Here is a 118,056-nt window from a genome sequence, read left to right as displayed (position 1 = left end):
ACTGCTAACGCACTCCCTCACCAGAGCAGGATTGGCCACCCTGGTGCACTACTTGGCCACAACCTCCTATATGACCACAACAACCAAACCCCGGTCCTCAGTCCCCAGCAGCTGCGAAGCAACTGACCATGATGGCGGTGAGACCTGCGACGCAGCAGAAGGTGCTAAGAATGCCTGGCTCCGGACAGGCCGACATTGAAATATGAACTTGGCAACGTTTAACGCTAGAACGTTATCTAGTGAGGCGAGTCTAGCAGCGCTATTGGAGGAATTAGGGGGCAGTAAATGAGATATAATAGGGCTCAGTGAGGTTAGGAGGCCAAAAGAAGAATATACAGTGCTGAAAAGCGGGCACGTCCTGTGCTACCGGGGCTTAGCGGGGAGACGAGAACTAGCAGTCGGATTCCTCATTAATAAGAGTATAGCTGGTAACATACAGGAATTCTATAGCATTAACGAGAGGGTGGCAGGTCTTGTGAAACTTAATAAGAGGTACACAATGAAGGTTGTACAGGCCTACGCCCCCACATCAAGTCGAAAGCTTCTATGAAGACGTGGAATCGGCGATGGGTAAAGTCAAAACAAAATACAGTATACTGATTGGCGACTTCAATGCCACGGTAGGCAAGAAGCAGGCTGGACACAAGTCAGTGGTGGAGTATGGCAAAGGGTCTAGAAAAAGCAGGGGAGAATTATTAGAAGAGTTTTCGGAACAGAGTAATATGCGGATAATGAATACCTTCTTCCGCAAGCGGGATAGCCGAAAGTGGACGTGGAGGAGCCCGAGCGGCGAGACTAGAAATGAAATAGACCTCATACTCTGCGCTAACCCTGGCATCATACAAGATGTGGACGTGCTCAGCAAGATGCGCTGCAGTGACCATAGGATGGTAAGAACTCGAATTAGCCTAGACCTGAGGAGGGAACGGAAGAAACTGGTACATAAGAAACCGACCAATGAGTTCGCGGTAAGAGGGAAAATAGAGGAATTCCAGATCAAGCTACAGAAAAGTATTCGGCTTTAACTCAGGAAGAGGACCTTATATAGTGTTCAAGCAATGAACGACAATCTTGTGGGCATCATTAAGTAGTGTGCAATAGAAGTCGGTGGTAACTCCGTTAGACAGGATACCAGTAAGCTATCGCAGGAGACGACAGATCGCATCAAGAAACGCCAATGTATGAAAGCCTCTAACCCTACAGCTAGAATAGAACTGGCAGAACTTTCGAATTTAATGAACAAGCGATAATATGGATAGAATTGAACATGCTCTCAGGAACGGAATAAGCCTAAAAGCAGTGAAGAAGATACTAGGAATTGGCAAGAATCAGATGCATGCGTTAAGAGACAAAGCCGGCAATATCATTACTAATATGGAAGAGATAGTTCAAGTGGCTGAGGAGTTCTATAGAGATTTGTACAGTACCAGTGGCACACACGATCATAATGGAAGAGAGAGTAGTCTAGAGGAATTGAAAATCCCACAAGTAACGCCGGAAGAAGTAAAGAAAGCCTTGGGAGCTATGAAAAGGGGGAAGGCAGCTGGGGAGGATCAGGTAACAGCAGATTTGTTGAAGGATGGTGGGCAGATTGTTCTAGAAAAACTGGCCACCCTGTATACGCAGTGCCTCATGACTTCGAGCGTACCGGACTCTTGGAAAAACGTTACCATAATCCTAATCCATAAGAAAGGGGACTCCAAAGACTTGAAAAATTATCGACCGATCAGCTTACTGTCCGTTCCCTACAAACTATTTACTAAGGTAATCGCAAATAGAATCAGGAACACCTTAGACTTCTGTCAAGCAAAGGACCAGGCAGGATTCCGTAAAGGCTACTCAACAATAGATCATATTCACACTATCAATCAGGTGATAGAGAAATGTGCGGAGTATAACTAGCCCTTATATATAGCTTTCATTGATTACGAGAAAGCGTTTGATTCTGTCGAAACCTCAGCAGCCATGGAGCCATTACGGAATCAGGGTGTAGACGAGCCGTATGTAAAAATACTGAAAGGTATCTATAGCGGCTCCACAGCCACCGTAGTCCTCCGTAAGAAAAGCACCAAAATCCCAATAAAGAAAGGCGTCAGGCAGGGAGATACAATCTCTCCAATGCTATTCACAGCGTGTTTACAGGAGGTATTCAGAGACCTGGATTGGGGAGAATTGGGGATAAGAGTTAATGGAGAATACCTTAGTAACTTGCGATTCGCTGATGATATTGCCTTGCTTAGTAACTCAAGGGACCAACTGCAATGCATGGTCACTGACCTGGAGAGGCAAAGCCGAATGGTGGGTCTAAAAATTAATCTGCAGAAAACTAAATAATTGTTAACAGTCTCGGAAGAGAACAGCAGTTTACGATAGATAGTGAGGCACTGGAAGTGGTAAGGGAATACATCTACTTAGGACAGGTAGTGACTGCGGATCCGGATCATGAGACTGAAATAATCAGAAGAATAAGAATGGGCTGGGGTGCGTTTGGTAGGCATTCTCAGATCATCAACAGCAGGTTACCATTATCCCTCAAGAGAAAAGTTTATAACCAGCTGTGTCTTACCAGTACTTACGTACGGGGCAGAAACCTGGAGGCTTACGAAAAGGGTTCTACTTAAATTGAGGACGACGCAACGAGTTATGGAAAGAAGAATGATAGGTGTAACGTTAAGGGATAAGAAAAGAGCAGATTTGGCGAGGGAACCAACGCGAGTTAATGATATCTTAGTTGAAATCAAGAAAAAGAAATGGGGCATGGGCAGGACACGCAATGAGGAGGGAAGACAACCGGTGGTCGTTAAGAGTTACAGAATGGATTACAAGGGAAGGGAAGCCTAGCAGAGGGCGGCAGAAAGTTAGGTGGGCGGATGAGATTAAGAAGTTTGCGGGAATAACATGGCCACAATTAGTACATGACCGGGGTAGTTGGAGAAGTATGGGAGAGGCCTTCGCCCTGCAGTGGGCGTAACCAGGCTGCTGCTGCTGCTGCTGCTGCTGCTGCTGCTGCTGCTGCTGCTGCTGCTGCTGCTGCTGCTGCTGCTGCTGCTGCTGCTGCTGCTGCTGATGATGATGATGATGATGATGATGATTATGATGGTGATGATGATGATGATTCGCTACAATGTATGTACTGAGGGGTGTATGCCCCCGGGGATAGAGAAGCCGGCTGCGGCACACGCCAGGCACTTGACGCGGTTCGGCCTTTAGCATATTTGGATAGTCATGAAAGATGAGTTCGGCTCAAAATTTTCTTCTCACTGCTTTTTCTTTCGTACGAATATGACACCCAAGAACACTCGGAGCAGACACGTTCCAATGCTAACATTATGCATAACTTGCTATTTCAATGAAAATGTGCATGATATAAGACATTAGGACGAACATATAGAATGTACGAAACTTCGGACAAAGTGTTTCACGAGCTATAAAGACAAATATACCCTGATAGCACACGCAGAGCATATTTTGCGAGCGTCTTCGTTTTAATGACATATGATACTACTCGAGTCAACGTGTAAAAGAACCGGCCTTTCTCTTTGCCATTTCGCTTAATCATAGCCGGGATGTTCACGGATGAAAGAATTAATGACAAAGGTCGGACATGTGGCCGCTGAATCACTTTTGGCGATTTCTTGTGACCTTCGCTTGTAAAAATGTACATTTTGCCAGCATACTTTAGGAGCCCCTAGCAATGTGATGAAACATGAATTGCTTAAGTTTCCTCGCTGCCAAGAACATGCAGCGGAGAATACAGAGGCCTGGTTTCAACTAAGACTGCGTATAGCGTCCACAGAAGGGCAACCTACGGAAGTGGTTTAGAAACCAGTACACGTGGGGGCATGAGCACGAGGTCGGGGACTTGAATCCCTGCCGTGGCGATCAACCGCATAATGCAAACTGCTCGTGTAGTTTTCTTAAAAATTCCGCGTCAAATTCTGCCACCCCAGGGGCGCCAGAGCGTAAAGCTATTTCAAACTTTTCTATTCGAATTCTGCAATCAGCCCTCCGCGATTGGTCAAAAACTTTTTTGAACCACTCACAGTTTGCCTGTCTGTCACGGACGTCACGAAAACCGCGATATTTCTCATCTGATATGACGCGCGCACACTGATTATGCATGATTGTACCGAACAACAGAGAAATAGTTACTTCTGATTCGACGCCTTTTCGCCATTAGACATCGGTTATTGGTCAAAAGTTTTAGGGCGGCACCCACTTTATCTGCCTGTCACGCGACGTCACAAAACCACGAAAACTCACCGCGTCAAAGTGACGTGCACGCGTTAAGGATGCATTAATATGCCGAACAAAACTGCCTTTTTTTCTGAATAGTCACAGGCTGCCCCGTTCCGAAAGAAATAGAAGATGGCCACCGACGAGCGCTTAGGCAGCGACTGCTCACACCAGCCGTAAAGCATGGGTTTATTTGTGTACGATAAGACGTTTTGCGTGGCCGTGTAACGTTTTCGAGCACGTTCGGCACGTTTAAGACCTCGCTCTGACAATTCTTCTTGGCTAAGGATTCGTTTTAGCAGAATTCTTGATCTTCCGTTGCATGCCGCCGCGATTTTATAACAGCAAGTAAGCGAAAGCGGGCCAATCGCAGACGCCTGCACGCCCCTCCTCATCCGGTTATCAATTTTCTGTGTACTGCATGCTCAGCACCATCGAATCCATCTCCACTTGAGCGGACTCCTCGCCTTTTGTCAGCCAATTAGATAAGACAAGCCGTTCAGTGTAGGCGAGGTCATTTGCTTTTAAAGCAAAAGAAAGTGACCTCCTATAAATGAGGGGAGCGTTTGATTTGTCTGTTCAGGGAACGCTGTGGATCACTGCCCGACGCTTCCGTCGTCGGTTACGCAAATTTGACGTCAAGAGATTGGAACAAAAACATATTGGAATAGTTTTACGTTATAGGGCCCCAGGTTGCTGAATTTGACCTGGAGTTACCCACCGCGGCACCTCGCACCGTCCGTGTGATGCCTTGGGACAATAAACCACGTGATCATTATTTGACACGAGGAATTACTGGGGGATAACAAAAAGGATAACCACGTCGCCCGATAGGCATTACATCGGGCGCCATTCTGTCCTGACTGTGGCTGCCTACTCCTGATTGCACAACCAATTATCCTGAAATCAGTAAGGTGAACAGAGCACTATTCACATCTATCACCACGCGTCTAACCAAGTGGCAGCGCATATAATATCGTGCAAGCGCAAATGTATTCTTTTCATACGCCAATCAGGAATCATTCCACGTAGAAGTATTGCTAACGGTTTGTCGACAACAGTGCAAATACTGCAAGGGCCGGCCCTAATACAGCGCATACTCCATGAAAATGAGAATCGCGACGGTCATCACTTCTCCCAAAACCAAGCTCACTCTATACTACCCAACTGCAAAGTGGGTGGCTCTAGTCATATAAACTGACGATCATCGATACATGACTACTTCCAAAAGAGAAATTATGCGAGTCATCGGTCCTCTGCTGTTCGACCACTTAAAATCCCACACCATTCGTTCATTCACTCATCAGGAGTCGTGTCGCATGGTGCCAGGAACAAAGACAAAAGGCCGCAGAAGCTCAGCTTAACGGAGATCTGTGCTCCTGGCATTAAGATTCTGTACTTATTTCACATTGACAAACTGAAACGAAAATCATGGCACTGTAACATCGGAACTCTAGCACATCTAATATATATATATATATATATATATATATATATATATATATATATATATATATAACAAGAAACAAAACATCATAACAAAGGGCAGGTAACTGTAACAGTCTCGACTGACTAACAACACGCACAGTACACAACTTGTTATTAAATGCCATAAAGAAATGCTTTCTTTTCTACATTTTTATCCTTTTTTTCTTAGCTTTTTCCCTGTAACAAATTCAAAGGAAACTCATTCGTGGCGTTACTGTCACCTTTCCAAGCAAACCTTTTAGAGGCTGTGCTACGAACTTGACGAGACTCGGGTGCCAGCGTTCCAGTGGCCGTTCCAAGGAGAGGAAGGAATTGCTTGCTACAGTGCATCGCCATCGGCCTGCAGCTTCCAGAAGTCCGTCGGAAGCGAAGCATTCATTTGAATGGTGCAGATATCTGTCGACAACACCATGTTCAGGAAGCTGATCTCACAATTACCGTCGTTGGCCGGCGGAAGGGCTTGGTCAGCTTTCCTTTGACCCCAGCTGCCAGAGCCAAAGCCAAGGACACATTTGCAAGGCAAGATCGAATACTTCGAGCTATCGCCAGCATTTATAGAACGCAAGTCTCCATTCAGCATCCAGAAGGGTTCAAGCCAGGCAGCTTCAGCTTTTCCTTTGCTCGGCTGGTAAGGGTGCACAATCATGGCGGGAAGTGTGTAGAGATCTCTGATTTGACAGCCATTCCTTGCTCTATATTTCGTGAGTGCCGCACTTTAGCAGTATCCATACAAGGAAAGGTCCGTTTACAAATATTTACAAGCTATAAGTGGAGTGAGGTGTAGAGCGTGAACCAAGATGGCGTTGCAGCCCGCGCGTCGTCTCTCAACTCCTTCCTCGTCTGAGAAAGACACAAAAACGGCTTTCTCTTCTTAGTGCACTTAGCTTAGTGCACTCTGCAAGGATGAGTGTTAGAGTGCCTTCTGATCGTCTGCAAAACGGGCATGAAGTGTCATGCTCTGTTGGGAACATCTTGTGCAAGAGCACGGGATGCGCTAGCGACCCCGCTTGCGTGCGTCGCACGATCGTTTGCTGCCTTCGGCTGAGTTGCGGATGCGGACGGGGAAGCCTACATCTGCCGCTTCTGTACATTTGGGTGATGTCTTTTTCATTTCTCACGGGATGCGGTGGCTTTGGCTCGTCCTCGGCCCGGATTGACAGTTCTCGGGAATAGTGGTCGGCGAGTGCGTTCCCTTCCACTTGCGAGTGAGCCGGGACCCACACGAGCTCAAAGACCCGTACCGCTGATTTGCATTTGGTGAGGATCGCTAGCGCCGCAGGAGATGTTCCCCTTGCGGTAGCTTGCGTAGGCGGTCTTGGACTCTGTGGCCACGGTCCTCACTACCGGTTGTGCGAGAGCGATGGCCACGGCCACTTCTTCTGCATCGGCTGTATTCGTCGTCCGTATCGACGCGCCTGTGACCAGTTGGTGACAACCGCCGTTGCTCTGGTGCCGTGCTTGGGAAGCAAGGCGCCCACGTAGGGAACCTCGGGGTCATTTTTCAGCTGTCGTGCCAGTGCCTTGGCCCGCGCAGAGCGCCTCTCGTCGTTCCTCCCCGGATGCATGTTCCGGGGAAGGGGCTTGGTCTTGTCTCTCCACGTTGCGGAGAGCGGCTCCGTTGTCGGTTTCTGTTCAATTTGCCATCCTATCTTGCGTAACAAACAACCACCGGATTTTAAGCAAAGAAATGAGCAGGTGATTTACCACAGCGCGGACGCGAGTTCCAACACAAACAAGCCATGACCGTCATTTTTTCTTGTCATTTTCAAACCGTCGTCGTCAGTTCATTGCGTTCATTCCATTGGGATCATTCATTTGTTGTCATGGCGTCTACATCCTGCCACAGCATTCACTCTATGGTCGTCACTGCGTGTCGCAGCTCGTCGTCACGCAGCTCACGCAGCTCACGCCGTTGTCGTCATTCCGTCGTCGTCACACCGTTGCAATCACGCAGCCATCGTCATTCCTTCGTCGTTATAGAGTCGCTGTCATGCAATCGTAGTCATACGCCCTCTTGATGTCGCCGAGGCCACTTCATCGTCGTCATTCCAGCTTCGACATCCTATGTCTACATCTGGTCATCATCGCGCCGTCGTTGGCACAGTCATCATCATTCCGGCGTTGTCATTCCGTTGGCGTCATGCCGTCATCATCAGGCCATCGCCATAATTCCAGCATCTTCATCCCATTGTGTTCGTGACATCGTCGTCACGCCTTCATCGTCATTTCGTCATTGTCATTCCGTCGTCGTCACGATATCCTCGTCCTGCCGTTGCAGTGACTCCATCGTCGTCATTGTGTTGTAGTCGTTCCGGTGGTGTTATCCCGTTGTCGCCATGCCGTCGTCACGTGTTGTCATTACATCGTCGTCATGCCATCGTTGGGATTCCATTGCCCGCGTTACTTCGTCGTCATTACTTCGTCGTCATGCGTGAGATACGCATGTTCAAGCGTCCCAAACGAGGTGTTTTTTTTTGGTGAAACGGTACGCTGCTTGGTCGTTTGCTCTACACTTGCAAACGGCCGCTAAACAAGAACATTGTTCGCGAACAACAATGAAAGTTTCGCTTGAACGCCATTTTTCTAAGCGCGTGATACCCTCAAATTATTTTCAATATTCTCTTTCTTTCTTCTTTCTTTACAGATTTATCTAACTGAAATTGACACATTCCACAAGGAGATATGTTTTATTACGATAAGAAAGTTGAGAGGCCAGCCTGAATTGAAGATGCAACCAACTGCTGACCAGACATCAGATAAGGATAATAGGAGTAAACGATAAAGAAATAAGAATTGATGATAACTACGAAAGGGTCAATCTTATTGAACGCGTGCACCCTTGTAATATTCTTTTTAAATAGTATCGCGCGAGCATCGACCACACGGCGTGACAGCTGCCTTGTAAAGGCGAGGGGCACTAGTGAAGCGAACAGCGCAGCAACATACATTACAAATGAGAGTCTCCTTGCATAACTTCTCGACGGTGTACAACAGAGTGTATTCAAATAATGAAATCAAGTCCGCTTCAATGCTAGATTTTGTGCGTAGCCTTTGAAAATATCAGGCCGATGGCAACGTTCCAGCCTAAGTCAACATAGGACCTTTCGAGAAAAGGTTAATTGTTGAACTTTTAAAAATTTGTCACAAGTGAGTATCCTTTATATCAGCATACTTCAAGCAGATGTGTGAGATGTGTTAGTAATTCTTTATTAATGTGGTTTTTGATCTCTCTTCGTTTAAAACTTCACAAAAAAATTTTGGTTCACTTAGTCTGGATGCCTCATGACGTACAATTTTTGCTTTCTTTTTGGCGTCTTCCTTTTTGACATTATCAATGCTACCACAGGAGAGATTATCTTTGATACTTCCTCATGCCATCGAATTATTTGTCTAACACCCTTTTTGAGTACGTCCCATAATTGAGGGTCATCATCACCATCAAGTGTCTTGAGTTTCCGGTGTCTAGAGAAAAATTGAGAATGTGACGCGGATAGATAGATAATAGATAGATAAATAGACAGATAATAGATAGATAAACTTTATTAAAATAATAATAAAAAACAGCTAATGGTCGGGGCCCTTAGTCCAGGGCTCCGCTGGCTCTTGCCATCTTCTCAGCTCTCTTTATCAGCTTGAGCTGGTCGTCGAGGGCCGAGCTGGACAGCAGTGCCTCCCATTGCTCCCTCGTGGTGTTCGTGTCTGGGTGTTCTATGTTGTGTAGTGCGCACTCCCACGTAATGTGGTATAGTGTTGGTGTGGTCGCACACCATGGGCATTCGTCCCTGTAGGCTGTGGGGTGTATCCTATGTAATATGTGTAAGTTCGTGTAAGTGCCTGTCTGGAGCCTACGCCAGGCAGCGACATCTTCTGTGTTTAGATTTCGATGGGTTGGTGGATATCGCAAGCGACGCCCTCTGTGGTAGTTCACGATGGCTGAATACTCGAGGTCGACAGGGTCCAGGTCTTCCGCAGCCGGCGTGTTGAGTGCTCGGTTATGTACGAATCCTCGAGCTGCTCTGTTCGCCTGCAGGTTGCCCGTGATGCCAGTGTGGCCCGGTATCCAGATGATGGTTTGTGTGGTGAAGTCCTCAGGGTCCTCCTTGAGTATTCCGGCTAGGACTTGTGCAGCAGGTCTTCCAATTCTTCCCTGTAGGAAATTGCGGCAGGCCTGCTGGGAATCCGTGAGGATCGTCAGTGGTTGGTTTGCGTGTAGGCCCTCGCGGATGGCTAACGCGATGGCCAGCTCCTCGGCTTCCGTAATCGTGCAGGGTCGGGTCGATGCAGCGGAGGTAACGTGGCCTCGGTAGTCGCATGCCACTGCAACTGCGCCCTTGTTGTTCGTGCCATACATGGCAGCATCCGTAAAACTGGCCGTGGTATTGAATCTGAACGCTTTCTCCATGTACTGGGCCCTTGCTCTCCTCCTGCCGGAGTGTAGGTTAGGGTCCATGTTGCGTGGTATCGGGTCAACGTGAAACCTGCCCTGGACGTGACGAGGTATGGAACAGGTTTCTTGGGTTCGTGTTGTTACTGCTGGGAACCCCAAGGTTTGTAGGACCTGCCGGCCCGTGCGAGTCCGCGCCAGTCTCTGTCGTTGCGAGACGTAATGGGCTTCTGCCAGTTCGCTGAGGGTGTTGTGCAACCCTAGCGCCAATAATTTTTCAGTCGATGTACTCATCGGCAGGCGGAGAGCGGTCTTCAAATCCATCCTTAAAAGTGTGTCGGCCTGCTTCGTCTCGGACTGTGTGAGGTGGTAGTAAGGCAGGCTGTATGTGATTCTGCTCACCACCAGGCTACTGACCAGTCGCAGGGTGTCGCTTTCCTTCATGCCTCTGTTCTTGGATGTTACGCGGGAGATCATGCGTGATATCGCCTTGACACTGGTTTTGAGGAGTGTAAGGGTGTGTGTGTGGCCCGCTGGTTGGACTGCAGCCACATGCCCAGCATCCTCAGCAATGGCTTCTCTGGTATGAGGCCCCCGTTGAGGCGTACCTCGAGTCTTCTTGTTGGGTCTGTGGGGACTGTGTGGTTACCCCGGCCTCGCCAGACTCGTAGGAGCTCAGATTTCTCGGGGGAGCATTGTAGTCCCCGTTGGCTGACGTATTCCTGGATGATATTTGCTGCAGTTTGCAGCCGTTCTTCTTTTTCAACGAGGGACCCTGTTCTGGTCCAGAGTGTTATATCATCTGCGTAGATTGCGTGCCGAAGACCTGCTACGTGCTGCAGTTTGCTTGCGAGACCGATCATGGCGACGTTGAACAGCGTGGGAGAGATGACAGCACCTTGTGGTGTGCCCTTGTTGGGAGGGTGGTACACTGGAGTCTGGATCTCTCCCATCTTCAGCTCCGCCGTGCGGTGGCTCAGGAAGCTCTGAACATCCTTGTACGTTCGCTCGCCGCAGTTGGTGTTGGCCAGCCCTTCTAGGATTTTTTGGTGGCTGACGTTGTCGAAAGCCCCTTTGATGTCGATTGCTAGGAGGACGTGTTCGCCGCTGCGGGAAACGTTACTGAGGACTTCTTCCTTGATTTGGAGTAGCACATTTTGTGTGGACAAGCCTGCGCGGAAACCGAACATGGTGTCCGGCAGGTGTTTGTTATCTTCCAAGTGTCTCTGTAGTCTCGCGTTTATAACTTTTTCGTACACCTTCCCAAGGCAGGACGTGAGTGATATGGGCCTAAGGTTTTCAACTGCCGATTTCTTGCCCGGTTTGGGGATCATGATTATTCGTGCGTGTTTCCACGTCGCCGGCACCGTACCTTGTTCCCAGTGTTGGTTGACAAAGGCCGTGAGCGCGGAGATAGACTTGTCGCTCAGGTTTCTGATCATCGAATTCGTGATCTGGTCCGTGCCCGCCGCTGTGTTACGGGTGGTGGCTGCGATGACCACTCTCATTTCGTTTTCGGTGATAGGTTCGTCCATTAGCGGGTTGGGTTGTCCTGTGTAGGGTGTTCTACATGCTTGTGTGGGAGTGGGATCTCCATAGCACTTGGTCTTGATGGCATCGATGAGGTCTTGTTGGCTACCGGGGTAGGTGTGTAGTAACCGTTCCAGAGCCCTGTGTCCTTCTCCTTTGGTTTTGGTGAGGTCCAGGATGGCTTTGAGGATGTGCCACGTCTTGGCCGTGTCCAGCGTGCCACCGAAGGAGTCATAGAATCTATACCAGTTCGCGGAGGCGAGTTTCATGGCATATTCTTCTGCTTCCGCTGTTATTTGTGCTATGCGCGTCTTCAGTTTCCTGTTATATTTCTGTTTTTTCCAGCGGCGGGTAAGGCCCCGTTTGGCATCCCACAGGTGTAGTAAGTGGGGATCCACCTCTGGGGTCTCTTCCGTTCTGGCGATTTCCTTTGTGTGGCGTTGTTTATGTCGACGGAGGTTGTCGCACCAGTCTTCCAGGTTCGTGATTGTGTCGGCGTCCCGTTCTTGGGCTTCCCTGATTTTTCGCCAGTCAGTGAGTTTAGCTGTGCCGATCTGCCTGCGTAGGCGTCCAGTCTGTAGTGTTATGTTTAATATGTAGTGATCGCTGCCTAGGTTTTCGCGTGGGTTGAGCCATTCGGCTCGCGTGGTTTGAGTGATGAAGGCGAGGTCGGGAGTGGTGTCGCGTGTTACGCTGTTCCCTTCTCTCGTCGGTATGTTCGGGTGTGTGATGAGTGTGAGGTGACACTGTTCAATTAGTGTTTGTAGCTGGAGACCTTTCCAATCCTGCCTCTGGTATCCCCACAGCGTGTTCTGAGCGTTGAAGTCGCCTATGATTACCAGGGGACTGTCTTTAGCGAGGCGGAGGGTGTCCCCAAAGAGTTTACCTATGTTTGCCCGCCTTTGGCTGGGGAGCAATAAATGTTGAGGATGAAGGCGCTCTGTTTCTGATTGCCTTTTTATATTATTTCGAGAAGTACATGTAGTATGTCCACGTCGTCTATGGGTTTGTGTTGTATGGTTGTGATGTTTCTGTCTACTAGTGTGGCTACCTTCCACTTGTCGTCTTGATTTGTGTGGTATTCTTCGTAGCCATGTAGTGTTGGTCGGGTACCGGGCTCTTGTAGGGCTATGACCCCAGGTCTAGCCACCGATGCATGGCTTCATTAAAACAGCAAGGCGCGGATCACTTTTCAGACAATATTAAGGCAACATTCATAGTGCCAGTCCTTGTGCAGCAAATCCCATAGAATCTCACAGAGATGGATAGATATTTGGATGGTAGAGCATGGCATGAGCTCGAGTCAAACTGAATTCAGACGAGGGTGCTCCGCTTGGCGCGTCTATGGTGACGTCTAATGGCGAATCCAGTTTGCCCGATGCGGAATACTGCATGCCGCGTCAGCTACCTTGGATATCAATAATACCCATGATGTAGTGTAGAATATGTCACTTTGTTAAATGCATTGTAGGATGCCAGCTACCAAAGTACTTTGTAGTGTGGGTTTATGCGTTTTCAGAAGGCACAGCTACAAGATTACGATTCTCAATGCGCGTTGCCTTATTTTAAAAAAATGTATAAGGAAACCAGAGGTATCCCCTAAATCTCCATTCTGTCACCACTGTTCAATATCCTACACTAATTTCCGTCCATTCACAATGGTATGTGCAAGTGTAGGTGTACGCCACAACAACGCCGGACATATTTCCCGATCGGCAAACATACAATCACCGTAGCCAGACTTTGCGCTTCTATATCAGTTACCTTAAATTTTTCTTGGCGTCACTTTAGGTAACCAAAAGCACGATCCTAGTTTTCCTTGAGACCATCCCCGCGTAAAGCTTGCGGTCTTATCGGCGCCCCCAATTTATCCCACAACTGGAAGTATTCGGGTCACCCATCGCGGTGGCCCATGGGCTATGGCACTGCGCTGCTGAGGTCAAGGTCGCAGGTTCGATCCCAGGCGCAGAAGCCAGATTCTGATGCGGGCGTAATTAGTAAACGTTAATGCACAGTTCATTAGGTGCACGTTGAATAACCCCGGCTGGTCAAAATTCTTTCAGAGCCTCCCCCACGACGGCTTTCCTCACAGTCACATGGTGATGTTGGCGCGTAAAGCCCCGTGATTTAATTGATTTTTAATTTACGTACTAGGGTGTTACACGCAGAAAAAGAACTTAACTGAGTTAAGTTCACGATAAGAAAATATTGCATCCAAGCGAATACGCGCAGTAGGAATTCGGCGCAGACTCGGCAACAGTCACTCCTTCATAGCTCAGGGATATCCTCCAAAGGTTTGATATACAGGATGTTTCTTTTTTAACTGTACCAAATATTTTAAAGATTGCCTATGGTGGATTGCACAGTTCTAACCCTTGATCTAAGTTACTCGATGAGGCGGCCTTTACTTCTACGAGAACTCAAATTTTTAGTGGAGTATTTAACGTATTTACGATAATTAACTTTTTAAATAATTACTTTACGCCACATGTTTCAATCAACGAATTATAGCAGCTGAGTTCGCACGACGTATACACTTGGAACGAATTCTCGGGTCAGCGCTAGTTCCCGAGATATTAATTTTCAAAGTGTACGCGTCGAAATGCATTGATGTTCCAGTTACTTTTGTGCATCAGTGCATAAACAGCGGTTTCTTAATAAAGTTCCCGTCTCGTCAGAATACATCTTCAGCTTCGCTCTGTAGGCGTTAGCGCCATGCACTTGCGCTGCGCATTTAGTTCGCGTTCTGCATTTTTACAGGGTGGTCGTGTAGGATCTGACGTCATTCGACTCATCGTAGACGTCACACAAAGTGGCTACCCGTTTCGGTTTCGGTACCCCGTTTACTGGTTATTTAAAAATATTCATGACCTTATAAGCAAATTTACCCACCCTGCCCGTGGCCTGAATGTCAGTGCCATTTCAAGATGACAATGTCCTCGAGCTATAGGCTATAGTGCGAACGCAAGTGCCCAGTGTAGAACACTTTAAAATTCCAGCGATGCAATCAGTGCAGTTGCTTGAAGTTCACCCTTATTTCAATTTACGTGCTCCGTCGAGCATGAAATTCGAAAACATTGCACCGACGTCAGAAGGCCGCCATAGCAAGGAACGGAGGTAGCCAGAAATGTCACCAGAAGAATGACGCTGCTAAGCAAAAGAACAAGCAGCCTGTAGATGTTCCTGCATTTCACACACTGTATGTGACCGCACTCGTCGGTATGTGCAGGTCATAACAGTTCGTTGTTCTTCTGATTGAACATGCACAGTGACCTCAATGGTAGCGTTGTGGAACGACGGCTTTGCGGAGGTTTTCACTACCAGAAGTTTATGGAGATCGCTGTTTTTAAGCGCTCACCGATTTACAAATTATTTGCTTTGCGGATTCTCTTAAGAATCGAACCTTTCAATAGGCGAATCTTCCCGGACTTTGCGGACCGTGGCTGCTTAGTGCTGCTGCCGCTGTCTCGCCTAATAGCTCATACACCGGACAACACTCACATAACGAATATGATTACATGTAGCCCCACCTGCGCTATCCCCTGGAGATGAGGCAGTGGTCGCAGTTCTATCCTCCATGGAATTACACGGTAAAAGAGCAAACGCTACCGAAATAATTTTACTGCAAGAAATATGCACATGCAAGAGCACAACGTCTTCAGTAAAATGAACCTTTCTGTTCTTCTTTAAAGATTTAGCATTAGTAGTCTAAAAGTGAGAGAGAATATGAGAAATTCGGGAAGCCGTTACCGTGGTAGACACCGAGACTTCCTAACTTTCATGAGCCGCTTTTGCAAACGCATTCTTAATTTCATTGCCTTTGATTCCGCATGTAATTGGAGCCCTCGGCAAGGCCGCATGTTTTCTTAATCCAGTAACTTCAGTAAGTTCCCCGCCCCGGTGGCTTAAACAGCTTCTCTGTTGTTGCGCTGCTAAGCACGTGATCGCACAAGGATCGAATCCCGGCCGCGGCGGCCGCATTTATGGACTAAATGCAAAAACACCCGTGTTCCGTGTATTGGGCGCGCCTTGAAGGTGGTGCACTTCAGTGAACATCTCTGACGCCAACTTGAGCCACTGAGTATGTTGACTGAGTATGCGCCGACTTCGCGGCGGTGCCGCTAGATGGCGGAGCGTGTCCGGAGGAAAGCGTGGGAGGGGAGCCCAGCTGTTGACACGCGTCATACATGACGCGCTTGGCTATTCGTAGGCTAGGACAGTCACCGTGGAAGACTTCTGGCCAAATTTGTTTATTATTCTTGTGAGATGTAGGGGAGTCCTTTAAATGCTTATCCAGAAGTGTGGTTTTGCTTCACAGATGAACAGATCGGTAAGTGGAGAACAAGAGCCCGATTATTCACACCACAGTTTAATGTGCGCCTATCAATATTTTTGATAAAGAAAGCTAACAAATGTTTATGCGTGTCCCACGATTCTCGTTGACGTAGCCATGGCATTATGGCCACCATAAATATTTCACCAAGATTCGTCTTCTGTTTCTGCAGTGCTCTTTGCTAGAAGGTTAACGTTGAAATCACCACCATGTTAAGAGTACCCTTGTGTTACATAAGAAATTCGAAGAATCTAAGAAAGGAGCAAACTGCAAGACGTGACCCTGTGGCCACCGATCGCCAGAAGGTGAAACGCCTGAGTTGCCCTTTCAGGGCTGCATTTCTTAACAAACAGTTTTGAAAATACTCGCTCATCAAGACAACCATAGCAAGGAAGCGGTCATAGCAAGGAATGTAGCTGGCTAGAAATATCGCCCAAAGAACGACGCTCATAAGCAAAGGAACGAGCAGCCTATAACTGTCCCTGCATTTCACTGACTGTATATCACCGCACTCGTCGATACACGCAGATTTTAAGAGCTCCTTGTTCTTCAGAATGAAGATGTAGAGTGTCCTCAATGGAAGCGTTGTTGGACAGCGTCTCTGCGGAGGTCTTCACTACCAGAAGTTTATAGAGACTGCCGTTTTGAAGCGCTCACCGATTTACAAATAATCTGTGCTGAGTATTCTTTTCAGAATTGAACCTTTCGATTGGCGAATCCTCCCGGACTTTGCTAGGCGGGGCTGTTGAGTAGTGCTCCTGCTGTCTCGCCGAATAGCTGAAACACCGGACAGCACTCACATAACGGATATGATTACATGTAGCCCCATCTGCGCTATCCCTAAGGATGAGGCGATGGCCACGGTTTTATTATCTATGGAATTACAGTCTAAAAAACATACCCTTTCACTCCAAGAAATATTCACCTTCAAGAGCACAATTCTTTCATTGAAGAGAAGCTTTCTGTGCCTCTTTAATGCATGAGCACTAGAAGTGTCAAAGTGGGGAAAAGTGTATGTGTCTGAAGTGCGGAAAGCCGGTCACACGGTATAGGTAGAGGCCTCCATCTCGCTGTGTATGCATATACCGGGCGTTCATACGAAGACTTTAGGTAATGTTTAATAATAGCCGTTTTGTTAGGAGAATGCGTTTTCTTCGGAGACATGCTGTCAGTGGTAGTGACCACGGGGTGACAGGTGATAAGGGGTAATTCGTCGATAATAAAAAAAAATTCATGAACTTACTTTGAAACTTTTAGTTTCAGCGGGCTCATCATAACAGGGGAAAGCAATTAAACTCTCCCAAAATATTTTCACTGCAATAAATATACGTCTTCAAGAGCATAATTCCTTTATCAAAGCGGAGCTTCGTGGTCCTTTTTAATGCGTTTGCATGAGGAGTGTGAAAGAGGGGAAGAGTATATGCGTGTACAGTGTGGGAAGTTGGTCACGTGTTATATAGGTAGGTATCGTGACATATATATATTACAACGCGGTTTATTTAACAAGCCAGAACGTTACACGATGCACAGGCAGGTCTGTTGATGGAGCGCGTAATATATATATATATATATATATACTGCGCACTCGCAGACTGGTTTGCGCGTGCGCAGTATCGCGGCCCCAAGCGCTAGCGGGCTCCTATGCTTGCGTCCCCCAAATCTAAAACTCTCCAATAGCTCTTTCAGACCCACGCGCAGGCACGAGCTTTGGAGCGCCTGGAAATTTCGATGCTGTGGTGGAGCGGTTATTACTCCGATAGCAATAGACCGTTTTAGCAGAGCACTCTCGGTCTGCTCCACTCAGACCGGCGTATCATAACACTGAGCACGTGCTGGTGGGCGAGTTGGTTATGCATGATAACAACGAAGGCGCCAAGTAAAACAACGGGCGAAGGAAGGAGACACGAGACAACCACGTAGGCGCACTAACAACAGCTGTTAGTGCGCCTACGTGGTTCTCTCGTGTCTCCTTCCTTCGTCCGTTGTTTTATTTGGCGCCTTCGTTGTTATCCTAACAATTTGCACACAGCCGCTCAGCAGAACGCTACCGGGAACACTGATTCGCGTGCACTCGAAGCTCGTAGCGGCCGTGGAACGTAGAACGCTGCTTAGCGAAGGGCCACGGTGCGGCTAGTTGCTTTCTTCATCGTTTTACAGCCAAGCTGAGAGCAAGTGACTGGTGACAATGGGAGACCCGCTTGTCAGATAAGCGAAATCAATCCATTCTGTGCAGCTACAGGTGCGCGGGAAATGTGTGCGGAGCGGAGCGTAAGAAAAACGCTCTGCTAAATCTAATTATATGGGCACTCCAAGCGCATTTCTAACCTCGGCCTCGCCGTCATGTACCGCATATATATAGTTCAAACGCGATAGCATTGTTGCCGCTCGCCGTACGCTGTATGTGCGAGCAAAAGCACGAAAGCTTGCGAGGGAAGCGCACGATCGCGGCTCAATCTCGCCCGCGCCAGAGGGACGAATACGAAAAAAATTGACAGTGGCTTAGCTCGGCTATGCCAGAATATACGTAGCGAAACCTAAGGCACAGCATGGTTAGCCTTGGTTAATCTTGATTGCAAGTCCAGGTTAGTCTGGTTGTCTAGCTATGATGCGATGTTTAGCCAGTCGTTCGGCGCGCTGTTCGTCTGTTTCCTGGGCGATTCGTTTCCTCTTCATCTCGTTCCGATGTCGATTCCAGGCCACCTCCTGCTTATCAGAATTGTCGCCGTACATACTGCCGCCTCAACTGTGGTTGCGGCGCACGCGAGCTCTCCTTTTCAATCCTCCGACATGTTATCAGGCATGCGACGCAGCTGGCGAAGCGAGCGGAGGCGAGCGCAACGACGAGGAACACGCTGTGACGCCATGCCAAACGGCGGCGGAGGAAAGGCGCAGTGCTTCGCAGCGGCGGAACACCTGTGTCTCGGTGCTACTAGTTGTGCTTGCGCAGTAGTGGCTAAGGAGCGAGAGAGAGAGAGAGAGAAATATCCGCGGCGAGGCGCGCGTTGTGACGTCATGTGCCTCCTCGGAGCACCGCCACAGTGGTGAATCTCCGTATGGCTGCCATTGGCTGTTTTCGAGCAGACGCTCTTTCGACGCTAGCGCCAAGGTCCCCTTTAGTTACGGCCCTAACAGCAGGGCGATGCAGAAGCAAAATGGAGGCGCATGCAATTGTTTACGTTGTCATGGCAACAGGAACAGCAGAGGCGCGGCAGCTCCACTCCCAAACGTTTTTCTTTTCTTTTTGTTTTCATTATACCGACCCGCTCCGCTCTACTCTGCACCCTTTCCCCCATGCCGCGCGCGCCGCTTATGTTTTTGTGTTTACCTGTACGCGGCACGTTCTGCTTTATTTTCTTTTTTTAATCACGCACTACGGCACATCACGCGCCAGCTCGCAAGCAATGCGCGCGCTACGCCACGCATTGGCACTGTTTGCGAGCTGCATGGCGCGTGGTGCGCCGTGGGCTATGCGTTGGCATGCACGCAGTCTTTCCCATACTTATACCAGCATGTGCCGGGGCATAAAAAAATCCACTTCCAACACAACAGACCTTTGGTTTCGCTCTATTGACTCCGTTTCCGAAAGATTTTTCTTATAACGTGTTGTGATACACGCTCAAAAAATGGTTAAAAGGTAAACAAAAAGCCGGGGCACTATGCCGACCAAAGTAAGATTTAAAAGAAAAGAAGACGTTTCGGCTCCCACACGGGAGCCTTGTTCACAGGTAAAATCTGAAAATCTGCTAAAAGTGAAAGGTGCATGACATATACAAGAGTACTAAACACAAACGTTAACAGATGGTGAAATAACAAGAAAGCGGTAGAAAACGCGAAGGCCGTTTCATGTACACACACATAAAAAAAATAAAAAATAGATTTTTATATAACGCCCTCAATACCGAAATGTAGACGAGCTTCGAATATATGCACTAAGATATCGCACAAAACTGGACGACGTGTATGACATGGTCATGACAACTATAGAAAGGGAAAGCTCACTGGTAATGGCAAAAACAATGACACGCAAGATACCTAAAAAATTGAATAAAATGCTAACATTGTTTGATTGATAGCCATACCAAAAAAGAGCTTACTTATAAACCGGCACGAAAGTATATGAAATGCGTGACATTGCTACTGAACAAAATGAAAAAGACATGGCAGAAGAAAAATAACATTGTACTGCAAACTTAAATCCACATAATCACATTATTTTGCACTTGGCCGCAACTTGAGTAACGGTGGCAAGGGGGAACAGAAGGTAGTCGGCTTTCGCAACAGCACGTAGAAAACATTCGCAGAAAGGCCTATTCCTCAATCAAAGACCAAGTAAAATGAGCCAACAACACGACTTTTCTTTCGCCCCGAATGCCATGCTTAGCAGTAAAATTACGTCACATAAGGCACTAAGTCGTACCTACCGGGCACTCCTTTATATAATAAAGACGAATTGCAAAAATATGCATGTAGGACACTTGCAATGCTCATGCTTTCCAGAAGAAATAAAAGCGTATCAAGCCTACACATGAAGGCCGTTCGCGCGGTTTTCCCATCGGCGATTACTGAGATAATACACAAACACGAACAGTAATTTTTCAGCTTTTAGTAGGTTTGTAGAACGTGACACACAGAAAAAGCACTGAGGGCGGAATGGAAAGCTGGGCAAGTTACTGAAGTTGCAGGATGAGACTTGGCACAGAAAAACACAAGTCAGGTGACAATGAGGAGGAACATCTATTTGTCAGCTTTCTCTACCGGCAGGAGGGAAGTGTAGCTCAATCAAGGCGCAACGACGTCCGGAGGCTCATTGAGCACGCCTGGACAGGGCTGTGTTCGTGTACATGCGCCTTCTGATGTCCTTGGGTCTGCGCTCTCACCTTTAGGCACCCGGGACAACCTTGCAGGGCTTGTTGTTGAGATATTCGTGCACCTCTGCACGAGGCACGAGTGGTAGGAGTCGTGAAACGAGTGAAACATCGCGGAGCACAAGCACACAGCTACCGAGGACCACGAAACTGACGACCTACGCCAGTCAACGCACAGCAGCGCACGCTTCCCGATAACAACAGATAACGAAACATGAAATGTCATGCAGCGGGCTAAGCTGGCGCCGGGCCGGCGGGGCCGCACGGCGCGCGCGCGGAGACAGTCGAAGGTGAGGGAGTTACGAAAAAGAGCGAGGGGAGAGGAGTTGGGGGGAAGGGCTCGGCCGACCACGTGGATCAGCGCGCGTGCGCGCGACGATCTACGAGGCCACGCAAGGGAAGCGGATTTTCGGCTTCGCCCTCCTCATAGATGGCGCCAATTACCACTGCCACCTAGAGTTACTGTATATGCTACCAAAGGTAGCTTTGGTAGCGTATACAGTAACTGTACTGCCACCGAAGCCGGGGAGTTCCCCACCGCGGGCATAGCCACGGCGAAATCGCAAGTTCGCGGCTAGTAAAGCTTTCGCTCTAAAAAAAAAACAAAGCGCGCCGACTCCTCTCGCGCGCGAGACACCCAACGTTACGAGGCGCCGGGGGCAGGGGATGGAGGGGCGGACGGCGTTCTCTCCGGCTACAACTGCGCATGCGCCGGCTGTTCGCGGTCGCGCGACCGAATCTTCAGGGCGATCTGCTTTGGGGGCAGGGGGCAGAGTCTAGGTACAGGCGCCCAAATCTTTAACTGGCGTGCGCGAGCGGCGACTTTTCCGTGCGTCAGCGCCGTATGACGAGGCGAGGCTGGAAACAGCTTAGCAGACGATGGGCCCAGCTGAGCGCGCTTTGTCCGCATGCGCTTAGCCTCAGACTCTTTCCAGCCGCGCGCCGTCATACGGCGCTGACGCACGGAAAAGTCGCCGCTCGCGCACGCCAGTTAAAGATTTGGGCGCCTGTACATCGGCGGCTCACAGCTTTGTGCGTGCCGTGTCCTCGACGCTCGCTTTGCGTTGAAGCGAAAGACAGCACGAATGCCACTTCGCTCGCTGCTGCTGCCGCCGCATGTCCTAATGCCAGCGTTTTGACAGCGTCTCCGCAGTCATCGAGTGTGATGCGCTCATGTTTGCTGTGCGCGTTGACACCGTGATGGTTAATTTAGTTAGCAAGCGAACGGTTGCAAGTTGATACGGCCGACAAAAGTACTATTCTTACTTCGTATGACTGTCTGGTAATTTGCTGTCGCAATCGATGTTTCGCCTTTCGGGTGAAACTGCATCTTTTTTTGGCAGAACAGCGCTTCGCTCCTACCGCGAGCGTCTCTTCCTGTGGCGGCTGCGAAAGAAGGCTCCGCCGGAGAGGAGGATGGCAGTCGCCTTCCACGCTGGCTCCAGAGGCCAACCCCTGCCGCAGCTCCTGGGTCGGGGCTTCACCGGGCAGGAGAGGACAGACAGACAGACAGACAGAGAACTTTATTGATGGTCCTGAGGAACCGCGTTAGGGTATCTCCCTTTTCAGGTAGTCCCCGTAGCCGTCGCGGACCGCAACCACGTCGGGGTTGGACGGTCGTGGTCCTCCGCCCTCTCGCAGGGAGGACACTCCTGCTGAGAATGCGAGTCGGCTGCTGCTGGACCGCTGCCCGCAAGCACCGACTTGGTACGACCTCCTCCCCTGTCTGCATGCACAGACTGCGGCACAGGTGAAATACTGAAGCATCTTCTGTGTCACTGCCCAGCACGCGCAACGCAACGAGCAAAACTCGCTGCAACCCTCCGCCAGCAGCGCCTGCACCATCGCGGACATGTCTTCTTCAGCCGCCGCCAAAGCCATGCCTTTAAGGCAGTCCTCGACTTCCTTGAATACACCTAGCTGTGCAGCCGACTCTAGCGGTCCGCTGCCGCCCACTGCCAGCCCGCCATGGGACACAACCTTCCTCCTCTAACCTTCCCCTCATTCATTTATCCTCTTTCTTCTCACTTCCCTTTCCCAACGGACACTGAACCGTGCTCCCATAGGGTTGCAAAAATATATGTCTCCTCACCTCAACCCCCTCGTTGCGTAGCAACAACTTGCTTGTAAAGAAAGCGAGCGCGAGCATGTGCAAGCTGACGACGAAAATATAGGCTACCGCGCGCGTTCATCACCGAAATTCGCAGCGCGGCTCTAATCGTACTGTGGCGCTGTGGCGCGTTTCTGCCAGGTCTAGCGCGTAGTATCTTGTGATCCAACGCGTTTTAGTGATGAATGAAAGTGCCGCTTTCCCTGCAAGGTCCACCATATATAGAGGCCATAGCGACTGAGAGACGCATCCGTCACTGAAATCTGCTTCGCGTGCACTGATTCCCACAGTGCGTGGGATTTGCAGAAGGTTAAAAGCGGAGGTTTTCTTTGCGAACCCCGCCCTTTACCGTGGGAGGTGTGGCCTGGCTGTTCCCTTGCCGAACAGGCCAACCAACCGCTGCGGTTCACGCGCGACGTGCGTGCTCCGCGTGCTGTGATTGGTTGGCCTTGCATTCGCACAGATGGCTCTCGCATCCGCGCGGAGGCGAGCGCCCTCTATGGGGAGAAAATCAGATTTTCTTAAATAAAGCACGTACCTGTCACTCCAACGTCCAGCCGAGCTACTTTGCATTCACTATTACCATATTTGGCACCACGACACGTCGATCTGTTCGTTTAGAGTGTTTCCTTCCTTCATGAAGTTGAATGTATCCGCTGGAAAGTCGAAGGAGGAACCCCTCTCGTAATGCACTCTCTCGCTTTAATGTATAATTACCCGACTGCCATCCTTCCACAATGCGGTTCGGTGCTCAAAATTGGATATCTTGTCGGCGTTGGAAGTTAACCAAAGATCGGTACAGGCCGGTTGGCTTTGGGAGCCCACCGGCAAAACCACGAATGAGGCATGCAGTACAAGGAGACGTGGATTTTCAAAGTCGCTTTGTCGCAGGACTTAGTTTGAAGCCAGAGAAGCGCAGAGCAAAACAAGTTTTGAAGGAATACTCAGGAACCCGGATCAAAATAAATGGGCTGTTAAATTGCACAAGTATATGTACCCGAAAAGCGTGGACACAGAATGGAGGAACAGGTCGAGGAAGTTAGCAACCAATTACAAGGTAATTGAAAATCATCAAAAAAAAACGTGAGAGGAAGAGGGAGAGGTAATTGGATGCAAATAATGGAAACAAAATAGTCCACGGAGATTTGCAAGAATGAGAAGACAGAAATTAGCAGGGAAGATCTGTACGATACCATGAAGGGAAATGTCTTACTATTTGAGGCTTGAGCTGGTTGCCTAAGGACAAAAACATACCGGAGAAAATATTCGCAACACGATGAGGCATGTGCATGTTGCATCAAACATACGGAGACCACTCGGCACATCCTAACGGAATGCGAAGGGATTCAGCCAGTGATACCCGTAAGCAACTTACACCTTCCAGAAGCGCTTGGATTTAAAGTGGACGGAAGCATCAACTACTCAGCAGTCGAGGTAACTAAGAGTTGTTTTGGTGGGAAAGAAAAAGCAGGGAAAAGATTGATACGACTGGATCCGTTACGCACATAGGTAGCGGTACAAGGTGGGTAGATAAGTTTTCAGGAAAAGAAAGAAGATTAAAGAGCTGTATACAAAAATGCTAAAATGAAAAGCATATATAGCCTACCTGAGTAACTCAAACAGGCTAGCTGATTGTCTGTCGCTGCCCCGTTTCGAAGGGGATGCTAATAAATCATCATCGTCATCGTCTCCGCGGCAGCGCGGGCTGTGCGGGGAAATAAAATCACTGACGATTACTATACTCCCTAATGCGAATTTTGGGGCCAATTGGTTGGATGTTATGAATTCGTGATATACTGTGGCAAAGAATTTGATTCTTAAATGGATCCTGAAACGATTTTGACGATTTTCTGCAAACGTACTGAGTCGTTAGAGTAGGTCCTTCTGATCATTAATTGACACATCTAAGTGCTCCGCGTAAAGCGTGTAATTTATTATTAGGTTTTAAATATGCACATCGCTGCCGATCGCAGCACTCTGCTCGGCGGAATTTTAAGCCGCCCCTAACCATATGACGGCAATCACCCATATGACGTCAGTGGGGGGAGCTATCCGATTGGCTGACCAGGGCGCGTGATCGATAATTTTTGCACCTTTATGGTAAACAAATGATGTTTGTAACAGTTGGAATGTTAGTTAATTTGTTTTTATAAAAAGAAAGTAACAAAGAGAATGCACAAGAACAATTTTTCAGTACACTTAAGCACTTCCGGCACACAGCAAGTGCCGTCTGCTTAAGTTACAACGTGCTCCGTCTTTAACGAGAGCTATGCCGTCAGTGTCGGTCTGTCTTTTCGCGAGCGCTATGATTCGACTTTGTTGCGTTGTGGACTGCAAACGTAGCGACGGGCAATATGTCAAGCTGCAACACCGTGTCCTTCTGCAAGCCAGTAGACGAGCGGACTGGCTGTAGCGCATTGGACTGCGGCTATCCGATGGGCGCCAGGATTTGCGCGATTGCGGCCGTCACTTTACACCAGAAGATTACTAACGCAATATAGCGTTTCGCGAGTCCCGTATTAGGGTAACCGCAAGCGAAAGGGGACAGGGCCTGGCCGTGTCCCCTTGCGTGTCGTTTCAGGGGATGAACAGAAGCGCAAATGTGAATGGTCTGCACGGTGCAGCCTCCTGGTGGCATAGAGCTCAACCACACACAGTAGCAGTAACAAAATGTATTCTTCTTTGCTGCTGGTGTAAATTTTTCGCAGGAGTGTAATCGTTAACCCGTTGTTTTTGTAAATATTCAAAATGTTTTACACTTGGTTAGAGCAATATTAGCTCTTTCTTTGGCTGGTTAAGCTCTGCGCCAACGGGTGGCTGGACGGTGGAGACCGATCACGCAGCTCACGTACGTCTACGCTAAAGTTCCTTCATCAGCTTGAGTTTATGCCTCCACCGTTCCGTCAAAACGTTCTGCTAGTGTGTGGTTACCGGAATACCAGACACGTTCGGCGCTACGACAGAATGCTCGCAACGCCCGCTGCTTCGATAGCTCTCGCTTGGGGTCCAGGGCCAAGCCGCTAGCGGAGACGTTTCGCACGGGCGGGGGCGGGCTCCGAAACAGCCGGAAGTGGACGATGTGACGTCGCATCGTGACGCAGAACCAGTGAAGGCGGAGCTTAACCCCGATCGCTCGGCGAACGAGTTGAGGAGGAAAAGCATGGATAGGGAGGAGGGTAACTTGTAATCGCTTGTAGCTCCATTAATGCGTAACGCTTCACTTAAATTATGGTGTGAATGTTCTACTTAAGCTGTACCCTACGCGTCTACAAAATTTGTCCGAACCGTTTGAGGGGCCCTTTAACGACAGGGTCCTCTCGGCGGTGGCGCTGAGCCTCTGCTCGGGCACCTCGTTTAGCAGCAGCGGCAGACTAAGCATTCCTACCGGTTGCGTCGCTCATTGTTCACAAAGAAAGCGTGAACATCGATCATCGGCTGCCCTAGCGCGCTTTCACGCGCGCATACAGCATACGGCGCGCAGCGACGGTTTTATCGCCCTTGGACTTTATACAGAACCTCACGGCGACGCCGACGGCAGAAATGCGTCTGTAGTGTCCATATAACTGTTATTTCAATAAACGGAAAACTTAATAACGCCGCAAGAAAACCTCGCATTGTCGCGCCGCATGCTTGGACAATGCGCTATAGACTTTAGACTTTGGAGTTTTGCAAGCCGCGTAGCGCCACCTGCCGGTGCGAAGAGTCAATAATTGAGTAGTGCGAAGCCCGACTCCCTTGCTAAGTTGCCTATGCAGCTAGCGACTGCGAAACAACGATTTAACTAGATTTTGGTCCATATATATATATTGCGAGTGTTTTGTGCATTTAACACCCAGGCAGAGAGCTATGGATTTCTACGCTAGTCGGACGTGCCCGCCGAACTGCCATAAAGCGCTTGCTGGCTCACTCTTCAGACTGATGGCGGAAACTACGGAAACCGCGATAGCTTCGCGCGCTACGAAGAAACGCCGCAATCGACGCTACTGTTGCGCTGTAAATTGCCATGAACGTGAAGGACTGAATAACAACGTTCAGTTTTACTGATTTCCGTCGCGATCGTATGAAGGGGAAAGGCGAGAGCGCTGGATACTGGCCGTTCAACCTGTTGGGTAATCGAATTACTTGCATTCCCCACAACACAGCGGCTCGCATGAGAAAGTGCGACAATCTTGTCCTTCTGTAATTGCGTTGCGTAGCCCTGACGGAGGACCGCGGTAACCAAGCGAAAACTCAAGAATCTGCAACCGCCACTTCGTTGACAACAGAAAAAAACAACGTTGCGAACCATCCTGCGTATGTGCGATTGATATTTCCACCTGTTAACAGGCGTCCGCCTCCGCTTGACTCAACAAGTGGAGCGGAGAGATTTGACACGTCAGTTTAACCAAACATTTTAACGCGATAGCGTTAAGGAGCTCGTGTCGCAGAAAAGCCGGTGTCGTCGGCGTTGGTGTCGGTGTCCGCGGCGTTGGCCGTGAGCGATAAATCACGACAGGCACTTCATAAATAAAAAGCAAATTCCAAGATGGGCTGGGTGGCAATCGAACCAGGGCCTCCGGAGTGTGAGACGGAGACGTTACCACTGAGCCACGAGTTCGATGCTTCAAAGCGGTACAAAAGCACCCCTAGTGAACGCTGTGTTGCCTTAGAAACGAGCTGTTTCTAAGGCTCAGGCGTGCGTCGCTTGGTCAGGCGCACATTTCGTTGTCGCGTCGAACGCTGCGTTGCTCGACGCTCACCGCGTCCGATGCTGGGCGCGTAGTCGCTGCGCCGTAGCCCATTGTCTTACACCCCTTGGCGGGTCGACGGGAACGCTGTCGCGTTCCACTCTTGAAGGCGAAGCTTAAGCGTCCTCCAATTTTGGTTCGTTTATGAATGCAAAATCCTGTTCTAGAGCATCGTTGTATCGCGAGCTCATTTCTATTTTCGGTATTTTGTATATGTCCTGCGCCGATACATCAAGCACGTTTGGCAATTTGCTAAGCCTGCTCGACTGCGTCGTTATTCAAATGTGAGCAATAAAGTTGCTGTACGAGCATTGGATGAGTAATTGCGAAGTAACGCACTTGTGTAAAGAAAAAAGGTGTCGCTTTATTTACATTTATTTGTGCGCGCTTGTTGCTTGAAGCGCCTGCGAAAAGTGCAAAGGTACTGAGCCATGCTGTAGCACCTGCGAGAAAGAAAGATGCGGCGCGTAGGCACTGTAGGAAGCTTACTTTCGTTATGGTCGCACGCTGTTTGCCGCCTTGAAAAACGTTTTCTGTTTGCTGCCCTGAACAAGGCTATGGAAGGATTTACTCTCTGTAAATAATTAAGAGAAAAAACATTACGATAATAACATGGATAAAAATATAGGAGATACCTAAGTCTTGTGTTCAGGACATTTTCAATATGAAACAATTTGAAATACTTAGATTTTCATGCTGATATGCCCATAAATAAACCTGATGCTCTCTGTACTTGCGAGCTGCAGCACGCCGAAATAACAGCTAGCTGAGACTTTTTTTATATTGTACCCGTACTTCGCCCTGCTGAGCTTCCTCCCTTTCCGAAGCGTGGATGGGCGGAAGAAGTTTTCGAAGTCCTTGATTTTAGGAAACCGTGCCTCAACACAACCGAAAGCGGAGGGTCCATTGTGGCCTATGCACCTTCGCTTGTGGACAGCTCTTCTTGCACTACTCAGTTAGCGCCAAGTCTGCGATAGGGGCGCTGGTGACGGGTTTTTCCGCAGCGCCGCCTGGGCAGAGTCTGAGGTCTATACGCAACAAACCGATCTATAGCGCAGCATATACTACTGCGTTGGACGCTCAAACAGTCCGCAGGCGGTCACTCGACCACTCGTCTCGTGTTTCGACTTTTCATGCACTCACACAAAGCTCCGCCGGTATATAAATTTCAATTCCTTGAATCTGCCGCATTTTTTCGCCACAGTTTTTCGCTGTTGACCTAAATATTGCACAGGCACTGAACAAACGCACGAAAATGAGGGGCCCATATCGTCTGTTTGCTTATTTATTACAGGCAAGTTTAATCCACCATGACCTGTTCAAAAAACGCGGCTTTTTCCCACAGCCGCGCCATCCACACTGTCACAAATTTTCCTGAGGGTTCCAGCATTAATTAATATATTTCAATAATTTCCACAATAATATATTAAAATTATAACTAAGAAGTTATTTGTGTGTTAATTTGGCCGTTGGACGGCCTAATGAAAGCTACGAAAATGCCGATAATTTCCACGGTGAAAAGGGGGAGTAACGCCTCGCATCAATGCGGATGGAGAGTCCGGTTGATGCGGTGATATGTTCTGCTAGCATCTGGATGGGATGCCTGATTGATGACTGCTTGAACATAGTTGTAGTCTCATTCTCTTTCTTCAGTTGTCGGCTTGTTTAATGAGGCGACCAACTGCTCCTACACGTAGCACCCGAAGCCACTTAGAAAACGCCGCAAGCCGCGAGCACGAGTTTCTCCGTTGAACGTAAACAAACAGCTCCTGTGTTCGTAGGTCGGTCCGTTGGATCTCTTGATTTGCGAGTGTCATGCCAGCGCTAGGAGGGAGCTAGGCAATGGATCTCAAGGCCATTCTGAGACAAACTGTCGGCGTGCGACAGAGTCATGTCAGGACGGTTGGCGTCGATAAAGCGACCTGCCTCGTAAGTATCCGGGAAGACGCTTTCTACCTATGCCTCTTGCGGCGGAAGGCCACAATAAACACTTCTGTCGTGTGCATATTTTAGTCCGCATTGCAGACACCGTGCCAAGCGAAACTTGCCCGCAGCCTAAGCTGTAGCTCGGGAGTGCTGTAGTTCTCCGGTACCGAGCTTTCCGTGCGAATTCGTCCGCACGAAATGCGCCATGCTCTAAGCAGTACGTTTTACAACAACGTAACTGCATTGTTCTTTTATATGTTTGCGCGACAGTGTTACGCGCGAAGTGGCTTTTGTCGGGGGCTGTGACCGAATCGCGCGGAATCGTAGTTGCAGCACTGCTGAGGAGTTTTGCACCGAAAGTGAACCGGCGTGTGTCAGTTACATCGGCGACGTTTCTAGATTTTCAGTAGAACAAAGTCGGCGGGATGGTAAAAAAATAAAATTGCATATGATTCAGGTGAACGAAAATGAACCATCTAAAAGCCTGCCAATTCTCTCATTCTGCACTTTGCCATTCCGTGTCCCTTTTCATGTCATATGACGTGCATATATAAACAAGACTGCTAGATGAACTGACACCATTGTAACTCCATGAAAAAAAAAGAAGTAAAAAAAGAAACTGAATGAAGTAGCGATTCAGACTAGTCTTCAGTTTACGTTTAATTAAACAAGCGGCAGAAATGTTGACATGCTCATTGTTTACCGAGCAGAGTGGTGGCTTCAGTATCAAATAAATACAGACAACGCGCGTTGGCAGGTAGACTTTCAGTTTCCTTAGAGCAGCAATTGTCATGTATATGGCTCCTCATGTCATGTCCTGAATGGAACTTGCTTGTTTTCACAATCAGGGGGGCATGGCTTCACAAGTTTGTAAACAAGAGTGTATGGAAGCACGTAGGTAAATATAGCATGGCTGTGGACAAAAGCAGCACTAAAACACATCGGATCTTCTACTCCCTTTTCTCTGTACGCCACTTTATACAATAGAAACTTATGAAAATTGCTTTAAAGTACATTTTCGCTGCTGGTATAATTTATTGCAACTGGACTGGTTATGCCAACATGGCAACATCACTTAATAATGAAGGCTTTTCCTTTTGGCTGTGCTGAAATGAGTAACAGCAGTTGAAGTTTTAAGCGCTTGAATAGCCTCTTCAATTGTGGTGTACACATTTATGTGCATGATATGTTTCTAGTAGTTCTAATACCATCAAAGAAGAAAAACAACCATGGACATTGAACTGTAGGTTTATTGAACCCTCTGCTCAGTCAGCGTGGTTCCAGTTAACTCCAGAGTGCAGAGTATTGCAGCACATGACCGTTTTACTAAAAGCACTGTCATTTTTTATGCGATGTTCCTGCGTTCCTGTCAGTAATGGAGAAAGGATAGCTTTTGTTTTGTTCCACATAATGCCTGCAGCTAATAATTAACTTGTGCATGTTGTTTCAGCTGGTGGTTAAAATCATTTTGTGAGAAAATGCAGCATGCCTAGCTGTACACTGAACCTAAATTACTCTGTGATTGTGAAGTCTCATTGTAAAATACACGAATGATCATTCTAGCATCTTGGCTTTCTTTCAAAGGATTGTACAGCACCTTGGAATAATATTGCATAACTGTGACGCATTTATTGGCACTGCATCATAATCCTATACGTGTCAACCCTCCGAAATTTTCTGGAAAGCTTACGAATTTGGGCTTCCCTGATGGAATGATAAATGTTGTCTCATGATTTACGAAAAATAAGTTGTATTTGTCTAAAACTCTTGCTCATTGGTCTCTGAAGCTTCCATTGAAAGTCCTCCAATAACGAAAGAACATCAGCAGAGCCCTCGCTTCTAGAAAAAATATTAAGACACGTTCCCAACAAAAGCAGTGAAAGGAAAGTCTCCAATCTAACGACATTGTGTTGCTTGTAAGTCTCTGCTTAGCTAATTTTGCAGCTGTTCGTGTACGGCACGTCAAGCTAAATCATCATTGATAATGGAAGGGCCTGCTTATCTCAGAAAACATGCGCGCTCAGGGCAAGATTACCACCTTGTGACTGCCCCCCTCGTCTCAATGTTGCGTCCACATGATTTTTAAGAATTTTAGGTTTCACAGTTTGGCATGTATGTAGTTCATGCACCAAAGGCAAAGCACTCTTGTAAGGGCTTGCAACAAGCATAAGAACATAAGGACACAGGCAAGGACATAACAAACGAAACTGAAGAGGCGAGGCGCTGACTGAACAAGTATTGTGCTTTGCTCAGCCTGTCCTGTTTCTTTATGCCCCTGTGCTTGCATCCTTAAGATAGTATAATAATGATAGAACGTCACCAACTAGCACGGTTTCTAACGTAGGCGAGAATTTTGTCACTTGGGCGCACTTTTTATGCATTTAACAAGTGTTTCATTTCAACCACTGTAACAGCAATAACAAGCTAAGCTGGATTAGTAAAATGTACTTCAGCAATATTAAAACGGCGAAGGAGGGTAGGTAGTGTCATTTTTGTACCAATGTATCATCTTTGCTACACTCAGTTTGATACCAGAAAAGTCTGACTTAACTTTTTTGTTACCAAGCCATAGTAAATCAGTCAATTTTATTTGATTTCTTTTTCTACACATTGTTAAACATTGCCATCAGAAATCTTCTATGAAAAATGTCATGCACCGTATGAAATGAAGACTGCACTTCAACTTTTGGTCATATCTGGCAATCTTTGGCCACATTGGGGAGTCGCAAAAGAACAAATCTTCAACAGGGAGAATCGTTGAAACTGACCCCGAGTGCTCCTGGGGGCCAGTTCAAATGTTCAAACAATGCAAAATGTGCACTTTGTTTTATTCAGCGGCATAACTTTTAGATTAAAGCAGCAACGAGAACATAGTAGCCTGTGTCGGGTTGTCCAATTTTCCACTCCAACATCTACGCTGCTCTAACAATGCTTCTAGCGTCAGCACGTGCTCAGGAGTGCATGTTATTTTAATTATTATATTCAACTAATACTATATTTAACTTTATTTAACTATATACTGTAAAAATACCATATTTAACCTGATTTTTTCCTGCAGTAGGTTGCTTTTATCCACTAACGTTTTGACAGCATGTGTTAAACTTGTTATAAAATATCTTTTTTGCTGTGTGGGGAGTTTTCACTTACAGAACAGCACATAGTCTATTTTAGACTGACATTCTGCAGAATCCTGACTAGTAGCCTGATTAAAAGATAGAAACGGCAGGACACAGGGCGAGCGAGTAAAGCAACACAGGACAGAGCGCTGTCCTGTGCTCTTTGCTTGCTTGCCCTGTGTTGTGCTGTTTTTTTTTTATTCTAAAGATGAACCAACCAGCCCCTTTGAACACACTGCTAGTAGCCTGATCTATTACTTTTTGAATGCCACCTGTGTCCTTATTTGTTACTGTACAATACTTTAGAAAAACTGCACACTACTGTACAACGCACGAGAAGGCTCCAGTGTCAGTTCAAGGCACATGGTTAGGCCAGCTCGCTTACAGAGAGAAGGTGATAAAACATTATAATGGAATATGAGGAGACTTGTGGACATTCCCTGACCTGCCAACCAATTGCTTCAAGGTGCTAAAGAACGCAGAAATAAAGAAACCAAGTGCATGTTGCATAGAGCTGAAACAAATGCTTCCTGCACCATAGGCGCATACCTGTTGCAAAATTTTGAAAGCCAGAATTGTCATCCAGCTGAACTTAGCACAAGCTACAAAGGAAACCCATACATGTTTCTCAGAAAGAGTTCTCACAGTTGAGGAAAAACTCAGTCTGGTTCAGGGCTCGAACTTGGGACTGACGCCTTTCTGGGGCAGTCACTCTACCATTCGAGTTCACCTGGAGACGAGCAGATTGCAGCACGAGGGCCAATTAAATTGAGCAGTCGACAGCTTTCCCAGGTATCACATGCATCACTGTGGCTCATATTACCTGCATATTATTTTTTTTTTGTCGTGGTCTAACTTAAATCGGCTGAAAATCAGGAGCAAGAAACATATTTTGTTACATTTTAGGTTTTTTTGTACTTTCAGCAAAATCACTAATTATCTTTATTCATGGTTCTTAAAAATTTCACATCAGAATTCTGGAAAACGTTTTGAACAATTGCTTCTCTACTTCCACTCGAAATACCAATGATTAGGCAACAAATTTATATATGATGGTATATGTTGCACCTACTATGTCTTGAACGAAGACAATAAAGTACAAAAGCATAGAAACTAAGCAGATTTCTGATGGAAGAAGAGTTGAGTGCAGGAGGCTTAATGGCAAGGCCCATGGTGGTGTTCTTGTCATGTTTAAGGGAGTTTTCCATTGTGGATAGTTCAGCAAAACACTTACTAATCCACTGATAACTATAACTTTTTCTGCTAACAACAGTTTGTTGTGTTTCTTTTCTACAATTGTACTCTCCATAGATGAAAACAAAACTGAAATTTAAAAAATTTCTTCGTGTCGAGTGGTGTTTGGGCTCTGTGGTATTAAGTTGACGACCCCTAACAGAAATAAAATTAATTCAAAGTATGCACCAGTCTGTGCCCCTCCCTTCCTGTCTTTGTCTTTGTATCACAATGTATCTTCCCTGAAGAGGAAGCTTCAGCCATTTTCCCTATGCATTCTGTTTTCAAATACATGTGAAACACACAACAAAATCTCACATTGGACTGCCACTCGCCGTGGTTGCTTAGTGGCTTTGGCACTAGGCTGCTAAGCACAAGGTCACAGGATGAAATTCCGGCCACAGCAGCCACATTTCGATGGGGGCGAAATGCACCAGTGTACCTAGATTTAGGTGCACGTCAGAGAAGCCCAGGCAATAAAAAAATAATCTGGAGTCCCCCACTACAGTGTGTTTCATAATAGGATTGTGATGTTGGCACATAAAACTCACGAATTTAACTAAGTTAACATTAGACAATTGCTCAATCAAGGCGAATGAAATTTGTTGCATTGAAAAGCGAAAGTGGACTCTACGAACTGTAGGAAGCAGAATTTCAGCTTATGAACTGAAATTTTTACAATAATCAATGAAAATTTATAAGTAGAAAAAAATTGAAGCACAAAATTTACAGATTCGTACCTCTGCACCAAGAACAGACATTGCAGTTCTGTAAACCCCGTGGGTTAAACCTATAGAGGACAATTCGATGTGCAAGTTTACAACCTATCTGACATCCTTACAACGTTTACGAGAGTTTCGCAAAAGTCCAACTCACAAATTAGAAGAGTTTTGCTGAGCGGTGTGTAATACCTCAATTTTGTCCTGTTTGGGTGACTCAGTAGGTGCGTATCATTTTTTTTCAATGCTGCTTTACAGAGCTGAAAACTTGCTAAGCTTTCTTAAATATCGAATTTTTTGAGAATTCCTGTAAAAAAAACAATCCAATGGCCTAAATAAAAAGTCTGCTTCATGCAGGCTTTAGGTTTTCACTTTCTTTTTTCTTTTAAATGCAATAAGTCATCAAAATGGGTGTAGCAGATGGGGAGCGAAGTGATTAAACTTTTTTGAGCTCCCCAAGTAAGAATGCCTTTTAAACCCCAAGGTCCAAAACCATTCGACATCAAAAAAAACTGGAGCAACTTGTTCACCTTTATTTCTAGCCCTAGAGAGCATTCATACTAAAATAGAATGAAATAATAATTTGGAAAAATAATCAGTAGTAGAGTGAGTAATTTATAATTATTGGTTTGTGAACCATTCATAACTGAACAGTTGCCCGGTTATATCAGAAACACTACTATGGGCTTCACGTTAAATTTCTCACGCCTAAATTGGTATTTTGGGGGTAACGAACTCATTGTAGCAAACCTGACACATTGGGCTTTGTGCGGCTAATCACTCGGTGCAGCTTGTCGCCAGAAGCTTCTGTCATTTTGCTAATTGTGTTAATTATCGACGCCTGCGACGTCAAGGTGCACAAGGAGTGGCTGAGCCTCCTGGTGAAGGACAAGGCTGTCCCGAGCTTGTTCCCGCACCAGGAGGGCCTGACGGATGCCGAATGCGAGATACTCATGCACGAGACGCCTTCGACCACGGCCAAGGACTTCACCTTTGTCACCGTAATAAGGATTGTCAAGATGGACAACAGGCAAGCATACATACAAACATCTCGTGGGATCTGAAAAAAAAAGTCTTTTTAATAGAACACCTGCTGTGGTAGCTCATTAGTTTTGGTGGGGGGCTGCGGAGGTCGTGGGTTTTATCCTGGCCACAGCGGTCACATTTTGATGGGGGCATATTAAAAAAAAAACACACTTGTGCATTTAGATTTGGGTGCATATTAAAAAAAACCTCAGGTGGTCAAGGTTAATGTGGAGTCCTCCACTACGGCAATAAAATATGCTCATGTGCTTTAGATGTAGCTGCTTGTTAACCCTTCGTCTGCAGCGTTTATTTCCCGACTGCTACGCAGCCTCTGCCAGGTTTTCTTCATTTGTTGGCTCAGTGGAAATTTCATCCTACATAGGAGCTGTTTTCTTTGTCGCCATTTTTCTCCCACTTCAATATTTGTGAACAGTTCATAAATTAATTCGTACGTAAATATCCGAATGGACATGCCACGCTGGTCATGGCCATAACTACCCTTCTGATGCACAGTCCGGGCCATCTATTTTCTTTTTTTTATTCTCTTGTTGGCCCAGCGCACATTTCATGCTACATGGAAACTGGTTCTTAGTCATTGATTTCTCCCAGTTCATAATTCATCAGGTATTCATAAGTCTCTTTGCCTGGTCAACATGTGGACGAACCTGCCACCAAAGAGCCACTGAACACCGTGACATTTGCTCCACCGCAGTTAGAAATTCAAGTCGCAAAAGTCTTTTTCTACGTTTAGATGACGTACACAACAGTACGCAACAGTCATTTTTTGCACACATTCCTTCTGGAGAGGCAGGGAGAGTGCCGAAAGCACAAAACAATTATGTTTGGGAGAGTTAACTATATTATTTATTTATTTACGAATATCCCTAAAGGCCTTCAGATGAGGGTATTACATACATGAGAGGGGCTGGGAAGGGGGTGGGGCAGAACTGATACAGCCTTACTAAGATATGCTATAATGTACTATTTCATACCTACACTAACTATATAGCCACCTTGTTTAGGGTACCACATGTAAGACTAACACAACATGCCTATTAACACTGTAGAAGAAAGTAATAAGAGTCATTGGTAGCGGTGCTTATGCAGCACACATACAAAATTTATTCATACAGCACAATATTTCATGTGCGGGTCTCACTTTTGAATACCGTCTACTTTATAACCTAAGATTTTCTCAGCATTATGTTTGTGATTTTATGAAAACAGTCACCCAGCTAAAACCTATGGAGAAGCATGTCACAACATACAGTACAGAGATGTGGACAATATCCCATACGAGGACCAATGGCGAGAAGCAGAGTTTACAGTTTATTCTCTTTAACACATTAAATATGCACAAGAAAAAAAATACAAACATTCTTACGTCGCACCAAAAGCACTTTAAGCTTCACTTTCTTCAGAGGGCAGCGTAATTGATGCTGTGTAGTGCGACCTTGTATATATCATCAATATTTCCTTAGTGCTAGCAGTGTAATTTCATAGTGTAGTCATTTCTTGTTGTAACAATTAACTAACATTTACTATTGATATATGTAGGCACCTCTTTGCCTGCTTAAACTCTTCATATAGTTTGTGATCCCTGTGAATAACATGCCAGTCATGATCTCATTTATGCGATAGGTACAGAGCTGATTCTTTTTTTTTTTTTTTAAGACAGCTGGTATACTCGTGCCGTTTGCCTTGCCTCTTGTCGGACCTTGGGATAATTTCAAGTTCCGGTCTGTTTCCATGTATTATCATGCCAATAAATATCATTTATTGATTGATTATACAATTCTCTTGTGAGGGGCAGTCAAAGGGTGAAAGAACTTTAAGTAGTCAAAATAGCTCCTCAAATATGTATGGTAATGTATAATGTTCCCATTCCTGCTGTAGCCCTATATTGGGCTGCAGTATATATAAATAAATAAATAAATAATCACTTTCTCATAGCTCGTATGTTGCTTTTGGAAGTTAGAATTCCATAATATGATTTGAGTTGAAAATAGCAATGAGAATGTTCAGGATTTATATACTTATGTTCTCTTGGAGGCTTCTGAAAGTAATAAGGGGCTACCAAAGCAAAAGCTCTTTGCCATTGGTAACCTTCCTTCTTGCTTTGCATGTACAATTACTTGTTTTTATGGTGCATTGTCATGACTTGTTGCTATGATTATTGCATTGTTGCCATGGCAACCTTATGCCGGACTCAAAGCTTGGCAGGCTTTTTGCGGTAATGGTTTCACTGAGGTTCTGCTTTTGTGGCAATTCCCTAAATTCTTAAAAAAGTGTTTTCAAATAGTTTTTGTACATGGTGCATTCAGTCTGGTCTTCTAATTCACTTTAGTATATAGTCTCATTGGATATAAGACAGACATGTATGTTCACTTCTGCTGAAATCGTTTTCGTGTCCCATTCCAATCTTTTTGCACTCAGTGTTACTAAGGTAGTGCTACTGCCTACAGCATTGTACAGTGACCTTATGTTTGTAGTAATGGTGATATTAAGGTAAAAGAAACACACTTGAACTAGCATCCTTTGCTGCTACTGCTATTGCTTTGCGTTTGTTAACACTGTTCAGGAAACATTTACACAACCTCCTGCAGTTAACAGAAACAACTACAGAGGTCATGGAAATGTAGATGGTTTTGTGGTACTGACTAGATAGGTGCGCAGACATGTAGAGAGCAGAGATTACACTTTATAGCCGCAGTTGCGAGAGATTAAAGGCATTTGAAGAACAGAATGGGACAAGTGTTGCCCACCATTGCATCATAGGAATTGTGGCTGGTCGCTTGATTTGACTTTTTTTTTTATTGATGTGGCTTCCCACAAAAAATTACTAGCAAGAATTCTGGTGCCGGGTCTATGGGAGCTGTAAGTATGGTAGTTCAGCTACCACGGGAATGACAGGTACCTGAAAATAATTCCAAAGTCCCATTCGGGTTCATTTAAGCGAGGGAACAACAAACATCACAAACACATTATCTACTGCCGTGCTTATATTATAATATGACTAAATACACCACCGAGTGTTCAATCGGACTTTTTCTTCCACGTTTTGGTAGATGTGAAACCCTCGCACGTAGGGGCTATGCTGATTCAGTATTTGCTGCAAGAAACAAAGTGCTGCCAAACTCTGCCAAAGTATTTGGTGCAGTAGCAAACGTGCAGAAGCTCCACCCTGTAGCCTTTGGTTCATTACTACATAAAGTTTTGCCTGTGAGTATAGTCGCTGGATTTGCCTAAACTTCACACTTATGGTTTCAAACGACTTTATGACTATGCAGATTGATCATTTTCAACAAATTGTTGCATTATAAAAATAAACAATTCGTAATGATTGTGAATGTGCACTGACTTTTGTATCATTCATGCATCCATAAGAATATGTTTGCACGGAAATTTAGAAAGATAATACATAGTAGATAAAGCCTCAAGAGCACCTGAAGCCACAAACATGAATATTAGGCCATTTCATTACCCATTATTCCCGTGGTAGCTGAACGATTAGAGTGCAAGGTTTGCCTCTAGTTACATTAGTAAAGATCACCGTGGTTACGACAAGCCGAATTATGTTTCGATGCTACTGTAGAAGCTCCTCATCAGGCGCATTCTCATGAGACACAACATGTTGTACATCAGAATGCGCTGCCTGTACCAACAAACAATTTTCCAGGTATGTGTCCCTTCGCCTGAAAGAGCCCTGGAGCCGGTCTCATGACATGGGTTACCTGGAGCTCATCCGCTATGTCTCAGAGACCAACTATCGCAACATCTGGAAGGAGGCCAACAGTTCCAGCTCCAAGACAGCTGACAAGCAGGATGAGAACTTCGTCAAGCTGAAGCCGTTCAAGGTATTTGTCCACTGTTTTCACATTGGCTTCAACACCAAGCGTTAAATTTGTACATTGCCGATTAAAAGTGCAGTCACTATCGGACTTAACCTGAACACCAACTAGAAGCTAAACTTTTACAAGCAGGGGCTGTAATAAGTAGACATCCAATGTTTTGAAAAGAAGATGCGGTAAGGCGACATCATTTAGGGCATCCTAACCAGAAATCTCCAGCACCTTCCACAGGAGAAATGGAAAGGTGCGTGACATATTTGGGTTTAGTCTGGCAATAATTTTACTCTAGTGATACACATTAAAGGGGCCCTGAAACACTTTCTATCGAAATTGACTCACGCATTTGAAGTTAAACCAGTCTATTTCAGAAATACAGTTAAGCCTCAATGTAACAAACTTCGATATAACGAAATCCTCAATATAATGAAAAAGTAATGAACGTTTTGTCCATAGAACGCCATGTATGTTGAACCTCATTATAATGAATTCTGTTTATACACAATTTTGATATAAAGAAATTTCACTGCTGCTGCACAGGAATACCGAGAAAATGAATGGAAGCACTTCCATGGACACAGATAGTCAAATGACTGAATTACATACGGCTGCTTGTGAACGCACCTCCCAACTTGTGTGACCGAGAGGGACCGCTGATGTGGAGCAGCATCATGTTTTGTATAAAGTCCAAGTGCAATAAGATCCTATCACACCCCACGGGCTGTATGCTTTGGGTGTAAGTGAAAGCATGCGATGGTCAACTAGAAGGATGATGGCTTGATGAGCACTGTCTTCTCACGCGAGCAAGGGGAAAGAGGGAGAAGGGAGTGAGCTTACAGTAATGCAATCAAGCATGCTTGAAAAGAGGAAGAGGATGAAGTCGGGGGCAGGTTGGTGCACATCTCCTTTTTTAGCACTGCCGTGGCTGTGCACGGCTTTCAGCATGGCTAAGCGCATACGCAGCCCGCGTGCCCTGGTTCAGAGGTAATCTGCCGCACGTGCAAAGACTGGTCCAGCTGACATGGCGTGTCATTGTACCCTGTCTTCCCATGTGTTTAGTGCTGCTAGTTGCGTGATCTCGACTTTAGCAGGCACATTGAAGCGACACCACAAATGTCTATTTATTGTTGACTGATGTCGAATGTAAGAGGCATGCAGAGTTATTTGCTATGTGTAACATTTCCTTCTAATCTCCTTTTGTCTCATGTTTACTTGGCACCTACTTGAACCAGGGTTATTAGTACTGAATTTTTTTATGAGCTAGTTGGGTTTGTGTTGTGGTGAAAACCTTGCAGCATGTAAAGCAGCGACCTAGACAAAAAGGTGACAAAAATAGTCACTAATGTGTTTTTCCATGTGCCTGTGTGTTTTCTTATATAGTTTGTCTTGTGCTGCCAGATGTTCATCATAATCATTAGTACCCTGGCCACGTACATGACATATTGTCTAGCTCTCCTGCCCCAAAATTGATCTTGAGAACAGCTGAAGTTTTACATCCATCGTCATAGTGTGCGTGAGTTAGTACAGCCTTTAAGAAAAAGGTAAGACTGAATCAAATTTGTCAGTGTTGCAGTTGTACAATTATTGTGCTCTAAGGCTATGACATGTTTCTACATTTTGTTTTGTTCCCTGGAATATATCAGGATTATAACAGTGCTGTCCGGGAGATCATCAGCCGTCTTTATGCCTGCCCCATCATATGCGTTGGTGCAGAGGGACACGATGAAAATCCTGAAGGTAAGCAATCTTGTTAGAGTATTACTGTCAACGACCGATTTTTCGGACATGCCCGATAATTCGGACGCCTTCGCGGCACCGCCATGTACCCCATAGAGCCAAGGTACAAGAACGTCTGAAATTTCGTGCGCAAAAACCCTTCGACGTTCGATTTTCCGGACTTTTTGCCGTGACTGCCGGGCCGAAATCGCGTTGATTGAAGCCACCACTGCCGCTATTTCAATTATCTCGCAGCCTCGAACCGGCGCTCTCGCATGCCAATCCGCTGGCAGCCGTAGCCAACACCATGGCAATGCTATGCCTAGCTGCTTTGGCGTTCGCTATCAAGCTTCCTGCTGTTCGCAGCCGTCTTTTTCATTGAAAGAATTCGCGCTGTCAGCAATGGCACCGAATCCGTCTTTGTAATCCTCGCCGATGGCTTCGACGTGCAGAAAGCACGGTGCGCTACATATGCCGGTTTTCTAAAGTCAGCTTCGCCGCAATACAATTATCTTACGCGGTGAAGCTTATGCAATGTTTTGCAGTGAAGTGTGCCAAGAGTAGAAAGGGGCAACTGTCGTGGAACACAAGGTTTTGAAAGATAATACGTACGATAAGGTGTATGATTTCATTAACTATGCACGTGGGCACCCGCTGTCTCCTGTCACAGTACAAGTACTGATACGCCTAATTGCCGGCAGGCCTTCAGAGCTGTTTCATGCGAATAAGTGACCACCGCTGCTTTCTTTCCCTCGTTGACTTGCCTGCAATGACCCTGCAGGCGCTCAGAAACGGAGAACACCAGCTGGATGTCTGTTCTGTTGCCTATCCTTTTGAGGTTATGAGAAATGCGATGCAAATTGGGTACAACTACTACTTATTCTGGCTTTTCAGGAAGTGCCGTTTCATTGTGTATTCATCCCACGCAGCATTTCAGCAAACCTTCCTCCACCGAGGTCAGTAACAAAGCAGGATAGCCAGTCTTGACCAGTTATGTAGCCTGCGTTAGTAGATTGTCTTCCACCCTGTGCTCACGAGATCTTTTAGGGCATTGTCAAAACTGCTTGTTTTATAAGTTTGGAATTGGCAGACCTGAAAGGAAGCACAGGTTTTTTTTTGCACCTTTAGACCAAGGGTTCAATCTTGAGCACATGGCATTCGATAACAGTTCATACCATCACTAAACGTTTTATGGTTGCTGTACTATCTAACAGCTTGGAGAGAACCAAGGACAACCATTTTAGGAAGTGTGCCAACAATGTAGTAAGCCCTGGTTATGACTGGTGCTACATCAGGAGCGATGAAAAATGAATTTGAAGTTTATCGGTGGTTCTGAATCTTAAATAAATGTATGTAGCCAGTGTCTGTATTCATCTGTACATCATACTTAATGTTTGTAGCTTTAGTGGGTAGTCATATGTTCTACTTGTATAGGAGCACCCTGCCACAATTCCTAAAGTGCAGATCTCACACAAGGTAATACGGTAGGTGGCTTTTGGTAGTATTTTGGATATTAAGCTTAGTGTGGAAGCTTCCCATGTGTACTTCTCTGGGTTGAGGTTCTTTCGCTTGGCTATTTTAAATTTGAAAGACGAATTTGTGCTGACAAGGTGTAGTGAAATAACTATGACACCTAAAACTTGTAGAATAGTTCTTAGCCTGCTCATCACCTTCCCTTAAATGGCTACCCAGCCATGCAAGGCATGCATGAATGTAAGAAAGCTGCACTCTGAAAAAGAAAAGCGAAGATTGGATTTGCAGAACTTTGCATATTGTCACAGACACTTACCTGGTTTTGTTTGTAGCAATCACTCAGACCATGACATTGAATGTGACTGTTACATGACAGGGCTCGACTGAATCTCTATTCTTGCACATTGAGTCATTGGCCTTTGAGGTAATTGTTGTGCATTAGTAGAACTGCGAGTTGTGAGAGCTTCTTTTGTTGTCCTTCTGGCATACGTACATTTTTTGTCGTCTGCTCCTGGAGCAGGGGGAGAGCAAGCCCCTCTGCACCCACACCTTGTTCCTGTCTACTGTGCACTCGAGACATCATCTGAGTTCCTGCTGTTCCTAGAGTTCAGGGAGCACACTGTTGAGCACTGCGGCATGTTCAGCTCATCTGCGCTTGTTGGATCACGGCTACTCTTTGTAGTGTACCAGCTGTTGCGGGTCCTCCGCTACCTTCACGACCTGGGGCTGCCTCTTGGGCCGTTGACGCTTGCGTGAGTTATAGTATTCATTGCTGTAAGCTAGGCAGTGGAGTTGGGCCAGACCAAAATTTAGACGCTTTGTTTTTCTTGTTATGGGGCTGAAAACTTTTAGGTGTATGTAATTTTGTGTGCTTTTGCCAAACGTAAGGTCAATTTTTCTTTATATGACTTGTTTCTAATTTTATGCAAGTTCCTTTGCTTAGCTTTCTGAACAATTTTGTGAAAAATGAGTTCCTGAGATTCTTTTAAACAGGGTAGCCATTCCAAGTTGACACTTGCAAGAGTGCTTCTTGAAGTTTCTGAAGTGTTGCAACTCTTGTTCTAAGGTAGACAGAGCAATTCGGTCAGTTTATTGGATTCCTTGGATAATGCAGAAATCATTGATAACCTGTTCAGAAAAATTTGAGCAACTCCTTGTTCACAAAATTTTTCAGAAAGTTAAGTAATAATAGCAGAGCTCACATTTGCTGAACTAATGCTCATAATTATATCATGTATGTAACAACATTTGTTTTTCCTATGTGTAAGTATTGACAAGACATCTTGCCCTTACAGTCATTGGCTTTGAGTCCCCCTCCGGCTTATATTTCATGCCTAAATGTACTTGAACTATAATAAATAAATCGATATTGCTTTTGAGAATATTTCACTTTATCTGGGTTCATTATATTCAGAAGTAGTAACTTAGCATGAATAAAACCACGAGAACAAGAAAGACGGACAAGGACAAGCGCTTGTCCTTGTCCGCCTTTCTTGTTTCCGTGGTTTTATTCACGCTAAGTTACTACAAATATGGACAACCAAGTAGCTCGACAGTCAACTCTTCTAGAATTCATTATATTCAGGTTTAACAGTAATACTTTTCAGCATTTAAGGCTGATAAGTCGGTGTTCATGACAAGCAGCTGCCAAAAGTTGCACAAGTGACCCTGAATTTCTGCCCCCTTGCAGCTTTAGTAACCCCTGTAAAATCAGACCCTGCCCCCCCCCCCTTTTTTTTTGTTCCTTTACCAGCGACCTGAGTTTGGACCACCGCTTCTGGTTGCAAGCAACGCCGCCCTGGTGGCTAGCCCTGCAGGCTGACTCATGGGTGGAGTCGTCATTGACTGGCCAGCTGCCCATCATCAGGAGCTCGAGCTCTCGCAGGGTGTCACGCATTACACCCTCTGCGAGCATACAAGAAGAGGAGAAAGTTGAGCCTCTTCCGCCACTCAACGAGCTTGTCGACACCTGGGTCAAGGGCAAGCTCAGCAACTTTGACTACCTGATGGCACTCAACCAGGTGAATGAAACAGATAACTTCCTTTCTTTCTTTTTCTCCGTGTCACCTGGTCCCGCAAGAAAACAAAGGCTAATCAGTTCATTCTGATTATATTTCTCGACACTAGAGAGTACTGAAATATTCAAACTTTGGCATGATTAATTCAAATAGTATAACAAATTGTCAGATACAGCAAAGTAAATCTAAAATGTTTCTCGGTGCTATCACCGTGTAACATGTACACCTATGCTTGTAACAAATGTTAATTATAGTGAAGGTACTATTCTTGTGTCATGTCTGACTTCGTCATAATGAATTTTGACTATACATTAGCTGCAAAGGATCTATTGTGCTTAGTTCTCAGTGAGTTATTTGCCATTATCAGCCCAAGCCAACCTTGAAACAGGGTACTCTATCCAAAACCTTTTCACTTTAGGCTCATAAGCTCTGAAATTGACAACTAATCTCAGAAAAAACAATGATTTATCATTCAATCTTTGCCATTTACGTAAGATGAACAGAACAGCAGCCTACATCATCATTTAATTGTTGCTTGCAAATGTTACAAGTTAGAAATCACATGTAGAATAGGTGCTGGACTAGTGCCATCACTTTAATGAGTGCCATCACGTTTTTTTTTTTTATTCAGAGCTTTTGGAACAAGTTTAGGGCAGCATGCTACAGCTAAAAATAGCATTCTCAATGGAAACGCCAAATGCCATGTGCGTCTTGTATGTGCGTAAGCGCAGAGTCTCTTTCCTTGGAGCTGTCCCTATCATGTTTGGGCCACCTATCCTAAACTACCTACTGTCAGAAAAGTACTGTTGCAATGATAGGTGCTAGCAGCTTGCTAAACCACTAGGGAGCATGTGAGATTGCACATCTGTATCAAAGCGCATTTGGTATGATGCCATCAGTTGCGGTTGGACAGCCAAGTAGGCTTGTACTTGTTCAAATACTAATTGTGTTTCGTAACTCCTATCCGGTACCCCAGATTAGTTTATTTTGATTATGTTTACCAGTGATGTTGAAAAGTGTCTCCATAAATCAACAATTTATTCAGCTATGTGCAATATGCCTACTTTATCGTTGTGATCTGTGACCACAAGTGACAGATCATTTAAGTCCGTGTATGCCATTGCACTTTGCGACATTTTCGTCTTCTCATATTTTATTTGTTCACCGGCACATTTGTACATCATTTTCCCGCTCTGCGCTGGCGGTAAGTTACATAGTCATCTACAAAAACAAAGCAGTAATCACTCAAAGGCATCTCTGAATCTTATGTGAGTGTATCAAGGAACCTTTGACAAAATGGAAGTTTCGGAACCATCTATCTGGAGAAAATATGCGTAGAGGATATCTTCCTTGCAACATTCTTAAGAAGGAAGTTGGGCTTTTCATGTTATGTGTAGAATAGATAACTGGTGGTCTTCTTGAGCAACAGAATGCATGGTAAGGGATGGAAAAGGCAATAGAAGGCAGCAGATAATCATGCGGTGTGATAAAAATTAGCAACTGCATGCTCAGGAGGAGTTGGCTGATGCAAGACGGGGGTAATTCGAGATCCGGAAGAGGCCTTCGTCCTGCAGTGGACATGAAATAGGTCGTCGACAACGAGCCGGAGCAATTGTTTACAGATGTGAAGTTTCACAACATAGTTGCATGAAGGCGCAAACAAGCATAATCGCACACACGATGTGATGTGCAAACTGCTGTTTTATTCAAATTGGGAAGGCAAACTGTGTAGGATACGTGTCGACGAGAAGTAACAGAGGTACAAAAGATTGGAAAGTGATGCGAGATATGCAGGCCCATTCACAATCACTACTGCTTTCTGCTCTCGTCTAGATCAAGCAAGGCTATTTTGTGGTCACTCGACATTACAGAAGGAGTGCCAGCGCACAAGCCTGCAGAGACTTGACAACGAGCTCAAAGGCTCAAATAAGGGTGCATTCACACTGGTGATCGACATGTGGTCATGAAACTGAATGCAACTGCATATAAGGAGTGACTCATGGTGACCGATGTTCATACTGGCAGGTATGACCTGTCAACTCGCAGTCGGGGCTGTTCACACCTGCTCGCACAACCATCACCGCATCAGTCGGGATGTTGTGATGTGCTGCTTCTGCACCGCTGATTGGTTCGGCTGCTTTGAGACTACAGTCACGGTGCTGAAAACCAAGCAGCGAGTGACCTAGCTCAAATGGACACTCTTGGGCGAGAACGACCATTTGCAACCACCTTGGTCACGCAGCGTCCACAACTCGCGGGTTCAAATGCCGCCTAACTCCCAGTTCCTCCTGTCATATTGCACATCATCCCATATGCATGATTGCGTTGTCTTCGTTTGTGTCTCGCTAGGGCCAGGCAGCACAACTTCTCACCCGCGATCAAGAACCAGATAGATTTCGTACAACGTTTTGCCAGAGTAGTTTGTCACTAATGGCCTGTGGTTTTTGCCTGTTCGTTGGCAGCTGTGTGGTCGGACCGGCGCGAATCCCCAGCACCACCCCGTGCTGCCATGGGTGAGAGACCTGTCGCAGCCCGAGGGTGGCTGGCGGGACCTTAGCAAGTCCAAGCTGCGGCTGACGAGGGGGGATGACCACCTGGACGCAACCTATGGTTCGGCGATGCAGTCGCAGTCGGCCCAGCCCCAGGCCTATCTGCCCATAGACCGGGTTGTTCAGGTGAGTGAGGCCACAGGCCTTCCGTCTCTGCGATCTCTGTCTTGTCCTACAGTGATGCCATTGACTCTTTACCATCGAAACTAACAGCCGGGTATGTTATTGATGCTTGTGTTAGCGTATTACTATTAGGCAAATGGATGAGACTGATAAGATTACACTGATGGGACTAGAGCTGCATTTGTCGAGTGGGCCCTTTAGTGCTGCAACTAATCATTACTTGGAGTCCATGCTAGTCAACATGCAGGGACATTAGGCAAATGGAGCCTGTGATTAAAGGGTGCCGAGTGGATGGTTTCAATGTAGAGATTACACTGTGCCCCCTGTGTCGGTAATTAGAAAAGTCCATTAGTAATTCTGCTTTTTAAGGTACGCATCCAACGTCTGCCACCACAAATAATATGTTCCCAAAAAATTGCCTGTACATCTCCACCACTGTGGTTTGAATGTTAACCTTAAGCCTTGGTGGAAAAGAATTCTGTACGAAACTCGCGTATATTCCTGTTTGCCTAATATGTACCAGACCAACATTAACTACCCTTGTGCGAATAGTAATTATGGAGATTGAGACCGAATCAAGTCCGAAGCAAATAGTGACAGAAGTGAATCTGATCAAATATTGAATACATTTCTAATAGTTTTCCGATAATGGACAGCCGTTTTCGCCATTAATACTAAAATGGTGATCACATCCTAGTACTTATAACATTAGCAAGTTTGTCATTACAATGCACATTATCATGTGCTGTTCATTAAAAGCACAAATGTTTCATTACAAACAAATAAGCTGACGCATTTCATTTTTCAATATTCTAGCAGCCTGGCAACCATTTTGATTGTTGTCAAGTTGGATCCTGTCATTCCTGTTTAATTTTGCCATAGTGGTATTTGAGGATAGCCTCCAGAAATAGGTGGATGTCTTTAGGTCTTTTCAAATATTGCTGCATTTTCTGAACCAGTTCTCGAGAGTGCCATGTATGGTGCCAGACGAGTTCACATGGAAGTGCAGAACTAATTTTGCATGCCTCGTGGCCTTTACAGATAGAGGGGAAAAGTGCAGCAATGAACAAGCTCTGTCGTCTGCTGCGGGCAGTTAAGCCTTTTCAACAAACGCACATGCAGGAAAACAGAGGGTAGTCTCTTTTCGTTGTTGCAATCATCGCAGTCATAGTTTTACTACATCGAGGGAACGAATTGGTAGCCGTGGTTGTGATGTTTTGACAGAAAACGTGTTATGAAAAAAAGCCGTACGATCAGCTGTAATAATAGTGAGTTCCAAGTCTCTACTAACATGCCTTGACAGTTATTCAAGGATTGAACTTGTACCTTACATTCTTGCACTAGGCCTAGAGTAAGTGTTGTAACCGTCGCAGAAAATATTTACATCTATGCACCGTAAATCAACTAGCACTGCACCATGTCATCTGCTACCAAGAGCTTGCACGTCTGTGCTTCCAAAGTAGCGAGCGCTGAAGAACCGTGAACTCGTGCTGAACTGACCTTGCTCAAAATAAAATCGAAGACCATGGTGCAGACGATGTGTGCTGCGCTGCCACGTCGAGGGTAAATGTGCTGCACTTCTGGACCACTGCAGAAAGCACAGCCAAGCCATAGTGACCTTTTGCTTGCAACACTTGAAATCAATTTTGTGTGTCGAAAGCGAGTAAGAGAGTTTCTTACCATTCTGCACGTCTTTAATCATTGTGCAGTGACGTATTTGACGAGAGGCATTCTGTGTGTGCCCGATGTTCTAGGTGCCGCATCACTTGTCCGAGCTGCTTGCGGACATCACATACTATGTGTACTTCGCGAGGCGTCTGCCGCGAAGCATCCTATGCAAGCACGTCCGGCACAAATGGGTTCCCGCCGAATATCCGGCATCCATACAACGGCTGCAGGTATGTTTGTCTGTTTGTTTGTTTGCTTGTTTGTTTTATAGGACACTTGTCTACATAGTTGTATGGGGAAAGCAACATGAACAAGTTAATAAGGCAGTTGATGTAAATAAAGAAAGTGCACGCCGCATTGCATGCTTTTATTCTTTTTCTTTTCTCATGGTTCAGATCTTTATTATCATAGCGATAAAAGTTGCAGGAGGGAATGTTTTGCATGACAAGGTCCTAATGTGAGAACACTGAACAGGAGTCTCACAAGTGGTTTGAGTAAACATAAGCAATGTATAGGGCACAGACTTGAAGGTTAATGAATAAGTTTGAGAAGAAACCAAGGACCATGCACTGAACGGTGTAATGAAAAACAGGGGAAGCTAATATTTTTTTTGAGATTAAAAAGAAGGAACGGAGTCGCATGATGCGTAGAACAGATAACTGTTGTGCTATTAGATTGACAGAACGGATTTTAAGGGAAAGGAGGCACTATCATGGGCGACAGAGAACTAGGCGGTGTGATGAAATCAGGAAATATTCAGGCATAAGATGGTGTCACCTGGTGCAAGACAGGAGTAATTAGAGAATGCTGGAAGAGGCCTTCATGTTGCAGCGAACATAAATTAGACTGATGAGAATGATGATGAAAAAATTTGTGAAGGTAAATAATGGTAGCGGGACTAAAAGAGGGATAGCATCAGAGAACAGTCCGTGAGAAAACACAAAACAGTTACACAGAGCATAAGAGACGTAAGTAGCATGTTCGTGAATCACTGATTCAGCACTACTGAAGATCAAAAACAGAAAAAAAAATGTTGCGGTTTTGCCCAAAGGGCAAAGTGTCGATTGCGATAGCAAATTAGTAGACAGCCATAATAAGTAAGGATAGTAGTTTTATCGGCCGTATCGACTAAATTAACAAGCATGGTGTCAGCGCACACCGGGATACATACACACATCAGACTCAATTACCGCGGACACTCACTGACAAAATGCTGCCACAAGAAAGCATGGCAGCAGCAGTGAGCGAAGTGACCTTTATGCTGTCTTGTTGCTTCAACGCAAGCTGAGCGGTGAGAACATAGCACACACAAAGCTACAAGCCATAGGCCCACCTAAACTCCGCCCCCAAAGCACATCGCTTTCAAGATTAAGCCTGCGCGACTCCACCACACTGCCGAAGAACAACGTCCTCCCCCCCTCCCCCCCCCAGTACCTTGCGCATGACGAAAGGCGCCGCTCTTCCTCCCCGCTTTCCTCTCTTGCGCAAGCGAGATTGAGCGACGATCGTCGACTCACCCTTGCACGCTCTCACTCGCACATACAGCATACAGCGCGCGGCTATGGTGTTGTCGCCCTTGTACTTTATACGGAACATGACGGCGACGTCAGAAATGCAACTGAAGTGTCCATATAATTGCTATCGTTATAAAGAAATACAGACACACACATACACACAAATAGGGCATAAATTGTTCATACAGGCAAATACACAGAGATGACTTCATGAACCACAGCATGAATTGAGTAGTTGCACCGTAATGGGGACAATACTTCTTAACAAATATGGTCTTCCGTTGGAGACGGGGGCAATTTTGGGGGAAACACTCTCTTCTAGAGTGCTCCCACATCTTCTCGGGATTGCGCAACACGCAGCTCTCCTAAACTGTATGGAAGCATCTTTATCCTCCACTGTTAATTGCGAGGACACGCTCATTCCCTTTCACCACCTTGAATGTGCCAGTCAATAGACAGAGACTGGGAATGTGTCGTTCTAACCTGGTGTTTCTTTTTTTTCCTTATTTCTGTCTCTCTTTTTCAAAACATATGCCTGCATCATCTGCATATGCGCTTTCTGGAGTGCTGTGCCGTTGTCCTCTCCACCACTCCAGTATATCTACTTCGTCCAAAACCCTCCTCTTTTGTGTACGTGCATGCTTGTGTGTGGCTCTAACCTTCTCTGACCCCTCCTGTTTCAGACAAGTGTGAATGTTGTCTCCTCCTGAGGCAGTTACAAACATGTCTTCAAATCACTTATGTTTGTAAATATAATAAGACAATGATAATACACTAATAAACAATAGGCACACAAATATGTAGTATTCAGCAAGGCTGTGTGAATATTTGGAATTTTGAATCTGTAATACAGATGGAACGCTGTCGAATATAAATATAACAGTCATAGACATAACAAAGTAGATCTGAAGTGTTCTTTGCCTATATCAGCATGTAATGAACGTACTGTAAAATCCCGCATATAATACGAGGCAAGATTTGGAGATGGCAAAAAGCAAAAGAAAAAAAAAAGATCATCCGCATGCAGTTTGAGTGAGCCAAACTTTACGAAAACGTTTATTTAGATCAGACTGCACTTCATTCATCGTTGTCCTCCGTTGCAGTGTCTTTGGCTTGTCGCAAACTTTTCCAAGAGGTAGTCATCTTCTGTGCTGGTTGAAGGTGTTCGAAAGGCCTCACTTCTTAAAAGCGCGGCAAACAAGGTCTGCCAGCCACATTATGGTGGTTGAACCAGCACACTCCTAAATGGCGACTCCTGTACGCAAGATTATGAGGATCATGGTAACCATGCAGCAATAATGAAACCAAAACTTTGAGCCCAATTCCTGGCTGAAATTTTGGTTTGGATCTGCAAATAGCATGAGGTGAAAATTTGAGATGCTAATCGTTAGAAAAAATCCTGGTATTATATGCAGGTTTTTATGGTCTGTTTAGATCATGTACCGAATATATTGAAGGTATTTTGTTGGATATGCGACTACATTATAACACAGTTTAGTTACATTTCTGTTTCAAATTGAAGTACTCCATTAAAAAAATTTTATGTTTGATTTCTTTGATCACAATTATGGCTGAACATACTGTATTACTATGAATACTTCAGCCTGCCTGCCACGAAATATGGCCAATGCAACTGGCCCATATTCTGCTTCAATTACCATATTTAAAACAAAGTGTAATGCAGCCCGAAATCTTAGCATTCACTGAAATTTGATGGGCTGAAACTGCACTATGCTACTGTCTGTGCTTTCCAAATGATTAATTTTGTTTTCTTATTACTTTTGGGCCACCCGGTACATTACATTTACCAGAAGGTGATACCAGATTGCTAGATTACTAGATTGCTAGAAGATCACTAGATTGTAGAAGGTGATAGAGATGCCTGTTCGGTCTCCTGTCGAAATTTAGGCGTGGACGGTGGACGAGTGCATTCCGGAATTTTTCACGGACCCATCCATCTTTGAGTCCATACACGATGACCTGGAAGACCTTGGAGTGCCCGGCTGGTGCTCAAGTCCCGAAGACTTTGTGCGTAAGCATATGGCCATGCTTGAGAGCGAGCGCGTCTCCGAGCACCTCCATCACTGGATCGACATCACTTTCGGCTACAAGGTGACTAATGAGCTCTTGACTACATATAGTTCTGCATATGTGCCGTGGCAGTAGAGAGCCTGTGGCTTTCAAAAGTTCTGGTCGCAGGCCATATTGCTTTACTTTACCAAAAGAAAAGTGTTTTGAAGTTGCTTCAACGTACGAGATGTGCATCTTTACATTAAAAAAAAAACACACCTCATGCTTCAAGCACTGATGTGTGTAATTTGTCGTTGAACTGACGGAAAATTGATTTGTAAAATTGTGATTAAACTGGAGAGGAAAGGCATTGAAAGTTTGCAGGCTTCTACATTGATACCACTGTCTTTCTTCCCTGCTAAATTTGGCACGCTATATCAGTAAATACCAGAAGCCTTCCAGGGCCTCTGTTCTTAAACAGCATAAGGGTCTTTTAACAGTGTGAGGGAACGTGGAGATAAATAACAAAAATGGAAAGATGGCTGCTCTTTTCTTTATCTCTTACTTTTCTGCAATTCTTATGTGATGTTCTGTTCCTTTTATTATTAAGGTCAGAACTTCTTCAATACTGTTCTATTGCACCTATATAGCCTGCAACCTTCATATAAAGCTTATGTCTGCGGTGTTCTGCTGCCGAGTGTGTGTTCGTGAGTTTGTAGACTGACTGCAGAGGCTGCATTTCGATGGGGGCAGAATGCAGAAAAATTCCGGCAGAGCCTATCTCACGATTCATGTCGACATTGATGCAATTTGCATTGAAGCACTGTAGCAACACACAGTGTTTCCAAATTCTTCTCTCCTGTATAGCCGAATTCTTACATTTTCGGTTGCCAACTTCAGGCCTTGCCTCTTGCTCTCTTTGTCTGTCCATACATCCGACCCTGTGACACGTAACCCGTTTGCGGAGTGACAGAATGTTCACAAACCTAGTGTCACATGTATGGTTGCACTAATCCAGTGGCCGAAGATGCCTATTCCCAAGGTGTCTCTTCGGGCACATACCCAGCTGGCACGAAAGAGGTTAGATATGGATGGACATGCCCAAGAGTTTGTGATGTTTCTAAAGAATGCCAATGGCATTAAAATGCTCGCGTTCCATGTTTTGGGTTGATATAAAGAGTCTGAAGGGCTCAAAATTAATACCAAGCTCTCCTCTACAGCGTCCCTCATGTTAATCCTCACAATTTAAGAACAACGCACTAGCTGCACATTAATCAGCATTTCGAGAACGCATGAACTGCCATATTTTGGGCAGTGTGCATAGCAGGAAAGCTAGCTTGTCGCTTTCCTAAGAGATTTGCTCCCAGCACAAAACAGAGCTGTGGATGCCACTTGGTTATGTCTGGTCACCGCTACATTTACTGTTTATCACAGTTGAATCGTGGCGTGTCATCATAGCCATGAAAGGGGCATCGTTTCAACCCGTTGTCTTCGCTCACCTTCTCAGCTGACGGGACAGGCGGCCATCAAGAGCAAGAACGTGTGCCGGCCCCTGGTGGACGGCCATACAACGCTGCACAGCTGCGGCATGGTGCAGCTATTCTCCACGCCACACCCACACCGGGCAGCGTCCAGCCTCTACCTGTCCCGCTGCTCGGCGCCCAAGACATTCCGTTTCCAGCACAGCAGCAACACCGTCGCGTTGGGGTCACCCCAGTCGAGGGTGAGCACTGGAAGCCTCGTTGTTTGCTACGACTACTATTACAGTCAGCTTCCATTAATTCGATTTTGGAGGGACCGACGAAACCGGTCGACTTATTTGACGGGTTGAATACAGATACAAAATACAGAAAAAATGACCAAACACACTGCTGAATCATTTGGCAGTATTTGCCTAATACTAACATGCCCCCAAATAAAATGTGAGCCAAATTGTGTCTCCAAAGTAGAAAACTAATGTAGAAGTGACGTTAAAGCTCCTAAAGAGAGCAGCAACCTAATGCGCGCCTTATTTTTAGCAAGAGAAATGAGCAAAGTGTCTAATATGTGTTATACAGTAGGTGGCTGGTTTCTAAAGTCAGTTTTCCCGCGAGACATCTGTGTTATGCGGTAAAGCATATAAATGTTGAGAAGACAATTTTGGTTGCATATTCACTTGCTATTGCGCCGGCAATTTTCGGCCCAATTTCCTGGGGAAAAAAATATGCACATTAGAATTGGTTAAGTACTGTAATCAGACATGAGCTGCAGCTAATGCTTGAAAATTTTCCTGGACTAAGGGAGCCATCCTTCATTCTTTGACCCCTTCCCCCCACCCTTTCATAATAACGTTTTTACTACTACTATTACTACTACTACTTCCTAAGGCAGGCCAAAAGTAGGTGTGTTCGATGGGAGGTGACATGTGTTCCATGTATTCACTGTCCCCTAAGCACGGCTGAAACAGACGCTGCCCTTAATGTGGTCACTATAGGGGTCATTATAAGGGTCAGGCGCGTGGTTGCTGACTGGTCGAGTTCGAATTAGCCAGCATATCCCAATCTTAGAAAAGGAATAACGAAGGTTTGGGCCCATAATTATGCATGCGACCGTGCCGGGACCTTTTGTCGGCATCGAAATAACCGAATAATTTAATTAACCGGAGTTGAAGTGTAACAGGTCTACTGTAGTACTACCACACTGTTACAACAACTATGTTGTTATTACTGCTGCTACTTCAACTGCTACTGCTACTGCTCCTAGTACCACAACTGCTACAACACACTGAACAAACGGCACAAGCAACAGGACAACAGGAAAACAACAACAAGTCGGCCTTTGTTGTCGTCTTCTCGTAGTCCTGTCGTCTGCGCTGTTTGTTCAATATGTGATGTTCAACCAACTATCCAAAATAATTAGCACTTGAGCAACTGCTGTTTCTGCACTACTGCTAGCACTGCTGCTAATTCCTACTAGTATTGGCTGCTGCTGCTAATGACATGCTGAAGTCATGCTGAAGTAATGACTACTGTCCTCCTAGGAAGACTGCCTCTGGTACTCTTACTGCTTACTACTACTGTCACGACTACTAGTGCAGTGTTTATTCTGATGTAATGAAAGGGTGCACTTCTGAGAGCTCTTATGTATTACATTCATAATGTGGCTATGGGATTTTTTATAGGGCTCCTAGGTCACTCTGTGCTTGAAGGCGAGCAAGCAGTTTCGATCTCGCCTTTGCTACCTTCCTCACAGGCTCTCTTCCCCACTCAATGTGTACTTCTCTAGATCACACTTAGACACTATGCGAGTACAAAACATCACGTTAGAGCTTTTGTTTGAAAAACACCGTCAACTGCCGCTGTACTGTGACGCATGTACCGCGACCAGCTTGGCTTGAATCTCTTAGGCATTGTGTCATTTGAAATGCAGTGTGCGGATCACTGCTTGGACACTACCATGTTTTTTTTTTGATGCCCTAGCACTGTTCCACGGTACTATATAGAACACAATTTTTGTATTCCACTAACACTAGAGAGACATGCAGTCATTTTGATGCCTATCATGTATGCCTGTTCCAGACTTAAGGTACCGATAATGCATACTGTATGAAAGCCCTTGGTATAGGGCAGTCGTTGTGCACAATTTTGTGTTTTACATACGAGGGGGTCTGTCAAAAACAGATGTTTTCGATGCCGAAACTGAAAAAAATGCCACCGTTACCGATTGCCGAAAATGACGCAGAACCCAGAACATCCGGAACCAGAGCGGCTCCTTAGCATGACCTCCAATATTGGGTGCCGTGCTGAAAATTTCAGAGCGCATTTTCTGGAATTTGCGTCAGGACCATAGCCACCAGGTTCACACATAATCTGCTTATATAATAATTAAAGACTGCTAATAAAAAGAAATCGATAATTACCAGCCCTGCAGCTTTGACAAGATTACTTAAATAGCATATACTACTCATTTATAACCAATTTAGCCAAAGAGACATTTTGTTACAGTTGGCCTTTAAAGGTGCCTAGAAAAGTACAACATCTATGGGCAGATAAAAGATAATGTATGGGCACCAAATGCCCATAGATTATCTTTTATGCATAGACGCCTGTCTATCGCAACATGTCAGTCACTTTTCCACGCCATAGTCAAATAAGTGTTGCAGTTATGTCTTTTAGGTGCTCCCTTTAATGTGCACCATACTGTAAACAAAAAGCGGTGGGTATTTCTGCAAGTTGAATGCAGGCAGTCGTTTGAAAAAAACTGTAGGCTCTCCTTCTGGGAGTGCGGGACAATATTAGGCTCAGAGGTTCGTTGTCTAACAATGTCACGCATTGTCATTGACAGTGTCATCTAACAACTAAGCAGGTTTGCTGAACCAGGGCTCCGAGCTAGTTGGTACGGCGACATTTTGACGCAGGTAAAGTGCAAAAAACATGGAAAGTGTAAAGAATGAGGACATCGGAATGAGGACAGTGGGAAGAATGAGCGGCCTGTATATCTGCATTCTTTCCGCTCTCCGCATTTTTTTCACTTAACATGCGATAAAGATAAGCAGGTTTATTTGCCATGTTAAAAAAGTTAAGATTGGGTTGTAGTGGGCATTTCAATAGCCCTTTCAGGGCCATGCCAAGATGGTGTGTGAAAAGCAAAAGCTCTGTCTCTTTCTCTAATGAAAATAATGGAAATGTGTAGCATACAAGAAACACTTGGTCCGTGTTCAAATAATACATAAAGTGTTTTATTAAAAGGAGTAGGAAAGTAGATGGTAGATTGTTCACTCTTAGTGTCAATATGTAATCTGATAGTAGGTTCATTTCTTTTATTTTTATTTATTTGTTTATGAATACTGCGATTAGGTGTTGCCAATATCTTTGTAGGGTGGATACATAAAGGTACAGCAAGCACGTACAGGCGTACAAAGACAGAGAGGTGGGGAAAATGACAGTAAAGAAGAAATTGACAATTATAAAATGTATAGACGTCATGAACTGTAAAAAGAAGCAATGTGATTAACAACAACAAAACACTTTTATTTACAACATTTTACAACAGGCATTTTTTTTAGAAAGGCCAAATAAGTGCTTGTATGCTATGCATGAAATGGTTGTTGTTCTCATATCTGACGTTCCTGTAGAGAGCTCTCACATGGGGCCCACATTTCGTAAACTTTGCAAAACTCACTGAATAATCCAAAATTCTCAATCCGCTCTGCAGCTGTATGTTAGTGATTCTAAAGATGCAAGAAATGTAGCAAAACTAAATTTCCAATGGACAAAATTGGCACCTGAAGGTGATAAATTCAATAAATTGTGATGAATATTGTACCACCGAAATATAGCGGAAGTGAAAGCCCAATTGACCATTTAGAGTGTGAGACCACTCATGGTCGTCTGCGCTACAAATTTCAGCCGCAGTCAAGTTCGATGTCATCCCGACGGAAGAGCCGACAGGACACGTTTGACAAAGAGCTAAGCCTCGTGAGTATATTTCTTATGCAGTGGCTTCTTCGAGAAATAAAATAATGTATGTGTCACATGGGTAAAATTTAAGGACAGTGAATGGTTAGGGCCTCAACTCTGGCTGACTGTGTTAAAGGTATCTCAAAGATTAAAATAGGTTGTTTGATTGTTGCGATAATATTTGTAAATGAATACGTCTTACAATGTAATTATGCATTAAAGAGTAAACTATGTGTACTGCATACATAAAGGTTTCTTTGTTCTCTTTAATGTCACTTTAGAAAATAGTAATTAATATTTTGTAATAAGTCAATCTTAAGGTTTTAAATTTGCACTAAATTTGTTTATGCTGGGGTGTATTTCTTGCAAACAAAATTAACCCTTAATGTGGTAAATTTTGCAGCCAGTGCCACAGAAGTTTTTAAATTTAATATGATGATACACAATCTGTGGTTTTCAAAAAGGAATGTCAATTTTGGCTAAATGTGCAAACAGTTGTCACTAAAGGGTATTATATACATATTTAGCAGAGCTTACTTTTTCATAGTTGCAGTCTTTGGTGTTTATCAGTGTGGTTGTCAGCTGCTGTAGAACTGAAATTTGAAGCGGTTGAAGCAAAATGGTACCTGCTGTTTTGAAGATGTCAAACGACAAACTGTAATGGTGCTGATAATTTTAGGACGCATGAAAAGGTGTTTCCTTTCATGGATAGTACATATAATAATTACTTGCTCACATATTTCTTTTGGGTCATAGAAGCAGGGGCCACCAACGCAAACATAGCGGATGAGAGTGCACATTTGATAGCTTAACTGAGTGGTCAGATTAAAAAATAAGTACATGCAGATGGCTTTATGACCTAATGCCATAAATCCACCTCCATGAAAGTGAGTGAATAGCATTGCAAGTTAAGGGGCATCATTACTCAATTTTATTACATTTGCCGTTGAAGCAGAAGTTTAAACAACATTGCAAAAAGTCTTTGTGGTGTGACAAAGGTGCACAGAATGCACACTCGCTGTGGAATTCTTGGTTAAATTAAATTCTGTTATATATCTCATCTCACTCACGATGTGATAACATGCTTTAGTAATTATACTGTGCATTCTGTTATCACCTGCCACAACAGTTCAGCGACTGCAGTGTTCCGCTGCCAAGTGCGAGGTTACAAATTTGATGGGATTGGAATGCAAAAACGCTTATTTGCTTAGATTCAGCTTCAAGTTAAAGAACCCCATTTGGTCATAGTTAATCTGCAGCCTACTCACTACACCGTCCCTCATGGCTTGTAGAACATTTTTTATAAATCTTTAGTTAGATCAAAACTAGGATGCGCTTACTCCATCTGGGAACCCTCTCATACCACACTTAACGCCCTCGAATCTGTTCAGAAGCGGACTGCTCATTGCATACTTTCTAGCTGTTCTCGCTACGCAAGTGTTTCATCCGTGAAAGTTAACTTAGGTCTGCCGACAGTTTAATCCCGTCACAAATTCTCCTGCTTAAACCTTTTTAATAAAATTTATTGCACCAATTCGGCTCTTAAAAGTTAACCAGTTCCTTGCTCCCCATCCGCCAGTCTACTTTGCAGAATGATCATAGATTCAAGGTGAAAGTTCCATCATGCAGCATTAATATTTCCCATACTTCCTTCTTGCCATAAAAGAAAGCAGTGACTGGAGCCACCCTCCCGTCTCCGTCACTGCAACCCATGATTCACTTAGTGCCTTTAAAAAGGCACTAAATGCAAGCAGTGTTGTCACTAAACGTTATTATATGCATCTTTAAAGCAAAGTTTGCTTTTTCAAAGTATGTAAAGGAATAAACCACCCACCACGTGGGCTTAGTGGCTAGAGTGTCGCACTGCTAAGCACAATAAGCACAAGGTCACAGGTTCGAATCCCGGAAGCAGCGACTGCATTCTGACAGGAGCAAAATGCAAAAATGCTTGTGTACTTAGATTTAGGTGCATGGTAAAGAACCCCAGGTGGTCAAAATTAATCCGGTGTTCCTCCACTATGGCATGCCTCATAATCATGTTGGTGTTTTGGCACATAGAACCCCAGGATTTATTTAATTAATCTAATGAATAAATAAGTAGCCTATGTGTTGCTTTAGAACGTTAAACTCGGTGATTCAATTTGATTTCCTTCCGTTACGTTAACTTTGTGCATGACATTGTTGTTTACTGTTATGCTAGGCAAGAATGATTTGGAACTAAGTAGGGGCTGTGTTATGTTCGAATGGCTACATGAAAAAAGGAACTTGTTTTTTCTTCACCAACAGCAGCCTGAAGCTAAAGAAGGAGGCGAAGATGACGCTGCTCCCGAAGCGGCCCAGAGCAAAAGAAAGCCATCAACCATCGTCAAGTGAGTGGCCCAGCAAGATTACGCCTTCTCATTTCTGGTACATGTCTGTTGTGACGGTTTCCAAAAGAAAAATTTCCATTGTTGCTGAGGCAGACATTTAAAATGTGAAACAATGACTAAGTTGTTTGCAGCAAACACATCAGATGCTCTGTTAAACATCAAACCACGTAATGAGGTCAAGACAAGGAAGTTAGTTCAAATACACAAATGAAAAAACAAAACATAACCACAAGGCAGTGTTTCTAGTCACACAGTACTTTGGCATGAGCTGAAGCCTGAAAGGTAATCAACAGTAGTTCGAAGTGGCCTAAAGTGTGCTGGTAGAGTGGCAGTCGGGCCCCGCATTTCGATGGGGGCGAAATGCGAAAATACCCGTGTACTTAGATTTAGGTGCACATTAAAGAACCCCAGACGGTCAAAATTTCCGGAGACCCTCACTACGGCGTGCCTCATAATCAGTAAGTGGTTTTGGCATGTAAAACCCCATAACCAAAATCAAAATCAATCAGTGGCAGTCGGGCCTGACTAGTGAGAACAGGTGTGCTTGAAGTGGTCGTGGGGTGTAGGCAACGAGGCTCAGGGACATTCAAGAGTTGAATCCTGGTCGCCTACAAGCAAACATGAGGATGAAGAACAAGAACACGGGGAAGCCAGGAAGAGGCCTGACTGTTGTGCCGGAAACAGCTGAGGGAATCCTTGGCTTTGGTAGCTGTTCTAAAGCACGAGTGCAAACATCGATGGCTTCACCTCTGCCCTTGATGTTCTTGCCTTCACTTCCAACGTAACTTGGCAGCTTGCTTCCCATGGCCTGGAGAGTACGGCTTCTGTCCTTTGCCTTATGTAAACTTGCGAGTTTGCATGTTTTTGTTTTCACAAATAGTTCACGTTTTGTGAGTTCAATGAAATGGCTGGACACACATGTGGCTGCTGAGAAATGCCGGCTGCTGCAGTGAAAGGTTTTAACACTCACGGCATGTCACATTGCAGGTCGAGGTCAGTTGGCCAGCAGCTGGCTTCGACCACCGGCAGCTCGGTCCCGGCCGAGACCCAGGTGATTGTCCTTCCCAAGGACTACTCGCCGCTGTCCAAGCTGCAGCAGCTCGAGTCCCTGTGCAACTTCTGCCTGCATCACCCGCCTCACCGGCTGCCTCCCTCCATCAGTCTGGCCTCAGCCGCTCAGGTGACCGTCCTTTCTTTGGGACAATGGTGGAGCATCAGCTCGAAGTCCCTCGTAACCTCTTAACTGGAATCGCGAGAAGGAAGTCTGCAAACAAATAAAAATGTCGAAGTGCATTTGGAAGCCACTCCCAAGTTGTGAACTGGGATGATTACTGACATTCCCGAAAATAATACGTAGTTCACAACAGCACATTCTGCCAGCTAACCTATGGGTCTGAAACCTGCAGAACAACAAAGAACTTGGAAGCTTTAAGGGGGAAGCCTTGTCATGTAGCAACGATTTTTTTATATCTTTATTCATATAAGACCAACCTTATTACTCTGTTTATGCTAGATGTATATCAACTTTGAAGTCTCGGAACTTTCACAATTTTAAAGTTGATATTCATAAGAGTGTTTTCCTGGAAGTCTTGTAACCCTTGTTCCAGGTTAGACAAAGCAGTAAGGTTAATAATAATAATAATAATAATAATAATAATAATAATAATAATAATAATAATAATAATAATAATAATAATCGTCATCATCCTATGCTCTGTGCACTGCAGGACGAAGGCCTTACCCTGTGATCTATAATTACCCCTGTTCTGCACCAACCGATTCCAACTAGCACTCACAAATTTTCTAATTTCATCGCTCCACCTAGTCTTTTGGCGTCCTCTACTGCGCTTCCCTTCTCTTGGTACCCATTGTGTCACCCTAATAGTCCAACAGTTATCTAATCTGCACATTACATGACCTGCCCAGCGTCATTTCTACCTCTTAATGTCAATTAGAATATCATCTATACCCGTTTGCTCATATTGGGTTCCTTGAAACATGCAAAAGCAATTGATACCCTGTTTAGCGAACCTTGAGAAAACAATATTTTGCAAACTTTTGCAGAAAATTAAGCAAGGAAAGCTTGGATAAGGTTGAAACAAAATAAGATAAACTAAAGAGGGACCTCATATTTGCAAAAAAAAATCCATAAAATTACATATGTATGCAAGTTTTCAGCACCATAACTTGAACAAAGAATTAAACAAATTTTCATCTCTAAGACCAGGCTATGCCAAAGAAGCCAAAGATAACACAAAAAGTGATAAGATGGAAAACAGTTGGCATAATGTTAAGAGACAGGAAGGCAGTTCTGTGGATTTGACCGCAAACAAGGTGTTCGATAAACTGGCTGTGATTATAAAAATTATGCAAATCCAACCCTACCCGCTGCAGTGGCTTGCTGGCTATGGTGTTGCTCTGCTAAGCACGAGGCTGCGGGATCGAATCCCTGCCACAGCGGCCACATTTCGATGGGGGCGAAGTGCAAAAACTCCCTTGTTCCGTGCATTCGGGGCACATTAAAGGTCCCAAGGTGGTCAAAATTAATCCGGAGTCTCGCACTACGGCATCCCTCATAATCAAATCGTGGTTTTTTCACGTAAAGCCCCAGAACTCAATTCAGTTCAGATCCTACCCTCATGTTGGAATCAGAGAATCGAAGCCTTCATGAAACAGTTAAGTAAATGCCATGCTACTTATTTTGTTCTGCACAGTTGTTCGCACCATAGTGATTACCTGCCTGCTACCGGCTTGCCAGTGAAGAAGGTAGTATGCAAAGACCTCTACCATGTGACCGACATGACCGCGCATTATGCTGTCTCTGGGATTGGTCCCCGTTTTCTACGACACTGTATTCAGAGTCGGTGTGCTAACTAGAGCGGGCCAACCCTGGAGATAGCGCAGCAGTAAATTGCACTTTAGTAGGCGAAAGACCAACCAAGCAGACGCGCCAAACTCCAAACCCTAGGAAACAAGGCATGGAAAGGTTTGCTTTATTGAAGGAATTGCGCTGTTGGTGACCTATATTTGTAGAAATGAGGGTATTTAGGTACTTGTTTTATCACTGAGTAATTCCGCAGCCAGGACACCTGTAAGGGTAGAAAAGATGGCAGTCCAGTCCTGTGTCTGAGCTATTCAATGGGAAACCTAGCACTTGCAGTCAGGAAAGTCCAGGAGGGCTTACAAAAGATGCTTTGCTTTAAGAAGTGGAGGTAAAGATTGGCAGGTAGAGCAGCACATAGAACAGGTAATGGGCAGTCCATTAGAGTCATAGAATTGTTGCTAAGGGAAGGGAAGCGCAGTCGAGGACGACAGACGATAGGGTGGTGTGACAAAACCAGGAGATTTGGGGCACACTGTGGTGGAGTCAACTGACGTGAGACAAGAGTAACCTAAGATTGCAAGGAGAGGCCTTTGTCCCACAGTGTACTATAAATGGGATGTTAACAAGAAGTGTTAGTTTGCTTGAACGCACATGACCACAATCAGTGTGCCACCTTTGGTGGTCTTGTGACTATAACAGCTTTGAAATAAGTTCCCATGCAGTTCTAAAGTTCTAAAGATATGCCAATCATTAGTTTGGTGACTGATCATAATCTTAGTCAAATTTAGTGAAAGCTCATTGAGTCAGAATACAAGAGACGAGAAAGAATGTTCGTCATCAGAATGTCAAATTCTTGATTCTCATTTTTTTTTTTCCATTATACATCAGATTGAAATTCCCTTGCACCTGAAATCGCCAGCTTCTCCAGCGTCAACTCATTTTTATCTTCCATATCTATGTGCTGCTGTTCTGTGAAGTGCAATTATTGTTCTGTTTTATTTTTTCGTTCCCCACCTGAAGTTATTACTTGGTCTCGGTCACATCAATTATCTGTGGGTGTCCTTGTCTTGCGGCAAGTTTTCACCGTTCTTGAAATTACTGTTGTCTTGTTCTCTTTTTTCTCTTCTCTTATTTGTTCTTATCACTTTCATTATGTTCTTGTTGAGGGGACTTACCAGGAAAAATACAATTTGACCTGTCTTTGTACCCACAGCTTTCATATTAAATTGTTCCTGCAATATTTTGTTGCTACTGTTTTATGCAATTCTTTGTTTTCTTTCTCGTTTCCTTCATGACTCTTGTAAGCTGTACCACTTCTGCTGTGTCTGCCAACAGGCAGCTAGCACTGTTGGGTAAATAGCAAATAAAGAAAATGATTAATGGTTAATCACTCAAAAATGTGGCAGCATGACTATACATTGGCTGAACTCTTCATTGTTTCCCAGCCTGGCGAGGACGAACAAGATGGAAGTTTCCCGCGGCGTCGGAGCCAGACCTCGCATGCTGCGGACATGTACTTGCTGGGATGCCTCCTCGTCGAGATGTCAATCTTTTCGACGACTGCACGGCACTCCTCTAGGGATCTTTCTGAGCGTTACTTGCACGCTTTGCAGATCCTGAAGATTCAGCCATCAAGGCTGCCCAAGTAAGTAGTACATAATTAGCTCACATGGTGGTTGATAATTAATTCCATGAATGATGATAATTAATTCACATGGTGTGGTTTGCAGCGTCGAAGGCAAGGTACTCTGGCTCACAATTTCTGAATGTTCGGCGATGCTGAGCTTTAGGGGCGCACAAATCGTAACTTTTTTTATACTGAAGCAAATACAAATTGAATAGTGCCAGAAGTTAAGCTTATATAGAAGTGTGGGCAAATGAGCTGTTGGTCACTTTGTGCTCGCATTATCTGTCTGTTTGATGATGCTAAAGTTTAGAGGTGTGCAAATAGTAATTTTTGAGACTGAATCAAACCCGAATTGAATAGTGCCAGAAGTGAATTTAATCAAATACTGAATACATTTTAATAGTTTTCGAGTAAAAATGGTTCTTTTCCCCATTGATATAGAACAATGTTCATGTCATAGTATTTCCAATGTCAGCAAGCTTCTGTCATAACATTCAATGTTATGAAGTGTTGGTTATTGAATTCCCAAATGGAGCACTCTGAGTAAACAGGCTTTTTGTTTGCATACCCAACATTCTTCGGAGTGTGCAAGCGATCGCAGTATGAAAGAAAAAGTCTGGCTCGCCCAGCGATGTTACGTCGTGTTCGTTATTAGTGTGAGAGAAGTAGTGCTTCGCTCGATAACTTCTCGCATTTTAGGCCTTCTATGGCAGCCGGAATGATATCTATCACACTTTTTCACAAATGTCACATTTGATTGCACATGTTAGAGGATTTAGAGTATTCGAAAACAATTAGAAAAATATTCATACTGATGCATACTGACTGTTCTATTTGAAGGCCAAATTGAATAGGGAAATGTTCGAATATTTGCACACCTTTACTAAACTTTTTTGTGAAACTGCTGGTGGGGCACGTAAAAGTGGACGAATAACAGCGCAGCTTGTCGAAAGCACCATTGCAGCCTGCCTGTTTTTTTTTATGGAGTCGGATGAGTTTGACACCGTGATTGGTGGTCGGGAGGCTGTGGAGATAAGGAATCCAGAGAGTGTAGATGTGGAAAAGAAATGCATGTTATACATAAAAGATACATATTGTACCTAAAAATCTTTTTTATACCATATGTTAGCAATAATCAATAGCAGATTAATGTCATATCAAAAGAGAAATTGCCATTCACGCCACTGTAGAACAAAGCTACCAGGAAGACCCATCAAAGATTTCTCAGAAAGAAAGCTTCGCAGTTGTAGAAAAAGTTGTCCCAGTCTGAGAATCGTTGCCAGAACCAACACCTTTCTGGGGCAGCCATTCTGCCATCTGAGTTAGCCAGGAGGCTAGCAGATGGCAGCCTTTCTTTTCATTTCTTCCATTTTGTCGGCTTCTGCAGAACTGTTTTACCTGTAATACCATATTTAATCATGCAATGCCCACCCTTGTGTAGGAACTGCACCCCCCCTACACGCACACTTTCTAGGTAAAAAATTTAAACACCTTATGCTTTACCACTTGACTGATCCAACAAAATTGTGTTTGCATACACCCTTCGCAAGCGTTAAGTAACCAACATGGCACCTGATAAATGCCACAAGGCTCCTTATTGCTGCCGAACACGTCACTTCATGCCTAATACTGTACTATTCCACTTTGTGTTTTGGGTGAATCGCATACATTCACTTTCATACATCTTTTGATTGCTGCAGATACCTATTTCATTAGGCATGAAGTGACTTGTGTTTGGCGTTGTTGAGAAGCCTTGTGGCATTTTTGAGGTGCCTCGTCAGTTAATTAAGGCTTCAAAAGGATTAACTCTAACACATTTTCGTCTGGTCAACCAACTGATCAACCATTAGGTTTTTTGGAGCCTTGCCCCATGTTACTTTGTCTCTACATTGTGTTGCATTGAAGGACGACACATTTAATGGGACAGGAGCCTTATGAGCTTGCTCTGATTTGGCCTGTCGTCGCCATCGCATTGCCTCGGTCTTCTCTCGGCGATGTTCCTCAGCGTGACTTTCCATACTGCTAGTCGGCAGCACTGCATCCAATTTAGGCTGTACTCAGACATGCGGCTTCACAAAACGTGTCTTATCCTGTCAAGCACCACAGGCAATCTGGCAAGTTCACTGCAGTGTGCCACCGCGCGATTCCCTTCTCTCCCCTGGCGGTCTGCCAGCTGCAAGCATCGAAGCACAACATCACGCTCCACCTGTATTCCTATTGGCTCCTAAAGTGAGACGTCACACCACCCTCTCTACCCTCCTCTTCCTTCTTCGTTCATACTCTCCACTTGTGACATTACGCACCTCCCTCCTCCTCTCCCACGCCCTGAGGTAATCAACTGACGACACCGGGTTTTCATTCGCATGAGCGTTGCAATTCTGATGCATTAAAAGAAAGCTTTTGCCAAAGACTGGATCTTGAACACATCGTTCTCGGTATATATATCAGTTGGTTCCATCGCTAAATATACGGAATAAAGTGCTGGAATATTTAACAACATGGATGTCACTAAGAAGAACAATCTTTTGGGAAAGATAGATAGGCAGCTATCCTACACCCCTGCACAGCGCATGCCTCACGCGCACGCCTCACGTACACGCGCTTGCTGCACTGGCCCGCCACAGTTTCTCCGCTTACTGCTGGTGCCATTGCTGTGATATAAATTATCCGCTGCACACGCAACGATGGCGTGATGACTCATGAACAAAGGATCAGCCATACTTGTAGCTGCATCGCGGTCACGCAGCGGAAGCCGTCGGCACTTGCAGTCCAAGAGATGTTGACCTGCTATCTCACATTCAGACAAACTATACCAACCAAGCTTAATGCAGCATACTTTCTGGTTTATCTACATTCAGTAAGCAGCAAACAATCAAGTCTGCACCTCGGACTAATCATGTCTAGCCATTTTCAGGAGCTGCCATTGCCTCCTCATTCAGGTCTCTCCACAATGCCGTCCAAGTCCTGCTCCAGACCGAGAAGCCAGTCACCGTGCCCTTTGTCAGGGGAAAAGAGGCCGCCAGCAGCCGCGCTGAGTGGCGCTACCCCTGCGTCTGCGACGGCGGACTGCCCCCGCCGTCTGCTCACCAGCTCCTGCAGCCGCTGCTTTCGACGATCCCGTTTCCAGCTTACTATCCTGCTCTGTACGACTTTCTCACCAAGCTGGATGCTCAGCCGACAGCACCTGAGAAGGTACGGCACAGCTTTAAAGGCTAACTGCTGCGAAATGTTGGACCGCGCAAAAAGCCCAGTTTGAGATAGTGTAGTGTTGTTAAACGGGCTAGTTGGTTGCTGGATTCTTGATTCATATTACCAGCACGATAGAAACGGGATGCAGAGAAGAGACATAGGCATAGGAAACGCTGGATACGACTGATATTTACTTGACAAGAGGCTTCGAGAAAGAACATAAAGTGTAGAGCATTCTTGCCATGCACACTACACTCAATGGCATCCTTAACAAATTGCACCAGTCTACACCAGGACACCGTGGTGTGCTGTTTTATCCAACAATCGTCGCCTCAGGGTACACCGGTGAGCACCGCTATGATTCGTCAAGGATGCAATGAATCATAAAACACATGTGCTATGTGGGTCTCTGGTTGCCATCTCTTCCATGCTGGTAAAATGAATTGAGATAGTGTGCATGTGGAGGAGCATCCATGCAAAATTTGACGTTTGAAGTACGAGTGGAAGCGTCGTGAAAATCTCGAAAAAATAGCCGTTTTTGATACCGAAACTGAAAAAGACGCCGCCGTTACTGCTTGCCGGAAGTGGCGCAAGACCCAGAAAACGCAGTTCGTTGGCGTGACCTCCGAAATAAGGTGGTGCCCACAACTGCTTGCGTACTCCGCAAAATCTCTGAGGCAGAGTGCTGGAACTTGTGTCATAGCGACAACTGTCAGGTGCGCATGTCGTCTGCTAAGGTGCTGTTTAAAGGCTGCTGACAAGAAGACAATGCACTTACTAAGTAAGCCCTGTGACTTTGCCAAAATGGTTTTAGTGGTACAGTAAAAGCTCGATACATAATGAACTTCAATATGATAAAATTCTCGACAGAACGAAATACCTAACTTTTTGTAACTTCTCGTCTATAGAACACATGTATTTTAAATCCCGATATAACGAAGTGTGCATACATAATTTCAATAGATAACAAAGTTCCACTACCTCCGCAGAGGAATACCGAGGCAATAATGGAAACTGGCGTGGGCTCAGATGGTCGAATGGTTGAATTGCGTGTGGTTGCTTACGAATGCATCTCTCAAATTGCGGGCCTCATGACAGAGAGCGGCTGTTGAAGCGGAGTAGAATCTCATAAACAAGAGTAGCAGTACTAGTACAAAACCTGTGACCCTCTAGCCGTCATGTTCTGTGCAAGTCCGTGTGCAATCCTATGGTGCACCGCACGACATGTGCTGTGGGCGTGAGGAAGCGCATTCGAAGCCAGGCTGGGAAGGATGATGGCTTGATGAACAGTGCCATGCAGGAGGGGGGGGGGGGGTAGTGCATGGTAACGGGATCATGCACGCACTACAGAGGGTGCAAAGCCTATGTGAGCCAATATGGCTGTTGGCATCATGTGCCCTGTCTTCATGTGCATTTGGTGCTGGAGCATCTTTCACTTTATTGTCAGCTAAAAAGTGACTTGCTTGGTTTTTGTTTTTCGTTTGTCTTCTTGCTTTTCTGAAAAGTGACTCGAAAGAAATGAAATCTGAAATAAAAAAATATGATACTGGGTGGACATATTGCTTGAAAAGTTTGGCCCTAGAAGCGTTAGAAAAACCACAGGTAGTAAAAATTCATCCAGAGCACTCAACTATAGCCTCTCTTATAGTTAGTGTGTTGCTTTAGGATATTAAATTCCATAACTCAATTTGATTAGTCTTGGTTGTCTAACGAGTGAGCTCACTAACCTATGTGGCAAAGTATGTACACAGTACGCCAAAGCCAGCCTCAGTTACTCTGCCGCTTTTGTAGCAGAGGTAATTAGCACCATCCATTAGCTTGGTGGTAAAGTAACTCTACTGCCCTCCCATCCATCCTCGCAACTCTGCTCGCCTCACCCTTGCTCGCAGCCCCCTCGCCTTTGCCTGTCTCCATGGGCACCCCCGGAGACAGGTGAAAGGTGAAGGGGCTAGAAGTTTCATTTTCTGGCCGTTACTAGGAAACAAACTTTGGCTGGCGTGGGCAGACTTGCAGCCCAGGCTGTGGGCGAGCCCGCATAGAAAAAAAGAGAAAGAGAAAGAGTTAGGAAAGTGCCGGCATGGGTGCCGTGCCTGTTACCATGTTGACGAAAACAGCCATGGACACCGCCGTTTTGCTGACATAAGCACACTAAAGTCTTGCCTGCCTGCTAGGGCCTTAGCTGAAGGGGGCCTTGGCGGTAGCGTCGATGGAGCATCTGCGTTAAAAGAGCTAATGAAAGCCATGCGGAAGTTCACCCCTCCGACTGAAGCTCTCAACTGTTTAAATTGCACGATCCTTCTTGTGTTCAGGTCTACTTTGTGGCCCGTGAGCTGCCACCGCTGCTGACCCAGCTGAGCCAGGTCGACCTGGACCTCGTCATGAACCACCTGAGCGACCTCTTTTCGAACCCCGAGTCGTCTTTGCTGGCCGTGTGGCAGTTGTTTGACCTCGTGGGGCTTGCTCTGGGGCCAAAGGTTCTTGCCGAACGACTCCTGACTGTGCTCATCAACCTTCTTTCAACTGACCAACTGACCGTGCGGCACTTCCGGCTTTTCCATCGGTCCTTTTTGCTCAAGCTCCAGGTGAATCCTACTCTGTGTCGAATCAGAAAAAAAAAATGTCTGCGCAGAAATAGAAAAATACCATGCTATGTGCAACCTTGCAATAAGCAAGAGGTAGAGCAGGTACTTTGGTAATGGTATAGAACCCTCTCGTAATACATTAGCCCAGGATTTCCATGAACAACATTTTAGGGTTTTGAAAGCGACCAAAACAAACCCCACCCCACCTCTCCTTCGTAGCATTTTTATGTTGCTGTTCACAGACTGTTAAGTCCATCTGTTATCTGTCCTATGCATTACAGGGACTACCCAACCCCATTTCTTGGTATTAATGTTAACTAGAATATTGGCTACTGACCTTTTCTCTCTCACCCACACTGCTGTCTTCCTTCTGTTAACATTATGCCTATAATTTTTCAGTGCATCACATGTTGCGCGGTCCAGTAGCTTCTTCTCAAGCTTCTTTGTTAATCTCCAAGTTTCTGCGCTGCCTTGCCTCGCCTAATTCTGTTCTGTTCCTCACCAATTCCTCTTCTCCCGCACAACAGCAGGAATTGGCCTTTCTGGTGCACCATGTGGCCACTGCCTCCTTCATGAATCTTGCAAAGGTCCCGATACTACTTCAGTAGACTTCTGTTGACTCTGAATAATTCGATTTTTTTCTGTTAATTCAATCCCATCCGAAGGTCTCAGCAGGTACCCATGCATTTCTACGGGCCCAAACTTATGTTATTTCTATCCTAAAATTGGCCTTCACCAAATAATTCGAACTTCAGCATGCATGCGCCTGACCCCTAGGTGACCCCATTACTGGCAGCATCTGACTTGGCAGTGCTTCGAGGACAGTGAACGCATTGAACATCCATTAAAAACGCCCATTTTCGTCCTGCCCAGTAAGATTTTCAAGCAATGATGGTAGCTCACAATGTCTGATTACGGTACGTACCCGACTAACGCGCAGCTTTTTTTTTACCCAAATGAATTATACGGGGAAATGCGTCCACAGTGTTCGTATGCTGTGCCGCATAACACGGCTGTATTGCGGCGAAGCTAACTTTAAATACACGTGCAGCGGTGCTGCACTTGGGAAATGAGACACCATTGTGCAGCATATATCAGACCCTTGCCCAACTTCCTAGCTAGAAATTCAGGTGTGCGTTAGATTTCTACTTCGGTTAGACGCTTCAGTGTTATCTCTATGTTAGTTTTCTACTTTGCACATATAGAAAACCAACCTGCATTTGATTTGGAGACTTGCTAGAATCAGAGGTAAAATACCACCAAATAAATTGAGCATTTTGATGTTTCTTTTTCTGCATCTTGTTTAATTTGACCTGTCAATTAATTTGATCAATTTAGTCAGTCCCATCAAGGTCAAATTAACGAAAGTCGACTGTATTTTTCTTTTTACTTTCATGCAGGTGCGTCTTGGAATGCGCACCTTTCTGCACTGCTTCATCACCCTATTGGTCGAAGCTGTGGGTGGTTACCGGGACAACAGCACAGCCCAGATTGTGTGAGCATGCAGTCCCTCCCGTGATCCTCTCATCTCTTCTGTTTTACAGAAAGTGTTGCGGCTGCAGTTATGCGAGACGATAATACAGAAATGCTTTCAAGCTTGGATTTACGACCATGTTACAGGTCAAAATTAATCGATTGTCTTTAGCACTGTTTCTTGTGGCCCACATGCATATTTAGGGCATAGAACCTAGAGTTTAGAAGATAGCGAAGAAAGTTGAGAGCAGGCAAAGAACAGTGTAATGAGCGCAATGAACAACACAGGAGAAAATCAGGTAGTGTTTAGAGATAAGGGGATGGCAGTATGGATTCAGATGGAAACACAGGGAGCTGGTCTGATTGTAATTGAGAGGATGTTGTGAAATTGGGCAGACCATGATATGCATAAAGCAGATAACCAGTTGCCTATCAGAGTAATAGAAGGGGTACCAAACGAAGGTGGGAAATGCAGTCGAAGAAGGCCAATAGGGTGACAGGACAAAATTAGGAAATGTGCAGACCTGGAATGAAGACAGCTGTTGTAAGATTGGGGTAATCAAGAATTTCTCGAAGAAGCCTTCATTTTCCAATGGCCTAAATGGTTGCTAAAGAGACACAGTATGTCAGTTTATGTGATAAAGCAGTGGAATTTCGTTAATTCAAGCCCGCTTAGCTCAAACTTCCAGTTTATTCGAACTGATGCTGTGGTCCGGTCAAAATGAAGTGTATTTCAGTGTGCGAAAATGCCCGGTAATTCAAACACGTATGCATTTTAGACAGTTAACTCCAGCATATCTTGTCACCAACCATGCTCATAGCAGCACGCCAACTCGCACGGGAGTGCAACCTAGCACTGCTCCCATCTTCCATTGCAAGTATCGTATTGTGGCACGTATAATCTGCACAAAAAATGTACAAAATTTAACAGTACTGTAATATAACAGTAACATAATATAAAAATTTCAAGGACATTTAAACTTTGCCTTTAAGCGTGGAACGCCATAGCACTCAAAGACTCAAAGACAAAAGAAGTGTCTTTTTTTGGCATTGTGGAATGGTAATTTACTAACACAGCCTGAATAATTTTTTTCTTTAATGTCCTTTTAACTGAGCTGGTGACGATGATGATAAGATGATGACAATGCGCCTGCTCACGCACCATCCTTTCTTGCACAGGGATCCCGAGAATCCAAGCGCAGCTGTTCGAAAAGGATCGCACCTGGACAGTGCAGAACTCGACCCGCTTCGTCAGGCCAGCACATCTGCATCGCGAGAGGCTTCGCCAATGCGCGCCGGCCATCGAAGTTCCTCTTCTGAGCGGGACATGCCATCCGCGTCGCCGGAACCAGCCACGTTTGGAGAGCCAGAAATGTTCGAGCTCGATCAAGATCAGGAGCTAGAGCAGTCTGCATCGTACTCGTACGAGAGAAAGGTACGAGCATAAACGTACGGTGACACTTCGAGCTGCAAATGTTTGTCAATGTTGCCACATCCTTCTTGCTTTGCCAATTTTTGGCATGTGATTTTCTCATTCAAAAATGTGCATAGATATGTATTAATTGTGGGGTTTACTCCTCTTATTCAATGAAAACGTTTAGTAAGATGTCAGAGGTGAGTATTTCTTAAAGTACAAGTCCTCAATAATATTCTATATGCCCAAAACAGCAAAACAAATGTAAACTACAGAATGATATGTGCATGAGTGCACAAAGACAGCAGTTATTGGTGGAACAACCCGACATGTATAAATTGTTATTGTAGAGCCAAGCTAAGTACGCCGTGGATAAATAGGATTTGTCCTCTTTAATATTGGTACAAACTGGCCGCACAAGCTTAGGCTTGGTGGTTAAAGAGATAAAGAAGCACTAAACTAGAGTAATTATTTGATCTGTAGTAATAAATTAGAATTATAAAACACCAAAAGGGTCACTCTCACTATGAGCAGAGGCTTTCAGTAAGCGAGAAAAGACACAAAAATTATATGAGTGGCATCGAAATTCTCGCACCAGTTTTTCAAGACAATATGGATATTGACAGAATATGCCGATACTAGTTAAGTATTTATTGATAAAAAAGGATTATGCTGCATGCCAAATGTACCATCATCTTAACCTAGCAGGTATAGGACGTTTCTTGCGCCCAAAAAAGAAAGATCCAAATATGTCAGAATACCTTTGAAATCTGTGATATTACTGTAAAGTATCAGCATCATAGTTTGGGCATAAAAATTAATAAAATTGAACTTTGGGCTTCAACTTGTGTGCTTGCAATCACTTTTCTCTGCTAAATGAATTTCTTCTTTTAAGTTGAGTTACATAACTCAATAAAACATGGTTCTGATTCTGATAGCTCTACTCAAATTTTGGAAGGCTGTTACATCATTCTAAATTGACAGTGTACTTTTTTAGTGTTCCCCTAAGTAAAATGTCATACGTGCTAATGTAAAATGCAGGTCATAGTATCTGGTGTACACTTGTGTTCTGGTTATGGGCATTACGCATCCAAAAAATTTTTTTCTATGTTTCACCTTGCTTAGCAAATTTCCTTTTTTTTATATTTCAGTGCAAGCATTTTATTAATCACTGTGTGGCTGCAGTTTCTGACAGCTTAGAAAGGAAAAAAAGCCCGGGCATTAAACGTTCACTTCTTTCTTTTTTCCATTGCTAAAGGACGCAGCAACATTTCCTGAAATTACGACATGGCCTCCTTCAACTGATAAGGAAGAACAGCCAAATGCAAGCCAGCCCGAGAGGCTGGAATCTGAAGGGCCAGACCCATCACCACAGATGCCTTCGATTCCTGCCATTCCAGTTACTGTGAGCTGTTGAACATATTATTCATAGTACACCCCTTCAGCAACTGTAACGCATTTTAGTTGCATTATAGCACATTTTAGACAGTTTAGTTTGTTGTTTAATTTATGCCTTCATCATTTTTTCATTAATTTATTCTACCTATGAGTCACTGTGGACCATTACATTTGAAGCGTAAAGCGATGTGATGGCACAGTGAAGAATTGTAGTTGTTGATGACAGTTCTTAAACAAGAATGGTCATTTGTCAGAGCATTCTTGGTAGAAAGATTGTTATGGTCTTGGATTGTTAACAGAAAAAAAAGAGTGCTGAAAGCTTGTTTTGAGACTTTGAAATAAACAGCAAAAGATGTATACAGTTGATCCCAGATATATCGAACTTGAAGGGGATCGCAAAATAGTTCGATATATCGATAATTCGAAATATAAGATATGCATGTCAAAAGCTTCTCTAACAACTCCACACATCTCAAGGCAGTTTCCCGATGTTGTGATCACTTGGAGCTTACCGATCTGTGCCTCCAAGGCACCTAAAAAAACAAAAACACAGCGCGATGACCAGAGCACTGTATTTCGGAAGAAAAATATCTGTGACCTTTGCTTGCTTTTTCTTCTGCACCATCAAGTTCACTAAGCTGTCCTCAAGTTTGTTGACAGTGTCCAAATTAGAAAGGCCAGCTCCTTCCATTGTGCCACAACAGCGGCGAATGACGCTGAAAGCTGATGCACGTTCAGCTGCAGTGCATGGTGGTTGGTCCTCTCCGTCGGAACCTTTGTCGCTGCTGGAGTCTGCGTCCTCGTCACCCATGATGTCAGCCACAATCTCCGCATCAGCGCATCTCTGCACTACCACAAACCCAAGCTGCACTGACCTCACTTGTCTCGCTGCGCCAGCGGTGTCAGCCAACCAAAACACGGGAAACGGGTGCCTGCAGTCAGCATGGTTTCTCCCTCCAGCTTCCCTTTCCCACCCAATCGCACTCCAAGTGCTCCTCGTCACGTGCCTTTTACCCACACGCCCCTCTCTCAGAGTGCGGGCCGGCGCGCGTGAGATCGCGGGAACATTGCGAGAGCTTCGTGAGGAGAAGCGCACTTGCGGGTGGGATGCAATGGGAGGAGCGCACTTGCAGGGGTCGGGTATGGTGGGAGAAGCGCACTTGCCGGGGCGCAGCTCAGCACGGAGTTCGATACATCGATATGCCGGTGCACGGAAGTTCTATATAAGCGAACAATAGCTCTATACTTTTGCATGTGATTCCCAAGAGGATTTTTCAACTGTTTAATATGGGCAATAATTCAATATATTCGGGTTCGATGTATCCGGGATCAACTGTAATACAGTTAAACCTCGATTTAACAGTCGGCTAAGTCAGCAATTTGCTTCGTTATACAGAAATTTTATTATATTTAAATTTGTCCTTTAGTGCAAATAAGTGCAGTTGCTGATGTAGACGGAAGGCGCCGCAATATTTTCTTAACTGTTGGCAATTGGAAAAACACAAATTTCAAGAACACCAAAATTTATTTTGTGGAATTTGAGAGTCAGCGACAAAAGATACCGTTTCATGCCGTGTCAATGGTATCTTCAAATCGGTGGTATGAAGCAAAGCCAGCTACACATTCGCGTCCACTCCTGCCCTGTGGCTATAGTGAGATTATGCTATCACGAATGCTTCAGCTGCCTCTCACTTCAACGCATCTTCAAACTCGGGATTACTCAGCCTCTATTACTAAATGAACGGTCACCCAGCACACATGATGCTATGCCATTTCGGCACACTCCAACCCTTGTACATGCGCCAGATTACATCTAAAGCAAGGAACGTGGGCTGCGTATATGCTCAGCTGCATTTGAAAAGGAGACATGCACCAACCAGTGCCTTGCTTCCTCCCCTTACTCTCATCGTGCATGCTTGATCGTGCTACCGCAAGCCCGCTTCCTTCCCCAACTTTCGCCTTGCTCATGCAAGAAGACGGCACTCATCCAAGCCACCGTCCCTCTCGGCTAACCTTAGCGTGCTTTCACTCGCACCTAAAGCCTTCAGCACATGAGTGTGATAGAACCTTATTTCACTTGTATTTTATCCAGAACCTGACGCCGCTTTACTTCGGTGATTGCTCTTGGTTGCACGGCGCATGGTTTGAGAGGCATTCATAAACAGCCGCTTGTAGGTCAAACATTTGACCATCTGCATCATTGGAAGTTGCCATTTATTGTCTCAGTATTGCTTCGCGGCGGCAGTGAAATTTCGCTACACATTCGTCTCCCGACCGACGACTCCAGACCCGAACTGGTCGAATCATCCAGCGGGTTGAAACAAAAGGCAGAAACACCAAAAAATTACCTTTAAAGTATTACCTTTAAAGTTAGCTTCGCAGCAATGTAGTTTTGTTATGCGGTGAAGCATACCAAGTGGAAAACGTTTCCACTGTTGCGCGACATAACACGTTTTCACACATGCACATGCGCCACCTGTGGTCGCAGTATGAGCACCGAGACACCTTATAAGTTTACTGGCAAGCCTTCAGAGATTGAGACAGTTTCCCGTTCTTTCATGGGCTTCGAACATACCCTCGATTTTGAGAGTATTTCTATTTTAGCGCCTTCCTTTTTGCTAGCTTTCGCAAAACACGGATGGTTTTTATACGCTTCACTGTGTACGGCGCATGTGCGCGTGTATAATTAAAGGGACGTTAAAGGAAAATATTAACTCAAGCTAAAGTGGTAGATTAATGTTTGAGAATCTCTAAGGCATCAATATTATTGCGAACAGAGCCTTAATAATAGAGAAAGTGAGGTAAATGCAGGACCTGACTAGAGACTCCCCCGGGACATTCAAGCACTTGCCCAATGATGAAATCACTCCTCAGTTAAATTCTGTCACTAGTACTCAACCACTCATTTCAAAAGCAACCTTGTATCATAAGACGAAATAAAATGCTACTTGTCCAGATTTATTTAGAAAAAAGAACTCATTGAAATTACCCTTGACAACGACGCATGTGGTCAAAAGGTTTCATTTTAGCTAGACTCTGCGCCACCCACGCTCGCGAAACTCGCAAAAACTGCATGTAGCAGAGAATTCAACTTCCATGTGATGTCACGAGATGCCCAAACGGTCTACGCCACTTGACCATAAAGCAGCTGCAGCGTGAATCCACCGCCCTGGCTTTCTGTCTTGGCTCGGTACCACCGTGTGTCGGGCGCCACTTTACTCACCGAAGGCAGCAAAGGGTGTTTTGCAATGTCACCACTCCCCCGGTTGGGTGGCGCGAGATTTGAATCTCGAAACGATATTTGGACTATTCAGATGCAATTTTCTCGTAAACTAAGTCTTTTCTTGGCATGAAACAAGCGTTGCGAAGTGTTTAGAATGGTATTTAGACAGTCCACGTCGACTTAGTATTTGCCTTTAGTGTCCCTTTGAGGAACGAGTACCAGGCCCGTTAACGGCCTTATATACGAGGCACGCATGACAGATGAAACAAGAACTCAAATTGACACAGAAACGTCAGAAACAGCTCTGAATGGCTGCCAGTATGCTTATTAGGCACCTAGGTGCTTGTACTGCGACCGGAGGTGGCGTGCACGCGCTCGTATGATTAAGAAACCCATATGTCTCATGACAATGGCCCCCTTTCCATTCGTAGTATGCTTCACCGCAATAAATTGCAGGTGCTTCACGGCGTAACACGGATGTATTGCGCCGAAGCTGACCAGTCAAGTTCGCATTATTTGGCAAAGGTCAATTTTGAGATCAGAATTAAATTATGGGGTTTTACGTGCCAAAACCACTTTCTGATTATGAGGCACGCCGTAGTGGAGGACTCCGGAAATTTCGACCACCTGGGGTTCTTTAACGTGCACCTAAATCTAAGCACACGGGTGTTTTCGCATTTCGCCCCCATCGAAATGCGGCCGCCGTGGCCTTGAGATCAAAATAACAGAAGCTTGGGCCCACAAAAATGTACGGCCGCCGGCTGGGACCTCCGGTCGAGAAGTTGAATTAACCAGAGTCGAAATAACGGAATTCTACTGCATTAAAATTGTGTATAAACACACTTTCTTGTATTGAAGATCTGAATGCATGCTGTTTTATGGACAAGAAGTTGCAGAAAGTTTAATACTTTGTTATATTGAGAATTTCATTATATCGAGGTTTAACCATAAACTTAACTGAGAACTTGTAACTGGTGGTGTTTAGCTGTAAAAGCAGAGACATACTATCTCCCAGTGAGAGGCTAGGGTAGGAAGGCTTGGTTGCGTTTTCAGGGTAGTTACACTAATGTTATATGAGCGATTAGGAAGAATTGACTGAGCACTGTCGAACTGATTCAAATGTGTTGCTTAGATACACATGGTTAAAATCAGAGATATCACTAGCATATTTTAGATAGCAACCACATAAAGCCAACATACAATAAGGCCAAAGAAAGCATAGGAGAAGTTAACTGTTTTTCTTATTTTAATTGAAGTGTAACTTCTCGAAGTTTCAGCCAGAACCAGTCGCATGTGTCATGAAGTGTACTTAGATTATATGCTCCATTTACCCAATTTTAATGTGTCATCGTGCACCCAGTTTTTATGCTTTCACAGTAAGACAGAAACATGCAGTCATGTCTGATGCTCAAGGAAAAAAAATAGGAAACATATAAAAAAAGAGAGAGAGAGCAATCAAAAAAAGACAGAACCTGCAAAACTTACCTTCACGAAGCATAAATTCATTCTCACTCACTCTTCATTATCATCACTTTCAGGCAGCTCTTTACCACTGCCTGCAAACCACATCATGTTGCCCTCTACGCAGTCCACCGTGTTTTATATTCTGCATTTCTTTAGCGACTCCACAACAATTGCGAGTGGTGTCAGGGCCCACATTTTAATTAACCTCACAATAAAAGCGATTTATCATCATCGCCAACCTACTCGATGATTTGTTCGGTTTGGCCGATTCTGGTGATAGCATGAGTGCAGCACCACTCGGACAATTGATAAGTTACAAAAATAAATAGGGTTAGTATAGAGCTGTTACATTATCCCAGCCAGAGATGCCTCGATGCAGATTTCAGTCCACGTCTAGCATCTGCCCTAAAAGTTGCACCCACAATGCAGTCTTTCACCGCTTGTGCAGGAATCATTGGACCAGAAAGGGTCACCACATGAAACTTTGCACTTGCCCCAACAGGAGACGTATGAGGTCACTCCCTCGGAAGCCGGCGAAAGTGGCGGCTGCAGCCTCAGCGACATAGCCTCGGAGAGCGCAGTATGGCTTGCGCATCGGCTCGGCCCCGTCCTAACGGCCAAGCACCTCAGCCGGAACCTGCTGCGGATGCTGACACTTTGCTACATGGGGCCCCAACAGTTAAGCCCAGCCAAGGGACCACTGCTTGAGGGCGGTAAGTTGGGTGAGCAGTGACCATCGTCGGTCATTATTAGGCATGTGCGAATATTCAAAACTTTTGAATAACAAATTTAATACACTGTGCGCTCATTAGAATGGACTTCCGTACAACAGACTTTTGAATATAACGGACCATAGTTCAGCCTTAGTTTGTTCTACCTATTTTATTAATGCAACGAAGTTCGCTTTTAATGGATTGCACAACAGTGGACTATCAGCTACAATGGGTGAAATTAGCGGCAATTTTTTTTTCAAAATCAGGCGTATAAAACATACTTTTGCCGTGTCAATGCGGGGTGACAACTGACTTGCAAGGGTAATCCGACGATCGTAGCTCAATATCATGCACTCGAGGGAGGAAGGCTGGGTGGAAACCCGCCATCTTCTTTCGCGTGCGAGGCACGGAGGGGACGAGGCGAGAGAGAGGGGGTTCTAATATTAGCAGCTGCTGCTTACGATGTGGCCGCTGTATTTTGAAAGCAATCTGCGATGTCGACAAAGCGCGTGCCAATGTGGGCCTCATCTTCAAAGTGATCTGCGATGTGGACAAAGTGCACCCAGTTCTGGTATCTTCGTATGCACTGTGCTTTCGACATTTGTATTGCATTGAAACGAGAGACAGCACGGAGGTCAATTCGCTCGCTGCTGCTGCCGCACTTATCTTGCTTAATTTGCTATCGCAATCGATGCTTTGCCTTTTGGGCAAACCTATGACTGTTTTCGTTTACTTTTTACTTTCGACATTCGTCACTCACTTTTTGCAATAAATTTGTTAGACATTGTGACAAATGTTTCGAAAGTGAGGCGTTTCGGATATTATGGACTATGGACTTCGGATAAAACGGACGCTTTTTATCAGATTATCAGGGTCCGTAGTAGCGAGAGTCGACTGTAGTACCCTATTCACTTCCTAGTGGATACTTATTCTTCAACATGAATAGTCACTATTAGTGAATATGAATATTTTTCTAATAGATTTCAAATGTTTCAAAATGTCAACTGTGTCTACATTTAAACATAAAATTGGAGCGAGCATACAATAAATTTCATTCCGGCAGGTGCAGCATAGGCACAAAACATAACACTTATGATGTGGAGCAGGCTACGTCGCTCAGGAAGTCATTCTTTACCTGCTATACACCAATAATTCATGTTATCTGAATAGTCCTGGGCATGCAAAGAAACTGCTTATTTGTTCCTAATGCTCCATATACGCTTTTAATAAGCAACTCTTCATAATGTACAATGTAACGACCGAAACTTGGTGATGTTACGGATACTAGGATGTGAACTTGGTTCCATACTAATTATGAAAACAGCTGTTAATTATTCAAAAAGCATTCGATCTGATTCAATTTGCTTCTGGTACTGTTTAATTCATCTTCTGTTTGGGCGCAAAATTTACTATTCACGCACTCCTAGTTATGGCTTGACTGGGATGGAAGCTTGGCCTTGTTGTAGTGACATTGAAACGCGGCACATTGCTGTAAGAAACATGGACCAAGAGGAAGACATACAAATGCTTGCATACAGGCACACAAACACTAAAAGCTTCACTCTGTTTATTTGTGCATGAACCTCCACATAACATGTATGTAACAAAGTAAATCTAAAATTTGGCAGGCCATGCATTATTTCAGTTAGTATTCTACTGCTATAATGTAACCCTCAATGCAGCATTCTAGGTAAAATATTTGTTACAGTGAAGCCAATATTTGTTCACTCGCAACTCAAAATGTCACATACTCAGCAAGAGTGACTCGAAACGGCACATTCTGGAAGCGCATGTGTGTTTTGGCTAGTAAGCTTAGCTTGGCTGTCCCACAGCTAGCAATCCTACGTGCCAATCCCATGTGAGGACAACAATAGCACGGTTGCGTATTAACAATGCAAAGAAGCATGTCTTTGTAATTTAGCATTGTTCATGTGCCAGGTATTATCGCCAACCTATAATTTGGACTCGATGGGGACCACCCAGCATCCTCTTTGGTGAGAGCTAATGGCAGCATTTCTTTGCTTTATTTAGTTTTTATTTAGATGTAGATGTTTCTTTGAGTCTCAGTATCAGGAAAATCTCTTTTAGGGAGCTCTTTGGGATGAACCTACCTATATTCCAAATGTACAATTTTTTTAATGATGCTCTATATCTACAATAACTGAAACTAGACTTCTTTAGGTGGTTCAAAATTATATCTGAAAACTTAGCCTTCCTCCCCAGAAACGAATGCGAGCATGCTTGGAGTTTGAAGTGGAGTTTTGGCCCTGCTGTTGCTGAAATACTCAGGGTAACAGCGTTTCTGGGGTTCTGCTTCAGTGGCCCCTTGAGCATCTCTTTTCGCTAATAATCACATCGACCATTTTTTTTTTTTTTTTCATTTCTAGATGTGAGCCTTTTCGAACAGGGTGTGGTTGGGGACCAAACTGCTGCTAAGGTTCTTGAGACACTGTCCAACTTGGCGATGCTTTACGGGGAGAGCTTCATCACACGCCAGTACCTGCCCCATGCTGTCGAGCTGGTATGTGCGCTGTTTCCTTAATTTTCAGGCGTGAGCCGTTGTGTCTTTTTAATCTTTTTCATATGGAAAGCTTACTTGGCTTGTTCGTAGGAGCTCAAACCATCAATACAGTCCTGAAGATGGCATGGTTTGTTGCGCTACACATCGTTACAACACCAGATTGTGTAGCCTGTTGAAGGAAAAATTTCTTGAACAGAAATGTTTCTTTTTGCCGCTACACTTGACCTAAGCTTGACTGCAGCATGGCCTTATGTACAGTGCTGTTGTTTCGGTATGTTCCATGCATGAAAATACTTTCTTCAGGGACAGAGTAGCACTGCAATAATGCCGCTTTTCAATTCTTCTATGTTTGTACAAGGGATAATGGTGTAGTTTTGTTTGTTGTAAAAGCTAGCTTAAAGGAGGTGCCTATGTTAAATAAAGCCTACCTTCAGTTACGTTGTCACATTTAAAAAAGAACTGACTATTCCATCTTAATGCAAATGTAACTTGCAGCTTTGCTTTACAAGCTCATCTCAGTATATTCTAAACCATTTCTGTAATATATTCTAAACCACCTTATTATGGTTATTTACCTATCAATAACTAAATTGCAGTTTTTCCTCACATGTTTTATTTAGCTTGTTGTAAGCATACATTAAAAACTGTACCCTGTATATGTATATGTATATGATATACCCTGTATATGATTGACTATGACTATTCTTGTGTGGAGTCCTCTTTCTATAGCACTTAGTACTCAATATTTTTCTGCTATGAATGCAGTGCTAGTCTCTGTATGACACAGTATAACAAAGTACTAGGTACGTGGAGTTAAATAAAGTGCCTGTTGTGCATGGCAAAACTGCACCCAAATGAGTGTAAGACTTGGTTACATCCTAAAGGGTGAAATATTGTCACATTGTTTCATACATAGCAGGCAATGCTTCAAAGGCTAGAACCTGCTCTCACTGCCCACATTTGCAACCCAAAAATAGTCGTATATGAAAGAAAGATGAAGGTGTGCATCATGTTATTCAACGTAACATTCAGCCTCCTACTTTTATGTGACTTCTGTGACCAGCAACTATAGCACAACACTTGCGCTCATGACCAAAGCATAGCATGTCGTATACTGGAAGGGCAAGGGTGCATGAACAATACGTCATTTGACCTAACCCTGCATTCACAAGTTGTATTTGAAGTACTTATTCACAGACAGCATCACAGATTAAAAACAGCTCCACTGCAGAACGCACGGAGTGGGACTTATATGACCTCACTACATGCCTAGGTTTCATAACATTGCCTGTCAAGGACGAAAAGGAGTACAGAGGGTGCAGTCAGAAGGGTGCAGCTCTCTAGACTACACTTTTAACCGGTGTAATATAAATTTCAGAAGGGTTTATTCATCAAATTACACCTTTTAAGGTTGTGCACCTAAGTTACACCGTATATGGCGTTATATAGGGCATGCACCCTACATTATCTAAGAACGATGCTTTTGCATACATCAAGCTTGCTCGAGCTGTACGCCTTCTTTCTGTGTGGTCAGTTGTGCATGTGCAAGAAGCACCTGACTGACAACCTCGAAGCCGGGCTCATCGGAGCCGTCACGATGGTCAAACACGTGCTTCCTTTCCTGTCCGACACGACCCTCATGAGCCAGCTTCAGGTGAGCACTCGCAATTTATTTTTTGCTTGGTGTGAGGGGCAGCATTTCAGCATGAGATACGCTGCTGAAAAGCTGCCACAGAGTGGGCCCATTGAAAGAGTTGATGAGAAGTTGATGAGAAGGTGATGAGTTGATGATTCATTGAAAGAGTTGATGAGAAGCGTCGGTGTTAAAAAGATGAGCCAAGCCATTTCCACTTACTTGTGTTCTTAAAAAAGATACCTGTACAGTACTCACAGAACATAATGCATCAATTTACAGCTGACTAATCGGCATACTTTCATTTCCACCATCTGCAGTTCCTTTGACGTCGGCGTAATTATGGGCTCTCGTAACACTTAGATAAGAGTCCGCGTCACCTTTAGCGAACAGATTCGTAGTAACGTGACATGGTACTCTCAAGTAATTGCGTATATTAATTGTTCTATTTATTATTTTCTTGTCATGTTTCATTCCGTGTGAACTTTACATGGCAGCGCCTTTGCAGCAACACTTAAGTGAGCCAGAGATTTTGTCAAACAGTTTTTCTCAACCTATTTTTTATGGCTCTGTTTGTGTTTGCAGAATAGCACTTCTTGCTGTTGTTGGATCTCTGCAGCTGTCTATGTGCTGTGATGATCAGGGCCACTCTAGACATGTTGATGCCTTCTTGTTCATCTTTGTTTATTTGTCTCATTGTTCGGTTTCCTTTTATTTTCTGCACAGTGTGTGAGAAAAATCTTGCAACACTTGCAACATAGCAAATCCCAATTAACAACTGATTATCAGACGTTTTCCGACAGCGAAAGGTTGCCTACCAGTCGTGGTGGCACAGTGGTTATGGCCCTGTGCTGTTAAGAACAAACTTTAGTTGATTTTATTTGAAGCATGCTGCCACTAGCACTACATTGCGAGGAGCAAAAACAAAAACAAAATTATAAACATGCTGTTTTCACTGCACTGTCTTAAAAAATTTACCTCTTCCCATCTGAGCATCAAACACGGTCAGTCTAGAAGAAAAAAGAAATAACAAGGCAACTCGCGTTATGTTTCTGAATATACTGTGGATGCCTGCCTTTCTTTTGGTCTGCCCCGTTTTAAGGAGGTGGTACTGAAGAACATACTGTACCCGCTGGTCCAACTGGCCTCATCGCTTCAGCACTGCTTTCCGCGTGGGGTAGTCAGCCGCCAGGTCCTGACACGGAAGATCGCCGACACTCTGTACCTCGTAGGTCTGCGCATCGGCTTCCAGATGTCCCGACGGCACCTGTCGGTGCTTCTGAGGCGCTTCTTCGCATCCTTCAACCGTGCCTTTCCACCGGCGGGCGGCCTTTCGGCGGTGCAGCACCTGACGCAGGTCCCCGCACCTGGGGACAAAGGTAAAGCAAATTTCACGACAGTGTTGTTCCTTTCATTTGGCTCAGCAAGGGGGGGGAGGGAGGGGGCCCCCTTCCTGTGTTGAATGCACCGAGCTTCGTATAGTTTATTGGACCTGCCATGTTGGTTGCTATAGCATTCTGCTGCTAAGAACAAAGTCATGGGTTCAATCCCCATCCATGGGGGCTGCATTCCACTAGCGACGGAATGCAAAAAATGCGTGCGTTCCACATCGTTCCACATAGTTCCTCATCATAAAAAAAAATTGCATAAACTTGTTCATCTTTATTTCTAGCCACGAAGCGCACATTCATAACGAAAAAAATACTTTTCAATGTTTTTTAAGTTGCAGCCAAATTAGTATAGTAATTATTTAAAGAGTAATTGGTTCGTTGAACTATCCTCAACTAAAAACTTGAGAAGGCAGCGGGTCAGAACGCTACTATTGCAGGGTTAAAGAACCCTAGATGGTCGAAATTAGCTAAGAATTCCCCACTATGGCATCCCTCAAAGCCTGCTATGCAGCTTCATTACGTTAAATAAAGCAGCTTAACCTTTTTAATTTATTGTCATCAGCCTACTCTATGTTCACTGCAGAACTATGGCACTAACATTGACTAGTGTGTTTTCTCTCCCTCATGTTTTTTTTTTATGTTCAAGGGCAGTGCAAGCGCATTCTTGTTATGTGTGGTCCTCCACTAGATACAAATACGGGGTTAGGTGTCGTCGTGCACTATTTTCTTTATTTTGACAGTGGTGCCGTAAATCCAGTCGTCTTTGCTTTATTTCCTTGCGAAAGCTGCGCTCCTGTTAACAGTAATGCTTAGCGCACTTTGAATTTGTAATTTGTCATCTTAACTTGACCTTTATTAATCCAGAGTTCTCCACTGCGTCGTCCCTGTTGTATGGCTTGCGGATACAAAATCCTATCAGTTTAGAGTTCTGTATCTTGCCACATGCGTGTGTGATGGTTTATTTTTGTCTTGCTGACGATCCTGCGCCGAGTACGTGACAGTGCACTTTGGCAAGTTGGTCGCGTAGGGCCGTCTGCCGCAATCCGTGGGTGATCTGCCTCCTCCTCGCCGCAGAAGAGCAGCTGCTATGCCGATCGATAGAGGATTATCTTCCCATCAAGCGGGAAGCCGGCGGCCAGGAATTGAGGATCGGCACGCCAGTCAAGTTGTCCTCTGTGCTCCGGTGCCGAGGTTCGCCGCCCTACCCCCACACTCCCCCCTATGAGGAGAGAGAAGGTGCTTGACCACACATATGCCTTTTCTCGCTTTGCTAAACTCACACCGCGCCCGGGTGGGGGCGCGGCCACTCCCCCACCCTCTGCAGCCTCAAACTGCCGACTTGTTGCACCAGCGGAGTGCAAAGTGCAGTGCTGTAGAGCTAGGACGGGGAGTCGGTCAAGCGGAACTTGCAACTCTGCAACCGCATCTTTGTGTGAGGGCTAGTGGACAGTCTTGTGATTCGTGTTCTCTTTATTTGTTTTTTTTTCTTCTCATCGTTTGGTTGTGATGTTTCAAGTGATAACCTTGTTTGAGCGGAATACTGAGCGACACGACTATGCAACACAACCAGGATTGCCACTGCTTCAGTATGTTGTTTGCCAATGAGACCAGACTTAATCAATGGCTGCAGGTGATGCAATGTGAAGGCAGAGCTATACACTTAGTCTTATGCTTTGGCTCTTCTTGTCAGTGAACATCTCAGTTATCAGTGGGCTTTCAGTTCTCATCTCCGATTTGCCTGTTAGTGCAATAACTACTCATGACAGTTGTACCAGGACCCCTCTTGCCAGTTTTTACAATGGCGTGGTGTCGGGAATAAAGCAGCCGCACGTCGCAGCTCAGACAACCCCGTCTTGCGTTACCAAGCACACGGAGTCTTGCCATAAGAGCGCTTCCTGGGGCACCAAATTGGAAACGTTTTTGTGACCTTTCAGGCATGCATTCAATTCAAAAATGTAGTATCAGTGTTTATTCTGACTCATGTGCACAAGATATGCAGTGGCAATGAGCACCTAAGACACCCTGAGCTGCACCTACGAAGGAGAAGATGCGCTCCACTGCAACACACGGAGGAGAAGCGACGACGTAGGGGAAGCGCATGCTCAATCAGCTGGTGTCCCATTGTCTAGTGACTCGAGGTGCTTTCAGGCAACTGAGTGGCAATTCCTGGATTACCAGAACCAAGCGATGGGCACCTAGCGATGACATCACGTGACGGCTAATTCGTCGTTTGTTGCCGCCACATAGTCGTGTCGCCTGCAGTATCACTCAAACGAGGTTTAAGCTCTAGCTTCCATTGCTTGATGGCACACCTGAATAGCATACTGCAACACGAAGAACAAAGTGGTGTTGCAGAAAGAAGCGCTTGTCCTTGTTACCTTCATGTTCTAAACCTGTTGTCTTTACAGCTGTGCTTGAAAAAAGTTCAACGTGGGAAGTTTTGTCTCTGCCTCTCGCTATCCTGTGTCTTTGTCTGTGTGCCGCATAGCATACTTTGCACATTTGACTTTGATATATCACCAAATCACACTTCTAACTTATCTCTTCATTAAAATGAAAATTTTGTGGAAGTTAGGATTCTAATTTTCAGCAGTACAAATGACTTCTGTTTAGGATGACTGCTTATGATTCCTCGCCATGAGCCATTGGTAGTGTCTGTCTGACTGTCTGTCTCTCTGTTTGTAACCTCATGTATGCTGTATTATGTAAGTGTAACTGGACCTTCGCTTGTTTTATTTGTCCATGAGTGTGTGTGTGTGAATGTATTGCGAGTCTTTGTATTCATGCCACCTTGCTTACCAACTTGTGTGCTACCTCATACTACACATGTGTTAGCATACTCTGGTCACTGCATTAGCTCGTTATCTTCACTGTCTGAACTTGCATTTGTTCAGCCAGCCCGTTTTCTTTTGTATGACAGAAGTTAATAACACGAAACAGGGTTTTCTGTGCCTATCTCTCCGTCCATCCTTTCCATTACGGCATCGTTCTCATCATCAAGTCATCCTTACTTCAGTGTCAGACCACCTCCTCAATCTCAGCTTTGTCATCGCAATATCGAACAGAAAACCAAAACTTTGCCCACCACATCCTCCTGGATTCAAACTGACGCCGCAATGGCAACCTAAAATTGGGAGCTGGATGGGCTAACCTACTGGCGCAGCTAAGGTACTTGTAATTAATGTACTAGTTGTAGTTGTAGTACTAGTTGTAGTATAATGTACTATTAATTTGAGCAGGGCCTCACATGACATGCAGACTCTGTAAGGGGTGACTACAGTGCACTTATTTTGGAGGCTATGAGAGGTAAACGCTGGAGCAGGCGAGGACGCCATTGTTTTTGAGAAGATGGCAATGTCTGTTGCGATATAGCTTCTGCTGCTGTCTCAGTAAATGAGTTCCAAGTCAGAGGAATTGCTGAACTGTTTTCCTTTTTTTTGTGCTTTTAATAACTGCTAACTTGTGCAGCATGTTGGCATATGCCACAAGTGTTGTCATGCCACTTCATAAGGCACCTGCCGTCATGTGGACAAACAGGGTATGCGTTTCTCTGCACAGCAGAATGTTGAGACAGTTCACTGCCCAGCAAAAGCTTGTTGTTTTGACCCTTGTAAATTTAGAAAGCCGGATACTTCGGACTTGTCTTCTGATCCTGCTAGGCGTATGCATCACTTAATGGCATCAAAGTCCCTTTAACTAAGCCATGTTTGGCCTCACACTGGTTAAAATTTGGCGAACTCTTGGAAGCGCAGCGAGCGCAGAGTGCCGTAAATGTACAACACAAAAGCAGCACTAGTGTCCAACCAAAACGAAGCAGTGGAGACCGCATCATCATAGTCATTAGTGGAAACCATACGGGAACAACAAGAACACTTTGTGTTGACATGTGCCTTTATAGGCTTTATTCTTGCGTTTATCACTGCACATGACACTGCGCTGTCTACGTGGCTTTAGAACTGGCTTGTCACTAGTCACCATCCATCATGATGGAGTCGACAGCGATCGCAGTTTCGTCTGCAGTGGTTGCAGCAAGCAGTAGTTCTGTTTTGACTTCATGTGCATTGGCCACATGGCTTCAGAAATGCATGGTCACCATCCATGATAGCATCAGTGAGAAATGCGGTTTTGTTCACAGCCGTGTCAGCAGGCTCTAGTTTCATTATGACTCGGTGCAACGCATGCACAATGTTGCAAATGCGGTGGAAGCTTTCGAGAATGAAGAACGATTTTACCGTGGCTCGCACGTTGCCACCACACCTGCCAGCTACATCACGATGGGCAGACACTGTTGCCGACCAGCTCACCAGGGAAAAAATTATCGAGATGTATGTGCAGTATTGAAAAGTATGTATTGGATAAAGATGTAGGTCTAGCAGCGCAACCGCACTATGAAGGAAACGGGAGGCATTTGCCCTTGCGAGCGCCAATTCGTCGTGCAATGACGAGAATTGCAACATACGCACTGCTTTTCTGCTAAATAGAAACAGGATTTGTTGATTCGTTCAGTAAGTAAATGCATGCCGATTTAGTAAACATTTCTTTATTGCTTTTTCTTTGTACCCTCGATAATTCGGCATTCGGTTAATTTGGACACTCTCGCACAGCATTCCACTGCAGAGATTGGGGTCATGGGTTCGATTCCTTATTGAAACAGCGTTCCAGTAGGATGAGGAACTGGTATGCTTGTGTACCGAGCTTTGAGTGCTCAATAAAGAACTGGTGGAGCCAGAAGTAGTCCGACGCCATCTACTACGGTGTTTCTTGTAGCTGCTGTGTTACATTCCGTGTTAAACTTAACCAGTGACTGAGCTTTACTGTATGTGTGTCTGTGCTCATCATCTGTTCTTTGTCTTGTTCAGTCTTCTGGGTGTAAGTGGAGATGTGTGTTTAATGTGTAACTTGCGAAGATTGTGGGTGGTCTCTACAATGAGCTAGCTAATTTTAAAACAGCACCATGACTCGTTTTAACGATACATTTGGCATAAGAATACAGACACCGTGTAACAGCAGACTGTTGTGTGTTGTTCGTGTTTTTGTTTGAATGCATTGATTAGTTTGCATCACCAACCTCAGACTATTGCAGAAGCATGGCTTTTAAGCTGCACTGCGTCATGCTTAAGCTTGCTAATGTAGTTAAAGGTCTGGGCTTAGCGCGCAGCTTGAGAAAGTGTACTGCTGAAACTCCGAGTTGGAAGTAGAAGTCAAAAGTTCTTAGAACACCAAGAATCTAGTTCCTCTCAAAAACCAGTAGTGTGCAACAGGTCGGCAGTCATGCTACTGAATGCCTGAACTGAACTAACAACCTAACTATTGAGCAGTATAATAGTTACCCTCGCATTATGTATTGAAACACCTTGGCCCCCATAGAAGGATTGCCACTTCATTTTTTTCACAGCCCTTTGGGTAACGTTACACTTGATGCTTTTCTCATTTAGAGTTGGCTATTGCACAAAAAATGTGCTTGTGTTGTCAAGGGCATAATCCACGAGTTTTAAATGTACAAAATGAGGAGAGAGAGTGACCACTTCTGTAGAGAAGTGGTGCTGCCGTACACCTTCTATTGTCAAAGTGAAGTGTAGAGGAACATTCTAGAATAGAAGCATTGAGGAACATTGTAGAACACAGGAGTAGAACTTTCGAAGGTGGTAAGAACTCCCTTATACAGCTTTGCTTTCTTTGATGTACTGATTTATTGGCTCTGCATGACCTGCAAAAGCTTCCCGCGCAGCCTGCATTTGCAAAAAAAAAAAAAAAAGATAGGGCATGTTACATTGAAAGCAAGACATTGGAATGTGTTGAGTAATTTGGCACGATGCTCATCTCACATTGACTTAATACATGGAAGAAATGGTAACATGGAACTTGTTGCATACCTGAACCCATTCTCCACAATACTGGTGGAGCGACCACACTTTCTGCACAGCTTCCACCACTGTTCGCAAGCAAAACATAGCGCATCACTTGCCATAAGCAAAAAAGAACAGTGTTGACAAACAATACAGAATTTGATGCAGCATCACCTGTGTACATTGCAATTTTAATACTGTATGAAGACGTTATTTGGTAGAAGACACCTTATATCAAAAACCAGTTCACTGCAAAATATGTGGAGTAATAGTTTTCTATGCCTACGCTACTTGCATAGTTCTTGCAGTCCTGCCTGAAAATTGTAAAACGGTAGTATGCTCAAGTGCTATTTGCATTACTTTTAAATTTCTGTGCCTGAATTTGCTAGTATGCAATAGTAGTGCTGTCAGGCATGTGCTTTGGTTGTCTAGTTCTGGCTCCATTGCTTCAGGATGTTATGAGTGATGCATTAGTATAGCACCACAAGCACACTAATTAAGAGGAAGCTATAGCTCAGGTGCTCCTATCTAAATACATGTAAAAAGAGAATTTGTTTTTCTCGTCAACCACTGCACCAAATTTAACGAGGTTTGTTGCATTTAAAATAAAAACTTAAAATCTAGTGACTGTTGGTTTCGCATGTTTTATTTAGGTCGTAAATTTTTTATAAAAAATTGGCAAAAATAGAACATTTTTAGAAAATGAAACTATCAAGTTTACAAGTCTGTAACTCAGCAAAAAAAATTATATCACAATTCTGTGAATTGCATATGATAGTACATCTAAATCGGACAAAATTGACATTTTACACGTGAATCTAAAGAAATTCAGTAATGTTGAAATGCAGCTTTTGCGAAACCTTGCACACAATGTAACAAATTCGCGTAAGATATAAATTGACACATCCAATTTGTCTGCTTTGAATGATCTAATGGATTCCATTTACAGAACTGCAATACCTGTTTTTAATGCAGAGCTGTTAATTTATAAACTTTATGCGTCTATTTCTTCTACCTTGCGAATTCTTTAAAATTCTTTTAGCAAAATGGAGGGCTTAAATCGAAATTCCGCTTCCAACAGTCACTACAATTAAACTTTCTCTCTCAAATGCAACAAATTTCATTAAAATCGATCTAGGGGTTATCTCAGAAAAGCATTCTTGTGTTTTACATCTATTTGAATAGGCTGCGTCGGAGGTGGGCCCGAGCTAAAGCTTCTTCTTAAGCACCATTGTCGACTTGATGAATCAGCTCTTTTACCACATGGTTTCTGTAAATAAAGGAAAGCTTCTTGCAACTTCTTGCAGACAGTATTAGCATGCTAGTGTGTCAGTGCAACATGTACCAGCATTATTCATTGCTAACGCAATTCATGTAACGACACTGGATGTGGTGGTGTTTTACCACCACAGATGCTCATCGGCTATGATACTGTACTGTTGAACATAAGGTCGCGAAGTCAACGGCTCCTGGCTCCAGCAGCCACACTCTTATGGGGGCATACTTAAAATATGCTTGCACATTTAAAATATGCTTGCACACTGAGGTATGTGCACATCTCACAACATTCCTTGTGGTTGAAGCTGTTAACGTAAAGCCTCCACTGCATATGTGCACCTACCATAGCTTAGGTCTCGCATTAGCAAATTAAAGAATTAAAATTAGATTGTGGAGTTTTACGTGCCAAAACTATGATTTCATTTTGAGGCACACCTTAGTGTAGGACTCGGAAATTAACTTGAACCACCAGGAGTTCTTTAACGTGCACCTAAATCAAAGTACATGGGTGTTTTCGCATTTCACCCCCATCAAAATGTGGCCGCCGTGGCCAGGATTCGATCCCACGACCTCGTGCTTAGCAGCCCAACACCATAGCCACTAAGCAACCGCAGCGAGTGCATTGGCAAATTGGCACCAATTAGTCAGTCAGTTGATCAATCAATCAATTAATCAATCAATCAACTATCAATAAATCAATCAGCTATCAATAAATCGACCCACCAACGAACCAATGAATGAATCAATCAATCAATGAAGTAGAACACTGCTTAAGCACTGCAAAGCTTCTTGCAATTATGTCAGCTGTGCTACATTTTTTCGTAAACTCACTGTTCTCGTGTTTTTAATCATTCTGTGTATTCATTCTATCTGCGAACCATGCATTGCGGACAGCAAAATACAAACTGTTTAAATGCAAGAAGGCGCTTTCACTGTTATAGCCACGACACTCGTGCACTTTCAACGACTCCTTGAAGCCACGACTTCTGAAATCCATGAGCTTTATTGACTTTGTCGACATCTACCTTTAATGCAGCCCATGAACTTCGCAAATTTTGTCAGCCAATGATTTCATCGGTCACTGAACTAAATATGTGAGATAGGTATTGCATTATTCATTGTCCACCACCTACAGTCTGGACACTATTTGATGGGGACCAATGCACATGGTAGAAAAGAGTGAGCACTTCATGGTGCAAAGACTGCGGTGAACCAAAACCAATTCATGCGCATTGCCGCGTGTGGAAGTTCGAACAGGCTCTTTTTCGTTTTTGAATCGTACCTGTTTGCAGGGGATGATCGCAACATACCCGAACGTGCCCACGAAGAAGTCAAGCAGGTGTTCACTGCGGAGCTGGCCTTCATGACCTACATTCCACTGTGCAAGCTCGCTGGCGGGTAAGCCATTGCAGCTACAGCTTGACACGTCACCCTTAAAGGGACACTGGAAGGCTTTACTAATTAATCATAAAGTGGCCTCGCTATTAAAGGATGTCGTCTCACGAATCTCGTGCCATAACAATTTTCCGAATTGTTCAAGTATTGGTGGAGTTATCGCAACGATAAGTGGCTTTCCCTCTCTCTTCGTCTCTGCTAGCGTGCTGGAAGCTATGCAGAGGAGAAGCCAAGAGTATTCTTCTTCTCCCCCACTCCGTGCACAACATGGGGGGTGAGGAGGAGAGCATTCAGGCACCCTACGGCAAAATATGGCAAAGGGGCTCATCGCGGCAGCCCGTGGCGACCGCGGTAGGCCATGCTTAGCAGTGCACTGCTGACACCTCAGAGGCCGCATGCAGCAGACGCAGCCGGCAGCGCAAAGATAAAATGATTTTTCTGTCTTTTCGAAGTCACAGACATATATGTATTTCATTTATTCAACTCAAAAGTTAGCAAATATGTGTTACTGAGAATGTTGTCGCAATCACAGAATCAGCCAATGGCATTGGTCTGTCAGCTTCTTTCAGTGACGCTGCATGACTACAATGCAGAAGCGAGAGCAAGCAATCAGCTGTTTTTGACAGGAGGTCGCAAATTCCCTGCTGCATGCTGTGGAGTAATATTTAGCTCACGTGTCCACAGCAGCCTCTGTAACAGATTGGCAATGTTTTATTACTATGTTTAAAGAATGTTTCAGGGCCCCTTTAAAAGCCCATTGTGTTTCTACTGCAAACAAATTAGGTAAAATATCTCTAAAGGGCTCTTTATCAGCCCATATACACACTTGAGAACAAAAAGCTGCATAAACTTGTATGTTGCGAGAAATAAGTCTCCATGAATTGTTTTCTGTAAGGACATTTCCCGAATATATATGTCTGGTCAAACCTGGAAAGTCATCTTTATTATCATACCTAGAAAAACATGTCTCTCTTTATCCAATGTGCCTAACCAGACTTTGCATTGCTTGCTTGTCAAGATGATGATAATTTTTTATTTTATTGGTGCAAGGGCCAGATATGGCCGAAAAGTGCCAAGCAAATGCTTGCTTCACAAACAAGTTGGTTTGGTTGGTCCACAAGAATCTAAACTTCAATGCCGAACAGCGCACCAAACATTATCAACTGTGCGAGGTTCACAGAAAGATTCAAAGCTGGCAGTTTCAAAGGAAATGTTCGAATGCTTTTGTTTTTTTTTCGTGGCAGTGAATGTATTCTCCAGTAATCGTCACTTTTGCCTTCAAATTTGGCAGCACATGATTTTTTGTCTGACAAGCTTATGGATGTTGGAACATTCAAAACATTTTCCCCCTAATTTGGTCATGTAGGTAGTGCTGCTGGGATCATTGATGTCATTGTCTTCTCTATACGTTTAGTAGTCTGTGTCCTCAGGAGGCGACAAATACAATGCTAAGGCCTCCTCTGCAATGAACTGTCTTACCATTTGAAATTAGTGATCTCTGCCAAAGGCCCATAAGGGAATATTTTCCAACATGAGGAACCATCTTCAGGCTTGATTGATGTTGCAAGCTAAAAAAAGTAGGTCGTAAAATGACTATGTTTACGTTAAAAAGGGCCTTATAGCAAGCACTGAATTCCTTTCATTTCTGGCAGAACATGCCTGTGGTATTCATGACATTTTGTTCTTGTTCAAAGCGATAAGCCCTAACCACGCAGAAGAAAAAAAAACGTCTACAAAGCCCACAAAAGCCGCAGCAACTGCACTAGTTGTAATATAATCAACCATTTCTGAAACTTATATTACAAAAGGGAAATACTAGATATTTCCCTGTAATATAGTACACTTTAGTTAATTCGACTGACTTATAGCTCTGGGAATGCCATAAAACCTATAAGTCATTCAAACCATGTGCACTGTGCAAGACTTCATATTTTGTTCAAATCGAAGTCATGTGCAACTTTCATAAGTCTCTCTCTCTCTCTCTCTTTGATTTTCAGTATATACATGGAGCAGACACTCACCAACCACGAGCTAATTCTGGAGCTGTGCGCCGCGCACGACTCGGCTCTTGCCATGAGCGAATCGGGAACTGATGCCACAAGTGGCCCACGAAAGTTTAGGAAAGGCCACTACCGAATGCCTTCAGCAGGTAAGGCACAGGACACCTATATTGTGACTGGATTTGCAGCATAAAACAGCCTGCCATCTCTGCTGTGTTCATAAGAGCTATCATAACGGTAGCCTAAGCAATTGACTTCTCTCTTCATTGTAGCAGCAGTGCATAAAACAGGCACGAACGAGAAGAGATGGCACATGCGCTGCTTTTCAAATGATGGTTCAAGTGGTTGTTTTACATCTATTTATTGTTTTGACCTGTTGTGATTTGTATGTATTTGTCACGTGTCTTCATGAATCCCTAAGTTGAAAAACAGTGCTTGTGTCATCTCTTCTTGTCCGTGTCCATTGTTTGTGCAGTTACATGAATGTGATCCAAAATGCCCAGTTATCGATTCTTGTGCGACTTCAACTTCCTGTGCATCCTTGCATTTAGATCACATGTTGGCTTAAAGTTGTGCAACAACAAGAAACCTTTTTACTCAACTCTCACATTTGCAACCACCTTCGCTTTCCTGTCGCTAGTGTTTGTGAAGCCTATCTGGTGAAAGTGGCTGTATGAAATTTAATCAGATAACTTAATGACAAATAACTGTTTATTGTATGCACTAAATGTATTGCAAAGGGGTTGCTGGCAGAGCATGTTGGCTTGACAACATAATACTGTAAATAATGCAAACACAGGACAAAGACTACAAATGGACAATGCTGGCACTAACTTCCATCTAATGTTGCACCAGTTCGGTGCTTTATTCTTTGTTGCTGTGCAGTAAGCATTACTTGGAAGTCAGTGCCACCATTATCCATTCGTAGTTTGTCCCCTGTTTGCACTGTTTATTGTACTACTTTGAAGTTAGAGTGTATGTTTTAATTGCTGTTATTGTTCTTCATTGCACAGTTGTAGTGTGTTTGTGCATTCCTTTTTTCCTTGCCGCTTCCCTGTGTAAACTAAAATCAAAATGAAATGTGTACAGTGTTTTTACAACAACTTCACATGTAGGTCAAGACGAAGCCATTGTGAGCGGAGAGTTTGGCAAAAACGTGGCCATGGTCGGAAACCGAATCGATGTGCAGCTTGGCGAGGAGAGCCATCTGGTGACAGCCGGCGAGTTGCCAGATGCTGCGCCCAAGTATGACATCAACCTGCTGATGAGGTGAGCCGACGGGCATGGCCATCAGCTACTTCCAGAACAAGGAAAGGAAAGAGTTTTATAGGAAGTTAAGGATGTGGTGGTGATCAACATTGGGCGAACAAAGCAACAGAGGAAGGAAGACTGGTATAACTAGGGCAGGCACTAACAAATGCATGTCTATCCTAGCATGAAATTAAGACAGGGACAGCCAGGATAGACGTGGAACAGGTGCTTGTTAGCACCTGTCCATGTGATCATCTTCGTCTTCCCCTTGCACTATTGAGCCTTACTCATTGTGGTATTGCAACTAACCTTCTCCAAGGCTTTGGTCAGTCTCCTTGTTCCAGCTTGAGTATTTTGGGAACACCTCGATTGAGCTTTTTTTTGTATTCCAAGTTTTATTAGATTCTAAGTCAGTCTATTTGGTGTCAAACAGGCTTTTGTGGATTATTGATTGCCACTTTGAAATGGCAAACTCCGTAAACATAAAGAGAGGGCATCTTAATGAAAAGTGCAATGGTGTGTGTGCTGTTTTCTGTGTTTTTGGCTCTCTTTCAAAGTGTGTGTGGTTCACCACAGTGCAGACTGTAGTGAGAGTCATGCGCTTGCATTATTTTGTTTCATTTTGCTTGCTGTAAATTTAGAGTGTGCAAATAGCATATTAATTTTTGAGACTGAGGTAAATAAAAATAGAATATACTGCCAAAAGCAAATCAAACCAAATGTGGATTATTCTTTTAATGGTTTTTTTTTTTAACAATGAACCTCCTCTTTCACTGTAATTTGAAAAACTGTTCTCAAGCTACTATATATAATTTTGGCATGTTACTGCCATTACACTGCACATTATGAGCCATGATTTGTGAAAGAAATGAAGGCATTAAGCAGTTAGTTTGGATGCTGAAGACTCATCAGAACTTATTTGGTCATGAATGATCATAAATGATCAGAATAAAGTTTAAACGTGGCAGTCTTATTAGCCAGTGTTACGAATTTCGGCAAACCAAGGACAGACAGGGGCAAGTCGCACGTGTAAGACAAACATATATAAGTGAAAAAACAAACATTAAAAAAAAACAACTCAAAACAAACAATGTACAGTGCGATTTGACTCCACACATTTCCCAAAAGTGCTCAGACATGATGTATTGTTAAGTTCAAAATATTTACATCGGGTCCGCCGGCATTTCCGTGTCATCTTGTCATTGCTGCTTCTGATTAAAAGTCGTTGGGCCCGCCAATATGTCGTGGATTCGACATAGCTGTCTCCGCCGTCCAGTCCACACTTTATCTGGCCAGTAGGTCAGGACAGTGAAGTGACCCAGGCACCTGAATCGCCCAGTCGACTAGCTTTATTGTTTGCAATGATCATATCAGATAGTGCCACTAGTATCTCAAATAACGTTCCAACAGAGCATATTTGTCTCCAGCAGCATTAGCTCTGCACACAGTCAGTGCAAACACCAGCAGAGCAGTGCAAGATAGGACTGTTGCCCTTGCCAGTTGTGTTCATTCTGCCACACTTATGGTGTAGTCAAAAATCACTTGTCAGAACACACATATTTTGTGGAAAAGTGCAAGGCAGTTCCTTGACAAGCTGAAGCATAGAGTGGCTGCTTGTGCAACTTTGGAGGGTGTAATCTTTCCGTGGAGTCACTCAGTTTTCAGGAGAGAGGTGTTTTGCCTCCTCCTGAAGTTTTGTAAGGACAACGATCTATTCAGCAAGTGTTGACGTCTAGCAACTATAATGTTAAATGTCAGCCAATCACCTGATGTGTAGCAGGTATCCTCATTGGGCATGGGTCAGATTTGGTGGAGTGCCACCGTTCTACCTGTGATCCATATGCACACATTGATCTATATTAGCAGCATTGTCTCAACATTGCTCACATTGCATTTAACTCTGCAACATGCTTGCACTTGCACTTCAAGAGGAGCAGGTGGTCAAAATTAAGCCGGAGTCCCTTACTACGGCGTGCCTCACAATCAAATTGTAGTTTTGGCACGTAAGACCCCAGAATTCATTCATCCATTCAAGAGGAGATGCTTGGGTGGAGGAATTGGCAGCATGCCTTTGCAAGGCTACATCTGCCTGCAAATGCTGCAAATGGCATCCTCTTCCTCCACCTTGCATCTCAGCAGACTTACTGGGAACCTCTCAATTGACTTTGACCTATCACCCCTCTGATAGTTCCTGCTAAACTTTTTGTTGCGACAGTCTTCTGTGTCTTTCCTGGCTGCGCAGAAAGATGACCAATGGCCAACGCCACCTGAAGGGCAGCTGGTTGGCCTACTGGGAGCATGAGATTGGCGTCAGCCTCATCAAGGATAGCCACTTCGACTTCAAGCAGATTCGGCTGCAGACATTCACCGGTCACACGGGCAGTGTGCGGTCTCTCGAGGTCCTTGAGAACGAGAACTCTTTCCTGTCGGGTAGTCGGGACCGCACGGTGAAGCTGTGGTCGCTGCGCAGCTGTGGCGACGGCTCGACGGTCATGGCGCCCCAGTGGACGTACCCACATCACCGCAAGTCGATCTCCTCCATTGCCTTCTTGCCGTCCCTCAGACTGGTGGGATCAAGCGACCATGGTGTGCATGTAAGTTTGGGTGGTCCCCAGACTGATTGATTCGTATCGTAGGGTTTCAGCAGGGCTGTGTTTTAGTGTTCAGAATCAGAGAATGCGCTCGTGGTAGCACCAGCAAAATACTGCTAGCACTGCTGTAGTTGTTAGTACTGCCGAGTTCAACTGTTTACAAAGTTCTGTTGCTCGTTAAAACTTGTGTTGTCAGTGAACTTGGTGGCTGCATACAGTTTGTTAGTGAAAAAGGTAACTGAATTACAGTGAATGTTAATGTGTACAATAAATATGTAGGTAGGGTTCAAAAGGGCCAAACTGGAGGTGTTGGAAGCTAGTACGCCTCCATTTACTCCTTTTCAGTTGTAGGGAAAATATAAATTTGCTTTAGAATATGAATAACTTGAAATAAAAAAAAACACTTGAGGAGCGAATGGTAAAACATACAAGATTGTAATTTGAATGTAAATTCAGCCTTATCCTTTCACCATATGTGGGTCAAAAAAAGGATAAGAGTGTATTTACAATCTATATGCGAGGCTGTCAAAAGGGTGTGGCTAACCAGCAGCTCGTACAGTGTTTGCTTCTCAACCTTGTACTCTGTGCACAGTAAGGTACTGCTACATTGTCATTGTGTTCATGTACAAATGCCTCCTAACAAGTTATACCTTTTTTAATTTTTTTTAATATGAAAATTCATAAAATAAATCTCTGAACATTCATCAGATAATGTAAGCCAGGGGAACAAAGCACAAATAATTCTCAATTCTATATGAACACTGGTGGGTTTTCCCGATACCCTGCCTTATGGCAATGATGGAAAAATTTAGATGCATCATTTGCAGTTGGCGTTAGTTGCCACAAGACCGTGAAACAAATGCTTTTAAGTGCGGTGCAGGCCTCACGTGTACATTCATGGGCTGACTTCAAGATCTGTGCGCAATGAAAAAGAAGGGTCACAGTTTAATGCAGCTGCTATTTCACGAAAGGGATAATTGGCGAATGGTCACCATAGAAAGCTTTGGCACTATTGAAAAGAATCGAGAACACTGCATAAGGCAATCGCTGATAAGACTTTGCAGGTCTCAGCTTTCCCTCAGCTGTTGTCTTGCAGCTGCAAGACAAATGACGCAACTACTTGCCTTTCCTGCAGATCTGGGATCCCTTTATGGGTTCATGCCTGAAGCAGTTCGACACCAGCAAGACACAACCAGTCACAGTCTTGCTCGCGATGCCATCTCCGAGCACAACATTCCTTGCTGCCACGTCAAACTCGACAGTTCGGTAAGAAAATTTGGACGAAATGCTGATCAGAACATCTTTGAATGTAGTTACTTGAAAGAACGACTTGCAATCACTCTGCTGTGTTGTAAGAGGGTTCCTCAGTCCCAGGGGTAGCGTTGGCATAATGGCCTGGAGCTTGACCAGGCAGATCAGCAAGGAGGGCCTGGGCAAGAACAAGGCGACATAGAACAGAGAACAAGACATTTAATTACATCGTTATGTAAAGAGCAGTCAGCTTAACGTGCTCATAAACAAAAGGTGAAGGTGATGGCTGATCTCTGGCTAGGAGCATCGCAGTTTATCGCTTCCCTAGAATGCTCTAGCCCCAGAAAGGGAGGGAATCATTGCACACGTGCCCATCATGTCATGACTTGTCAGGATGTAACCACTACACTGCTGCCTTTTTTGTCAAACGTCGTTCGCTTTCCTACATGCAGAGAAAAAACAAAAGGTTTCACATTGGGGCACGAACACACACTCGGACATCGCTGCATGCAGGCACGTTCGTTCATGTTTCACGCTTGCTGGAAACGTGGGAATATTGGCGCTTTTATACGTCCAAAATGTCTTCATTGTCCACTCGATTGCTTAAAGCACTTGGCATTGTCTGTAGCCACATCACACGAATGTTCATCGCGGAGGCAAGCGGTAGCAACTGCAATAGCATTTAAAATCTCAAAGCTAGGTCTGCTGTTTCTGTCCATCCTTTCCGTTACGCCGTAGTCATGAGACCACCCCTCGTCCACAGCTTCACCCTTGCCCTACAGGGAAGAATTAATAGCAGAATTTTGCCACTGCGCATCAAACTGTTGCTCCTGTGGCTATGTGCAGTCCAGAATCAGACTCAATAACCACTGTGCCATCACTCAGCTTTGAAACTTGCCAATTTATGCTAGGTTTCGTGTCCCATGCTTACACTTGAAGTGGCGATGTGTGTGAATGTTGGGTCAAACATCCCTATGACAAAGTGAGTGGGAGCGAGAGCACGATGACTGAAAGTTGAGCAAGTCGCTAGGGGTTCATGGTAGAGAAAGGCAGGCACGCAAACATGCTGCCAGTAACAGCGCAAAATGTAGACAAGAGACGAGACAAGAAGACACCACAAGCACCGCAGCGCTTGTGGTGTCTTCTTGTCTCGTCTCTTGTCTACATCTTGCGCTGTTACTAGCAGGATGGAAAACCAACAAGCCCAAGCTGCTATTCTAACGCAAACATGGACACAGGTAAAATTAAAAGGAAAAAAAAAGTTGGCTATCCTGAAAGGTTGTACAGTGGCCGAAAAAAAAGAAAACACGAAACTTAGCTCCGCACGCACACAAAAAGGAAGCACCAATCTGCCAATCACGGAAACCTGCAGGCACTCATGAAAAATAACTGCTTACTGATAATTGGTGACATCACGTTTGCACGTGCCCAGAATATCCTTTGTTATAAAGGTTGCATCCCTTGGGGCACAAAGTAAAGCATAATAAGCGTACTGAAACAAATGAAACCTCATTCTGACCAATGTTTACTTTAAAATTCATAACAGGCACTGCTTACAGAAGTTCTAGTACCTGTACTCTGTTTTATGCTCTGCAATTTTTGCAGCTTTGCGCTTCAAAGCAAAAGCGCGGAAACATCCCTAGCCTGTTATTGAAGTACTGACTAGACTTGCATGTTGCCAACGCAAAGTTACAACAAGGAATTCGCTTAGGTGCTTTGATGTCACTTCATTCTAAAACACTATAATGTAGCCGGGGCTGCATAAATTATTTCAGTTAACAAGCAACCTTGTAAAATTCATAATTATAGTGGCGCTTGCAGTACATGCATAAGATAGAAAGCTGGCCAGGTCATGTTGTCACCCTCATGATACTGGTCATTTTGTAGCAAAGGCTTTCCTTGTAATGTCATTAGATCGCATTTGAGAGGCCAGAGCGGGCACTACAGTAGCGAATTAAAACCACGTTGTGCAAAACAGGGAAGTTGTCCTGGAGAAAATGGCTGTGTCTGATGCAGGAGCTTGCTGCTTTCACAATCTACTGCTTTAGGGCCAGAAAAATCACTGGAGCCTGCTGTTAATTTTTTCTCTTTCAATGACATTGTTATCGCAGGTTCCTGGATGCCCGTGCCATGCGCTACACCCACGAACTGCGGGTCTCGATAGGCTCTGCTGGCGTCATTCGGTCCCTGGCAGTCAGCCCCAGCGGGAACTGGCTGGCGGTGGGCCACAGCTCTGGTGTGCTGTCGGTTCTGGACGTCAGAACCGGTTTCATGCTTGGCTCGTGGGTGGCCCATGATGGCGAGATCCTGCAGGTGAAGACTGCAGCTTGAAACTGTTGTTGCCTGGGACGCGCTGCCAGTTCGCGTGTTTAACGTAATAGTTCTGCGGAAACCCGCAAGGTTGAGAGAAGTAATAAAGGGTAATTCAGACATCCACCCATTCGTAGCAATTGCTGCAGAGGAAACTCGTACAGGTTCCACGAAAGAAAAGCCTCGCAGTTGAAGAACAATTCGTCCTGGTCTGGGACTTGAACCCGGTACCACCGCCTTTCCGGGGCAGCCGCTCTGCCATCTGAGCTAACCAGACGGCTAGCAGATGGCAGGGTGAATACCCCTGCCATTTGATTTTCCATCTGGTGTCCGATTTTTTCTTCATTACTTCGTGTATTTGAGCGTGTATTTCAACAGGAGTTTATGAAATTCAGGGCCTGCAGGGGTATAGAAAATAAGTAGGAGTTTTCGAATATAAAAATTTTCGAATACGAATCGAATACGAATACTTAGCTTCAAATATCGAATCGAATATCGAATAATGATATGCAAATGCATTGATTAAGTTGGGTTGATTTTTCATGTTCTAACGTTGCAACTGCGCTGTCAGTGTTAAAGAACTAGGCTAGTGAGCGATTATACTAAAACATTTTGTGTTTGACTCATGTTGGAAAATTTAGTCGTACCAACTAGCTGTCCTCGCCGCCACCCCCCCCCCCCTTATGCACTCTTGCTGACCCCAAATTCGTGCCACTTACTACTGAGAAGCAGGCTTTCCCGCAAAGTTTAGACGTTTAGTGGCTAATAGGGTTTTACAGGCGAAATTTCGCCAGCAGCACGAAATCGTAACAAACTTCAGCACAAAATCGCCCCAATACTCTTAGATTAGATAGAAACAAACGCTAAGAACCGTGTTTGCTCCCGCATAGCCAGCAATATATTCGATTTGATTCGAATATTCGTATCCAGCCGAATATTCGAACATTTTTGAGTATCTATTTTTCAAGACAATTACGAATATTAAAATTATAGTATTGGATAATATTCTAACTTTTCAAATATTCGCTCACCCCTAAAAATATCGCAGCATACGTGCACAGAGGTTTAATAAGATGAAGAAAAATTGGGCTTATTGGTAACAATCTGTTGCTAGCAGCTCTGCATAATGCATCACACAAAAGAAAATTACCGCAGGACAAGTGCTGAGATGTGCAGTGAAGATGAACCCTTTGAGGGTCACTGCCTTAAAGGTAACGCGGCAACGTAGCATCTGAAAAAATGCATGGCACATCATAGAAGTAGAGAATTAAATACAATGTTTCATAAAACAGGCCCTAGCTGTGCCTAGCCTTTTTACAACAAAACGAGTTGCGTGAATTTTATTACAATTGTAAAAAGTTAGTTATGCTAGTTTGTCTGTATTTAACGATTGTGCGTTCCTTCGGAATGTTAAACCCCACAATTTCATTTTATTTTGCCTTTACAGGAAAATAATATGCACAAACACTGTTTGAAAGAATCTTGGCTGAAACTGTTGTTCACCGCAATCAAGCTATGGCACTAAAAAAATGTCAGAAGGGTCTGTTTAATTTTATTTGCTTTTTGTTGTTCTTCCAGACAAAAGCCTTCAATGATGCGTATTTCATTTCATCATCGCTGGACCACTCCATTTCCGTCTGGAACGCTATAGATACGAAGTTGCACTACAACCTCAAGGGTACGTCGCGGTTTCTTTCATATAGAAAATGTCAGTTCTTCTTAGAAGCAGTTTTGTGTGTTGACCTTATGATGGTGGCATTCAGGCTTTGGTGTTAATGGAAAATGAAAATAGAAAATGTTTTCAATTCAATTTAAAGCAGATGTTGCCATCTGCTAGGCTGTTGCGTTAAAGGGACACTGATGAGGAACACTACGTAACTGTAGATTGTTATAATATTGTTACGATGAGTTGCGAAGGTATGGTTTTATTTACAGGAGATGGACGATGGTCGTAGCGTGATCGCAGCGCAGCCTGGCCTCTCAAACTCCTCGTTCTCTTCGTCTTCTCTTCCTTCTCTTCTTGTCCGTGCCTTTCGTATCTGTTACATTTCCCCGCAAGCAGACGAAGCCCGTGGGGCGAGTCACGATGGACAAGGAGGGTAGAAAGGCTTCAGGCGAGCAATATGAGTCAGCTGAGTTCTGCTTGATCGCCGACCATTGCACAGTAGGCGAGCTATGACTTAAGTGAGTTCGCTAAGGCGGTCCACAACTACGTATGGGCCTGAATATTGTGACAGGAACTTTTGGCACAATCCACGCTTGCGTTACCGTGTCCAAAGAAGGACTAAGTCACCTTTTTGCAGCGATACTTGTACGTGACGGTCGTCGTATCACTCTTTCGAACGACCTTGCGAGGCCAGAGTACGAATACGAGCTATTCGACGCGCTTCTTCGGCGAGACACAAAGTCTCCGATACAGAATCATCACTGTGAAGAACGAAGGGTAAGAAAGTGTCCAGAGGGCTTCGCGGTAACCTTACATACAGGAGATAAAATGGGCTATAGTTCGTGGTTTCGTGCTTCGCCGTGTTGTACGCATAGGTGATGAAAGGCAGCACGTCGTCCCAGTTCTTATGATTGGAGGAGACGTACATGGCAAGCATGTTAGTCAGCATTCTGTTTGTCCTTTCAACGAGGCCATTGGTCTGTGGATGATACGGCGTGGCATGACGAAACTGTGAAGTGCACAAACGAAGCAACTCTTCAATGGCATCAGCCGTGAACTGGCGACCACGGTCGCTGATGATGACACGTGGTGGGCCATGACGAAGGACCACGAAACGGAGCAGGAACACCGCCACGCAAGCAGCAGTGGAAGACGGTATGGCTGCAGTTTCTGCATACCGTGTAAGATGGTCTACGCAGACAATTATCCAGCGGTTCTTGTTGTTGGATAACGGGAATGGACCCAAAAGGTCAATGCCTGCTTGCTCGAACGGCGTACTGGGCGGTGTCAATGGCCGAAGGGGACCCGGGGCTGCGGTGGTCGGTCGCTTGTGACGTTGGCACGTTTCACAACGAGCGACATAGCGCTTGGTTGTTTCGTACATCTTGGGCCAGTAAAAGCGCTCCTGCGTGCGGTGCAGCGTTCGTACGAAGCCGAAATGGCCGGATGTCACATCGTCATGCATGGCGCGTAGAACGTCGGAACGGAGACTCTCGGGGACAACCAGCAGAAAACGCGCTCCATGCCCGGAGTAATTAGTTTTGTACAGCAATTTATCACGGACAGTAAAGCGACCGCTGCCTTTAGAAGTACGGGCGGCGACAAAAAGCGGATCAAGGGTACCAGGGAACTGGTCGGTGCAGCAGTTGGAATGGGCCGTTGTTCGTCTGCGTCGTGGGACATATTCAACTCCGGTGGATTCGGTGGGAGTCCAGCAAGGCGACGGCTCCGTCGAAGAACTTGTGATTCGGCCTCCGTCTTCGGGTGTCGTTTACCCCGCACCTCCACCACAACTGTTACGATGAGTTGCGAAGGTATGGTTTTATTTACAGGAGATGGACGATGGTCGTAGCGTAATCGCAGCGCAGCCCGGCCTCTCAAACTCCTCGTTCTCTTCGTCTTCTCTTCCTTCTCTTCTTGTCCGTGCCTTTCGTATCTGTTACAATATCATTATTTCAGAGCACCATTTTCACTCATTTGGTATAAATATAAAAAGTTTCATTGCTACCGTAGACGTTAAGAGACAAAAAGACCAGCTTGTGTTGGAGCATACCTAAATGGGTAAAGCCGATATTATGGTTGAGATTTTGAGCAGGAAATGGAATTGGGCAGGCCATGTAATGCATAGGGCAGATAAGCAGTGGTCTATGTTGGATTTACAGACTGGGCACCAAGGGAAAGGAAGCACAGTCAAGTATAGGAGAGAACTACGTAGTGTGATGAAATTGAGAAATTTGCAGGCACAAGGCTGTGACAGCTGGCTCAATAGCAGGAGTGATCGGCAGAGATTGTTGGTAAATAAGCCATCAAGTAGTCTGATGATAATGGTGATGGCTATCTGAGCAAATAAGGGCCAGAACTTCTCTTTCTTTAAATTTCATACCGAAACCTTAGAGCCAAAACATCAATGTGACGTCAAATACTTCATAGTAGATTTCTCATGTTTGGGCTGTTTTGAGGCAGGAACGTTCTTCAAGTTTACTAGGCTGAGACTTTTCTTCCTTTAGAATGCAACATAGTCCTTCTTCATCGATGATTAGTTACGTAGACCCAAGTAGACGTCATCAAAATTCATCGTGTCACGTAAACCTGATGGACGCACTTCAGTGCGTTTTTTCCACTCATCGTTTGTTTTTTGTCTTTTCTTGTTTGCCAAGAGCGTTTTCACAATAACAGTGGCCGCTTTGCTGTTTCAGAAACATTATATGCTGATACAGCTTAACTTAATGTATGTTGTGTTGTAATTACTTGGTCGCAAAACAGCCAGTACAGTTCTGAACCCATTCTAGAGTGTCGCAATTAGTGTACTGGAAAGTAAACTTGTTGCTCAGTGTGTCACTGAGATGAGGTACTCTAGCCTGCTTATTTACTTGCTCAGTGTAGAGCCACAGGGCCCACTAAAATATGCACAGAAGTCCATTTAAGGCTGCCTTGAAACACCTTTTTGTGATACCCGAGCGAAATAACATTGAAAATAGTGCAATTCCTTTTCAGGGAACACGAAACCCGAAGAGATTTTTGAAAAGCACCTAATGTGAACAAAGATGTGACGAGTGCAGTGTCTTCATTCCTCGTTCCCCCTTAACTCATCACTTCCTGTCAGATGGGACGGTACCGGTAGCAATGCGCTGCCTATCTGTGCTTGCAGTAACCCTTATAGGTTAGCATCTGACAAAGGTGCCTGAGAGCGACAACGGTAACAAAGAAGTGGTAACCGTAAGGGAAGGGAGTGTGTTAACAACACCGCCTCTTCTTTTCCTGGAAGATCTGGAGTGTTCTGCATGCATGTGCAAGCTTTTGTTTGTAATTCATGGTCATAAATAATTTCCCAGTACTTAACATGCATGGGCCGCCATACCTGCTGCAATGTCATCGCTGACGTCGCCTGGGGTGAACGAGAAGCAGGGCTCTCAAAAGCTGCAGTAGAGATTGAGCAGTCACTTATGTGAGGTTGTGGGCTCCATGCTGGCATGCAGCAGGAAAATATTTGGCACTTATATTAGTGCAGACGTTATCTACATATCAAGAACGTTTTCTTGCTGTGTTCAGTGGGTGTTTCAGTGGCACTTTGAAGTAAAAGCAAACTCGACTTTGAGTGTCTGTTCTCGCTGATGAGCTCTTCATTATCTCTTCCTTTATTTTAGGAGCAACAGAGCCTGTAACTTGCCTAGGCCTGCACAACGCTGGCGTTGTGTCTGGGACCACTGCGAACAAGATAAACGTGCACACAACTATTGATGAAAAGGTGATGAAGATTGTTGTTTCTATATGCAGTGAAGTGCTAGTTAATTCAGCGTTGCCTAAAAAAATTTCCTAGTCGAAAAAACAACTGCAAGAACTTTATGCTAATAGCAATCTCATGTGTTTGAATTTCGCATGAATGAACCTTCACTCCAGCAAAGTTTCTTGGGGTCTGTTGGTGTTAGTTCAAAATAAGTTTTAGCAGTGCTGTACATGGAGTACTATACAAAATGATCTCTACAAATTCATTTACTGCCAAATCTTGAGCTACAGGCTTGAATAATGATCGGAGCAGCAAATATAGATACAGTGCAATCTCGATATAACAAACTTCAAGGGGCCGCGGCAAATTGTTGATTATTCTGAAAGGTTGTTATAGTGTAAGCCCAAAAGTTAACTATTTCGCCCATCAGCACATCAGTTTATCAGTTGTCACTGTATGAGCTATTCACGAAAACGTTGCCATTGGCTCTCGGCCTGCGCTGTTGCTGTTGTTCATAGATGTCACCAACATGCACCGTATATAGAGTGGCGCACATAACAGAGATGCTGATGCCAGGAAAGCCACTGACAAAGCTCCATGTGACCCATAAAGTGTAACGATCTTTTTTTGCTTGTTTGTTTTTTTGCATTCCTTGCCGTGGACACCAAAACTGTCTCGCTCGGGGCAGACATCTGAAATATTCCAAATTGTAAGCGCACGTGTAAATGACACCGTTGAGAAAATGGGACCATGCTGCATCGCTACAAGCACGGAGGTTACGTTTCTCCACACCCGTGTAGCTGGTACAATCGCAGACAGAAGCATGAAAGAAATAAGAGATATGCACAGAAAAAAAAGCGAAAGAAGAAAGTGACGTGCCTCCATTGCTAGGCAACACTTGTACTGGCAGAGCATGCGCTCGTAAAACCTGATGAGTAATTGCCCATGCAATAGAAGAAAAAAAAAAGAGGCCCCTCCCGGCATGGAGGAAAGAAAGCAGAGGACAGGTCCTGACTAGCCTGAATCAGTCGAAGAGAGTGTGGCGGAAGTCAAGTGGTGTTTTTTGCAAAGGAACACTGGGACTGGTGTGCCAAACATCAACGTTGCCGTAGCAACCACACTCCTGAAGTTGTCGCTGCTGCTCTTGTCCTCTGAAAAGTGAGATAGGATTTTTCAGCCCATGGCTTTCTCACAGCAAATTCTCTTCGTGAGACAAGCCAACTTTGGAGTGTGGTGTGTAAGCTTCAAAGTTGTGTTTTGGGCCTTTGACTGTGGGTGTTGGCTAGCAACAGACACACTCAAGTAATCACAGTGCGGGTTTTCGTCGTCTTCTTCAACATGCCATGGAAAAACACAGGAGTGCGTCTGCTTCACTAAAACTATTACAGAAGTTTCGTAGGCTTTGTTTTGACGCGTGGCAGCAGCACACACTTACGGCAGCTCGAAGCTATGCAAGTTCAAAGCTCGCGCCTATCTGCTCCGGTGAGCTGATTGAAGGCGCAAGGAAAGATGACACACCAACATGGCTGCACTTCTGGCCTCAAAATTTTGAAGCCAGGGCCTCTCCTATTTTGTTTCTTTCCTCCATGCCTCCTGGCATTTGTTTCCTGTGGCACAGTCACGGGTTTCCCGAACATATGTGCTACGGCATCCGCTTTTTTTGCCTTGTCATCTGCTAGCCTACTGTTCCGGCTGCTGTAAAGGATACATGGAAATCCTAGAAAAACCCCTAGATTTTTCAATATTGGTTTGTAGTACCGAGGCGTTGTTAACATAACACGGAAACTGAATAAAGATTGTTATTCTGAAAAGGTTGGTATTCTGAAGTTCGTAGTACTGAAATATTTTTACACTGAAACTATAAGCAGTCAGCAGGGGATTTCTGAAAAGTTCATTAATCTGAAAAGTTCGTTAATGTAGTGTTCGTACTACCAAGCTGTCACTGTACTAATTGTCAGCCTTTGTACAGTGAAGAGCTATTAATGACACACAAGATATGCATTCCCAAACTTATGGTGGAATGTGCTAGAATTTGCTATAGAGTTATGTGGAGTGCCAATGGTATTGTATGGCAGCACTCAGGAATGGATACCCGAATAACTGCTGCTATTAATGCTAGGCATGCATCAACTCCTTAATGACCAGCACTTCTAATAAAAAATGGTGACAAAATGGCCCTCAATTTTTAGGGCTCTAAGCTCTAAACTGTGCCTCACATTTGTGGGTGATCCCAAGTTTGACAGGCATAAACCCACACTGCCATCTTGTCCACTGGGAACTACATAACTGTCTTACATGCTCAGTTCATCAAAAAACCAGCTAATCGTGGGTAACACCCATAATCCCCACTCTGTTTGAATGACTCCAGTGCTGGACTTCCGTGGGTAATCATACTCTGAAGCTGTATGTAATACTCATCTTGCAATTTGACTTGTTTTTCAGGCTGTCTTCACCAGTACCAAACTTCGATCAGAAACATTCCGCGGTGTCATTGCCTCAATGGCCGTCTTGCCTCTGAACCGTCTCCTCTTGCTGGGAGCCGACAACGGCAGCATTTCCCTTCTGTGCTGACGGGAACGTGACACCGGCCTCATTTTAGTGCCCACCAGCTTACTTGAGACTACCATTCCTTGCTCGTCCAGAAGTGATAGAAATCGTCAAACAAACATGCGCCCTTCTTGCATTTTCTACAAGAGGAATGTTCTGTCCTCACGAGACTTGTTGTGCTCCTGTGGTGAAAGTGCACGTAACCTTCTGTAGTTTTTACAGTGCTTGTCCAGTCGCTTCACAATGCCAGCGGTGCCTTGGGTTGGCACCATATTCCCGCACATTTTATGCCAGTTGTGAGAGCGTGAACAACTTTTGCCGGGTGCTGCTGCCAGTCAGTGCTCACTTCATTGTCACATGACATGCAATGAAAAAAAGTCGGTGAGGCCCTAACCGTACCCCCACAAATCCGGACCAGCTATACCAGGAAAGTGGCGCCCTCTAAAGTGACACCCCGGTTTTGGCATCATTGGACAGGCACTGAAACATACAGCAGGCTTATGATGTGCATTGCCACTGGCATGTTCTGTCATGATTATCTTGCCAAGCCAACGCTTGCGTGTGATTGGCTGTTGCCTGCTAGCCAGTTCTGCATGCACCAATCTTGTTGATATCGAGAACAATGGTTCTACTGTCTGCATATTTCCTGTTATGTGATGACGTATTCGCATTTCCATTACGAGTGACGGATTCAGTCGGCATTTGTGATACTGCCTGCTAAATTGTCTGGTGAAACAGAACTGTGCAAAAACCTCCTGGCCCACATTTTGAAAATGGCGTTTTGAAAAGCATAGTAGTACCTTTGTGGTGACAACATGCGACATTGATCATTGCAATAGCCAAGATTGTAATGACGCTTTGTAAATAACTGTGATCTTGGGAAAGGCTTACCATTGTTTCTCGACTGGTTGTTTTGTGCTTTGTGGTACTTATGGCAAGATTGAATACATACTTTTTAGCAAGGAGTTGTGATTACATATGATTCCTACATTTTTCTAGCTTAGTTCAGCATTAGGCATATGGCTCCACATGTTTCAAGAGTTCGTAGTTAATACCATATGATAAATAGATAGTCACACCTTTTATTGTGAGAAAACTCATTCCTTCAGAGGGCATTTTTATACTGTAGTGCTATCGTTATTCCAGATTATTTTGTCACTTTTTATGCATGAGCCCTTTTGTGGAGAGACCATGTGACTTGTGATATTGTTTTTAAATTTGTAAGTTATTGGCCCAGTTGTCAACTCTGTGCTAACCACTTAGTTTTGCGTATTTGCAGACGAAAGTAAATGCAATGGTTCTTACCAAAGATGTGCGGTTCTCCCATTTCTGGTCTTATGGTGGTATTTATTTTTGTAATGTTCCTCCTTGTCTTTCAGTTTAGCCACGTGATATCTAAAGGATGTGATCGTTATCTTTATTTGATCTTACTGAAATAAAATGTACATATTTTGAAGGGAGATACAGAAGGTAACCACGTTTCATCTCCTGTCTCATACTACTGTGACAGCATGTAAGAGCTCAAAACTGGGCTTGCTGAATCCATCTGTCCTGTTTCACACCTGCCCACCTGTGAACGTTAAGATTCATGAAAAAGACACGGACACAACACCAAAAGTGGGGGGGGGGGTAACATGTCTTTGTCTTTAAAGCTGTCCCTGTGCACACATCTTTTGTGGGATACATACATGCTTCATTTAAAGATGATTTACATTTCCACATAAGCAGAAGCAAGTTTCGGACAGCAGACTGACAACACATTGCCTTGCAATCACAGTATAACATTTCCAGTGGCATCACTGTTTTGGATTCTGCCTCCTTCCTAAAATTGTCTATATAAACTGTTTGGAAGCAAGTACACCTTTGGCATCCTTCCACCATCAGAAGACTTCCAACAGAAGTCTGGTGTGATGTGGTGAGAAAGTCTGACGAGTGAAACTTTTTCACAAACAGAACTTATTTCTTGTAAATCTTGATGCAACATTCAACACATTTTATCATTTTTTGTGCCTTCTTTGTGTTGTTTGTAAAAATTCCAATTAGCTAAATTTAACATACCTTTAAAAGATCAGTAATATCATAGATTGAGCCAAAATTTGTAAACATGATGAAAAAGTTCAACAATTACGATACCTCCTAATGCGAAATTTGAGCGCATATCTGTATGCATTTTCATTTCACAACATATTGGCTGGTGTGGACAATTTCTCTCGTGTGGCACATTGCGAACGGAGCGAAGTGTGACACGACTGCCTTGCTAATCGTGAGATCGTGACAGGCAGCGAATGGGTGATGTGTGGGCGCGATTCACAGCAGCCGCTGCAGACAGACCTTTGCTCATGCAGCGATCATTGGACGGGCTCTCCACATGCCATCGTAAAGTAGACGACAGCACTGACGGTGCGCTCCTCTGGCGGCATCTCGTAGTGGCCGTCGTGAGTCTTGTGCGGCACTATGCTCCGCATTCACTTTCATGTTTCACTGTGCTTGTTCACTCGGTTACGCCTAGGGACAACGCTGACACTCGCCGCAGGAACAGGCACCTTAAAGGCCTCTCGCCAAGCCACACAGCAAACTTTTCTTATGCACTGGAAGTTGTTACGGGCCCTCTAGAAAGCGTTCTGCCACAAAAATTTTTCAAATCTGCTCTTTAATAAAGCCAAGATATAAATATTTTAGTGCCGTGAACAGATGATTTCAAGAGGCGAGCTCCACTTGCCCCGTCTAGCCTCCGCAATCAAAATTCCTTCCCTGTGTTCTGCCATACCGGACCTCGAGGATCACGTGATGCATACGTCATGAGCCCCGCCTTCATTTTTTTCTCTCCTCACTTTTTTTCGGCACGGCGCACTTCCGCTGACGGTGTCGCACGCGAGCTGTTGTCTTGTTTCGCGCAGCGCATTATTTTGCACACTGTGCACGAGAACTTGTGAGTAGCGGTATAAGTCAGTGCTACATGAATACTGAGGTAGACGCAAGTGGACCAAAGAGCATGATGCCGCGCTGCAACGCAGTGGAAAACTACATAGTCTTGGTGTCTGCACGATGTGGGATCAAGTAGATGAAACAGAAGTACATCTCTCTTGCTGCGGTGTGAAGTAAAACAAAAACACGCAGATGTTCAATTTGTGTTTTAGTACTTCTCTGAGCTTTAATTTGTCTATTCAAGCAACATATTACACAAGTAACAGATATTGCTTTGAATAATTCTCAGTCACGTGTCACCACAAGCGATGTCACAGCATGAACACATGTACGTATGTGCACTAGCTCGTGTACGTCACTTGGCTTGGAGCACGGCAGCTGCGAGGAGAAGGGGAAATGTCGTTCGGTTTGAAATTTCATAGCTTTCCACAGGGCGTAGCGATGTAACACTTTGCAGACACAATCATTATTGCGCATTGTATGCTCTGCACTTGTCAGCTCAAAATGGCCAGACCTGGCAAGGGGCCCTTTAAGAGCTGCATTCTAAAATTCAAGAGCGCTGGCAGGTATGTTTTCTGTTGCGCCAACAATTTCTGGCTTCGTGATCATCGTAAGTCTTGTCATGAAGCCACCTCCTCGTCATGGCTATGCTTACCATAGGGTAAAGAAAAATAAACATTGTCTGCCATCATCCCTGCCATTAATGGTGACGCTTATAGCATGTGAAAATGACAAGGACGAAAGGGAGACGTGACACACACAGGCGCTGCTGTTGCAAGTATAGCGCCTGTGTGTGTCACGTCTCCCTTTTGTCCTTGTCTTTTTCACGCGCTATAAGCCTCACAATGTCTTACCAACAAGCTCAAATCACAGCTTTACAGCCTGCCATTAAAACTCATGTTTCTGCTGCATTGTGCAGATAGAAGCTTGATGCACTCACCACTGCACAGTTGCATAAGTTTGGCGCTTCGTAATGCGTGCAGTTTTTTTTTTCTTTTTGCACCACACGGACTTTGAAAGAGATGGCATTTGCGTATTTCAGAGGCCACAACAAGTAATACTGCAGCAGGTAAGGGCGACATGCATATCGTAAACAAGTTTTCCTCTAGAAGAGAGAGGTGGCCACTTGCAGGAGCCTGTTGATGTCGCAGCAAATGAGTTCGCAGCTGGAGTAAGATTCTGTTTTGCATCATTTTTCATTAGAATGCTGCGTATATGTGTCACTTGTAGAGGTCGTATCTATAGTATTTCTGTGCTGCCTTATAACATGTAACTTAATGAAAATAGATTCCAAGATTTCGCAAGAAGCTGAGCCTGTAAATCAACCTTGATTTTCTTATCCATACATACTGAATTCAAGAATTCTGAAAGTGTAATAGACATTATAACAATGCATTTTTCAAAGAAATATGCAAAAAGCCATGGGATCTGGATAAAAGCCATTGATATCAAAACATTTTATTGCAAAAATAGTTGCACTCATCGCTAACAAGTGGTGCTTTAGTTGTTTTGCTGCAGCACCGCCTGCCTGTGACTAATGTAACTATTCTGTCAGTTCTTTCTTGTTAAAGAAATGTCATTGTTTTTCTGGGTGCCTTTGAAAAACCACATTATTGTGCTGCCTATGCACTTAAATTACAGTTGACCATCTATAAAACGAAGATACATTATGAATTATCGGGCATAACAAAGTAAATTACTTGATTTCTTTGCAAATATCTATGTATGCTTAATTATGTCAGATATAATGAAGTATTTTCATGGCAAATGTGGCTTTATTGTAATGGGGCACGAGTGTGTTAAATATTTACTTCTAATGTCTTTGTATTCCACGGATCATCACAAACCTTCAGGCAGTGTATACGTCGTTGAGCTTTCCTGGCGGGTGCTGCGCCGAGAAGTAAGGCGATGACAAAGCAGTGGAAAGTGCCCAGAGAGGAGCCAAGGGGAGGTAGTGCGATTATTGACATAATCACTGGAGAGGAAAACAAAGGCATCAGCCGGGAGAAGACAGGGGGAGGGAGCAGAAAACTTGGGGGAAAAAAGACTAGCGCCGTGATTTGAGAGGAGCTAGTACTAGCTTCACCCTTGGAGCCACCGAATTCTCTTGGCACGCGCCAAGAGAATGTTGAGAGACAGTGGGAAATCTCCGGAGGAGCGGAGAGCTATGGTTGGGTGGAGCGAACGCTGACGTCACCATTGGAGCCACTGAAAGAAGTCTAAAGGACAGCCTGAGAAAAGGCGAAGAGACAGTGAAAAATTCTTGTAGGAGAGGAGAGCCGCGATTGGGTGGCGCGAGCACTGTCGTCACCTTTGGAGATGCTCAGAGAAGTCTAACATGCGCCAAGAGAGTGGAAAATCCCCGAAGAGTAGAGCCGTGATTGGGTGAAGCGTGTGCTTACGTCGTCCTCGAAGCTACTGAGAAAAGTCTAAAGGGTACGTGCCGAGAGAAAGCAAAGAGACGGTGGAAAATCCCCGAAGAGGAGAGCCGTGATTGGGCGGAGTGAGCGCTGACGTCGCCCTCGGAGCCACTGAGAGGGCACGCGCCAAGAGAAAGATGGTGCGGGGACAGTTGCAGATTTCCGGAGGAAGGGAGAGCCATGATTGGATGGAGCGCGCAGGATTCATGCCGCTGCTACCAGGAGATGAGCCGCAACGTGGCAAACGGTGGCGTGCTGCGAAGACATGAAAGCAATATGCCTCGCGTTTAGAGTGGCAAAGCATCGACGCAAGAGGGGCGTAACAGATGAAGGGCATGCCTCGTTTCAGTGTCAAGATGCGGAGGGTACGCAACAGCAACGGAGACAAGAACATAAGACAAGGTAATTTGCTTTCTGTTACTTTTGGCTGATGTGCCATATGGTGAATATACAAGATGTTTCAGTGAACACTTTCAAAAACCTTTAAAGGTTGCCTGTGGCAGATATCACAATTGTAGTTCATAAGCTGGTCTGCTCGAAGAGGCGGACGTTGCACTAAAACTTGAAGTTCATAATCAGCTAATTAACAAAAGGTCACTGTTTAAGCTTTAACGAATTACCTTATGGCCCATATTGCAACTTACAAATTCTAGCCATGGAGTTCGCAAGGCGGATCCACTTGGAACGAATTCTCACGATGACACCAGTTTCAAGATATTAATTTCCCAATTTTGTGGAGGAATGCATTGGCATTCAAAGTTAAAGTAAAAAAAACGTCGTTTTATGCATTGAAGCATACAAGTAACTGGAACGCCAATGCATTTCTCTGCAATGTTGGGGAATTATCTTGGGAACTGGCATCTGAAACTGGGATCCGCCTTGCGAACTCCACGGCCAGAATTTGTAAATTGCAATATGCATAAGGTAACTCGTTAAAAACAGTGAATTTTTGTTAATTAGTCAATTTTTCAGTTTTCTGTG

At 44.6% G+C, this 118,056-nt stretch overlaps 1 protein-coding gene across 5 annotated transcripts; it reads left to right on the top strand.

The window, feature by feature from the left end:
- The first annotated feature begins 29,200 nt into the window (after positions 1-29,200).
- Positions 29,201-113,204, top strand: Wdr81 (WD repeat domain 81). 5 transcript variants are annotated; one of them, XM_075675799.1, is made up of 33 exons: positions 29,201-29,602; positions 35,522-35,697; positions 39,373-39,550; positions 41,185-41,278; positions 43,251-43,482; positions 44,484-44,751; positions 47,211-47,423; positions 49,175-49,318; positions 52,511-52,714; positions 54,120-54,335; positions 58,000-58,068; positions 60,337-60,419; positions 61,407-61,599; positions 64,689-64,888; positions 67,810-68,062; positions 70,369-70,641; positions 72,042-72,136; positions 73,294-73,549; positions 74,787-74,933; positions 80,116-80,335; positions 82,714-82,847; positions 84,382-84,501; positions 85,583-85,859; positions 86,946-87,107; positions 94,288-94,393; positions 96,388-96,539; positions 97,506-97,659; positions 99,884-100,235; positions 101,368-101,498; positions 103,595-103,796; positions 105,372-105,471; positions 109,104-109,204; positions 111,626-113,204. In XM_075675799.1, exons 1-33 carry the CDS (start codon positions 29,516-29,518, stop codon positions 111,752-111,754), a joined length of 5,721 nt encoding a protein of 1,906 aa, XP_075531914.1. In that variant the 5' UTR covers positions 29,201-29,515; the 3' UTR covers positions 111,755-113,204. The 5 variants fall into 5 exon arrangements, with proteins under 5 accessions (XP_075531914.1, XP_075531915.1, XP_075531916.1 ...); XM_075675800.1 differs by having other exon boundaries at positions 43,248-43,482; positions 60,340-60,419; XM_075675801.1 differs by having other exon boundaries at positions 43,248-43,482; positions 80,116-80,326.
- Positions 113,205-118,056: the final 4,852 nt, after the last annotated feature.

Source organism: Dermacentor variabilis, chromosome 11 (genome assembly GCF_050947875.1).
Source record: "Dermacentor variabilis isolate Ectoservices chromosome 11, ASM5094787v1, whole genome shotgun sequence".
In the NCBI taxonomy this organism is placed as follows: domain Eukaryota; kingdom Metazoa; phylum Arthropoda; class Arachnida; order Ixodida; family Ixodidae; genus Dermacentor; species Dermacentor variabilis.
The sequence above is the reverse complement of the archived record's forward strand: the minus strand, read 5'-3'. Positions and strand labels throughout refer to the sequence as shown.

Excerpts from the sequence above, each read along its gene's own strand:
- Wdr81 (XM_075675798.1), top strand. The coding sequence starts at position 29,516 with ATGGATCTCAAGGCCATTCTGAGACAAACTGTCGGCGTGCGACAGAGT. Across the intron at positions 44,752-47,210 it reads ACCTGATGGCACTCAACCAG|CTGTGTGGTCGGACCGGCGC; the intron begins GTGAATGAAACA and ends GTTCGTTGGCAG. Across the intron at positions 58,069-60,336 it reads TTGACAAAGAGCTAAGCCTC|CAGCCTGAAGCTAAAGAAGG; the intron begins GTGAGTATATTT and ends CTTCACCAACAG.